The 111275-nt window shown below is 36.3% G+C and overlaps 1 protein-coding gene and 1 non-coding gene across 2 annotated transcripts; one reads left to right on the forward strand and one right to left on the reverse strand.

The window, feature by feature from the left end:
- Positions 1-8879: 8879 nt before the first annotated feature.
- Trnat-cgu lies at positions 8880-8951 on the reverse strand. The gene has a single exon. It is a non-coding gene; the product is annotated as a tRNA-Thr (tRNA).
- Positions 8952-14568: 5617 nt separating this feature from the next.
- Positions 14569-110172, forward strand: LOC125240071 (AT-rich interactive domain-containing protein 5B-like). The gene is made up of 14 exons (XM_048147917.1): positions 14569-15051; positions 32241-32382; positions 39059-39168; positions 89656-89860; positions 90924-91099; positions 91716-91892; positions 95196-95352; positions 96841-96964; positions 99754-99979; positions 101203-101311; positions 102580-102698; positions 105284-105410; positions 107608-107753; positions 108889-110172. Exons 1-14 carry the CDS (start codon positions 15031-15033, stop codon positions 109966-109968), a joined length of 2919 nt encoding a protein of 972 aa, XP_048003874.1. The 5' UTR covers positions 14569-15030; the 3' UTR covers positions 109969-110172.
- Positions 110173-111275: the final 1103 nt, after the last annotated feature.

Below are 111275 nucleotides of genomic sequence, written 5' to 3' on the forward strand. Positions count from 1 at the left end.
AATGCAATATTAAAAATATATTCGTATAAGGATCAAGTATCAAAACCGTTGAATACAATGTGCGGAGCAAAGCTTTATCCGATTTAGCACCAAAAGTGGGTAGCGGGTGAAATTATTAATTCTCTATACCAATCCCATTTTATTACTCTATTTATTTATTGATCGGACTTGAACATCTGATTATTTACACAGTTCTTTGACCGTATAGATAAATGTTACGTTATAATTAGGTAATTCTGGTTTGTTTTGTCTTTATATGTGCTAGAGACAAGAGTCCGACCAGGTTAAGTTAGCAGTGATTCCCTAAGCCATTGCAAAGTCTGACTTTGTTGGGTAAATGTTATTGGAATTCATGGAAACAACAAAATGTTTTTTTTTTTTTTTTTTTAGTATGAATAGGTAGACGTTTGACCACGGTCACACCTGATGGCAAGTGATGATGCGGTCTACAGTGGATCACGCTTACCTATCAGATACCTATTTACTCTTGCTTTAAAGAGACCTGGATTGTACTCATGTGGGAACACAGACTCAGGCAGGGCATTCCACTCCTTGGCAATTTTATTTAATTGGAACTTCAAAAGTTAGTAAACCTACTGACATGAAGATTATTGATATGTATTATACATATACGTCCCTTGAATACCATCGCATATAAAAAAAAACTCTTTAGTAAATATTTTTTTATAATAAAAACATTTGTTCCAAATTTGTAAGCTCGTAATATCTAGCTCAGAATGAAATGCTTTTCAACAAACAACTTTATCAATAAACAAAAATAGCGAAATATACTCTTTTTATGAAATAAATCGTAATATTCGTCTGCAGTTTCCTGTATTTAGTATCCTCGACAAAATGGCGGACGGTATAAATGTGGGGCACTACCACGAGTTTACATTTAGAACAAACGAGTTCGAGTAACAACTCGAAAGCGTGAACCACACGGAAAATAAATAAAGTAAATTTGTACCTTTGTACCAGAAACGAATAGGAGCGGGGTTTAATTGTTAGTTTATTTTTAAATATTTATTTTAAGTTACTTTTAATTAAATTGTAGTATTTGTCTGTATATGGCATACGAATATTATTATTAAAACATATATTATTACAAAAATACACCAATTACACACTTACAAACTAACAGAAAACTACACAAAGTAACCAAAAAAAAAGTGGCAGCTTCCTCGCTCAGCGTATTAGCTTGACAATCCAGCTGGAAATGCCGCCAGCGCCGACGAGGAAATGCTGCCAGCGTCTTCGGTACTATGCCACAGGGGCCGTTTTTAGATTTACTTTAGTTTAATTTTAGATTTATTTAGTTTAATTTAAATTTTTATTTTATTTTAAGTTTAATTTTAGATTTAATAGTTTAGTTTTATTGTAAGATAATTTTATGTCTGTATATTGTAAACAAATAAATCTTGTCCAATAAAGTAAATAAATAAATATTATAAGACATTCTGAATAATATTCAGCATTGCGATACAGCGAGGAAATGTCGCCAGTATTCTTAACACAATGCCTCAAGGGCTTATTTTATATATTAGCTAGCTTTAAAGTTTAGTCTTAGTTTCTTGTATAATTATGTAAATATGTTCATGTAAAATAGACTTTTGAAAAAAAAAGACATTCTAAGTGCGTTTTCACATTATCCGATCCGATATCGGATGTCGGACCGATATCCCCATGCGCGGATCCAGGGGGGGGGTCATGGGGGTCATGACCCCCCCCTGGAGCCTAGGTTGGCCATACAAATAGACCACGTGACCCCCCCCTGGGCACGAAGCTGGATCCGCGCTTGGATATCCCATACATTAGAGGCTCGTTTCATAAAACAACACTCGTGTTATAATGACTCTCATATATGCACCAGTCACATAAAACTCGTGGTAGAAGATGTGGAGCGTTTCCAATAGTAACTTTCATTTAAAAAAGCTCACTTTTCAACACATTTCGTGGAAACGAATTTTCATTTCAGAATTATGGATGTTTTTGTAAAACTTATTTGTGTAAGCATTTTATTTCATGAGCATAGCCCGGGGTTGTATAAACATGTATAAGTATAAATTGGTTTGTAACTCAAAGTGTATTGAAGAGCGGAGGCTTCTAGCACAAGAAAATTAAGTTACTTAAAACATAGATTAATTATTCTATGCTTAAAAGAAGTCTTCTGTTTGTTTCTAGTTATGTGTTAAAGTGTAACCAATAAATCATTTTTCATTTTCATTTTCATTTTTTCATTTTCCCGTTTTATGTCCCCGTACAGAACGGAGATACAAAATACAAAATACAAAATACAAAATCATTTATTCAGCAAATAGGCCACGGGGGCACTTTTACATGTCAACAACATACCTGTACCTGTACGGAACCCTCAGCTCGCGAGTCCACCTCTAGTTTTACTGCATATCTGTGCGAATTGCCAGGTTTATCGTTGCCATAAAAATAGAACCAATAAAATCTACTCGATCGACACAGATACATAAAAATATACGGGATTTTAGCAAGCCAAACGAATGCAGCCAATAACGTAGGTAGGTAAATATACATAACTCGACAACGCGCACGTGGGCATTTTCAGAATTTGCCCCCATTTACTTTATATTAAAACATTATACATTATCTTCACAAGTCTCTTTATTTACATGAACAATATGTTATATAAGAAACTAAGACTATACTTAAAAGCTAGATAATGTCTAAAATAGGCCCTTGAGGCATTGTACCATATTTATACATTATTATATTTATTATTTATCTCGGTATTTATTTTCATTCTCTAGGCTACTAGGTTTTTTACAATATGTATATAAAAATAAAATATAAAAACATTTACAAAACAATATACATACATACATACATTCACGCCTGTATCCCATAAAGGGGTAGGCAGAGCACATGAAACTACAAAAAGTATCAGTGCCACTCTTGGCAATTAAAGGGTTGAAAGGAAACTAAAATTGTGACATTGCAGTGACAGGTTGCCAGCCTCTCGCCTACGCCACAATTTAACCCAAATCCCACAGTCGACTTCTACAACACCCACGGGAAGAAAGGGGGTGGTGAAATTCTTAACCCGTCACCACACGGGCAACAAACAAACAATATAAAAACATATAAACATAATTATTATTTATTATTATTACATTTTATTCTTTGTCACGTTGATTATTTTTTTGTCACGTCGAAACTTCAGGAGGTTTTTTGTACTGAAAAACGTCTAACGATACACACGCGAAAAAGAAACTCGTGTCGATTTAAAACATTCCCTTCGGTCGTATTTTGATTTATCGCCACTCCTCATGTTTTTCCTCACTTGTATCGTAATGTACACTATTTCATGAGATAATCACTTAAAATACTCATTGATAAACTACATATAAATATTAACTCATTAATCATTATTCATAACCTAACCATAAAATGTAAATTTAAAAAAAACCCCCGACCGCGACATAGTGGACCCATTTTCATGAAACATGGCTTAGAACACTCCCGACTAACTCAACTTTCAGACAAAAAAAACAAAATCGATATCGGTTAATCCGTTCAGGAGCTACGATGCCACAGACAGACACACACACAAACAGACAGACAGACAGACACACAGACAGACACGTCAATCTTATAACACCCGTCGTTTTTGCGTCGAAGGTTAAAAAGGAGATGGCGGGACGACCTGGACGCATTCTACCCAAAATGGTGGGAAAATGCCAACAGGGTCGAGTGGAGAAAACGAGGGGAGGCCTTTGCCCAGCAGAGGGACACAAAAAAGGCTAATTAAAAAAAAAAACATTATTCTCTTATTTTGCAAACATAACCCTCCTTTCCACCATAACCGGTCAAATCTATCCCCCAATAACACAATCTTATAAAAAGTCCGACATCTAGAGCGGTCTGGCGTGCGAGCGAGACGGCGATATACGACGTTGTACCGAGTGAGAGGGAGAAAGAGATATAATTAAAACTTTTGTCGCTGAGGCTTTTCGAGGGAAAGGATGGGTGGAACAGGGAATGGTGTAGATACGCCTTTATATTTCTAAGTACCTACTTTTTAATTTAAATTTTAATATACTTGATATAAGTACTTTAATTGTAAAAAAAAAAAGCTGTTTATTTCTAAGAAACGTACATGCATTTATGAACTTAACTTTGCTAATCTTAAATTGAAAAGTTTATTTGAGTTAAGGAGTCTAGGTACATATGAATTGTTATTTATTTTATTTATACATTATTAATCAAATTAGTCCTCTCTCTTTAAAAGGTTTTTTTTTAATGTCTTATTTAGTCAAGAATCACTCATTTTGAAGTACTTAGTATTTTACAATATATTTTTATTGATAAGTAAAATCATTAATATCATGCTGCCAATTTTATCACTTATCCACGTGGATAAGACAGTCACACTGACATAAAAGCGTCGGATGCTTTATCCACGTGGATAAGTGATTTGGAAAGTCCAGGTTGAACGCGATTAAATAGCATTAAGTACCTACGGTTTTCAGTGACTTTAAATATGTGCACAAACAACAAAACGCGAGAACATACAGTACAGGGTATGAAATGTGCATTAATATAATTACAAAAATATTTATTAAAAAAAAAATGTATTATAGCTATGTGTATGAAACGTCCACCAATCACCGATTTTTTTATAAAATGTAAAAAAGATTGATTATACATAACATTGCCATTCCTGGCAAAAAGAGGTTGAAAGAAAACAGGTGAAATTGTGACATTGCAATGACAGGTTGCTAGCCTCTCGCCTACACACATTTACATACATTTTATTAATTTATTAGTGTATTAAAACACTTATTACATCAATCTTTTTCAATTGTTTTAGATAATAGTTCTAATACGTATAATAAATAAATATATCATTTTGCTTTTCTCTCATAAATATCACAGATTATATATTATAAAAGTACAAGTAAATTTAATATCGTTAGGAGTCCTTAGTACATATTTTTGTATTTACTTACATGCAAACAAAAAAATAAAAATAATAAGTATTGAAACTCAAGTAGACTCCACAGTTTCCCCTGTCCAGTTTTTACTGGAATATATTTCAATGAATTCCGTTTATACCCTCCTTTAACCGACTGCGCGAAGTTGCCTTTAAAAATACCTGTAAATAGGCTATTTTATAAAAAAATTACATTGTTAGGTGTTGGTATTTTTAAAACTATTTTTAGTAAAATGTATTTAGTGCGTTTTCACATTATCCGATCTGATATATTCTGAGAAAATCAAAGATGGCGGCCCTATATCCGATATCGGATCGGATAATGTGAAAATGCACTTAATAGACTGCATGTATATATGTATATGTAAACTGCACTAGCTTCTGTGTGATTTTTTATACGAAGTCTGTGGCAAATAAGCATACTGACTACTTGATGGAAAGCTCTCTTTGTGCTCACGGACAACCCTCTCCGTACTGATTTCAATTTCAACTGGCTTTCTTTATATATTTTTATTTTATTGTTTTATTTAATTCTATATTTTAAGTTCATTATAGAAACTTAGTTTCCTGAAGTAGCAACATTATTATTTACTAATAACTAGCTCTTTCCCGCGGCTTCGCCCGCGTACTAATCTAATCTTGTCATCCCATACAAACTTTGGACCCCTATTTCACCCCCTTAGGGGGTGAATTTTGGAAAATCCTTTCTTAGTGCTCCTTCTACACCTTATAATAAACCTACGTGCCAAATTTGGAATCTCTAGGACCAGTGGTTCCGGCTGTGCGTTGATATGTCAGTCACTCAGCCATTTTCTCCTTTTATATATTTAGAAATGCTTGCAAAAGAACAAGGTCAATTGTTTTGTGGTTTGATTTCTTTTAAATCGTCAGCAAAAACTCATATAAAGCATGATAAAGTGAAATCATCAAATTCATTTATGACGTCATACGTCTCTTACCGCATAGTAACAAATCTGTGTTATTTGAGGTTAAGAACTACTTTAAATGTGAACTTGATAGGTTTTTTTTTTTGTGCTCTTGGCCGGTTTATATATTTTTTTGCAAAAGAACAAGGTCAATTGTTTTGTGGTTTTTTTTTTTGTTATTATATGCAAAAACACAGAAATGGAAGTGGGCAGGACACGTAGCGAGGCTAAAGGACGAGAGATGGACTAGCAGGGTAACGAAATGGAAGGGCCCACAAGGCAAACGTCGTAAAGCAAGACCGCACACGAGATGGGAAGACGAGATAAGACAAATCGCTGGGCCCTGCTGGTCACACATAGCGCAGGATAGAGACAAATGGAGCTCTTTAGAGGAGGCCTTCACCTTCACCTAAGGAGGGGTTCGTGCATATCAAAGATATCTACATAGCTAAGATACACAACACGACAACATTTACCATGATTAGAACAATATATATATATATATATATATATATATATATATATATATATATACTTTTTTCTTCTCTTATGTTTAACAAAAATTGTAACGAACTTGCATGAAATAAAAGGCTTTTTATTTTATTTTATTTTATTTATTTATAACTACTTTAAAATGTGACATTATGGACATATTATAATGCTTTTGCACGCGGAATCGCTCGCATTCAATTCGAAAATTGCTGAACGCTCCATACAAACTTCCACCCCCCATTTTAGGGAAGTGGGGCGTTAATAAGAGAATAAGAGACAACAAATAGTAGATAAGTCACTTTCTATCCCTTCAACTATCTCCACTTAAAAATCAGAATCACGTCAATTCGTCGCTGCGCTTTAGCGTGAAATATGGACAAACAAACAGACACACACTTTCCCATTTGTAATATTAAATTATATGGATAGTAAGAACGTTGCCGTGTGTAGTACCATAATTTGAAGTGAGGTGGACCGTGGACCAAAACTGAGTTTCAAATCAAACGTCAATAACAGATATTTGTGCAACATCGAGATACAAATTAGATTTTTTAATACTACGTCGGTGGCAAACAGGTATACGGCCCGCCTGATGGAAAGCGGTCACCGTAACCTATGGACGCCTGCAACTCAAGGGTGTCACATGCGCGTTGCGGACCCATGAGAAACTTTGAAATAAGAATGCGAAAGATTCTATAATAGAAGCACGAACATAGCGAAAATTGGTATATAGCGAATCAAAAATAAGTACTCCGAGATATTCCCAAAAATAACAAAGAATTAAAAGTCCATAACACAATTAGGTAAAACCGCCTCGTGTGGCGCGCGCCCCGCACATTCATTTGGAGCGAGCGGGTCACGGCGGCCACACGGGGGGTTTTGGAACTCTTTGTTGTGTACTGATTTTTGATAGGGCTAGTTTTTAAGGCTTTGCAGTACCTACATTATAGTGTTTATCCCGCACTAGTTCGCAAAGTACATACGCAAGTGCATTTCTTGTCATGTCGAAACTTGACTACTTAATGAAAGTTGTTGTTGCTATTGATTCGTGAGTTTCATTTCATCTGATTTCATATTATGTATATGTATTTTACATGTATTTATATTAATATTATGTATGTTTATATTTAGACCGGAGTAAATGGAGAAATATGATTCGAGCCCTACACCCCAGCAGAGGGTAACAGGATGTAAAGAACAAGATGTTTATAATATATGGTTTTTTATATATGGTATTTATTATTTATGGTCGTGTGTATTGGTCCTAAAAGTACCTAATTGTCTTGTTTTACTACTTTGCCTAATGGTTGACTGGTAGACAATGCCTTACAGCATTAAGTATAAGTTCGCCTTTTGTACGATGTTTTTCTTTGTGCAATAAAGATTAAATAAATAAATAAAACTTCAAAAGGTAGTGAAAAACGTCGTACGAACGTAAGATACATGTGCGATGGAAGTCGGAATTCGAAACGAGTGGCGATAAATTGAAACACGATCGAAGGGAGTGTTTCAAATCGACAAAAGTCGAAATTATGTTCGTTAAAATCAGTGTTCGAAATAGTGTACTATTCTGTATATTTTTTTTTTTTTAGTTTTTTGCATACTTTTGCATTATTTTACATGGCTTTTAATAGTCGTAACAAAAAAATAAAGTTTTAGACTTTTCATTATATTTCTTTGAGTATCTAAATTAAAATAATAATGATAGCGGAACCCACCCCGTGTGTTGCGCCCGCGCCGTATCCATTTGGCTGAAATTGCTGTTTAGCCCGCGTGCACACTACGACACTTCTATTTATATTTACTGCAATCCTTTATTGTACATTTTTAATTATTTATTTTTAATAACTAACCCATAGGTAAGTTTATTTATTACGTACTAGCGTTTGCCCGCGGCTTCGCTCGCGTTAGAAAGAGACAAAAAGTAGCCTATGTCACTCTCCATCCCTTCAACTATCTCCACTTTAAAAATCACGTCAAATCGTAGCTCCGTTTCTCCGTGAAAGACGGACAAACAAACAGACACACACACTTTGACATTTATAATATTAGTATGGATAGCTATGGGAATCATAAGTTACCTACTTTAACTTTAAATAATGTTTTATGTTTGATTTACCCATGTGTTATGGGGATATTCAGTATGCCTATGAATATTATAGTAGTATATAAGTGTTATAAATGTAGTGCGTAAAGATTATCTTTCGTATTTTTACGGAAACGATCGTATTTCTCATGCTAGTTCAGACAGTGTCATGTCTTATTTGTTTGTAACCATTTTTAACCGAAGAGGTTATCATATCAATATGACCGTTGTTTTGTTCTATAACCTGTACCAAGATGATACATGTGACGTGTAAAATTGCCCCTGTGGCCTATTTGCTGAATAAATTTTTTTTTTTTTTATTCATATGTTCATTTAATTGCTAGATGTTAAACTATAAATTTAAATAGATATCATACACGGAAGAAAAAATGACAGGGTCCACTGGTGGCCGAGCCGGGAATCGAACCCGGGTCTTCAGCTTACGCGGCTAACGTCCTCACCACTAGACCACCCGCCCGCCAATATTCAATAAAATAATTTGACTAGTTGTATAGATGTTACACTAGTTAAATAATGTATAATTGTCTAGATTTTTACTATTAAATCTACTATTAAAACCGGTAAATCTGCAATACGTAGTAATAATAATAATATTCACCATAATCTCAATAGTACACTTACTGTACGCTCACCTAATAATAAAAATAGAACACATTTCAATCTCGACTTTAAGTCAAAGTCATAAGGTATTAGTTAGAATGGTCGCTAAGTTTGGATTATTTGAAAAACGAACACGTCTTCAATGTGTGCGTAGGAACGGTACACATTAGGTGCTTTTAGTTTTATTAAATAATGTGTTATAATATGTATTTAGTTTTATAATTATGTCTTAAAATATCGATATGTTTGTATGTAATGTATATTTATGACTAACTAGCTTTTGCCCGCGGCTTCGCTCGCGTTAGAAAGAGACAAAAAGTAGCCTATGTCACTCTCCATCCCTTCAACTATCTCCACTTAATAAATCACGTCAATTTGTCGCTCCGTTTTGCCGTGAAAAACGGACAAACAAACAGACACACACACTTTCCCATTTATAATATTAGTATGGATAATTTGTGTAAGTATCTAATGATTGACGCTAAAATACTACGATATTATGTATATTCGTTGGCTATAGTTCATTATTTTGAAAATAATATTATGACATGGAAAGCGGATTCCGTAGCCTATGGATCAAAGCAACCTACCATACAAACTGGTACCAATTGTAAATTGGCAAATTATTATTGATTTCAAGTCGTCTTGGTAAAAATAGAGTTTGGTGCCGATAATACTTAAGTATATGTATATTCAATATTGTATTTACCTACTTTTTAATAAAGATAAAGTAGTAGGTATTACGCAGACCTATTACATATCAATGCTAACTCAGCATTTTTAAATATCTCCTTATCAGTATTGTATGAAGATAAAACATTTTATCACTTATCTAGATAGGTAAGGGGTAGATATGTAGGTATACCTATACATACCATACCTATATATTTATATTTATCTTTTAAAACATCGAATCACTGCATTCCACACACCACGAAAATTTCAATACCTACAATTCTAGGTCCTTGGGGTCCCAGTGCGAACAAGTTGATCACAGAAATCGCGAAGCGTCTGGTTGAGGTAACTGGTGACCGAAGAGCTGGCGACTTCTTCGCACAACGTATCATCATTGCGATACAGCGAGGAAATGTCGCCAGTATCCTTGGTACAATGCCTCAAGGGCCTATTTTAGACATTAGCTAGCTTTTAAGTTTAGTCTTAGTTTCTTATATAATTACATAGTATGTAAATATACTAAACATACCTACTAAACTTATTGTCATATTATAATTTTAACTTTATGTTGTCATGGCAACCAGCCATAATATTATTAAATTAAAACGGGACTTAATCGCGTAAAACTTACGTTTTATATCAATCAAGTGCGGGTAGTTCGAAAAACTCGTACAGCTAGAAGATGTTGATACAACTCCCAGCCAGTCTACCCGTGACCACGGACGTAATGTCATGTCCGAAACGTCGGGTTAAATATAAAACGTAAGTTTTACGCGATTAAGTCCCGTTTTAATTTAATAATATGAGTGAAGATCGTGTTAGTTTAAACCAGCCATAATGTAAAATAAAATATATGAAATTCGTATCGAAAATCAAAATTCCCATCGTTACGAAAACAAACATGTGTCCCAATTCTACACACAATAATAGTCTTTATGACGTTTCATTAAGGTAGATATCCGTCACATAAATGTATTATAAGGGGAAGAAATTCACGTACTAAAATTCGCTGATCTTAGATAGACTTTATTGACTAGTAAATAAGGTTTATGAATTATGAATTGAATGCCAAAAGCCAGTACTGCACTGTAATCGCTATGTTATATTCCAAACGCTTACATAACTGAAGCAAAATAATATTATAATAACCAGTATATACCATAATTCATGTTCCTTATATAAACTACGCGTGCAGAGCTCACAATAAAGTGGTTAAGACTATTCGCCAGCACTCGCGTCTACAGTTCAATGCATGATAATCGATTGGTGACGTCACAGATTCGAGTCAATTCAAATTTGGAACCCGCGTTCAGTTGCAGTGGAGATCGGTAAGCAACGTTCACGGAACCACGACAAAACGGGATTTGGTTAGAGATCGGGATTTTTCCTCTCTGTCGCTCGAATATGCAAGAGTGATAGAGAGGAAAGGTACGGGTTGAGTTGAAGCAGGTACAGGTACACATAATGGTCAACGCGCTATTTATACTTAAATGTATATCTATTAATTTTATGTTGTGAAAAATCTGAATTAGATTTATCTTATACGTTTAGACTTCAGGGACTGTTTGGTGTAGGTAGATAATGGTATTAAGTTTCTTACCCAAGCTCTTGCGCATATAAAAATCGTGTGTTTATAAAAATCTAAAGTGTAAATAGTACATTACGATACTAGTGCGAAGAGTGTCGATTTAAAACACTCTTCGGTGGGTTTTAATTTATCGCCACTCGTTTCGAACTTCTTTTATTACGCACTTGTATCGTAATGTATTATTATATAGGTTAGGTAATAGGTATTCATCCGTAGATTAATATATATTATCGTGTATCTCCATTTATCTAAATATCCTAAAATAATGAGAAACCCAACTGTAATTTACGCAATACGAGTACAAAATTAGAAAACATTTAAAATATCGAATGCACAGAATACCTGGCCAAAATTTTTGTCCGTCAATGCTGCCAACTTAACAAAGCTAACTTGACAATTTAGTCAGGGCTGGCACTTAAATGAAACATTAGAAATCGTTAGCAGTCATTTCTGTTGCTTTTTGCGGAAACTCAAACCGAGTAAGCTAAAAATAAATTAACTAAAATACCGAAACAGTGGTGCAGTATATGTGGAGCGCGGACATGAAACGGTGCCCTAGAAAGAGATATATTTATAATATCATAAACAATTTAAATGTAATTATTTTTTAAACTGAGAATGCAAAAAAGGGATATTTTGCCTGTTTGTGATTGGTCTTACTTCTGATTGGAAATTGCTTATTTTTCTTTTGAAAGTAGGCTTCCTAAGGTTGTCACTACAACATGTTTCATCAAATTATCAAAAATTCAAAATCTGTTCATCTGTTTTTCTTTTTTCTTGTTTTTTTTTTCTGTAGGTACTACTTAATTGCTTATTTAAAGGTAAAGAATCGGACATACCACATAATAGTATGCGATTGCAAGCACCATTGCTGTCGCTTCCAATTTCAAGGTTCTCACACACGTGTTGATATTTTAAGATTCATTATTATAAGGTCTCAAATCAAAAATTCAGCTTGACTGACATCAAAACATTGCATAAATTTTAAACTTTTCTAATTTTATTCAGCGTCAGAACACAAATATAAATGTTAGGTAAGGACTCTTTTAACCGGGGCGCAGTTAAAATTTAAATAGTTCTAACCATATTTTATTTAACTAGTACACAGGTTTGTATGAACTATGATATAATTTGTGTTGAAATTACGGTTACGTCCTTATCCCAACGATCCCTTTTCATCCTGTAGTATATAAATTATATAATACATAATAAGTATCCTGGTAGTATATAAATTATATAATACATAATAAGCCTGTGTGGCTGTGGTGACGGGTTAAGAATTTCACCACCCCCTTTCTTCCCGTGGGTGTCGTAGAAGGCGACTGTGGGATATGGGTTAAATTGTGGCGTAGGCGAGAGGCTGGCAACCTGTCACTGCAATGTCACAGTTTCGTTTTCTTTCAACCCCTTATTTGCCAAGAGTGGCACTGAAGCTTTAGTAGTTTCATGTGTTCTGCCTACCCCTTTATGGGATACAGGCGTGATTGTATGTTGTATGTAAACAAAAAATATAGGCACAGATCATTCAGATCAAAATAAGCAGCCTGTTAGTAGGCTAATTAAATTTATTCAGCTGTTACTGCTGCTAGTCATAAAATAAGTACAGCCTGAGGCGATACGATTTACAAACTCGTATAGATATAATAGTTATACTGTTGCTTATCTAAACGATATGTCAGCGAGATAATCGATAGGAAACTGTTGTTATTAAGTATTTAGGGTTCCGTCACCTATATGTAAATTAATAGTACATATTTAGTTAATTATACCATTTATATCCTAATAAATGAACCCTGTGACCTTTCCCACATTTCTCAGGATTCTCAGAAATCACGATTTTTTTCGTAAAAAATATTTAAAATATTTCTAATTTATATCTGATATTTCATTGCAGATGGAACACGTGGGCAACTAAACTAAGCTAAGCACCGCTGGCTATGGCACTTGCTATATTTTACAAAATCTATTGTCTTTTCTTTTCAAGAAAATTATTGTAACATATTGTAGTGTAGTCTGTGAACTAATAATATACATGACTACATGTAGTAAAGACAATATTTTGTGTTTTTGTACCACGTTGATTGGAACAAAAGAATACGTCCCGCTTGATGGTAAGCCGTCACCGTAGCCTACTCAAGGGATGTCTCAGTAACCAGTACAATGAAATATAAGATAAGACTTGAAGAAATGGATTTTTTTTTGCTGTGTAGTATATTTTATGTACATAAAATAGATTCGCAATTAAACAATACTAAAACGGTAATTACGAAACAATAAAGCACAATAAATTGCATTGTTAGCATTCGTAAACTGTGTAATTTGGACAGTTTTAAAAGAATCTCACGTCCATCCGTTTACTGTGCCAATCATTTATATTTACGTAAAAAATGTATACATATACGTGTGCTTGTGTGGGTCGGCGCAGGGCCGCCAACCGCCATCTTCGATCGGGTAAAATTATAATTATTATTTAATACGTTCAAGGATTGATTTTTGCAACAGTTTAAGTTATTGAAGGATTTAGCTTTTTGTATTTGAAATGAGAGAGTGATTTTTTTACTTATAAGTAATGAACATTTGAAGGTGTTGATATTGTTACATAACATATTTATGAACTAAAAATAGTAATATGAATTATTAGATACGTAGTACTTTTTGTACAATAAAGTGTAAAAAAAACAAAACAAAGGGAAAACTAATGATGCAATATCAGTAGATACGTACACCAGCATATCATGTTACACATATGTTCATTACCAACCCAGTTATAAACCTCAAAACTTTTTCTTCATGGAATGTTATAGGTAAAATTGAAACAACTACATCAAAATATATATTAATTTCTAATTCTACGGACCCCAAATAAATGTACCTATTTATCGTACCTACACTTGGTAGTACTAGTAGGTATTTATTAGGTACTGTAATCATGAAATATTTATGCCGACATAAGTAATTAATTTTAATTCAGTCATTAACGTCATCGTGCTGACACAAGATTAATATTTTATAAAAAATATGCATGAGAATTAAAAACTACCTAGTTTATTAATAATGCACACTTCTACCTAAAAAAATCAAATTACATTTAATCAAACATATAAAAAAAATTAAAAAAATAAACGTCTTTGTTTCCAAAAACGCAAGTGGTAGCCCTAGGTCGTGCGAGCAGGCAAGAAAATACAGAGCATTTCGAACAGATACGGCCCAAGCGCGCCCGACGATGGCTGCGTCCCGCGACGAAAGCGAAGCGCGCGTGTTTCCGATATTTTTGTCAAACCATCGCCATATTGTTTTTATTGTCTCCAATAATCATAATTAGAATTTACAAACAACCATTTGTTATATAAACACGATATAACAATTAAAAGTACGCGCACCGATTACGTAGTCATGGCGTAGTTTTTTTTAAGACTGCGATTGTGACACTATGCCACGGATTTCAGTATTGTTATTTGTTATTTGAAATTATCTGAAATCGATCCAGCGTGTAGTGAACAGGTTTTTGTGTTGTGATGTGCTAAAAATAATTGGAAGACAGTGTTTAAATTTAGTGCATATTTTAAGCTAATGTGTAAATTTAAAGCTACTTATTGTGTTGTGACTAATTAACGAATACTTTCTCCGTTTTGTGATGTGTTAGTGCATACGTGTCTTTGTCTGGATTACAAACATGGATAAGCCCTCGTTTAAGGTGAGTGAAATAAAATGATTTCCGTGCTCTTTCTGAACTAGCGTTAATAATGTCCGGTTGCTAAAACGATTATTGATTAATTATTGATTTCATTACAATCAGCTTTAACCTTGATGGAATTAATGAAAGCCTATTTTATGTGTCCGTTTTTGAAACTCGCATTTAAATATTTCTTGATGAATGAAAAAAAATGGCTGCGTTCCATTTTCGACCTTGCTTACGTCATGATGTAAAAAACCATCACGATTGATTTAAAGTGTGTAATTGATTGAAATTAATTGTTTTTAACTAATTTTAACCCTACGTAGGGTTGGCAATAAAGAGTAATTACGTCGGGCCCTGCCGCTGTTGTCCGTAGGGCTAGTGTTGTACCACGTCGGGCGACTATCGATATCGATGTTTTGTTATATTTGTGTTTTTTGCATTGTAGTTGGTTAGCTTGTTATTTACCAGTGTATTAACGCATTATATATGCACTATAGATGTAGGAACATAACAAGTGACAAAAATGTAAACATTAAGAAATTGTGGCAATGGTTAATTAATTTCTCATTAGTAATTTTACTAATATCGTTCGTGGCGTATTGATCGTTTACAACGGTTACATAAACAAAATGAACACGAGTAAAATACCTATAAAGCTATTGGCAGAATAATGTTAATCCATACTAATATTATAAATGGGAAAGTGCGTGTGTCTGTTTGTTTGTCCGTCTTTCACGGCAAAACGGATTTACGAATTGACGTGATTTTTTAAATGGAGATAGTTGAAGGGATGGAGAGTGACATAGGCTACTTTTTGTCTCTTTCTAATGCGAGCGAAGCCGCGGGCAAAAGCTAGTAAGATAGTAAAATACTTTATTTTAACATGAAGTATTAAAATAACAGGTTGTTTATGTTTAAGCTAGGTATACTTTAAATAGTGTTTAAGATGATCGTGTAATATTGCGGTTAAAACGCGCGGTTTTTTTAACGCTAGTTATACTATACTTCTCATATAATAGGCATTTCCCAAGGTTTTGTATGTTAAGCCATAAGGTACTGGGGGCAAATTGTAACTGGTCCAGTTTTTCCATGTTTTACAATTAAAAAAAAAATGGTAGTATGGTAGTGGTATGGTAGGCATGATCAGTGGATACATGTAGAACTCAACATCATAGTGTAATAATGGAAAAAATTGATCAGTTACAATTGCCTCCCAGTCGAGATTTGCCCCGCTGTACCTTACTTTAAAACACTTAAAAATAGTGTGTAACTGTGTACATTGCGGTTAAAACGCGCGGTTTTTTAAACGCTTGTCATGTTACAGTACTTCTCATCTAATAGGTATCTAATCTAAACATCTAATAATCGGCGTAGCGTAGGTATTTATAAATAAACAAGGTACATGTTTTTTATCGGATATCAGTTTCATTTATTGGTCAGATATATATTAAATAGAAGTGCGGAAAAAAGGAAGTTAGACACGAGTTGCGAGTTTCCTTTCCGCACGTGTATTTCACGAAGTTCAGTACAGATGGCCCGCACTGGTGCGCAACGTGGTTATTTTTTTGTCAGTTTGAAACTTCAGAGGGCCATCTGTACTGAAAAACGTCGTACGGTACACGTGCGTAAAGGAAATTATTAACTCCCGTCGGTCGTGATTAAATTTATCGCTACTCGTTTCCAACATCCTCTTTTCCGCACGTGTGTCATAATGTACTATTAAAATTAACACACCCTTAGTGCGTTTTCTCATAATCCGATGCGATATCGGAACTATCGGAAGTCGGAAGGATTTCAAAAGAAATAAAATCAAAGATGGCATCGTAAATACTTACGGGATATCGGTCGGTCAGTCATCCGATAAATAAATAAATAAATAAATAAATATTGGGGACTCCTCACAGATCAACTTAGCCCCAAACTAAGCAAAGCTTGTACTATGAGTGCTAAGCGACGATATACAATACGTAAATAGATAAATACATACTTATATACATAGAAAACATCCATGACACAGGAACAAATATCTGTGCTCATCACACAAATTAATGCCCTTACCGGGATTCGAACCCGGGACCGCGGTTTAGCAGGCAGGGTCACCAACTGAGCCAGACCGGTCGATATCGGATCGGATAATGAAAAAGCACTCACACGACATTATTCCTAATATAATGAAACGCATTGTCCGTCTGTTTACCCATACCAACGCGGCGGCTAAATATGTATGTAATCATTAACCCATAAAGGCCAAAAATAGGACGCTATTTATAAAAACGCAGCGCTACGCGCGTGTGGATGTGACGTCACCGTTCCTTTTGCGAAAACGTGGCGTTCCGCGCCCTAAGGTGCTTTATAACTAGTGCAAGTGCTTATTCATATTTTTCAGTACATAATTACATATAGTGTTTTTTCCCGCACTAGTTCGCCAAGTAGTACATATCTTGTCAGGTCTAAACTGCAAAGGGTCTAAACTACAAATGTACTGAAATCGTCGTACGGTAAACGTACAATTTAAAACAACTGTTCCGCACTCGTATTGTAATGTACTATTTTTCAGTACAGGGGGGCGATTTTTTAATCTCGTATACGGGATTTTGTCACTAAAATACCGGTTGAAAACGGTGACTTGCTTATTATTTTCAGTGCCAATTTTCTGAATTCGAATGCGTGAGACTCAAAAATCGGCCCGCTGATGGTGTTTTTTTTACGCACTAGTGCGAGAAGTGGTTCATTATATGCCAGGTCGAAACTTCGGAGGGTCATCTGTACTGAAAAACGTCGTACGATTCACGTGCGAAAAGGAAATTCGTAACTCGAGTCGATTTAGAACACTCCCTTCGGTCGTGTTTTAATTTATCGCCACTCTTTTCGAACTTCCTTTTTTCGCACTTGTATCGTAATGTACTATTATGCTCCTAGTGCACTAAAAGCGTAAGGTACGAGTAGCCCTGCCCTAGTATCTGAAATTCCAATAAAATATAGTCTTTAAGACAAAAAGTATAAGGACCTTTTTGGCATAGAATACTACAAATGTCTTTCTTTAGTGCTAGTACGGAACGTCTGACCTCTCTTTCTGATAAGTGCAGTGCGAAAGGGACGAGTTATTCTCGACTAAAAATCACGAAAAATAATGACGAAGTAAGAAGTAGTACATACAAGCAAGATTTGTGACTTGAGTTTTTAATAAAAGGCACCATCACCACATTGTTGTTTACCATAAAGACGATATTTGCTAGAATCTTTCAACGAATAGCCTCTAAAGCGTCCTTATACTTAACTTACGTGACTAGGTACCTTTTGCTTCAGGATGACACATTTTTTATGTTAATAAGTATTTAAATGAGGTAAATAGCCATTTCCATTCTTTAGTCGTAACTAAACAGCTGTTTGAGGTCAGTTCAAAGGGCACAGGTGAAATCTTTCAAATACTAAGTTATACACATTCATAAAACTATGCGGCACTCCGTGCAAAAGGAACTTTAGGGCCGTTGTCACTTACGCCATTATTGACTATGCATCAAGGATTCAGTATAAATGCGGAAAACGTGCCAAAAATATGTATACACGCAAGCGCGGATCCAGCTTCGTGCCCAGGGGGGGGGGGGGTTCACGTGGTAAAGTCCCAGGCCCCGGGGGGTCATGGGTCACGTGGTCTGTATACACGACTTTATTGCTTAAGCGTTAAGGTTGTGGATACATATTGTTGGCGCTTTGTCCGCCTCTATATTTAATAGGTATCTGGGCCATTTTTTTCAAAGTTGTCCACCCCACTTTTTTTTGTATTTGGAAAATGTTATGTGTTTTCCACTCAGAAGGCTCTTCCAATCTAATAGGAGAAAAAAAGTGTCCTAACATTCCGTTACCATTTTTTCATACATTTTGTATGGCGGTAACGGAATGGAAGGTTCGAAAAAATGTATGGAAATCTTGGGACATTTTTTTCTCCTATCAGGATCGAAAGAGCTCGATACTGAGTATGAATCGCGTAAAAAATACCCATGTTACAAAAAAGTGGGGTGGACAACTTTGAAAAAAATGGCCCATCTTGACTGTACAATACAGTTGTGGAAGAAAAACGACTTAAGCGCCTAAGAACCTAAAGCAGGTTTTATACGATTCACATAAATCTGTGTAAGAATAGAGTGGGCGTAACATACAGATTTGGGAAGCTATTTAATCTTTTTATCTTTGAATAATTAATTGATTTATTTTCAAATTTACATCAGTCAAAGAGCTTTAGCTTGTGTGGCCCCTTGGCAATATTAGGTGACAATTAATAATACATTACAATAAACGTCAATCGATAAATAATGCAGGGAAATGGTCTCGTCACGTGACGTTACATATCATTTCTGTTCTTGAGGCCTATTTTTAACCCCCGACGCAAAAACGACGGGATGTTATAAGTTTTACGTGTCTGTCTGTCTGTCTGTGTGTCTCTGTGGCATCGTAGCTCCCGAACGGATGAACCGATTTTGATTTTTTTTTTGTCTGAAAGCTGAGTTAGTCGGGAGTGTTCTTACTTCTTAGCCATCTTTTATGAAAATCGGTCCACTATGTCGCAGTCTGGGGTTTTTTCAAAATTTTAATACATATTTATTTTCGTTTATCGTTTGCCGGCGTACTTTTGTCGCCTTAGTTAGCTCCCCAGAGATCTATAATTAAGTAAATAACTATCTGCGGTTCTTAATTATAATTACAAAAACCACACGTACTGGTAAAACTACTTTTTCCACCACTAATTAAGAACTGTTGTTTTATCTGTCTTAATGAATTTGTGACTATCCATTTTAGAAGGGTACTTAAATAAAAATAAATAAATAAATATTGGGGGACACCTTACACATATCAACTTAGCCCCAAACTAAGCAAAGCTTGTACTATGGGTGCTAAGCGACGTTATACATACTTAAATAGATAAATACATACTTTAGTTAAATAGATAAATAAGTATTAGAAATGCATTATTATAAATTGATATGTTATTGAATTTCTTGTAATTTGAGTTATATTTGTGTAATTTGACGATCCGATCTTTAAATTAAGGAGATAATACTTTAACTCATTATATTATGCTATGACCAAAAATTATTATATAATAATTCCACCTATCCAAATTATTAACTAACTACATGGCCTGAAACTTAGTATTAAGCTAGATATAAGTAATTTGTGTGCCCTGACAGGGTGTCATGGAAGCTATTTGTAAAATTTTAAGATCCTATGTACATGACTTATACAAATAAACATCTTATCGTCGTTGCGCTTTCCAAAATGTACATGTGTGTCGACATGACTTTTCAGTAGACGAAAAAAACGGTTTTATCGAAACGTCGCGGGCTGAAAGCCTACAAAATTATGCTAATAATTTGTAAAAAAATATAATTATACTTATAATATTTAACGAAACACATAATTGTGACCTATTTTGTAGTTATATTCGTTTTACTACTTTTTGTGCACATGTCTGGTTTGGTTTGTGCCACTAAAGTTAAGTATGTGCAAATCGTGCACATGTAAGATAATGTTCTAAAGACTTTTCTGAAGGTAAGGGTAACATTATATGCATTATGTGCATAAAACTTTTGAATACAATTAATAATCATGGTGTTTACTTTTATTTTTTTAATAATTATACAATAATTAATTATATACTACCTATAATAATTGTCACGTTGTGTATAACTAAAAAAAATTGAACGGGAATGTGTTCATTGTGTTACCTATACAGTGCTGGACAAAATTCTTCATACACCGACATATAAAATAAACTTTCTATCATAATTTCTTTACCCTTAAACTTAACATCACAGTTGTGTTGGAAAACTTTTACCTAATTTCATGGCGTAGGTACAACATACAGACAATAACATATCAATGATTATATCAATGATTGTACAATTACTTTTTTTACATGGTGTCAGGGCTACAATAATCGCTAACATCCTGGACATTAAATAGTTCGAAGACAAAAATCAAAAAGGTAAGTACGGTCAATATACTTAAGTCAAAGAACGATCTTGTTTTCTTCTTTGTCATCACACTCTTGGCAGAGTGGTCGTGGTCGTCACATCAGGGGTGGTAGCAAGCTTAACAATGCATCGACATTCCTTACGCATTCGTAGAGTGGGCCACTAAGTGTAGCCTTGACTTGGCTGGTCCATCGCATCTGAACCTTGTCCAGGATACTCTTAGCTTTCTTCTGCAGCACCACATTTCTAGGAAATCTATCTTCTTTTCCCTTGAAGTCCACGTCTCAGAACCGTAAAGAAATATGGGAAAATTGGGAGATACTAATGCCCTGACAAGTCGCATTTTAGTGGCATTTGTGATGAAGATTCTCCATATTTTGCCGAGCCGGTCCATGGCGGACCTGGTGATAGCCAATGTGCCGCTTGATATCATCCACCTATCCTGTTATCAGTGCCCCGAGAGGGCCGAGAGACCACTGCTTCATGCCAAACCAAACAGGACAAAAAACCAAAAAACTTGTTCCTTAGAAGGAAGTCGAGCGCCCAAAAAAATACCATAAGGAACCTTGCCTAGAAACTAAATGCCACGTCAACTAGTAATTTTTTTAAAAGAACTTGCTTCAATATAAAAACTTTCATTAAAATCATTTTTAAACCACCTACTACAAAAAGTTACATAAGTTTTGTTTCTAGCCTTTCCTGCGCTGCGCCCATACTAACTTCTTCAGACAAAAGTTGCCACAGTGTGCGACCTCTAAATATTGTCCGATTTCCCTGATTTTTGGTATATGGGCTAAAAGCGAAGTCAAAGATAAATCAAAATTTTGGAAAAATGAAACACCCTAATATACATACATATTAGGTGTATAAAATTTGTATACTGCGTTAACTAGAAAGAACGAGCCTTTTTGAATATAAAATAAACAAATGAAATATATTTTCCGTTCTAGGAATGCAACAAACATCGAAACAGTTGTAAACTTATAAAAATGTCGAAAAAATACATACATCTTTAAAGACCCTCACAAGTGTATATCGTCATACTTTTAAAAAACCTTGTATCGTCTGTCAATGAAACGAACATTGTAGTAAGTATGTATGGAATGCATATAGACTTATTGCGTTTTACTTTGAGGAACAGCGTGAGATACGGGATTTTTTAAAAGTAGTGACGATATAATTGTTTTAGCTACTAATAAAGTATAAACTTACCAGAAAAATCACACTTTATCACAATTTATTTCAAATTTTACACTTCGATAACCCTTCGCTAACTCAATCTACCGCCAGAATGCAATAAAAACAAAAATGTGACAAGTGCAAACCAATACTGATATGTGTTAATTGACTGGATTTAAAAACATTGTTAAGTGTTTTGTATACACTTGTATACTTTTTTTATTGATCATATCACATACTAAAATTGTGATCTTCGCCTCTGTTTCGATTTTGAACTTGTTTGTTTTTGTATTAGATGCGGCTTTTAAAAATATTGACAAATAGCAAATAAAAACAAAATCATAAAAATGCACATGTAAGGTTTGGAAAGCGCAACGACGTTATCTTATCTTATCTAGATATTGTTTAATCGTTTATTTTTAGAACTAGGTATTATGAAATTATTTATATTATAGTATTTGACGATCGTAATATGAATTCTAATTCTTGTAGATTGACATGCAATTTATACTGTAGTTTGTATTATGAAATAAATGAATATAAATCTAAATCTTTTACTCGAAAACGTCCTTAGTGGTCATCCATACTAAATAAAAATAAGTATAAAAGTTCGTGTTTAAGGGATACAAAAAAAGTGGACTTACGGGGCGGAGGGGTTCAAAAACATCGAAATTTTATGTGACGTAATATGTGGACGGCCCCTTATTAAAGTCGAAGCATAATGTCACCTTTTCACCTGGAAATGCACTATTGATGTCCAGTTCAATGTAATTGTAAATAAAAATCGATCTAAACCGATTGCCACAAGACTGTATATTCGTTGACGTCATTAAACACATGTGTGTAATGTTTAGTGGCGATGTAGCGTTTAAAGGTTACATACAAAGGTATTAGTCATTATACTCATTATGTTAAATTTGATACGTAGATACACAATATAAATAAACTGACCTACTCCTATTATTGATGTGGACTTTATTTCTTTACAGTACGAATTGTCAATGCCAGCAGTTAAAATTGTGTAATCTGTGTGTGTGTGTAATATTAAAAAAAAAAGGTTATTAAAATATTGTGACTTGTGTTATTTCAAGGGAGACATGTGTTGTAGCGTATGAAATTGATAGTTTTTTTTTCTGATTTCATGATAGGTTTAGGTACCACGCGCGTGGTTGACATGGTATAATGTACAGATTAAAATGATGGGCTTTCACAATAAATGGGCCATTTTTTTCAAAGTTCTCCACCCCACTTTTTTTGGATTTGGAAATTTTTATATGTTTTCCACTCAGAATCGCGAGCTCTTTCAATCCTATAGGAGAAAAAAAGTGTCCCAAGGTTTATTTCCCATTCCGTTACCATTTTGTATGGCGGTAACGGAATGGAAGGTTCGAAAAAAAGTATGGAAATCTTGGGACATTTTTTTCTCCTATCACAGGATCGGAAGAGCTCTCGATTCTGAGTATGAATCGCGTAAAAAATACCCATGTTACAAAAAAAGTGGGGTGGACAAGGACAACTTTGAAAAAATGGCCTAAATAACATATTCACTACGCGGTAAATCCCCCTTAACCCCCCTGAACCCTCCTTAGAGCTTGTACACTTCTTTTTGCTGTGTACTTAACACAGCAAAAGGGAATGTACAAGTTTCTAATGGGGAGGCAACGCGCATGCGACACTCTTTGAGTTGCAGGCGTCCATAGGTTACGGTGACCGCTTTGCATCAGGCGGGCCGTATGCTTGTTTGCCACCGACGTAGTATAAAAAAAGTATAAAAAGTAAATACGAGCCCCAAATGCTGAGATTTACTATTAAGATAAATTATTATTTGGCATTGTACCTTTATCAGAGCAGCAATTGTTTTCAGTATGCCCTGCTAATGACACCATAATCTTATCACAGACAAAGCCGTATCTCTGAGTGACGTCACCTCAGCAGAATTAGAATGTAACCGGTTATGTGACGTCATCAATCAATTGACAGATCATGTAGTTTGTTACAATTTATATCTTGTGTCTGAAAATGACAGTTTGAATGTGTTATTTTGATTAAATTGTTCCCGCTACGATGCCACAGACAGACACACACACAGACAGACAGACAGACAGACAGACAGACACGTCAAACTTATAACACCCCTTCGTTTTTGCGTCGGGGGTTAAAAATCAGAAATAACCTAAGAAATATTCATCGAAATGGACGAACAATGAGCACTCTACCATTTCTACCCTAGGAAAGAATGGGGCAAAGTAAAAACATATTGCCATCTCTCTCGCACACCCGCATCGTAGCGGTGAGGTCATAACACGATTGGTGCTTGTGCATCCTCGTTTAGTTACTTGACTGAATTTCCCTCAAAATTAACGTATCTGGAAAGTTTTGGTGATTCCTAAACTACGGGGTTTTTCAAGGAAGATAAGGGTTTTTATGCGATAGGAGGCAAACCAGACAGATCGCCTGGTAAGCGATCACTGCCGCCCATGGACACCCGAAATTGTGCGTTTGCCAGTATTTAAGATGGATATAAGCTATTTTCTTTAAAGGTGATGCTGTTACACGGGCAACACAATTGCCAGCAATTCACATACCATTTATTACTTTTATACTACGTCGGTGGCAAACAAGCATACGGTCCGCCTGATGTAAAGCCTCGCCGTAACCTATGGACGCCTGCAACTTAAACAGTGTCACATGCGCGTTGCCACCCCATTAGAAACTTGTACATTCCCTTTTGCTGCGTTAAGTACACAGCAAAAAGGAGTGTACAAGTTCTAAGGAGGGTTCGGGTTGCCGACGACTCATCGGAATAGACGGAACAAGTTAGTTCCGTAAGTCCTTCTGTCATCAGCACACCGCACCCTCGTTGAGCTCTGGCAGCCTTACTCACCGGCAGCAACACAACACTATGAGTAGGGTCGCCGGGTGCCGGGTTGCCGGGTTTGCTCCATAGTTGGTTGGTGCGTATTGAACAAACGCGGCAATGGTATGTGAATTGCTGGCAACTGTGTTGCCCGTGTAACAGCACCATAATGGTCGTTATTTGTTTCCGTCTGATGTTTATCGAATCGGGCTTTTGGAAAACAGGCAATAGACCCATTGCCTGTTTTCCACCGCTTATGACATTAAAAATAATCCTTCCTCTCATCAAAAGAACCATTCCACGTATTTCGCACGCCGTTAAATGAGTAATTATAAATAGAAATAGGTTATATCACGTAGGTTTTTCCTGAATTGATTACAGATATTATATCACGAGAATCGAGATACACTTTGTTGCTCACTGTAACACATGGAAATTGGTTCCAGACTTTGGTTTTATGTGTTGTTAATTGTTATATATTTGGCATATTTTATATATTTTTGTGTTACTTCCTAGTATTTAGATTTATCTATTTTGATCAGATAAGTTATTTACACATTGTAATTTTCCTCAGTTACCCGTTGACCACGAACGCTGTAAAGAGTTCGAAAAGTCGGGATATATTATAAAGTAATTATACACGATATAATCCGTTTTCATAAGTTTTATATGTTTTCCTTAAATAGATTAATGTTTCTAATGGCTGCCCCATAACAATCAATAATATCTCATTACATATGCTGACGTGCTAACGTGGGTATATATAAGGTCCTAATTTATTAGATGCAGATATTTTTACAGCTGATAGTACTCGGTCTCTGGAGTATATTAAACCGTGAAACATTATAGCTTTTACGATGTTTTTTTGGAGAAAACGGAAAAACAAATTTGCTACGTAAAAACACCATGTTTATGTGATTATTAAATGAACACTCATTGAACAGATTCTAGTACCTCTTTTACGTACCACTTAACTGTAACTGGCCACTTCAATGACATGTGCAGTTTTCCCGCCGAACCCTTACGACATTTACAACAAACAATTGTTGACATGACAGACAGTGTTATTGTGACATGTGATAATGCACATGATGATTTTTTTTAGACGAAATTATAATTAATTTTTTTGTTAGGAAAATGAAATCAAAAAAGTTACATGAAAAGATTTCTTCATTTATATTTAAAGTTAATTATTTTAATGTAAAGTATCATGTGTTAAAATATCTGCAACTAATAAATTAGGAGGATTAGGAGGATTATATATGGCATTTATAATTCCATCAAACTTTATCTATACTTTAATCAAATTGATTGCTTTTTCACGTATTCGTAGGGACTCAAATAATGTAGTTAACTGTTAACCCAAGTTACTATGAAACTGCTCAGCTTTCTGTGCCACTCTTAGTAATTAAAGGGTTGAAAGAGACCGAAATTGTGATATTGCAGTGCCAGGTTGCTAGTCCATCTCTCACACCACAATTCAACCCATATGACCTTGGTCGACTTTTACGACACCCACGGGAGGAAAGAGGTAGTAAATTCTTAACCTGTTACCAAACGGTAAAAAACTTTATATACATATAAATATAATGAGTATACTTACAGGTAAATAACACAAACCTTCCATTAATTTAATCTGTCTGTTCGGCTAATAAATGATTTTGATAACGTGTTCGACACATTTGTCATGTAATTATGCTGTTTATAAAGAAAGTCACATAGCATGCAATAAGTTAATTAATACACATTATCACAAAAACCTCTTTTAAGTTAAAGATAATTTTAATTGAAAATTAAAACAATCCAAAACATACAGCTAATCGACAAAAAATCGATAAACTTTATCAACTTTGTCACATCATTATCCATAACGCAACTCGTTAGCATTATGACCGTTTTATTCCATTTTTTCTTTTAAAAAGTCACTGGCCAGTTTGGTACACGAAAAACGCGCCTAGACTCAGTAATGAGGACATATACTCTGTCAAACAAGTCTGTCAGTAAATAAGAACAAAGAAAACTATATACATCCTTTTCTTTAGGTAAAAGGCTTACTTTGCTATTCGAAAACAGATAGCAAAATTGCATTTTATCCATAAGAGTGCAAAGTCATACAAATTTTAACTTGATTTCTTAAGCTGACTGGTAGAATTTTCCTATAATTGATGATTTTGAATAAAAAATATTGGATAAAATGATGGGATTCGATTTAGTTTCATTTTTTAAAGTCAGTATTTTGTTCGTGTTGGTGTGGTGAAAAATTTTGTGTTTCACTCGGAGGCAAAGTTTGTTTAACCTTCGTGCCTTGAAACCCTCGCAACGCTCGAGTTCCACTTTTTGAACCACTCGCTACGCTCGCGGTTCAATATTGGAATCTTTCGCTTGCTCGGGTATCAATATTGGCACGTGCGCTTAAACAACAACTTTGCCCCCTTGTAAAACAAATAAAACTATTATCACGCGTTCAGTAGATCGCAGGTTTGAGTCCTGCCGCAGGTGTGAGTTTTTAATATAAGAATGTTGTATCGCTTGCAGACGTTTCTACATAATAAAAAAAAATGAATGGTGTGTCAATCTCGTGCTAAAGCTACTATTTCTTATCCAACAAAACATTTTTCCTTACTTTTTAACCCCCGACGCAAAAACGACGGGGTATTATAGGTTTGACGTGTCTGTCTGTCTGTGCGTGTGTCTGTCTGTCTCTGGCATCGAAGCTCCCGAACGATGAACCGATTTAGTTTTTTTTTGTTTGAAAGCTGAGTTAGTCGGGAGTGTTCTTAGCCATGTTTCATGAAAATCGGTCCACTATGTCGCGGTCGAGTTTTTTCAAAATTTTACTTTTTGAATCAGTAATAGATATTGCAGCGGGGAATTTTAATGTTCACGAATTTTCTACAGTTATTGATAAAAATACAATGTCATATGAAGTGTATTGTAGGTGTGTTATCTACATTATAATGTAAACAAAATATAATTTACACTTGAGACTTCATTCGCGTTGATAATTTAAGTACTTAGAATATTACATTAATCGAATAATCATGTTACTAAATTATATATGTTTAAGATAAGAAGAAAACTGACTAGTAATTAATAATAGGGTTCTTCTTTTACGATTTAAATAAATCATAAGATTTTTTGCAAAAAAATCATTTTTGGCACAATCTTTTATCGCCGACTGTACCTTTCTTTCAACAGTCGTCTACTGCTCTTCGAGACGTTTCTAACAACCCTTTACTCGATGGGGATACGACATTTCATAACAGAGTTCCTATGACCACCTTTCTGCTCCATCATCAGATCAGCTCCATGATACCATAATATTGCATTGTCACGTGATTTACATATGTGTGCAAAATTTCAGCTCAATCGGAAACCGGGAAGTGGGTCAAATTTAGCTTCTATGTTTTGACTCAAAACTCAAACTAACATACTAACAAGGCCCAAGGCAAGTTGAATAAAAGCTTGTAAATATAGATGTTAACATGTTTTTTTTATTTTAAATTTAGGTTTGCTAACAGGTGTAATACAAAAATACTTATACAACATACAACAACAACATACAATCACGCCTGTATCCCATAAAGGGGTAGGCAGAACACATGAAACTACTAAAGCTTCAGTGCCACTCTTGGCAAATAAGGGGTTGAAAGAAAACGAAACTGTGACATTGCAGTGACAGGTTGCCAGCCTCTAGCCTACGCCACAATTTAACCCATATCCCATAGTCGCCTTCTACGACACCCACGGAAAGAAAGGGGGTGGTGAAATTAAATACTTATACATTAAAATTATATTATGTTAGCCTGCTGGACTATTCAGTATTCACCCAATTATAGGCAAACACAGCATGCATGTTAAAAAAAATGTGTTTCTTTTTTTTTCTTAAAGTTATAGAGTTTTATTTAGTTTTTTTTTTAATAAGATTAGTAAGAGTTTTGACTCAAAACTCAAACTAACATACTAACAAGGCCCAAGGCAAGTTGAATAAAAGCTTGTAAATATAGATGTTAACATGTTTTTTTTATTTTAAATTTAGGTTTGCTAACAGGTGTAATACAAAAATACTTATACATTAAAATTATATTATGTTAGCCTGCTTGACTATTCAGTATTCACCCAATTATATATAGGCAAACACAGCATGCATGTTAAAAAAAAAATGTTTTTCTTTTTTTTGTTTTTAGTTTTATTTCGTTTTTTTTTAATAAGATTAGTAAGAGGTTTTTTGTAAAGACTTTATGAAAATTCTATGAATTTTTGGTGAGAAACTGATACAGAACCCACAAAATTACCCCTGCCATAGGGTTCTCACTCGCTGCCGCGCGAACCCCACTTTACATTACGAGAATAGGGTTTCACGCTAGGGTTGCTACGCGTAACGTTTGTCATACTTTTATTGTTATTATTACATAATGAGTTTTGACCGGTTAAAATTATCTATAGACCATAAGAGTTACAATACAATACAATACTCTTTATTGCACACCTCACATAGTTTACAAGTAATACACAAGAAACAAAACAAATTAAACAGAGGTAACAACAGGCGGTCTTATCTTAAGAGTTTTGAATGATTCACGGTTATTTTCATTAATTCCCAATATTTCGACATTCACCCACCTTCTTCAGTTTTCCTTGATCATGATGCATGTAACTGGGTCAAAATATCGGGAGCTCGACAAAAAACAAAAAGATAATCACGGATTATATCCCGGGCTCCCGGCCAATATGTCTAATGTTATAAATAATTAAACTGGATTTGTCTATTAAACTCACAGACTGTTGGCAACCCTATTTCCTCAGTCTAGCTAGAGTAAGTCAAACCTTTAAAAACCATAGGTGTTTTGAGATAGTAAGTTACGCACATGCTAGCGTTTGTTAGTCAAACTTATTGTAAAGCTACAAATTCGTTAGTACAGTCTGCGCTGCCCCTAAGCCGTTATCTACCCGCTCACACGGTAAAATCTGCTGATTATCAACATAGTGCTATCTCTTTCCCTCGTACTCTAATCAACGGCGATCACAAGCGAATATATAAATATTATAGGACATTCTTGCACAGATTGAGTTAGGACTAATTTATTTCTTCGCTGCCTGTTTTGTTGCGGTCTCGGGTACAAATCCCGGTCGTCATCCTCCTTGCGTTATCCCGGCATTTGCCACGGCTCATGGGAACCTGGGGTCCGCTTTGACAACTAATCCCAAGATTTGGCGTAAGTACTAGTTTTTACGAAAGCGACTGCCATCTGACCTTCCAACCCGAAGGGTAAACTAGACCTTATTGGAATTAGTCCGGTTTCCTCACGATGTTTTCCTTCACCGAAAAGCGACAGGCAAATATCAAATGACATTTCGCACATAAATTCCGAAAAACTCATTGGTTCGCGCCGGGGTTCGAACCCGCGAACGAAAGTCGCACGTATACTTACCCCTAGGCTACCAGCGCTTGTTCAAATCCCGGTAAGGGCATTTATTTGTGTGATGAGCTCATGAGCACAGATATTTGTTGCTGAGCGATGGATGTTTTCTATGTAGGTATATAAGTATTTGCGGATTATATATATCGTTGTCTGAGTACCCACAACACAAGCAATCTTGAGTGTATATTATTTCCTTCTCTTGTTCCCTTTTGACTGGAGTATGTAGTGCTATCCTGCTCTCGCCGGGGGCTGTTTCAATTTTATACTTATTGATTCAAAGGTCGAGGTACCGTCAGCAGAACTGATTGTTTGCTCTAATAAATTACTGTACTCATTATTAAAAATAATTTTAATGAAATAATGGTAAAACCTAATACTAAAGGTTGTCGTTCCCGTGTAAATAAAAGAGAAGCGATGATAGATAGTCCCATCTAGACACAACTTTGACTAAATAAAAAAAACTAAAACAAATAAGATTGTCGTTCTAAACAAATAACTAAAAAAAAATTTGACGGAAAACCACATATTTTTAACTCACAACTGTCACAAGCCACAGTCATTATTTTTTTTTAGTTTGTAGTATTTTGCAAAAATACATGATTGTAAAAATATTTCGCTAATATAGTTAACTTATTTTGTAAACTCGTTGCTGACTCTACTTTGCTTGCAAGGGTTAAATTCTTAATACAGAGACCTATTTCTAGATCTCTGGTTCATTTAAATGTTTTGCCTAGCAAAAGTTGCAGGTTACAAATAATTTATCGTTTCGTCGTAAGGGATATTTTTTATTTATGCCAAAGCTATCTTCCAACTGTGTTGCCAACGGTACACACAGTTTGCCATATCCGCGCGAATATTTCCTTCCCAATATGAAGTAATAAGGTAATAATAATAAACTGGAAACGGCACTTTTAACCCTCTATTGCCACGGAGCCTAATTTATAGGTATCTTAGTACCTTATTTAAGATATAAGTTAATGATGGTAGGTCTAGGTACTTACTTTCCTGGGTTTCGACAAGTCTAAATAATCGACTGGGACAGTACTAAATTGACCTTGAACCGCTGTTAAACTTATTAATACTAATATTTTTTTTTTATAAAATTTTTAAAATTTTGCCGCCATTTTTAGTGCCAAAGATTTAGTTAACCGTCTATATGTGAACATTTTAATCAAATGGTATAACCGACTACGGCGACTACCTTTTGACTGGTATACCACATAACCGACAATACCAACCCTTTTTTTTTAAATTGTCACATATGTTCAGTCAGGCCCCGTAGCCGAATGGCATTTCTCCGACGCCAAACGAAAGCGATACGCCGCTGGCTCTGTCGCGCCAATACGCAAGCGCGATAGAGATAGATATCTACTAGCGCTTCGTTTCGTGAGCGTTTCGTGAGCGATTGTGCCATTCGGCTAGCCACCCAGGTCACCTAGCAATGTACCGCAGAAAAGCGTCCAAAATTACAAATGTTTTCATAGAGAGTTCTCAGTATTATTTTCGTGTATCCATACTTTCTTAATATTATAAATGGGAAAGTGTGTGTGTCTGTTTGTTTGTCCGTCTTTCACGGCAAAATTTTTCAAGTGGACATAGTTGAAGAGATGGAGAGTGACATAGGCTACTTTTTGTCTCTTTACAACCCCCCCCCCCCCATTTACCTGAAATGGGGGGTGGAAGTTTGTATAGAGCATTCCGCAATTACGAATTGAACGCGAGCGAAGCTAGTTTAGCTAGTTTCTAATTTTTTTTTTTTTTTTTTTATTTCAGTTGGTGGGGGCTCCATGCGGCCAGCACGGGCAGTACACGTTCTACAAAGCGCTCCGCATCACAGGCGAGAAGGAGCGTATCATCGCCATAGGAGACTTTTTCTTCGTCAGGATATGGCAGGACTCTGAGCTCGTCTCTATAGGTACACTACTATAATAAAATAACTCACTCCATAGGTAACCTTCTACAAGCCTACCTAGAACTCACTAGGGGCAGTACAGGCGAGAAACAGCTAATCATCGCCATAGGGCACTCCTTTTTCGTCAGGATTTGGCAGGACTCTGAACTGGTATGCACCCACAGGTAACCTGTCTAGAAAATACTATAGTGACTTTACAACAGCTGTTGAAAGCAGTACTCTTACACTTCGCATCACAGGCGAGAAATAGCGTGTCCTAGCCTTAGGAGACTTTTTCTTCATCAGGATTTGGCAGGACTCTGACCTCGTCTCTATAGGTAACCAATACAGCAATAACCTAAGGAATTATACATAAACAGGATGGTAAATCTTCTAAAAAGCGCTCCACATCACAGGCGAGAGAGCGGATCATCGCCATAGGAGACTTTCTTCATCAGGATTTGGCAGGACTCTGACCTCGTCTCTATAGGTAACCAATACAGCAATAACCTAAGGAATTATGTATAAACAGGCTGGTAAATCTTCTAAAAAGCGCTCCGCATTACGAGAGAGCGAATCATCGCCATAGGAGACTTTTTCTTCGTCAGGATTTGGCAGGACTCTGACCTCGTCTCTATAGGTAACCAATAGAGCAATAACCTAAGGAATTATGTATAAACAAGCTGGTAAATCTTCTAAAAAGCGCTCCACATCACAGGCGAGAGAGCGGATCATCGCCATAGGAGACTTTTTCTTCATCAGGATTTGGCAGGACTCTGACCTCGTCTCTATAGGTAACCAATACAGCAATAACCTAAGGAATTATGTATAAACAGGCTGGTAAATCTTCTAAAAAGCGCTCCACATCACAGGCGAGAGAGCGAATCATCGCCATATGGGACTTCTTTTTCATCAGGATTTGGCAGGAATCTGAGCTGGCCTCCATAGGTTTCTATTAGTCTTCCCAGGACACTGTATCTTAGCTAACGGGAGCCCTCAGATAATCGGAGGGGCCGAGGAGCTTACAAAGGTTATAAATATCTGATGTTATGATAGATATAAAGTGAGAGTTTTGAATGATTCGCGGTCATTTTCATTAGACTTATATTGACCGGGATATACGCGCGCGAAGGAGGGTATTAGATCGCGCGCTGCTGTCTACGCAACTTTGACATACAGCGTACACCCGCCTTCTTCAGTTTTCCGTGATCATGATACATGCAACTGCGAAAAATCGGGAGTTCGACAAAAATCAGAAAGGTAATCACGGTTACTCTATAGCCCGGTCAATAAATATAAATATAATAATAAAAATATTGGGGGACACCTTACACAGATCAACTTAGCCCCAAACTAAGCATAGCTTGTGCTATGGGTGCTAAGCGACGATATACATACTTATATACATAGAAAAAAGTCAATATAAGTCTAATGACTAATGAGATACACAGTGTATGGAGCGCGTCATCGCCAAATTACCACGGCGTGGTAACATTTGGCAAAAGGCTTTTAAACCACACGTACAGAGCGTAAGGCCTATGGAGTACATACAGCAAGGTCTTAAACTAGTAAGCCTTACTAAACTGTATGTTTTATGCAGTTGTTTTTAAATATTTTGCTGAAACTAAAATCTTACTGACAGATCGATGTTACATGTTTCTTGAAAAGGTATTTTGCGGCAAATATTTCTTTGATCAAATAAATAGCCTTAACATACCTTATCAGTGTATTTTTCAACGATGTTTGCATGTCAAAATGGGATAATCGACATTTCCTTCAAATCCATGCCATTGGTGAAATTCTAATACATATTACAGCTTGGCAAAAAAAGAGTAGAAATTAAAAAGTGGCTACATCGTCGTTCATCCCTTTATTACCAATACGTGTGAGAAAACAAGACGCAACGATGTTGCCACTTTTTAATTTCTCGTATCATGGGTGCATCGAATACTAACCTAATTTTTGTCGCATATTCCATTTTGTCTCCATCCATTTTTTTCACTGTATTATGATTTCATATTCATTTCTCTGACCATTCTTAACTGACATAACATAATAACGATAGTTTCTGTGAGATTATCGATAAATTATTTTTCTTAAGTTAAATTGCCACATTTTCCACTTCTCAACTTGTCACAGTGGCAACAATTATGGTGTCGCTTTCACATGAGGGTCTGAGAAAATGTAAAAAAAGTTTCATTGGAACGCAAAAATTGTATTCTAGAATGTTCGGAAAGAGAAGAGTCGTAAAGTGTGTTGGGATACATAAAACTTCGGTCAGGTTCCTTAAACAAGAGAAATTTTCACTGGTCAGAGAAATGTGATCAACTCTAAAAGGGACCTTAGCTAATCTGAACCATAGTATATCAGATTAGCCATTTGGCACTGTATTTTGAATATTTAGGCTATTTTTAGTGTCACGCGAACCGATCGGCACGGAACTAATATGTATTAAGTTTTTTGTAACGGGCGGGTCAACTTCATACAAATTGGTCGTCGGATCGCTACGCGCGGTTGGTCCGCAGGACACTTAAACCGGCCTTAAATAAAAAAAAACATTCACATTACATTTATTTTATATTACGGTTTTTACCTAAGCAACTAGATGCCAAGGGTATATTAAATTCATTTGAGGTCCCTTTTTGCAAAAATAACCGTTTGCTGTTTTACGGGCAAGTCACACAGAGTAAACCAAATATATCGTGAAAATATCTAGGATATTTTTAAAAGGTTCGTTAAGGTAACCTTTGAAATCGAGACCATGACTATTATTGTAACATTATTTAGCCAAGTATTTTATCTGAGAAGGAATCAAAGAATTGTGGCTTTCCACGCTTAAAAGATCCTTATGCTAGTTCAAGGCCTTTTTCATCTGAATTTTCCACAGAAAATGAAAACCACCATTTGAATCTTAAATAAATCATTTTCTGAGTATCTACAAACAACAAATCGTGGGCCTCAAGAAAATTTCGTATTATATCAGGGCAATTTTTTTCAAAGTTGCCACTTTTTTTGTAACATGTGTATTTTTACGCGATTCATACTCAGAATCGCGAGGTCCTTCGATCCTGACAGGAAAAAAAATGTCCCAAGATTTCAATACATTTTTCAAACCTTCCAATCCGTTACCGCTATACAAAATGTATGAAAAAATGGTAACGGAATGGGAAAAAAATCTTGGAACACTTTTTTCTCATATAAAGATTGAAAGAGCTCGCGATTCTCAGTGGAAAGCATATAAAAATTTCCAAATCCAAAAAAAGTGGGATGGACAACTTTAAAAAAAATGGCGCATTTAGTAATGTCTTCGGTTACCGCGATAGTTACTCATGAAATAAAACTATGGAAACGGATTAAATAAATTAAAAAAAAAAAAAAATTGTTTTAATTCATTATACGCGATTTAATCCGTTTCCATAGTTTTATTTCAATGGCCCATTTATTTGTTACCTCTGTGTGTCTTGCCCCCTAGTCGTAAGTTCATGAATCCAACTGCTACTAAACTCATGAAATGTCCAACAGATAAAAAATACCCCGAATGGCTGCCTCCACTTCATGACCAACTAATCATAGGTACTGCATCACAGACTTTAAATATCCGATTGTCATGTACTGAGACACAGTGAAAAAGTTTCAGTAAACTAATTAAGACATTGGTCTCACCAAAAGCGATATCGGGGATAGAAACGTCAAAAATAGTCACTCTCGTGTAAATAAAAGAGATGAGAGCGGGAGCGATGAACTATAAATCGCTCGCTCTCTCTTTTATTTACACGGTCCCTAACCGGGACCACACATAAGGGACCATCCACACTCATAAGACGCATGTCTTGCGGCGCGCAACGGACGTCTCCGCCACGCCGCCCGAATGTAACGCACCCACGCCGCCTGGGACGCGTCTTACGTCCTTCCTATACAAAATGTACTGAGGAGACGTTTTTTGAAGTACATTCAGGCGGCGTGGCGGAGACGTCCTGAGTGGGGACGGTCCCTAAGCCAGCCAGTCTGGGCCGCCGGTCAATACCGCGGTACCAAGCCCGGCCCCGCTCAAACGGTATCACCGAGCTCGGGATCGTAGGACTGGAAACTAGACCATGACCGGCAGTGGCAGGTCTGCGACTGGCACTCACGCCATCAACGATGAGGATGGCCCATCACCGTACCCTTAGCTACCATCCACACTCATAAGACGCATGTCTTGCGGCGCGCAACGGACGTCTCCGCCACGCCGCCTGAATCTGCGTTACATTCGGGGGCGGCGTAGCGGAGACGTCCGTTGCGCGCCGCAAGACATGCGTCTTATGCGTGTGGATGGTAGCTTACGGGAACGCGACCCCACACAGCCATCGCAGCAGCAATGCTTACGTGGCCTTTCACACCCAGTTACTCAAGCAGGCGGGTTCTGAGGTGTCGAACACAACATTTTTTCTAATTTTTTTTTTCGTTTCTACTAGCTTATCGCTTACTCGCTTTTGGTGGAACCAGTGCCTAATACAAGGTGTAACAAAAATAGTAAGGATACGTTTAAGGGTATATTCTAAAAAGGAAAAAAAAGTAACTTTTGCATGGTGAGTTGGTTGACTTGACCGACAAAAAATTAATCAGATACAGAGCATGATCTTAAACGGATCCCAACTCATTTTTTTGTTATTGTATGTCGCTTTCCATCACAGAAGGTCCGTATTGCTCATAACGCATACGGACCCTTTTGTGACGGAAGGCCACATATAGGGCGGGTCAATGCACGAAATTATTCGCGTCCTTACTTTAATTTTAATTTGGATTTTTCTACGACGTTTGAAAAATTAACTTTTTCACTGTGAGCTCATATTTTGAATATTAGTGGTGTGTTTTATAAAAACGTTATATGCATGTATTTAAAATAAAACTCGACACGACAATGTTTTATATCTAGTCACAGTTAGTCAGTTACTGTAATTTTATTTAGTACCTGTATAACTTGAATTACTTATTAACTTTTCGATGTAAAGACCTCATTATTTAAAGGTTGGGGTTAAATTGAATCATTTGAGGGGTAAGATAAAAAATGTCAATATAACGAAACCAGTAGGGTCAGTTTTTTATATTACCCCACATGAATAACTGTTCAATTTGATGTCAAACAAATATTGGGATTTAAATAATTAATGTTTTACTTATATAAATTCTAATATACACCACTGATACTCAAATTGGTATTTAGCTCATTTAAACCCGTAGAAATTAGTTTCATAGTGGCTAATATTATTAGATTAATACTCTGGTCTTTTAGGTATTTAAAAAAACGTAAAAAAAAAAATTATACATTTATTTTTACATTTTCGGGTAGTTACAGAATTTGTTGGTTAACCAACCAAATACCAAACTAAGCAGATCTGTCATGATCTGTTTTTAACTTCTTTTACTTCCTTACTTGGTCGTGTAATCTTCGTACCCTCCACTTTCAGGAGCTTTCTGAGGGTAGATTTTGTTTACATTTATTGAAATACCTAAAGATACAGACTATAGGTTCTTACACTAACAGTACACTCTATTATAATTATGCACTTTCTAAATTTTCTAATATATTTGATTGGTAATTTCTACGGGTAAGAGATATGATACCACGACTTATCGGTTATTTATAGTATCTGTCATACTAATATCGTATTTTGTGAGATTTTCAGCATGCGGAGATAATTTAAGGTTTAGTTAGAGTTGCCGATAGATGTCGCTTTCATTTTTTACTAGACAGGTGTTTCTTCATTACTTTGCATACTGAACCACTTTTACTGTGGAAGAAAAATCTTTGAGTACGGAAAAAATATTTCTTAGTCCTAGTTATAATGCTTCTTTGTATTGTGGACTCGTAACCATAACTCGTCAAAGTAAAAAAGGTAATAATATTTAATATTAAAAAAAAAAACCTGAGAAAAAATCTATTAGCAAATATATTATTTACTGGCCATCGAAGAACCGTACATGTAGTATTTTCTATAACCTAATTTAAATTAAAAAAAATCGAAGCAACATCTGTCGACATGCCTGGTAGAATAGTTAGTAGTAATTGTAAAAAGCTATACCTATATGTAGTTTTAGTTTTACAGCATTGGGCTAAATCCGTTGGCCGAAAATTGTATGCGTTTTGTGCGTTGCGATGACCGGTTCGTGAATTGCAATGACTGAAAGAAAGCTTTAGTTTTTTTTTCTAATTTTTATTGGATGTCTTTTAGTTTCAGTTGGCAATATTGAAGTGGTTTTAAATTATCTTGAGCTGTTACAGCATTTTCTCATATTAGGATAAAAAAGTCTGTAAATCTGACACTTCTGAGTATAAAAGGAACGTGATAACTAATATAATAAAAAAAAAAAATTGTGAACATAACTTTAAATTCATGTTAAATTCATGACCACAATGTTCAGGAAAATAGTCAGTGTTGCTAATGAAACCCTTAACCACAAAATAAAGCATCAATAGAATAAAATCAATTATTTAGTGACGAATAACTAAAAACAAAAGACAAAAAAATACAAAATTCTTTATAGTATATATTTATAAAGTCAGTGTTGCTAAAGAAAAGTCCCTTTGCTAAAGAAGGAAGTGTCAATAGAATCTTTATTTAAAAAATACTAAAAAGATAAACTACTAAAAAAAATCTCCGTCATCGCAACTCACCTAACCCCACCATTCCTTTTCCAACCACTTCTATTTGGTCCCCAGGAGAGCTACAGCTGCTCTGGACAGACCGCGTCTCCGACCAAACCCTGGTCAGTCTACGGCTGTACTTCCTCCCGGAGAACACTCCTGATGGACGCCATCAGCATGGGCAGGTTAGTAACTTGGAGTTTGTGTCCCCCTTCCGTGTCACACTTCATAGCAAACAGCTGCTGTGGGCGGAGTGTCGCCGACCAAACCCTGGCCAGTCTACGGTTGTACTTCCCCTGATGGCTGCCATTGCCATTCTACATTGTGCATGTATTTTACATATGTCCCTATGAACTCACAAAGTAATGAAAATGATATAGTGAAACTTTGAACGGCCTTCCTTTATCCACTTAATTAGGCTATAAATTTTTACGTACCCCGAATACCAACTTCGCATGTGATTTTTATTAAGGTAATAAAACTTAAATTACAAATAGGTACATAATAAGCTAACTCTAAAAAAATAATAAAACAACTTAAAATTCAATTAAAAACTAATCTAAACTAAAATACATCTAAATAGGGCCCTCGCGACATTGTGCCAAAGATGCTGACAGCATTCCCTGAATCAATGCATAAGCGTTGCGAGAGAAAGCTGCCAGTTCTCTGGTCACCGGTAGTTTCTATAAGCTTTGTGCTCAGCTCCTTAAAAATGACATGGGCGCTAGGACCTCATAGCCCTAGGGTCTCGACACCAACTGCCATAAAGTGGTATTGGGGTCCGAGACCCCGATATTTTGCCAAATATATGGCTATAAATTATGTTCTATGATATGCTAAGTTTTTACATGCTAACCATAGATTAAATATAACAAGATCATACCATCCCATACATTAAAATGCGACCGCTTAAGACCGCGCTTACACTCCACCACACATAGATGGCGCCACAAAAAAAATGTCTTGTAGCTTTCGATTACACTTGTAGATGGTTTTAAGTGTCACTTTTGACATAGATTTACGGCTAGGAATTGACACTTAATGCCAATCTACAAATAATCTGTGGCAACAAGGCATTTTTTGTGGCGCCATCTATGTGTGGTGGAGTGTAAGCGCGTTCGTAGGCGGTCGCATTTTAATGTATGATCTTGTTATGATGCTAACAGAAAAAACTGTTCACCGCGGGCAAAAGCTAGTACAGTCACAGAATATATAATAGTACAAGTACAGAAGGCTCACTCCTTTGATGTTCACAAAATGCCGCCATTCTAAATTCTTACCTACATTAACAAACGGACCGCACGCGAGCAGCCAACATTGAATTTTATTGCACCGCGCGAAAGTCGTCGCCAATGAATGGGCCGCGAACTCGCGGCCGCTGACATGTACTTGTAGCGCGGCGATAGAATCGCGGAGAGAGCCGCCCCTGGTACAGTACAGTATAAGACAAATATATTATATCATATAGTCATCACAAATCACAACAGACCAATCAGGCAGTCCTTGACCTTGCTATGTATAAGTAGTTATTATGGTTACCTAACACACGAATCATTTTTTACCGACTTCGGATAAGTGTATAAGAGTTTTTAAGACCTACAGGAGCGAAAATGCTAAAATAGAAAGGAGCCCCCCTTTCAATTTGGGAATTTTAGTTAAATATACTAGTACTAGTGTTATTAACTAGATTTATCGAAAAAAAATTGTCAATGGTCTAAATGTAGAACAACTTAGTTAAAAGATGTTGCGAAAAAATCTTTAAAATCGAGGTTCCGCTCTCGACTGTTTCCTCCTTCAAAACTTATTTAAACGGAACGGAATTTGAGAATCTGAATAACAATGAAATAATCTGTGTCGGACCGTTTAGATTTTTTGGCTAATTGTTATTGTTACCGCCCTTTCCATTTTAGCATTTTCGCTCCCGTAGCGTCTTAATTACTGATTATTTTGTACTGAAGAACTTAAAAGATTGTTACTTTTTTTACATGCGTGTGGTGTTTCATAATATCTTCATTAAAACTTATATGGAGAAATTGAGAATATTAATTTCCCATAAAACGTACTCTAAAACATATTATAATATAATTATCCAATATCTGTTTTTTAGAATTAACCAAAAAATAGTCTAAGGATAAGGAACTCCCCTCTAAACAATTCTATATTTCATAAACATCATTAATATCATTATACAGTGAATTCCAAATACCAGCGGCGTCAAAAACTATGCATTTACACAATGTTCATGAAAACATTTTGAGAATCAGTTCACAAAATGGCTGATCTTCCCTAAATACAATAAATATCAATCAATAATACTAAAATATTACTTATTAAAACAACTACGCATCATTTCGCATTGAACCTAAACTCTATCGTCTAAACGTCAAATTAAAAAAAAAAAAAAAAAAACTCAATGCACGGAAACCTCAAAAATCGAGTGGTTCTCTGTCTCGCTCGCACTCGCGCGGAGGATGCGCCGTCTCGCTCTAATCCCTATTTGGTAACGCCAACTATTTCATGGATGAAATTACGGTAGGGGTGCGGCGCGAACGCAAGCGGTAGCGGGAGCGGATTTGCATAATAAATTGTGTCGCTTAAAATCAAGGATTACCATTATCTTGCATAATTTTTTTTGTCATATTTTACCTTCGCATAACAACGCTTGGCAGAATCCTCTTTTCGCAGAATGACTTTTTGCATAAATTTCTTGGCATACTGTCATTTTGCAGAATTATTTAAGGCAGAGTAATACAATGGCATAATGGTAAATTGTATAATAGTCGTATAATCTATTAATTGTTTTGTCGAAAATTGTGTCGCATTCTATTGACTTGGCATACTGTCATTTCGCACAATTCTCTTAGGCAGAATAATAAATTGGCATAATGTTGATGCGCAGAATAATGTCACTTGTTATTTTTTACACTTAAAAGGGTTTTCTAGTTTACTTACTGTCAACCTAACACGCTCCTCCTCGCTTCGCTCGTTGTCGCACCTAAACCGACTCTGTGACATATAAGATTTCCGTGTCGTGTGAGTATTTTGTCTGGATGGGGGTTCTAACCTAATGTACATTTCTGGCAACATGACAAAATAAATTCGGCGGAACGTCTATTCAGTGCAAAATTACAGTCAGAAACATGAGTATTATGCGACATAAAATGCTGCAAAATTAAAGTCGATGATATTAGCAGTATGCTATTACTAATTCGGTGAAATGTAATGTATACTATATACAATTCTGTAGGCCTAGCACATGATGGCCGCGAGAGTATGTCGCCGCGAGATAGACTACCCGTCCTTATGTCATTAATACAGTTAAAAGAAGACGTGTCATCTATCTCGCGGCGACATACTCCCGCGGCCATCATGTGCTAGGCCTACTGCTATATTAAAATCGACAATATTAGTATTGTGCTATCCGGAATTCTGCCAAATGAATGATATGCGATATGACAGTTATGCTATTTGTACAATTATGCAAAAGTATCATTCGGGTAAAAATGTTTCTGCGAAAGCTGCTATGCCAAATGTATTTCGGACAATCGATATTCTGCAAGATAAAGGGAACCCGGAAAACCGTAATCGCTTAATTAATAAATCCCTCTTTTTTATGTAAAAAATTAGCTCTATTTATATGTAAAGAGAATTTATTTTTAGTGTAGGATGGCCAGTTACCAGCAATTTCCCCTATATTGAGTACTTACACATATAAAATAGCCTTCATGTACTATATGAGCTCATAATACGTTACTAGATGGCGTAAACCTAACTGCTTTCACTGATCGATCGACATTCGACAGCATAAATGGTTCTCGAGTTTGTACAACACCATAAGGTATGCTGAAATTTTACTTATAAATAGGTATATTTACTTATAATAAAAAGATTACGATATACATTCTTGATTCGCCAGAAAATAGATTTTAACATTTCAAAAACTTATTCCTCGTTGAACATTAAATATTGAATATCAACCAAGTCCACAGTTGAATCTAATAAGTTATCCCGATTCATAAATTTTTCATAATTCACATAAATTCATTGCAACAAAATTTAAAACCGAATTTAAAATGCACATAATTTCACTAATCACTTGTACCACACTCCAATGCCTAGGAGCGCAAAGTTAGTCGTACAACCAATGTAGTCCTTATTGCAAGAGAGTAACCGTGAAAATCCAACGGCACAGCGGTACCGTATCTATGTAGTACTTTATGGATCTTTACGCTGGCCAAGAGGTTTTGATACTTGCGTTTATTTTTAAATTTTTAATGGAATCAGTTTTTGTTTGTGGCTGTGTTTATAGTGTTTTAATTAGGTTTGATAGACTTTTTAAACAGATGTAGTGATTATTCTTAACACTTTATCGGGAAATAATTGGTTATAATGCGTCTGAACCATAACATCTGTATACGTATTGTATTTTTTAGATACATCGCTTTTACGACTCCAGAAAGGCTTTAATAGTATATATAGTAGTGTTTTTAAAATCTGCAGTATGTATCTGAATCTGAACAGATAAGGGTCAGGTTACATATTTTACGAGACACAGGATAACCTTTTGATTCTTAGCACAAAACAGGTAGATAAACTCATTCTGTAATAGTATCCATTTTCTTGAAACTAGCTAGTCTCATTCTTATCACGAACGTGTACTTATTCTTATTTACTTTTTCACCCATTAACATTATTTATACTTACGTTTATCTGTTCCGAACCGAACATACTCATCATCATGTATCATGTATCGTACTCGAAACGTCAAAGTTCATTTTAAAGATGTATATTTACATTTAATTAATAGCTATATTTGAAAACTGTTTTATACAAGAGTTATCAAAAAATACCAAGTAATAATAATAATAACGCAAGTATCAAGCAATGGCGGCGCTATACACAATACATTTGCTGCGACGTGCCATGTGACGACTTAAGCACAGAGAGACTCGTGGAGCCGCCGAAATATTATCTTTTAGGTTTCTTTGTTCTTTATTTTACTTAAAACTGGCGCATCATGACTTCATATTTTAAAAATAAAACTATGGAAAAGTTTATATCTCGTACAATTAATGCAGTTTGAAATATATATATTAGAGTGATATAATATTTGTAAATAATGCATATTAACAGTAAACCATCGGGTTAAACAGATAGATAAAATTGATGCAAGGAGAAAAGTGAGAAGATATTGTTTAGAATTGATCTATAATACACTAAAAATTAAACAAATAAACAAATTAAATTAAACATGTATTTCTTTATATTATTAATTAGAGCGAATAGAAGATATAAACTTTTTCATTTCTTTTTTTTCTCTAGTTTCGTTTGGCGATTTGTTAGATCTGTCTATAGACCCTTTTTGTATCATAATTATTTGTCGTGAGTTATTTTTCAAGCATATTTAAATAAAAGTACATGTAAACTATATTTTTTTTAAAGAATTAAATAAGCAATTATTTAAAATGTGGAAAGTAACCCGGACCCTCCTTAGAACTTGTACACTCTTTTTTGCTGTGTACTTAGTACAGCGAAAAGGAGTGTACAAGTTTCTAATGGGTTGGCAACGCGCACGTGACACTACTTGAGTTGTAGGCGTCCATAGGTGGTCCGCTTTCCATCAGGCGGACCGTATGCTTGTTTGCCACCGAAGTAGTATTAAAAAAAAGTAAATTATAGCAGCACTGGGTTTGTTATGTTATGGTATTATTGTGTGCTTTTCAGGTTTCTTTCTTTCAAAAAAAAAACGAAGTAAGTAATAGTTAAAAGTGCGGAATGTATCAGTAATAATAATAACCACGAAGTTATTCGTCCTATCTTATCCGCGCTCATTCTGTGTAAATAGCCGATAAGCGGCTATCGCTCACCGTCGCGCGCGCAAGTGTTATTCTGTATCCTGTCAAGATTTTGAGGCCAATTCGAAATTAAGCTAAGACGGACATCACAATAGTAGGTTTTTTTATACTTGATGTATTTTTTTTTAGTTTTAGAATTATTTAGGTTTTTAGTTTTAATTTAGTTTTATTTGTAGGCTAACTTGTACCTATTTTATGCGTCTAATTAAATAAAATTCATCATTCATTTAATTTTTGAGAGTTTTCGCTCCCTCTCTCCCTCTCTCGTCTCGTCATAATGTAAAAAAAAATCCTTATATGTAATAACAGTTATTTTTTTAAATTGACAATAATAATAATAATAAGCCCGCAGGGCAGCTTGTGGCGAGCTGTTGGGGAGTGACGACCCCACGGACCCGAGTGTTCCCGAGAGTCGGTCAGGGTCTCCGTCTCCGGCGTGTCTTCGCCGGCCGGAGTGGAACCCCAAGGGGACCCGCAGGACTCTCAGCTCTGGCTTGCCTTCATTGGCCGTCCAGAGAGGAACGTCTGAGCTGTCGCTCCAGGGGTGGAAGTGTTAAAGGGCATAACGCCGCGAGTAACTTCGGAGAAAGCGCAGCACCACCTCTCGACACCCCTGAGCCACTCATGCCGGTGTTGCGCCTGGCCGTCTTTAAGATGGCAAATCAGGTGCCCATCTACCGAGTGGCGAGTCACCGCCTGCCTCGATAACACTGTATTTACAATGTTATGGTAGGTGTCCCGAACTCTTAGTCTTATTTCCATCCAAATCTAAACCATAGAACAGGCATCTTTCCATTTTCTACAATAGTCCAATGCCTGCTGAAACCGGTTCACGGGTATCTATTCATGTACCCGTGAATGGGTTCCAGCAGGCGTTCTACATGACATCAAAGCTCTCCAAATGGCCTCTACGTGTTGGATCTATATCCCCACGCACGCCTTATAAATGACCGGGCTCGAAAGACCCGAGAGTTTTAAACGGAGATACAAATAATAATAATAATAAAGACGTTTATTCAAAAGTTTGAACACAGGTACATTATAAAAGTACACAGGCATGCTTACAAACTAATTGAAAAGCTACAATCAATGCTACATACATTTTTATAATAATCTATTTTAGGTGATTACTAATTTTCCCATTCATCAAGATTTTTATTAGTCGTTATTTCAAAGTAAAGATCAAAATATTCTTCACTATCAAACTTTCATATATTAAGGATCTCATAAATTGGCAATTTGGCATCCCTTGTAGATGCAGATTAACACAATAAAAAAACATATTTTAAATAACTCATATTGATAATTTTGTACTGAATCCTTAAGATAACATTTAAAAAGGATAATTACTTTCCTTTTTTTAAATAAATAATAATATTCAAAAAGTGTAGTTATCACTTTTCTTCGCAAGTGTACGAAGAAGTAATAATAACGCTATTTCGTATGTACGTTTTTAATGTCCTACCGATAAGACGGCTTCGTCGCTCAAACTTTGTATTAATAACGGGTTTGTCAAACTTTTAGAAAGTATGTTGCTGAAAATTATATCTGCATGTTTTTAAGTTCTTTCTAATAGTACTTACTTGAAAAAAGTGGAATTTCAGTTTCTTTTCTACAGACGTTTTTATATATTCAAATGTTAATTATTAAAATCAGACATGAAATGCATCGAAGTCAACAGTTTCAAAGATCCCAGTTCCACTCTGTCTCTTACTATAAGTATAAGATTTAATGCTTATATTTCATAGAAGTAACCTGTCATAGTGTGCTTACGGTAAGCGACAAAACAGGAGTGACAAAACTCATAACTCATAGAAAAAAAAAACAAGGATGATAAGAATCGTTCCTTAATTTTTTAGCACCACCTATTAATTTTTTTTTTTAAATGTGTATTGATTTGATATCATGATATTAATTTATAGAAGCATGTAATTTGTTCTTATAAAAAATAGAAACACGCAAAAAGGCTGCGAAACAGCGCCATCTAGTTTTAAGCCTAAAAGGCCCACACATTTCAGGGATACGTTTTTTTGTATGGACTTTGTCAGTTCCGGTATTATATCGTCCTTGGAAAAAGTAACATACATATAATACATACATATAATCACGCCTGTATCCCATAAAGGGGTAGGCAGAGCACATGAACTAATAAGTTTCAGTGCCACTCTTGGCAAAAAGGGGTTGAAAGAAATCCAAAAAGTAAACAAAAAAAAAATTAGATAAAATATATAGCCCTGTCGTCTCCATAGCTTCCCATTTTAGCAATTATTTACCAGCCAGGGTTGCCAGCTTATATTTTAATGGCCGCCGTGAATATCGACAACTAGAGATTTCTACGTTTCCTTCACTTTTTACGGTTAAATAATGACCTGTGCTTATGGTAAGCGGACATCGTAGTCTATGGATGCTTTTGAACGACTTCAAAATCAATATAACTGTCTTTTTTACTTAAAACGCAATAGTACGTTACGATACAAGTGCGGAAAAAAGTTTAGAATACGTTATTGTAATTTTCTTAGTCATATGTATCTTTTTTGGCATGTTGGCTAATATTAATATTTATGACCTCGACCTTACCTATCAATCTATTTACGATTTTTTTAATTGTCCCGTCGCCGGAATGACCCCAATGTACCTTAACCAATGTTATTACATGTATGTTTGATGTTTAATAATATATATTATGCTTCAGCGTACAAGGACGTAAATATACAAAAGAATATATAATGTATCTCCATTTTATTATTTTATTGTTTCGATTTCAACGTATATTCTGAGAACAGAAAACCTATTTGAGGTTTATTAAATTATCATATTAAACCTTACATGATATGAATTTTGGATAAAATTACAATTGAAATCCATACTAATATTATAAATGGGAAAGTGTGTGTGTCTGTTTGTTTGTCCGTCTTTCACGGCAAAACGGACATTGACGTGATTTTTTAAGCAGAGATTTTAAGAAGGGATGGAGAGTGACATATGCTACTTTTTGTCTCTTTCTAACGCGAGCGAAGCCGCGGGCGAAAGCTAGTCAATAATAATGGATTACGCCGTGGCTTGCGTGGGCGACGGTCGCGCGATGGTCGCGCGACGGCGATGCGACGCATACGAAATCAAACCTTATCGATATGGAAGTAGACGATGCGATGAGACGCGACGGCGACGGTCGCGAGACCGTCGCCCACGCAAGATACGGCGTTACCTACACCTAATACAAGTACGTGCTTGTCGCTGTTATATAAAGGGCATTATTAAAACACGGGTCATTTATGAAACGAGTTTAAAGCGAGTTTGAGATGAAGCTGACGGTCCTGGGTTCGAATTCAGGGGATACCTACGACTGAAAGTATAGATATTGTGTAACTACCTTATAGCTCGGCCACACGTGCGCGTTTTGAGAGCGTAGGCGGAGCGTTAGCGGAGCGCATTGATAGCGGTGCCGGTGCGCCGGACGAACGCTAAACGAGCGCGGATTGCGAGCGGAACGCCAGCGTTCCGCCGGCGCACCGCTATCATTATATTTATATTTATATTTATTTATTCATACAACATACAAGCTTACAGTATTAAAACCAAGACGCTTACATGCTACATAATTTACAATTTACTTACACAAAAACAAATACATATTTAAACATTACACACTTAAATTTAAAAACATATATAACCCAGACAAAAATGACCCTGGGGAGTCAAAAAATACGTCAACCTGAGGCTGTTCGACTGAAAGTTGATTTAGAAGTGAGAGTGCCCGATTGGTGGGAGCATTACCAGCTTGCCGCGTGCGCACCCCGCCTGCGGCAAACAGTCTTCTTCTGCGTCGTGGCGGCAGAGCGCCACCCTCACTGGCACCAGGTACACACGTTCTCGGCGCCTGAGCTAGCAGTCCTATCCGCTCAAGCACCTTACTGTTATTAATTCTATTACGTAACAGGTTATAGTAATGCATTACTAATAACATTTTCCGCCGTAGTTCTAGAGTATCTAGTCCTACCATTCCAGACACAAATAATGAGGGAAAAAGTAGTGGGTAGTATCCGTACGTCCTTTTGTAGACATAACGGGCAAACTTTCTCTGTATCCTTTCCACCATGAGAGAATACTTTGCTTCATGAGGATCCCAGATACACGCACCAAACTCCAACCTACTACGAACATACGCATTGTACAGAGTTGCGCTCCGCTGACGCTACGCTATGGCGGAGGCTTTAGTCTATAATTATAAATACCATCTTTATGATAGATGCATGTTTGATATTTAACAATAATGTATAACATTGAACACGGTGCTTGATAAAAACGAATGTACTAGGTATAGGTAGCAATAAAGGTCCATACACACTATCATAAGTATCATAACCCGCCGAGTCTGTATGTACACGGCGTCTAAGCAAATACAACCGAATCGATATAAACATGTAATAAAGTCCAGTGTACACGACGCCTAAGAATAACGAATATACATAATATATTTAAGTAACTAGTAATAAAGGTCCATACATACTATCATATCATACCGGCCGCGTCCAGTGTACACGGCGCCTAAGAAAAACAACGGATGTGACTTCTCGCGATCGATTGTTATGTACGGCCCGCAAAACAGACGGTAATTGAGGTTATACAAGATTATTGTATAATATTTCCGCGTTTTTAAGTTATTTTGTTTGTATAAATTATGTTTTTTATAAATTAATATACCTTGCATACATAAAACATACGCATGCATACGTATACGTTTTACGTGCATGCATGATACGTAAAATGAAAATATTAAAGAATTAAAAACTTTGCACAAAAAAACAAACAGTCTCTAAAAATGTCGTGTATTTTAGAAACATGTTATTGCCGGAATTAAATCCGGAAGAAATAAAATTAAAGCGATAAATGTGTCAGAATTAAAAAAAAAACAGACAAGATTTACCAAAGCTAAAATCAGATTTAATACATTTTAAAATTTTATTAAACTCCTACTTAGTAAACTTACTTTGATACACATTTTTATTAATTGGTGAGTAATTATAATTAACTACCTTTGCCCGCAGCTTCGCTCGCGTTAGAAAGAGACAAAAAGTAGCCTATGTGTGCATCACTCTCATTAAATTATTAGTATGGATACCTTACTAAACTTATAAGCGATTTGTGTAAGAATAATAATACAGGATAACTTATGTATAAAAACAATGTTAAAGTTGGAAAATATAGAAAAAAAAATAAATAAATGTTTATTAGTAAATTAAACCTTTTTTGCCGACCGTTTGTATTCAAAATGGCGGCCAAAGGACGCCACGCATTGAAGGATTTCTTGCTTCGCTCACAACTCGTAATTTTATCAACTACAATTTAGAATTTATACCTTATTTCTTGTTTCCTAATCGTTTTAATTAGGAATACTAGGAATTTTAATTAGGAAAATCGATATTGGACAATTGCTTCTTCAGACAAAACAGACCTAGTTTTATTCTCTGCATATTGACATTATGTTACCTAATGTACCTATTATTATTATTTTTCATCACACTCGCACATTAAATATGCTATTGCACGCAGGTGGAGCGGGAGTTATGAAAAAATTGTTCTCCCTGGGGAGGTATGAAAATTGTGTGTAACTTGGGGCGTAAGAATATTGAAAACTCGAGTCCGGCAAGCTATCGCGATTTAACTTACTCTCGTTAGTAATATTCAGCTTCCGTCCCTCGTTGCACAATAATGTACATACTTAAATCACATTACATATTTGTTGCGTACTAAATACTCGATCTTGATAACAAATTACGAGTATGTCCATGTTTTTCTTATAAATGTCTAATGCTTTATTTCGTACCTGTTATAATAGTACATTACGATACAAGTGAGGAAAAAAGGAAGTTTGAAACGAGTGGTGATAAATCAAAACGTTTACAGATGGCCCTACGAAGTTTCTAATGGCCAAAAGTGGTTCATTATATGCCAGGTGGAAACTTCCGAGGGCCATCTGTATCGAAAAACATCGTACGATACACGTGCGAAAAGGAAATTCGCAACTCGTGTCGATTTAAAACACTCCCTTCGGTCGTGTTTTAATTTATCGCCACTCGTTTTGAACTTCCTTTTTTTACTCACTTGTATCGTAATACTATATTTTAAGTACTAGTACAGTATTCTACGTGTTTGTCGTTCGTTGTCACCCGCGCGTTGCCGAGAAAGTACCCGCCGACCCGTGACCGGTTTCACTGCGTATCTCAATCTGTGGTGACGCGTAATAAAATAAACCTAAACTGGATGTAAAAGTGTTCTCACTAATCGAGTACTACCGGTTTCCAATTTTTACCATTTTTCTTTAGGATTTTTTTTTAATCTCGGAAGGTCATTCTTATTTTTCTTTTACTGGACAGAATACCTAATTGTCTTTTTTCCGAAATCGTTTCTTTTTTTTAATACTACGTCGACGGCAAACAAGCATACGGCTCGCCTGATGGAAAGCGTTCACCGTAACCTATGGACGCCTGTAACTCAAGGAGTGTCACATGCGTTTTGCCAACCCATAGATACCCAGTAGAAATTGACTTCATTTTCTCAAAAAACCCTAAATTGGGCAACCCGAACCCTCCTTAGAACTTGTACACTGTACATCACACAACACAGTGTACAGTGTACAAGTTCTAAGGAGGCAGGCAGCCACGCGCATGTGACACTCTTTGAGTTGCAGGCGTCCATAGGTTACGGCGACCGCTTTCCATCAGGCGGACTGTATGCTTGTTTGTCACCGACGTAGTATTAAAAAAAAGGGGTATAAAAGTCTCTCACGAACTCTACTAAGTAATACCGATTTTCCTAATTTTCAGGTTCAGCATTTTCTGTGCGGGGTAATCCTTTAAATAACCTAACCACGAAATTTAAATTTTGAAAAATCCCCGACCGCGACCTAGTGGACCGATCTTCATGAAACATGGTTAAGAACACTCCCGACTAACACAGCTTTCAAATAAAAAAAAACTATATCGAAATCGGTTCATCCGTTCGGGAGCTACGATGCCACAGACAGACACACACACACAGACAGATAGACAGACACGTCAAATTAATAACACCTCGTCGTTTTTGCGTCGAGAGTTAAAAAATGGGTCATTCCTTATTCTCTGTTGTGAAACTGTTATATTACATTACCTCGAAATTTGTGGTTATAAATTGTATCAGATTTTTTTTTTAATAAAACGCTAATAAATAAGTCCGTATGTATAAGTACAAACTAGCCATTGAAGTATTTTTTATACTTCAAAGACACTTGAACAGTCGGCCTTGGCCCACATAACATAATGCAGAAGACGAGTTTACGCTCAACTATTAGTTTGTCATACATACATAATTGAGGTACTTTTTAGGGTTCCGTAGTCAACTAGGAACCCTTATAGTTTCGCCGTGTCTGTCTGTCCGTCCGTCCGTCCGCGGATAATCGCAGTAACCGTTAGCACTAGAAAACTGAAACTTGGTACCAATATGTATATCAATCACGCCGACAAAGTGCAAAAATAAAAAATGGAAAAAAATGTTTTATTAGGGTACCCCCCCTACATGTAAAGTGGGGGCTTATATATTTTTTTCATTCCAACCCCAACGTGTGATATATTGTTGGATAGGTATTTAAAAATTAATAAGGGTTTATTCAGATCGTTTTTTGATAATATTAATATTTTCGGAAATAATCGCTTCTTAAAGAAAAAAAGTGCGCCCCCCCCCCCCTCTAACTTTTGAACCATAAGTTTAAAAAATATGAAAAAAATCACAAAAGTAGAACTTTGTAAAGACTTTCTAGAAAATTGTTTTGAACTTGATAGGTTCAGTAGTTTTTGAGAAAAATACGGAAAACTACGGAACCCTACACTGAGCGTGGCCCGACACGCTCTTGGCCGGTTTTTTATATTCAATTTACAGGTTGCCATGCCATTAAAAAAATCTCTTTTTATTTGTAAGTAATACATTACATATAAAAATTTACAGGTAGTTGATTTGTTGAATTTTGACACATTTTCTTCAAGAAAATATGCCATATAATATAACCGTTTATTTATAGTAACATATATATTTAATTAACTTATTTTATCTTTAGACATAGCTAAGTTTATTTTATTATTGAATTTAAAAAGCCATGATTTATCATTTATATACATATATCGATTTATCATTTCTATATATCGAATTTTATGAGCTTAAAAAGGTTTTGATATAAATATGAAAACCTTTTTAAGCTCATAAAATTCGATAGACGTTTATTGTAGGTAATGTAGGTACAGTCTCCTGCAAAAAAATATCAGTCATTTCTCTTCTTTTGACCAAAAAACTGGGTGGTTATAATCTTTCGGGTTCCTCATGTTACACCATGTATGTCTATGTAATTTACAAGACTGTAAATTAGGCTACACATACCTAATAATTTAATAAATACTATTTTTACGACCATGCACTTAGTTTTTAATAGTTTTTCATACAGATGGTGTTTTTTTTACGCACTAGTGCGAGAAGTGGTTCATTATATGTCAGGTCGAAACTTCGGAAGTCCATATTCTGTACTGAAAACCGGCCAAGAGCGTGTCGGGCCACGCTCAGTGTAGGGTTCCGTAGTTTTCCGTATTTTTCTCAAAAACTACTGAACCTATCAAGTTCAAAACAATTTTCCTAGAAAGTCCTTATAAAGTTCTACTTTTGTGATTTTTTTCATATTTTTTAAACATATGGTTCAAAAGTTAGAGGGGGGGGACGCACTTTTTTTTCCTTTAGGAGCGATTATTTCCAAAAATATTAATATTATCAAAAAACGATCTTAGTAAACCCTTATTCATTTTTAAATACCTATCCAACAATATATCACACGTTGGGGTTGGAATGAAAAAAAATATCAGCCCCCACTTTACATGTAGGGGAGGTACCCTAATAAAACATTTTTTTTAATTTTTTATTTTTGCAGACGGACGGACGGACGGACGGACAGACAGACATGGCGAAACTATAAGGGTTCCTAGTTGACTACGGAACCCTAAAAACGTCGTTCGATACACGTGCGAAAAGGGAATTCGTAACTCGTGTCGATTTAAAACACTCCCTTCGGTCGTGTTTTAATTTATCGCCACTCGTTTCGAACTTCCTCTTTTTCGCACTTGTATCGAAATGTACTATTCTTGAATAATTTTCGTGAAATTCACTCTGTTTCCTGTATTTTGACGCAAAGGTTTGCAGTCTGCACTGTCAGCTCAGCTGCCCAAAGCCTTCCCGCGCACGCGCGCAGTATCGTTATAATAATGCGTTGCCATAGTTACAAAGCAAAACTCAGTTTTTTCGATACTGCGCGCATGCGCGGAAAGCCGGCGGACGCTGGCTTTGGGAAATAGACTTTTATGTTATGTAGGGTTTTAAAGATCTATTCACGACCCTGTAAATGACGAATAACAGTTCGGAAGTAGAAAAAATACGATATGATATATTATGAGTATAATTTTTAGGTTAATTTAGCCATACCCACAGATGTCATATATACCATAGATCAAGCAAAAGTATCTACTTAGCGTGTCAAATGAACTCAGTGAAATCCACTGAGTTGTCCGTCTTTACTCGCAGCTTGCAGCTTTCGGGCGTCAATTTTTGTAAGTTGAAGTCAACCAAAACATAAAAAATGCCTCGTTACGTGATATTCAATTGCAACAACACAAAAATTATGAACAATCAAGAGCCTGAGACATATTTAAAATTACAGGCAAGAATCAACTTCAGTACAAAATTTGACAGGCCCCTATACAAATATATGAATTTGTTTCTTCTATCTAAATTAAGTTCTGTGGCCATACCCATACCACTTCGACACTGTCATGAGTTCATGACCATCATGACTCATGAGGAGTAGGTATAGGTACTAGAGATAATTTATTTATGAGGATTCTGACTAAATTAAATACTACAATAGTACAACGATACAAGTGCGGAAAAGAGGAATTTTATATGAAATGGACACGAGTTACGAATTAATACTAAAAAATGAATGTACCTATTTTTGGTTGTAGTGATTAAGAAACCGTTTTGAGGCGTCGTTCACTACTCCATACAATTGTTATTTCCTGTGAAGTTTATGGTTTCACACACAAACAGTTTGACGACCGGTCTGGCTCAGTCGGTAGCGCCTGCTAAGCCGCGGTCCTGGGTTCGAATCCCGGTAAGGGCATTTATTTGTGTGATGAGCACAGATATTTGTTCCTGAGTCATGGATGTTTTCTATGTATATAAGTATGTATTTATCTATTTAAGTATTGTATATCGTCGCACCCATAGTACAAGCTTTGCTTAGTTTGGGGCTAAAGTTGATCTGTGTAAAGTGTCCCCAATATTTATATTTATATGTATTTTATAATAGTTACTTGAAAAATAAGAATGACCCATTTACAATATTTCCATACTAAGAATAAAATCAATTTTTGATATTCCTAAATATTTTTGCTTAAACATTAAAAAAAAAACATCTCACTGTAGTCACTGTACACGTCACTTTAGCGACAATATATCATACTTTAACTAACCTCATTCAGTTTTCAACTTTATCCCCCTTACAATAAAGTTCAAATCCGTACATAATAAGAAGTATAATATTACTCAGACTTTAATGCTAATGTAATAAGGTTCATATTCGAAGCGATTTAATTTAACGAATTCGTTCCACGCTCCTGTATAAATATCGTTTTAGTTAACAATACGAAACAGCTTAACCGCCATTACTGTTATTGTATTTTATACCGTATCTCAAAGGCGTAAGGTTGGTTGGTAAGAGGGAATGTCTATGATGTGTGACCATAAAATTAAGTGTGTATGTGTGCGTATATTAAAAGGTTGTGGGCTGAGTGGGATGGTGGTGTAACTCGGAAATGATTGTTTTTTAATATGCGTAAAAATGTTACTGTACCTTTTTTAAAATTATAAAATATGATAGAGCAATTGTAGTAGTAATATTAATACCTCTATAATTCTTCTCGTAATATAGCGAGCATAATTATATAGCTACGTTTCCCCTTTTTCTTAGACGTCTAATTCGTCTAATTAGTATGATTCAAATTTTTGCTTAGCGTAGTTTTCATCTATATTAAAATATATATTTTAAAGTCGCGCTAGTACGAGTGAAATATTAAACGAGCTGCAACGCCAGGCGTCGCAACATAATATCTTCTCGTACAGTTTCTAGAATGTACTATACTAGTGTGTTCTGATTCTTTTTTAAGTTAAAAAATAAGTTTTAAAATTAATGCAACTATGGGAACAAATCAAATTATTTTAACAAATATTTTGATTTGTGTTTTTGATGTAGCCACACTACTATATATAATTTAAAAATCGCCACTGGTGGTGCTGGTGTCCGTCTGTCTGTCTGTCTGTCTGTCTGTTTGTCTGTCTGTCTGTGTGTGTGTCTGTCTGTGGCATCGTAGCTCCCGAACGGATGAACCGATTTAGATTTAGTTTTTTTTGTCTGAAAGCTGAGTTAGTCGGGAGTGTTCTTAGCCATGTTTCATGAAAATCGGTCCACTATGACGCGGTCGGGGGTTTTTTCAAAATTTTAATTTTGTGGTTAGGTTGTTTCTTTAATATATGACATCTTATTTCGATTTTCATTTTCAAATTAACTTTTTTAGACAAAATCTTTTTTTTTTAAATCTTATTTATTTTATAAGCCATAAAGTTAATTTGAAAATAAGACAATTGGGTACCTATTTGACTACCTATACTCTGTAGTCTGTACTTATAGGTTTAAAAAAAAACTTAAATAATTAATTTGTACATTTTCGAGTATTTACAACATTTAATTTTGTTGGTTAACCAAACAAATACAAAACCAAGCGGATTTGTCACTGAGCGACCTTTAACCTTCTTATTTGGTCGTGTAATGTTTTCATTTACTGTTTTAAGGAGCCTTTTGAGTGTATATTTTGTTTACATTTAGGGGTCTTCCACATATTAAGGGGGGGGTCATACTAAATGTGACAATCCATGTTAAAGAGGGGAGGGGTAAAAAAAACGAAATTTTGTGTGACGTAATGTGTGGACGGGCCCTTATTTTTTTTTCTTCGAAAAATATAATAGTTAAGTATTATCATTTTTCGAAATAAAAACATATGAAAGAAAAATGACCAAGGCCAAGGCAAGTTTTAATTTATATATATATTATCAAGTTGAAATATTTTCAATAGACTATAATTTTATTATCAAATTTTACACCATTTAATTAGTATCAAATATCAATGTATTTCTATGTTTGCCGGGGCATCGTAGCTAAAGTAAAGACACAGAGTACATGTTGTAAGTTGTAACAAATCCAGGTGCAAGAAATCGCACGTTTGTTTGCAAAAAAAGAAAATGAAAGGACTACATGATTGGTTTTGTCTTATCGCGTCTAGCAGAGACAGGTTTTTTATAAAGACTGCAAATCACTTATCACTGCATAATTATCTCCTTTCCACTATAGATGGCGCAACTACACTCTATGTGTATATATACATACATACATACAATCACGCCTGTTTCTCAGAGGGGTAGGCAGACATCACGGATTTCCATTTACTACGATCCTGACAAATCACTTTCGCTTCACACACTTTCATAACGTTTCTCATATACTCTATGTGTATATGTCGCTAGAATTTGCTATAAGTATCGGATGAATTGGAAACGCGAATTTTCGAGTTTTTCAACTCCCGTTTTAAGGTTTTCTTCTTCTTCCTCCTACCTCCTTCCTTCTTATCCCACGTTATGTGGGGTCGGTGCAACATGTCTTCCTCTTCCATTCTCCCCTATCTTTCGTCATCTCAACACTCACATATTTTTTTCTCATATCCTCCATTTTAAGGTGAAGGTCTAAGAACTATTAGAGCTACTGGCAAGAGCGGGCATCAAACCGGGAGGACTGGAGAAAGAACTGCCCAGCAGTGGGACACCATATAGAGCTACTGGCAGTGTAGAGTTATACGTATTTTTCTCAAAAACTACTGAATCTATCAAGTTCAAAATAATTTTCCTAGAAAGTCTTTATAAAGCATCAAACCAAAAGGAGGACTGATTATTTCCGAAAATATTAATATTATCAAAAAAGAAAGGAAGGGGAATGGCCCCCACTTTACTGGGGGGGGGGGGGGGGGGGTTAAGAAAACATTTTTTCCCACTTTGTTGGCGTGATTGATATACATATTGGTACCAAATATCAGCTTTCTGGGACACCATTATAGGACTAACATGGCGAAAAAAAACTACGGAACCCTAAAAATAACTATTAGATTAAATTAAAAGATATTTTAGTAGTGGTATTGCTTAAATTTAAAGTCGTTATTAAGATTTTAATAAAATTATTTATTTATTTAAACTTCATTGCACAGTATTTTTTTTACAAAAAGTGAACTTAAATCTAGAAGGCATCTCTACCATTGGGCCAAACAGAGAATTATTAAATTTATTTCCTATTTTTAACCCCGACGCAAAAACGACGGGGTGTTATAAGTTTGACGTGTCTGTCTGTCTATCTGTTTGTCTGTCTGTCTGTGTGTGTCTGTCTGTGGCATCGTAGCTCCTGAACGGATGAACCGATTTAGATTTAGTTTTTTTTTTGTTGAAAGCTGAGTTAGTCGGTAGTGTTCTTAACCATGTTTCATGAAAATCGGTCTACTATGTCGCAGTCGGGGATTTTTTCTTCTTTTTTTTTTTTTATAACAAGGTGATTCAAATTTGCAGTCTTTATTATAAACTGGTCGCAATGTAGTTTCTTCGCCAAGCATTCTACTGATAACAACTTATAGCCCTGATAAGCTATCAATTGAAATTTACGCTCGGCACACAAACGCTCGAACGGGCATTATTATCCTTTGACCGACTTTTGAGAAAATCAACTATTCTTAACCTATAGTTTAGTTATATTTTTTGTTTTAAAGGAGGATTACCTTACTCGTCTTATTGAACTGACTCGACTCAGTATTCGGGCGGCAATTCCTTCTCATTCGGCAGTCTCTTATTCATACCTATTTAAAAATATTAAATTAGAAGATCTTTTATTTTAAATCTATAGACATAAATAAAAATTATACTTTTAATGATTTTTGTGACGCTTTTTGTTATTTTACATATTGTATATTCAGTATAAATGAGTGAAAATCAATATTTATCTTATAAAATAGGATTTATAATAGGTACAATGGTATATAATGCATTTCAATTGATTCTTCGTATATAAAAAATAGAGAAAAATATGTTTTTCAATTATACCTACACTATCAACAGTGTTTTGTAAAATACCGTATTATTTGTCAATTTAGGCACTAACGGTTACATTGTGTATAATAACACCTTGAACCGACCGCTGATCTCATCATAACTCACAAATAACGAAAACGACGGCGCGCGATATTGTGGAAAACGGACTTATGACACTTTGGCATGAGGCGGGAACGCACACTTGTTCAATCCGACGTATTGTATGTTTTTAATTCATTGCAGGGTTGACAATATTTTAATATTTATATGTTTTTCATTCTTTTTATACATAATCTTAGCACAGAAAAAACCGATATGTCTATTATATAATTAATAATTATATGTACATGGGCCATTTTTTTCAAAGTTTTTTTGGAACATGGGTATTTTTTACTCAATTAACTCAGACTCAGAATCGCGAGGTCTTTCGATCCAGATAGGAGAAAAAAAAAATGTCCCAAGATTTTCATACATTTATTGGAACCTTCCATTCCGTTACCACCTTACAAAATGTATGAAAAAATGGTAACGGAATGGGTAAAAACCTTGGGACTCTTTTTTCTCCTATGAAACCACATAAAAAAAAGTGGGATGGAAAACTTTGAAATAAAAAAATGGCCCACATACACCGTGTTTTTTTCTTGTCCGTAAAATTCGGATTTGTCTGACCAGTCCGACCTATCTCATTTTTTGTTAAATTCGAAAAATAAAGTTTATTGTACAGATGGCGCGACATATTTGGTTTATCCTCGGCTAAATGGTGATTCGACAATTTAAATACATATTTCGTAGGATTTGGATCAAATTATCAAAACTGAGGTTTAAATGTTTTAATCCCAGATGGCAGTCTATGCACTACGACATTTTGCTTTGACACTCATTCTTCATATTTACTCGATTCTTTTTATCTATCTATCTATAGCCTTTAAACGAACAAATCTTCTAGGTATTTATATAAGTTTCGAGTTTTCGAACTCCGAGCAAAGCGCAATCGCCTAGTATTTTACTATTTTGTTAGTATCTCATACTGTCATTATATATACCTTGCACAGAAAAGTGCCCTTCTAGCACTGTTTTGAACATGTGATGTAAAAACTCGCCCTGTGCAGTATTTTTTTTTTTTTTTTTTTTTTTTTTTTTAGTTGCACACATTTATTAAATAAATCTAAAGTAATATAAATTGTTTTGCCCGCAATGTTAGATGAAATTCCTCTGCAGATATCTGGGTTCATAACTATTCTAGACTTTAGGTTTCATGTTTCTAACTCAAATTAATACGCTAAATTTATTAGCTTAGTTAATTATAAATATTTTAAATATAGAGACGATAGTAAATGTCATGGAATAAGACATTACGATACAAATGCGGAAAAGAGACCCGAAAATTCGTGTCTGTTGAAGAAACTCCCTACGGTCGTGCTCTATTTTATCGCCACTTGTTTTGAATATCCTCTTTGCACGTGTATCGTACGACGTTTTTCAAGTTTCCCCCTTTCCCCTTTGAAGTTTCGACCTGACAAAAATGGCCTAGGTACTTTGCGCACTAGTGCGGGAATAATCTAACCACAAAAGTGGACCGATTTTCATGAAACATGGCTAAGAACACTCCCGACTTACTCAGCTTTCAAACAAAACAAAACTAAATGTAAATCGGTTCATCCGTTCGGGAGCTACGATGCCACAGACAGACGCATACACAGACAGACACCTCAAACTTGTAACACCCCGTAGTTTTTGCGTCGGGGGTTAAAAAATAATACATACTTATTTTAAAAAGTCCCGTAATGCACATGTGTCACTCAATTTGAAAGTGCCTAAGTTAACCACCATATGGGCAGTCTGCTTGTTTGCCACCAAGCCCTAATTAGCCCGGGCCATTATCTGTCCCATTAGGTACAGTCGTTAGCATAATTCTTAATTACACTAACTGGTACAGTCCGGCTCAAATGGGGTTGGCACTGTCGAAGCTTTGCATACCTATACTCTGAACCTAACCATAAATGTTACCAATACCAGAGGTCTTTCAATCCTGATAGGAGAAAAAAAGTGTCCCAAGATTTCCATACATTTTTTCGAACCTTCCATTCCGTTACCGCCATACAAAATGTATGAAAAAATGGTAACGGAATGGGAAAAAAAGCTTGGGACACTTTTTTTCTCCTATTAGAATTGAAAGAGCTCGCGATTCTGAATGGAAACCACATAAAAATTTCCAAATCCAAAAAAAAAGTGGTGTGGGACAACTTTGAAAGAAATGGCCCAAAGTGGTTCATATCTTGTCAGGTGGAAACATTGGAGGGCCCTGGGGGCTGCGCTGAAAAACATCGTACGATACACGTGCGAAAAGGAAAGTGTCGATTGAAAACACTCCCTTCGGCCGTGTTTTAATTTATCGTCACTCGTTACGAACTTCCTTTTTTCCGCACTTGTATCGTTATGTACTATTTTATAAAATAAATAAATAAATATTGGGGACATCTTACACAGATCAACTTAGACCCAAAATAAGCAAAGCTTGTACTATGGGTGCTAAGCGACGATATACATACTTAAACAGATAAATACTAATATACATAGAAAACATCCATGACTCAGTAACAAATATCTGTGTTCATCACAAAAATAATTGCCCTTACCGGGATTCGAACATTGGACCTCGGCTTAGCAGGCAGGGTCAATTCCGACTGAGACAGACCGGTCGTCGTCTAAATGTAGTCACGAATACACTGTTAAAATCTTTCAGGTTATTCAGGCCCACCGTGTATAACTAGTATAGAACCAAGCATCTAACAATAGGAGCCACCTTTTTACCATCGTTTAAAAATACCTCCCATTATAGTATAAGTTTATAAACAAATGTATGGATAAATAAATAGTTATAATGTGATAGCGGAGGCTACTTACCGTAATAAACCCTTCGGAGTGCGAGCGAGATAGATGCAGCACAAAAACTGTGGAGACGACTTTGTCTTTTTTTTTAGAATTTACAGACAAATCTTTACTAGTTTTTTAGTATAAGTACTAAAAACGTGACTGAACAATTAGAACTATAAGTCTTAGTCTTATATAACTTTAAGTATAGAGTTATAGATCTTGTTTAATAGGGCTTTAGTAATATACGATTTATAGTGCGTTTAAAAAAAGAAAGAGAAAAATACGAATTATATGTGATCTAAGTAAAACCTGATTCTGCAATTAGGCTGTTTGTATCGGCATTAATATGTATAAAATAAAGTTTCACATTAATATCTATGTAAAAATTTACAAAAATGATCTAAGGAAAATAACAAAATATGGGATGATCTTATGCAAATAAACGTGTTCATCCAGTAAGCTAATTCAAAGCTTATTTTTGGTCATAACAGAATATTATTAGTAATAAAGTTAGTGAAGTGATTGGTTCAAGAGTGTTTTGACCCTTTTTTACAAATACATAAGTCAATATGACAGACAATGACAAACGATTTTAAGCTAACTCAGGTTTTTGAAGCGTTTATGGATAACGTCATAAATACGTAGAAAATCACAACTTAACCGAAAAAGTACAAAAAAAGAATAAAAATAGATAACACGGGTCGACTCCACCGCGGCGTTGTTCTGCAGTGAAAAAATATCGGCTGCGCGCATACTTGCCTCGGCAGGGCTGTGCGCGCTTTATTATTATTATTACTTCTTTTTTAACTACACACTTTTTACTTCTTTGTGTAGATTTTATTATTTATGTATTTGTGAATTTTATGCTATTTATATAACCTACATTGTATATTACTGACTCTGTAACTGTGTCTCTTTTGTTTCCTTTATGTACAATAAAGCTTATACATACATACATACATAACCTAATGGAAATATTGATTGTATAACCTAACCACAAAATTAAAATTTTGAAAAAAACCCCGAACGCGACATAGTTGACCGATTTTCATGAAACGCTAAGAACACTCCCGACTAACTCAGCTTTCAGACAAAAAAAAACGAAATTTAATTCGGTTCATCCGTTCTGGAGCTACGATGCCACAGACAGACACACACAGACAGACAGACCATAATTGAAGCCCATACTCGCGAGTCCAAACTTGAAGTCGCGCTTGATGTATGGACTCGCGCGCGACAAGTCAAGTTGTTAATTAACATTATTTTACCTTTTTTCGTTGGGAAAAAAGGTAAAATAATGTTAATTAATCGCGTCCGACCTGTATGTGACTTTAAATATGTACAAAGCGCGAGAACTTAAAGTGTTATAAGTCAAGTTGTGCTATAGGGTCTGTTCCTAATTCGATAAAATTTGAAAATATTACAAAGTAAAATGTATTGTTGTGGCAACCCTGTGCCCTCCAGTTTGCTTCGTTTGCTTGCTTTACTTAGCGCGCGCCCGCCGCAGAACCGCGCTGCTGAACCATTTTCACTTCCGACCGCCTTTATATTTCTCTCTTCTAAAGGTCACTGGCTTGACCTCTCCGCATTTTGACGTTTTTGCGACATTTCGTTATCAATCGTACAACTTTCTAATGGGTCGGCAACGCGCATGTGACACCCCTTGCAACACACCTGACATACCTGTTTGCAACCGAAGTGGTATAAAAAAAATTGAGAAAGTTGATGCGAGTTTGTATAAATAAATATTATAGGCAATTCTTTTACAGATTGACTGAGTCAAACAAACAAAAATTATCCCTGTGTTCAAAATTATTCAGAACGGCTGAAACTATTATTTGGTTAAACTATGTATTTACCATGAAGACGATGGTGTTGCGTTCTAAACTCGGTTATATCATTTGAGTATAATAAATAAAAAAAAAAAAAAAATGTGTGATGAGCTCAAATGTGTCGTTTTGAATTATAAAAGTAATGCATTCTATTTAATCGCATTATAGTCTATAAGATGGATTGATATTGATTATTGACATAACACAAATATTTATTCTTGATATACATACATTGAGCTGCGTAATGTTATGCATGAATTCATTGATAAATTTTGCTATGCAATGCACGTATGCAGCTCACTTCACTGAAAATGAACAAATGATTATATACAAAGAAAACATGTCAAACACATGTTTTCTTTGTATATAATCATTTGTTCATTTTCATTGCCCAAAGTCTTATTGATCTTACCGCAGAGTTATTAATCAATTGTGCAAAAATCTCGGTATAATATTACGTATAAATATAATTTAACGTAATCCATACTAATACTCGTATTATAAAGGGAAAGTGTGTGTGTCTGTTTGTTTGTCCGTCTTTCACGGCAAAACGGAGTGACGAATTGACGTGATTTTTTTAAGTGGAGATAGTTGAAGGGATGGAGAGTGACATAGGCTACTTTTTGTCTCTTTCTAACGCGAGCGAAGCCGCGGGCAAAAGCTAGTTTTATAAATTTAACAAACACAATCAGTTTTCAGTAGCGTCGTTCTGCGCGTGGTGCGCGGTAACATTTCGTAAGCGACGCGCGACGCCGGATTCCGTCCGCCGAGCGCTCCGCACTCCTTGATACTTGCACTAATATTAATAATATGAATTAATGTGAATTATTTATTTATTTAATTAAACCATCATTTTCATCCATTATTGGACGACCGGTCTGGCGCAGTCGGTAGTGACAATTCTGTTGTTTATGATATCGTAGCAGGTATTACTTGCACGATGAAGATATTGAACATCGTTTTTATCCAGCTTTTGGAAATTTTGTAAAATGCAGAAATTGCCATAAAGGACTTGAGTGCCAATAGTGTATATGGCGCTTAAAACTGTCGTGACTTTACTGTGTTTGTTGTACTGCGTTTTCTAAGCATGTCGCGGAGGTCTATAGCTCCCAGAGACACTAGTAATACAAGGAATTAACGTAAGAAAACCAAGATCTTCATTTTCCCTTTATTTTAAATATATAATTTGAAATATACAGTAGAGTCCGGTTATAACGACGCCCAAGGGACCGCTGATATTACATCGTACCAAAGAGGATCGAGTATTATAGAGAGTTACTGTCAAAGTAAAATGTGTAATCACAGATAGTGCATAGATTGCCATTTCTGGACCCAAGCTTAAAACTTTTGAACCTCAGTTTTGACAATTTGGCCCATATTGTTAGCTTGATATGTGTTAAAATGTCAAATATTAATATTAGCACTATCTAGCCGAGCGTTCCCCAAAGGTGTAACGCCATCTAGGCCACCGTACCTTTTTCTCTAGGGCTTTGAGGTACGTTGTTTTCTTAGACTTTATCCGTCTATACGGAGTTTCATATGTCTTTGGTCGTACTAACTGGACGCCGTACAAAACGAGTTTCATTTCGGTTTAAAGATATGTCATTTTTTAGTATGCGTGCTTGTTCATCACCGGCAAATTACTGTCGTATATCGTAATAATAAATAGTCGCATTCCTTGAACCTCGATTTACGTAATTAATATGACAATTGATTTTTTTATTAAGTAAAACTATAGTTTATACGCAATCGAAAAATAAAAAGTGGGTTCTGTTTAGCTTATAGATTAGATCCGAGGCGAACCAATTGTCACATGGCCACAATCTCATCTCGCTACTTGTAGGCAAGACAGGGGGCCATGCTTGGGGCGGAAATAGCTTTGTTTCCTCAATTTACTAGTAAGAACGTTGTCACTCGTCGTTGTAACCGGACTTGACGGACGGATTTTGCGTAAAATTACGTCGTAAAATGCGGTTGGTCGTTAAAACCGGAGTCGTAATTAACGGATGTACTTTCATAATATCACATATGAAAACCAAAAAAATACCTGTGCTTCCGTTAGTCGGTTATTGTAAGCGGTTGGACGTTAGGTATATGCTGAGTCGTAATACTAACCGGACTCTACTGTATAAAATGTATATTTGAATGGACTCGGGACTATTGTTTAATCTTCACGTTTAGTTAGATTATAAAATCATGATTATACTGTGACTTCTTTAAGAAATTCAGTGCAGGTGCGTAATGTTGTCAATGAAAAGTGATAAATAAATCTTTATTGTTACAAAACATTGAATAATTACGTACTTTTGACCCTTTTTTATGCCTAATTTGGTAATTTTGGGATATAAATATAGTTTCGGTTATTAACCGGTTAGAGACTATGAAAACCGGTTTTTAACCGAGGCTAAAAAGTCTCGGTTAACCGGTTTTTCGGTTAACCGGTTAACCGGTTTGCATACCCTACTGCTGCGCCGCGGTCCCGGGTTCGAATCTCGGTAAGGGCATTTATTTATGTGATGAGCACAGATATTTGTTCCTGAGTCATGGATGTTTTCTATGTATATAAGTATTTATATATTATATATATCGTTGTCTGAGTACCCACAACACTAGCCTTCTTGAGCTTACCGTGGGCCTCAGCCAATCTGTGTAAGAATGTCCTTTGTTAACAGTTACGTTTGCTTTGCGTATGATAACGGGTAACTGAAATTATTAAATCAAATTAGTAAATCATAATCATGATGGTTGTTAAGGTAATAAGATAATTATTACAGTGTATGATGGTAGACCTTATTAACTTTAATAGACACTATTTATATAAGATAGTTTTGATACTATGTGACTACACTGACTACTATGATTTTTTGAGCTATAGACGGCCAAGCAAATCTTGTCACAAAAATAAGGCGTAAAATTCATTATTTCTATGGGTCGATAAACTTTTGCCCCTAAAGTTTTCAAATTTGCCGGGTTATCTATAAAAAAAAAAAAATTTGTTCTTAGAGTACCTATATTATTTGTGTGTTGTATATCATAGTAAGCGCAGGTTGCGACCGTCAAGTACCGATTCTGTTATTATAGAATTTCCCTCGCCGTATTCTTGTTGGTGCGCAAACGCACGCGATTTTAGCTTCAACGCCAGCGCCACTTTAATGTGAATTGTGAACGTTTTTTTTTTTAGTTTTGATTGTATAATTTTATTCGTTTTTTATATTCGTATGATTTGTTAAATACTAGTAGGTATAGGTATTTGATGAAAACGAATAATTATGTTTTGATATTTGATACACGCTATTGGCGCTTAATTCTTTTATGGCAAAAAAAAAAACAACATAAAATCGGATCACAAAATTTCACAAGAATCGTCCCGAATGCGACCCGTGGACCCTGTAGACCTTGCTGTAGCTACGGTCAACCAATTAAAAAAACTTCATTCACTTCATTGGCCTTAATGTCTATTGCAGACGATTTATGGTGTAATATTGGAGGAGCAGCTTTTCTGGTGACTTATTAGACCAATGCGAGACCGACATAGTCTACTCTCTAGGACTGACAAGAGACGTTTGCGGAAATTGGCGCTGAAACACCTTGGCGTCGCTTAATTAAAAAAAAAAAATTGCAATGCAAATTATATTAGATAATTCTACAGCTATGAAAAGTATTCAGCTCTAGTAGAGGTCTTAGCTCGCTCGTGCTCTCGGATCGATGGGAACAGACCGCTGGTAATGGGAGCCATTCTGGGTTACACGCCGCTCGGCGCTACTTGATACTTGACAATACTATAATTTATAATATCGGACTTGATACATATTTGTATTATTTCGTTTATTGCGAAATATAACTACAGAGGGTTCAGTAGATATAATGCGCAGTAGGGACCTTTTTAACCCTCTAATGCATAATGTAGCGACAAGGCAAAAGTGACATAAGTTGGTAATATGATAAATTGATTAACAATATTTTTTTTTATCTTTGCAGAAGCAATATGCTAAATCCCATATGCATTTAACGGTGAACAGAATTTCTGACGTAACATATCTTAAGAATTGCATTAAGCATAAAAACCCGTTCCGTAATGGAGAAACACAAAACATTTTTTATACTACTACGGTGGCAAACAAGCATACGGTCCGCCTCATGGAAAGCGGTCACCGCCACCTATGGACGCCTGCAACTCAAGGAGTGTCACGTGCGCGTTGCCAACCCATTAGAAACTTGTACACACCTTTTTGTATGTAAATTATGAACTTAGTACTTAATGGCAATCTCTTAGGAAACCAAAGGACAGGACTAAACGTAACTGATGTAAAAAAATAGAGCAAGGAGAAAAGAAGCAACACACAAAATTAAAATTTGTACTTACTCATTGTCTTTTGGTACTATTTGAGGCATTTATACATTTTTTTTTGTAAAAAATTAAACTCAATTCTTTATAACTTAACTTACTAAATATGTTAAGTTTGAAAGAAAACCAACAAACAGTATAATAAAGAACAGTTTCAAGGCCGTTCAGGTAAAGCTTGTTAATTAATTGTTAATTAACTGCCATTGGCTATACCTACCTAGATAAATAGTAAGTAATTATAGAGCATTGTTTTACTTATTTATAATATTATAATTGCAAAAGGAATCAGTCTGACTGTTTGTTACTTCTTCTAAAACCTGCCCAGAAATATATGAGTATTGTCAAGAGGGCACTGTGACGGTCACAGTTCACTAAGTATAGTATTTAGACGTAAACTCAATGTATCAATGTATGTCTCGGTGAGAACTGATGTGGAGGTAAATGCATGTTTACCATATAATTTAGTTTTTATACAAAAGTATGTACATTTAACTCTGTTTGTTCTCCTAATAAATAAAATAAAAGAAAATAGTTCGAATGAAATTCTTTTCGCACCTGTATCGTAATGTACTATTTAATTTAATCAATGATAATGATTCTACAATGTTGCATGATGTTGCATGAAAGGGTTTGAAGAATAAAAAGACATCACATTTTGGTAAATTATCACAACGGAAATCAATAATGTTGTCAAGTGTTATTACGAATCATATCATAACATGACAGCAATGTGGGTAATGCCCTGGGGACTATGTTATAGACATGAGACAGGTAGCAATTATGTGTTCCGTCTTATCTTTAGGTACCTATACTTATACAGCATCTAAATATATGTATAAAAGAAGAAACTGACTGACTGACGTATCAACACACAGCCGAAACCGCTGGTCCTAGACATTCCAAATTTGGTACGTAGGTTCCTTATAAGGTGTAGAATAGAGGAGCACTAAGAAAGGATTTTTCAAAATTCACCTCCTAAGGGGATGAAATGGGGATCCAAAGTTTGTACGGGAAAACGAGATTAGATTAGTACGCGGGCGAAGCCGCAGTAAAAAGCTAGTTTATTATATAATTTATACGTACTTGAATACCTACGTATTAGTCGAAACTCAGCAGGGACATAATGGTATTAGATTGTCTCCAAAAAATGACATTTTCACTACAGAACCCTAATATTAAAACATGACATTATTACGTAATTAATCCATTTGGTTCAATAATGAACGACGGCCATTACGATTAAATGGAACTAAATGTTGGACTTAAACGAGTGGATTATAAAATATTCAATCTCAACTCGATATCAGTTATGTGAGCGTTAAACTTTATTCATTTGTGAGCCAGACCGAATTTGCTTATTTTACGCTGTTAGAAGATATTTTTCGGTACAGTGTGGTGTGCGTAAACGCTCACGATAATATCTCTTTCGTAGCTATCTATCTCTATCGCACTTGTGGATTGGCGCGACAGAGCCAGACTACATTTCTGCGGCGTTTCGTTTTGCAGAAATGCCATTCGGCTACGGGGCCAGATGGTCACAGAATCGCAATATATAATTGCATTAATAGATTATACCGATTTTCAACCCTTTTTAACTTTTCAACATTTTTCTTGTACACCCTTATATAAAGAGGTAATTACACAATCTTGACCTTTACATAGCCTGTGACCTTTTAGGCCTATTAATAATTATCATGTTGTAGAAATAAGTAAGGATAGTTTTGACGACCGGTCTGGCGCAGTCGGTAGTGACCCTGCCTGCTGCGCCACGGTCCCGGGTTCGAATCCCGGTAAGGGCATTTATTTGTGTGATGAGCACAGATATTTGTTCCTGAGTCATGGATGTTTTCTATGTATATAAGTATTTATATATTATATATATCGTTGTCTGAGTACCCACAACACAAGCCTTCTTGAGCTTACCGTGGGCCTCAGTCAATCTGTGTAAGAATGTCCTATAATATTTATTTATTTATTTTTATAGAGTACTCAGTCCATACAACCAAAGTGTACAGAGTTACTGTCAAAGTATAAAAGCAAAGCTTGCACTATGAGTGCTAGCCGATCACACAACAAAATGCCCTTATCGGGCTTCGAACCCAGGACCGCGGCTGGCGGATAGTGTCACACGCGCTAAGCCATACCGGTCGTCCTGTCTCAGAATAAGCCCACACTCCCACCGCTGGGCACAGTGGGCACAAGCTGGCGGGGCCACATTATGCCCGATATCGATTGATGACTAATAATAGAATCTGCGCGGCCCCCGCCATAGGAGCCAGCGGACGCGGGCGCGGTTTACATACCTAATAGGGATGACGGCTACATGAAAAAAATGGCATTCTGTTTAGTCCGTCAGTTAGATCGTCCAAAAATACTGAATACTTATTTTTCGCTTTTTCTAATTAATGAAAAAATACAAAGATATAAAGCTTCAAAGTTCCAGAGGGCTTGTGACGTAACTTCCAAGTAAAAATTGTACCTAGGCGTGACGTCACTCGAAACTTCAACGGACTGTACCGTTATAATTTTTCGTTTACGAGAAAAAAGAAAAAATACGTGTCTAAAATTCTTTGATAATCTAACTGACGGACTAATTAGTTTTTTTTTAGTCGTCTCGTCCGTTAATTTTGCATATGGCAACTATTGAGTCACCATAGTATGAGAATAGTATGAGTGTTGCTATGATAAAAAAAAAACTTTTTTTTGCCAGGCTGTATTATTAACTTACTGTTCACTTCGGGCGATTTCGGCTCAGAAATGTACATGTTACAGAATATTTATCAAAATATTCGTAAATTACTGGAAAAAGGGACATCAATGTAAAAAAATACAATTACTATATTTCTGTTACTTACTAAATTACAATTACTATATTTACTATATCTCTATTAACTTACAAATCCTGACGACCGGTCTGGCGCAGTCGGTAGTGACCCTGCCTGCTACGCCGCGGTTCCGGGTTCGAATCCCGGTAAGGGCATTTATTTGTGTGATGAGCACAGATATTTGTTCCTGAGTCATGGATGTTTTCTATGTATATAAGTATTTATATATTATATATATCGTTGTCTGAGTACCCACAACACAAGCCTTCTTGAGCTTACCGTGGGGCTCAGTCAATCTGTGTAAGAATGTCCTATAATATTTATTTATTTATTTATTTATTATTTATCGAAATTGTTTTATTATTATTTTAAGCTAGAAATTTGTGGATATCAGATTTCTCTCATAAGAAAGTGGTTGTATAGAAACAATCAATTTTAATTTATCAGTATACATAAGGGTGCATTTTTGCAATTCATTCATCAGAAAAGGGTGTAATTTTTTTTAATCCGTTTATAAACTAAGTAGAACGGTAAAACACATGATGTTAATAGAAGTACCTAAAGCAGTACAAAATGTCATGAACGGATCAAGTGTAAACTTTTCTTTCTATTTTACATGTTTTCGTGAATTACTTGAAAAAAATGTTTAAGTACAACATTTATTTGTTCTTGCTATTTTTCCTTAACCTATTCATATTTTTTTTAGAAAAAAAAACTATAGTCGCTTTCCGGTGAAGGAAAATATCGTGAGGAAACCAGACTAATTTCAAAGGCCTAGTTACCCTTCGGGCTGGAAGGTCAGATGGCAGTCGCTTTCGTAAAACTAGTGCCCACACTAATTCTTGGGATGAGTTGTCAAAGCGAACCCCAGGCTCCCATAAGCCGTGGCAAAATGCCGGGATAACGCAAGGAGGATGATAATGAATAAGTACATACATATTAAACATAATACATAATATCTTATACATAATATACCTAATACATAATATAATTATGTTAATGTGCTGTGCCAAGTTTCATGTTTTGAATGTCGTTTTAAAATGAGAATTTAACTTTAATCAGTATAGTATTCTTTTTTTGCCACCAGCTTCACGTGTCTTGTAATTACATATTCATACTAACATTATAAATGGGAAAATGTCTGTGTGTCTGTTTGTTTGTCGTGATGTTTGAAGTGGAGAGTTGAAGGGATGGAGAGTGACATGGGCTACTTTTTGTCTCTATCTAACCCCCCACTTCTCCAAAAAGGGGGGTTGGGGGTGGAAGTTTGTATTAGCATTAGCGAAGCCGCAGGAAAAGGGTAGTTAAAAATAAATAAGAGCACAAAACTCTCAAACTGACTCATAACCATATAATCCTTTTTTTATAATTTAAAATCCACATCGCACAAACCACATGGATATTTTAACCCCTAAAAGTTTCCAAAACTGTTATCACTTAACAAAAAACTATATTTGAACAATAAGCAAAAAGGCAGGACAAAAAAAAAACAAGGTTTTCTAATCTCTAAATTGTATACCTACATATATTAATAAGCATATTTCTTCAAATAAAAATCAACCTTAAATATTTACTTTATGGTTTATATTGATTTGGTAGGAAACGGGAAGGTTTGGTACATATACCCTTTTTGAATTCATTAAGCGTTCAAAACTTCGTGGATGGCTGTGTACTGCGAACTAACAGTGTTGATACTTGCTTCTTTAACTTTGAAGGTCGATTTGACTTATTTCATTTGTAATAATCTCATCCGTTAAGTTTTATTAAAATATTATTTAGGTACTTCGGCTTACGCAAAACACAAATAAAATGTTTTATCTGATCAAATCTAATTTACCTTTATGTTTTTTTTAATAAATTATGTACATATGTGTGGATTATGTAAAAATATTAAGTATCCAATGTTGTATCGATGAATAAAATTACTTGAACAAAAAAATAAGATAGATAAATAATATATCGTTGTCTGAGTATTCACAACCACAATTGAGCTTACCGTGGGGCTCAGTCAATATGTTTAAAAATGTCCTATAATATTTATTTATTATTCGTCCGAACCGATCTCCTTGTTATATTATTGTAACAATACAAAAATAATCGTTAAATTTATCACAGAAACGTAATTTGCTACCTTACAGTCAAAAATCCCCCACTTAAAGGACAAAGTAACACAAATAAACAAATGTTACGTAATTCAAGTGTCAAGTGCGCGCGAGCGCCGCCTCTCATCTTTCACTGGCGCAGGGCCGCACTCGGCGCGCTAATTTAATTGACGATTTGTTATTTATGATTTTTTTACAACTTACAAGTACTGAGTGGTTTTTTTAATTTGTTTTTGATATTATTAGTGAATTGTTTGCGTGTAAGAAACAAATAATAATGGATTTAAGGACGATGGCATTGAAAGCCTGAATCATATGTCAAAACTTTGACCCCGAACGCACTGAGGGGCTCGAAACATCGAAATATGTGTTTCCATGCGTGCCTCGAGTAGCTTGACAAATCAGTCGTAAGAAACGAAACCTGAACCATAAGATTTTATATGTTCTAAATTCGAATTTGAGCAATATATATCTACTTGTCACATTCTTCAATGCATACACTGATTTATCGTACGCGATTAAAATCTGTGAAATAATTGTGTTTCATGTGACAGTAACAATTTACTATAATATACTTCAATACGAGTTCTTGAATAAATTAAAGCCTATAGATTTCATAGTGTCACTATCCATTAACAAGCAGATATCAATCATAACCTTATCTATCTATGAATAATCAATGTAATAATCACGTACTTTATCATATCAGTCTACAACCTGTTTTTATTTATTTCCTTTTACTTCAATGGTTCCTTAGGTAATTTAAATTATTTCTCTAATCAATTCGACGTCTGAACAAGTAAACAATGATTACTAATTCTAATGTAAAGCGAAATACCTTCACAAAGAGAAATACCAGTTCATTTCTATTAATGAGCCTAAAGTCCTGTCGAATTAAACGTACATCAAAAGAAACACGGTGTTTAGTATTTATTTATGCTAATATAAAGAAACAATAAAAACAGTTTGTAGTTTAAAGAAATTAACAAAACTTACTCAAATTTGTATGAAATGATAAATGTAATAATAATAATAACCCGCATTGCCGAGTCCGGCCCCGCGCCCCCCCGCGCCCCGCTCCGCCATTTCGTGTTATTGAGAATTTATGTCGGTAAGGCTGGGGGCACACTGTGCACGGGATATTATAATTTTACATGATTTTTTTTTAAGTTGCCCTTTTAAGGTCATTTTGTAGTTGAAATAGGAATTTTATTGAATTACTTATGGAAGGAAATTCGTTTATTGAAGAATAAACATAACATATAACCCGCACATAATTATAAGTACATTTTAAAGTAAATTTTGCAACACAGGTACACCTACGTAATAAACTTATTAATATTTAAGTAATTTTAAATAGTAAGATATATGACTCTAATTTCCTAATATTACCCTAGAGACTTATTTTTATCATGCAGAGACACCTGAACCTAAAGTTTTGTATGGGTTAGCACATTGTTACTAGCGAATGTAAAATTGAGACTCCAGTGCCTATTAAGATGCATTCTTAGAGGTTCCTGTCCTGCCGGAGGTGTGAATTTTTCCTTTTGATTTAAAAAGTATGTCGTTTTACAAAATAGTTAAGAGTACAATTAATATTTAAACTAAAATTTGTTTCATAAAAAAAATATTTTAAACGTACTTGTCACATTATTCTTAATTCGTCATGCCTCCTTTTGTATAGTTATATACGACAAGACGTCATGTTTGCACAGTATGTTTCGTTGTATTGTTCTTCCGAGAGCATACTATATGTATGTATGGTTAGTAAATTTATTCGGCAAATTTAGCATATTGACTCAGCCGTCTGCTAAATAATTAGACTGTACTACGACACGTGGACGAGTACAGTCAACTTAGTAAAATATAAACCGTAAAAAAATGTAGCAACTATGTATACAAGTTATGTCTAGTTAGTATTTAAGTCCTGATTTAAAAGTTATTACTTGTAATACTCGTGAAAGTATAAACTACCTAAACCAGCTTGAAGGTCGTATCGGTCCGGAAATAGTAAAATAGTAATAACTAGCTGTGCGAGGCAAGAAGTTTCGGGAGAAATGCACAGTTGCGAACTGCCAGTGCCAGCCATCTAAAATTGATTGAGAGGGAAATGTCAGATGATGGAAAAAAGCGACAGGTATTATAATAACGTATTCATTTTAATCAAAGCTATTCGTTGCGATTTACAAGTGGAGGAAAACATATTTAATTTATTATTGTGGCGATTGTACAAGTTAGTTCAAGGTCACTGGTAGAGAATATGCCGAAACCTCAGTGAATAAAATACGCACTTCGTGCTTGGTTGTCTGTTATTATACATATTACATAACACGCGTGTAAAAGTACAAACTTAAATTATCAGAAAATCAGGAAAACCTAATAAAGTAAAAAAATATCCATAGAATTACATATTTACAGTTCAAAATGACAGCAAAAAAGGTATGTAAAAACTTTCTATACACAAATGTTAATTAAATGTATTTTTTAGTTAGATTTTTTTTTGACAGGTGAATAATATAGGTACGTCAAGTAAAGATATTTAAAGACAAGTAGACCACCATTAGTTAACATTATTTTACCTTTTTCCCGACATTTCGGTCAGGCCCAATGGTCAAATATCAAATATCTTTATTTTGCATAAAAATATGGTACACAAGGTGGACTTAATATAATTTAGGACATGCATATTTCACCAGCAGCTGGCATGCAAAAACACAAACATATACAACTCTAGTTTTCTAAGCAAGGCTAAAAATTGTAGGTACATGTCAATTCTTATAATTCCCAAGATAATAAATATCCAATATGTCATACTTAATCTAATATCAAATTACAATTGTCATAGTCTTTTAATTATATCTAACATCATGGTCACGTGTGTGTTTAAATGTGTGTACGAAACGTGAGAACTAAAACCGTGATTTATAAAGATAATGGCATTTGTAAAATAAATAAAATATTGCACATTGCCGTGACGTAAACGATTAAATAAACTCACATAGTTCAAATAATGCTCCACAAATTGCAAATTGTATCAACTTTTCGTGTGACATCATATATGTATGTTATTTTGACTCGTTAGAATGTTGACTTTATTTCTATTAGTCACATTTCTAATTTGACTGAATGACGTAATCTTTAAAAAATCACGCAATTCATGGAATGCCCCACAAAGCAAAATCCCTAAACCTGCCCCGTGTGTCCCCGGCCTAAGCCCAGGGGCGTTGCACCGACTAGATCCGACGCGCTATCAATTCCGCGCGCCTGTGTGCGTGCGGCCGTGTGTGTGAGTGTGTCACATGTGTACGTACAGGATGATGCGATTGACGCTCCTTGACGTAATGAATTGCAAGATTTGGTTGATGTTTATTTATTTATTTAATGTTTATTGCACCACAAAGTACAAATGGCGAACTTAATATCTTAAGGCATTCTCTACCAGTCAACCTATCGGGCCAAACAGAAACTTAAAATTGAGGCAGAAAATAAAACAGAAATTTAAATAATTATGTCACTATCTAAATTCTATTATGCATTGACAATATACAAATTATACAATATACATACATACATTATTATGGATTTATTTATTAGTTAGTGTTTGTATTAAAAATGATTAATTGATATTGTAACATAGGACCTTTAGTTTTTGTCTATACGACGTATAGGTTACGCGATGATTACGTTCAAAACTAACCATTAAAACGTTAGTAAGTAGTACAATCAAAAACATGTTATATTTATATTGTTTTAATTTGAGAACACGAGTCTGTGATTAAAAAAGAAATCTATTAATCAATCACTAAACCGGTGATCTTGAGTTCGAATGTTCAGTAGTTCTGCAATTTTTCGTATAATTTTATCCTCTATTTTCTGAAAGTAAGTGATAAGCCTTAAAAAGTAAAAAAAAAAAAATGTAATTGAAGTAAATATTGAAGCTTCTAAATTTCTATCAAACAGCCTTGAACTCTTTCGCGCCTAAAAATAAAACTCTGTAAAGAAATATCAATATTTCAACACTCTTTTCTTACCCAAGGGATCTAGGGGCTGGCGATAGGGGTGAGCTGTTAACTCAAAACTTTGTAACATACCTTATTTTGATCTTTTGAGTCTTTAAATTAATTGAAGCTAAAAGTTTTGAGACGTTTTTCTCCATTAAAACTTGTAAGAAAAGAGTTTTTTTTATAATTTTGACGCTATACTATAATTATAAAAAATATATGTTAGTTAACTCGTGGATTCTATAATTAACTTTTTAACAAAAAATAAAACCGCCTTCAAAAAAAGCGTGTTACAAAACACGGAGAAACTAAAAAGCCAAAAATAATAAACCTTCGAAATCAGATTTCTTATCGGATTGCAATAATCTGAACATCGCAATTATAAACAAATCAATTATTTTTGTAGTCGGTTCCAGACCTGTTTGTCGCCTTGCTATTTCCTGTTTGCCCCACCCAACCATACGCAGACTGGCCCCGACTCCAAAAATAATTGATTTGTTTATAATTGCGATGTTCAGATTATTGCAATCCGATAAGAAATCTGAATTCGAAGGTTTATTATTTTTGGCTTTTTAGTTTCTCCGTGTTTTGTAACACGCTTTTTTTGAAGGCGGTTTTATTTTTTGTTAAAAAGTTATTTGTTGATTTTTAGTGGTTCCTAGTGATATTATATGTATCAGTCCGAATATATGTACAGTAGTGAAAGAATTATCCTTTAACTCCTAACCGTTGAGGAGTTGACCTTCCATCATCAGCTCTGCCATATAAAATTATTACCATCAGGCGTAAATACTGGTGTACCTTTGAAAAATACACTAAGAACATTACATGTGCCTATAATATTTGAAGAGTTCCCTCGATTTCTCCAAGATCCCATCATCAGACCCCGACTTGGTGCCAATGGGACCATCTCGGGGTTATACCCGTTCGATCAAAAAAAAAATTTTGAAAATCGGTCCACGATTCTCGGAGATATCGAGTAACATACATACAAAAAAAAAAAAAACATTCAGTCGAATTGAGAACCTCCTCCTTTTTTGAAGTCGGTTAAAAAATAATACACAGGTTCTTAGAAGCAATGCGCGTGCGAACACTTATTTAATATCAGATGTGCGGCATAGTTATTTATTAATATTCATTCATTTGTATATCCATACTATTACAATGGTTTTAAAATTAATTGGTATAGTCATGGACCCTTCTAGAGCCTTTACCAACGACTTACTCCCTTATTCATAAAAAAGTTACTGATTACTTATTAAAAAGTATTTGCCCGTTTGTCACAAATACATAAGTGAACATGACAGAAAGGGACAAAAGTACAAAACACTTTAGAACTAATCAGCTCGCGAGTTAACTTTTTTACGAATAAGGGGGTTAGTGATAAAAAAAAATTAACCATAGGTAATATATAATTTATATTTACTAAATAAAACTTTATATGCCTAAATGTAACATTATAACACGTCGCTATTATATTTTACGGTAATCCGGACCAATTTTAATCTCCCGAAAAAACAACACGCTTTATGTTCACCTTGTTCGCCTCACTCACACACAGACGCCCGCGCTAGGGCTGCCACAACCTTCGGAAAAAACTGTTTTGCATCATTTATTCCAAATTATACGTATTGTTTCTAAAAGGTAAAAAACTCGTTTGCATATTTAAAACGTTTTGATTTTGACTTTTATACATTGGAGACATTACGAGATTTATTATTTTACTAGAAAAAATGGCTACACGTGTAGGTACTATTTTGTTTACAAATGCACTCACAAATTTATGTCTTAGTAAAAGGCAAGCGTATGATAAAGAATTAACAAGATTAGATTAGATTAGATTTCTTTATTTCATGATAAAAATTACACTATAAATTTGCTACATGTCAAAATTATGTTTATCTTCTGATCATGATCGTCAAAAATTACATAATAAATTCCAAATAAAAATAATTGTGTCTCCCAATGAGGATCGTCATTTACAAAGAAAGAAAATACACATGCCAAGCTAAAAGACACTCTACAGTGACGAGCGTTTCCAACAATCTCATGATCTTATAAACTAGATGTATGTTGTTTTAGGGAAATTTAGTACATTTCATTATTACATATATTTTTTCCTCAATGAGAAAAAAAATTGTAATAATTTGAATGCGATGCCTTATTAAATGCTGAGCAAAACACATTTTTACAACGCAATAAGGGAAAAACCTTTTTTCACATATTGATTTTTAGGGTTTTTTCTAACTTTTAAGCTATGAAAGTATCATATATATACATTTGTATACCACTTATAAATAAGACGTCTGACCAAAAACAGTTGAAATTAAAAAGCGGCAACATCGTAGTGTCGTCCCGTTTTCTCACACATATTGATTTGAAAGGGATGGCACTACAACGTTGCCTCTTTTTATTTCTAATTTCACCGTCCGCATCTCATATCGAGCAGTCTGTGCAGTGCTAAATATTAATTTAAAATATTATAAGTAATAATCAACCAGTTGATTATCCACGTAATCGTGCTTGAAGTAGGGTCGAGTTTTCGATACTATCCTTTTGGTGCAAATTCCCCCGCTTATCAGTGCACGTGCGTCCGAGCATAGTATACGCAAAATTACCACAATAAACATGGCCACACCTGATAAAGAGAAATCGATCTCGCAGCCTGAGTTGTTTACGGATATAGATGCAAACAATTATGTTGCAACAAGAAAACGGAAACAGCGCAGTGATACAGAGGACGTGAGCGCCCTGAGAAATGAAATCCATGATTTGGTTAACAGTTTCAAGACGGAACGGGAATCGCAAAACAAGACATTTAATGAAACTTTAGAACAACTGCGATCTCAAAATGAAAAAATAATTGAAACGAACGCGAAAATAGAAGAAATTCTCAATCGGACCACTTCATTGTATGAAAATTTGCAAGGTAAAGTCGAAAAAATATCCACTGAGCACAAGGAAGCCTTAGTAAAAATTGATCACCTAGAAAATCAGGTGGAAGAATTGCAAAGGGTCCAGCGCGCAACGACACTTGAAATCAGGAACATCCCGGAGATTAGAGGGGAAAATCTCATTGATCTGTTAACAAAGATGCATACGGCCTTGAAAGTACCATTTCAAACTGATCATGTCAGGCAAGTTAAGCGTATTAAATATGGGAAAAGCGCACTAATAATAGTTGAATACCAGACCGCTCAACAGGCTAAATCACTAATGAAAGGTCTGAAAGAGTATAATAGTTCACATGAGGAGGACATGTTTAATACTCAATGCATCGACATGGACAGAGATAAGCACCAGGTTTATATCTCGGAGTCGCTGACACCTGCAGCTCGCAAACTGGCTTACTTAGCTCGTGACCTACGCAAAAACCATGGATTCAAGTATTGCTGGACGAGTCAAGGAAAAGTTTTTGCTAAGAAAACCGACTCATCATCAGCAATTTGGATCAAATCCTCAAAACAAATTGAAGATCTAAAAACAAATGAACTGTCGAAGTGACTGTTTTTAGTTTTAGCATGTAAGTTTAAATTAAGCATTCGCACTTGTTTAACTATTATCTTTTCTTCAAACCCAGCAGAACCAGGTAACCATAATTCTAACATTAAATACTTATCTAACATTAACAATAAATCCGTTACAAAATACACACACAAAACACATCACTCGCACATAACAATATTTCAAATATTGGTTTACACTACTACACACATTTGCCTAGATTTTCAGAACTCTGGAGATTTTTATAGCCCGACTGCCTTAGACAATTGTATATTGACAGATCACGATATTTACGACTATGGTTGATATGCAAGTTTTTATGGATGATATTGACACAAGTGTCAATATCGGCAAGTCGGTTGCTATGGACTCTCCTGAAAACTGTGGGTCTGTTGTTGCAAATTTCGAGTTACCGACTAAAATTTTGAGTCAAAACATCAGAAGCATTAATCACAATTATGATGATCTGCAAGTGTTGCTAGATAGATTCGCAATGGATTTCGATATTATTGTACTGACAGAATGTTGGCTTACACAGAGTGCTTCTCTCCCTGTGATGAATGGTTATAACACTATTAGTACCAATCGACACCATAATCAAAATGATGGAATTGTTATTTATTTCAAATCTGAATTACCGTTAAACACTGTTGAACCATTAGAATGCTTAGAAGCAAACTGTCTTGTTTCAACACTAGGTTTAGAATACGTACTTGTGTCAATATACAGGCCTCCCTCCTTCAGAAATACTGAACATTTTACTTCATCTCTAGATTGCATCTTAACAAAATATAAGCATTTTAAAAATATAATTCTATTAGGTGATATAAATATAAACATAACAGATAATAATAATATGGATCATAAAACATCAGAATATCTCAACATGTTAGCGTCACATGGTCTACTCCCATCACACACTCTACCAACTAGGGGTAATAATTGCCTAGATCACTGCATGTTAAAAACTACGCTCCCTAATATAACAATAGTATGTGATACAACAACCACCGACCACTGCTCAGTCATTCTATGCTTCTCAAAACTGAAAAAACAAGCGCCTTGCAAACAACGTTTCGTCAAAAAGATACATTATAATGCAGTTATTGCTGATTTACAACAGATAGACTGGATTAGTGTGCTCGGTAATCCTGATGTAGACGAAGTAACTAATACATTCTTATATGTAGTAAATAAAACCATGGAAAAACACACAAGATACACTAAACTTTCTCGGAGGAAACAAAATTTGAAACCATGGATAACTCCAGGGTTATTAAGATGTCTAAAAAATAGAGATAAGTTACATCAAAAACTCAAATTAGACCCTAATAACTTGATTGTATCTATTACATATAAGAGGTATAGGAACACTTGCAACAATCTTCTTAAAAATTTGAAAAGAGCCTATCAAAGATCACAAATTAATGAACATAAAAATAACCTAAAAGAACAATGGAAAGTTATTAAACAAGTTTGTCACCTTAAGCCTAGCACAGATACACAAAATGATATTCTTAATATTAAATCTACTCCGCAGGACTCACTTGATTATATAAACAGATATTTTACTAGTATAGGAAAACTCTTAGCCTGTGACACCATTAACAGAACCGGTGTATCGGAGGAACTACGAGCACAAAACCTAGTGCCAAAGGTATCCCCCGTCAACTCTATGGTTATGCTAGATACAGATGAACTAGAAGTGAAATACTTTATAAAAAATCTTAAAAATAGTGCTTCTACTGGATGGGATGGTATTTCCTCATTTTTCCTAAAGCAGGCCGTGGATACGTTGGCACTACCTATAACTATCATATGTAATTTGTGCTTAAGAACTGGTAAGTTCCCCGACGCACTGAAAAAGTCAGTGGTTATTCCCATATACAAGGCTGGGGACAGAGACTGTATCTCAAATTATAGACCCATATCCTTATTGCCAACGCTTGCAAAAATATTAGAAAAAATTATAAATACAAGGTTAAAAAACTATCTCGAAGCAAATAATCTATTAAGTAACAATCAACATGGTTTTAGAGTGGGTAAATCTACGGAAGACGCAGTTATACAACTAACTAATCATATTGTTGATAAACTTGATCGTAACAAAAAATGTATCGGGATATTTTTAGACATAAAAAAAGCATTTGATACAGTCTCTGTCCCATTGCTTCTTAAAAAATTGGAAAATATTGGTATACGAGGCACGCCGTTGCAACTCTTCAATAATTACCTCAAAAATAGGTCACAACTTGTAAGAGTTGGAGATTTATGTAGTAAAGAAGAAAATGTAGAATACGGCGTGCCGCAAGGTAGTGTCCTGGGTCCAACATTATTCCTCATTTACATTGATGAACTATGTCGTCTAAAAATGGATAATGGTCAAATAATATCGTTTGCTGACGACACCGCTTGTTTGTATCATGGGGATACTTGGGCTGAGGTCAACAACTTGGCACAAAACGGTTTCAACCAGGTTAATGAGTGGCTGTCCTATAATCTCCTTACATTAAATTATGACAAAACCAAATATTTAACATTTAGCATCAAAAATAACAAGCAAGCACTATGTAAGGACATAACACTTAAAATACATACTTGCCAGAATGACATAAACTGTCCCAACTTATGCCAGTCTATAGCCGAAACACCATGTATAAGGTACTTGGGAGTTCTAGTGGACAAAAATCTGTCTTGGCGTCAGCATGTCTCAAACCTCGCGGGAAAAATTAGAAAGCTCATTTTCATTTTTAAAAACCTTAGGCATGTCTGTGACAGGAAGCTTTTGTTGTCCATCTATTACGCTCTTTGTCAATCTGTTACCACCTACTGTATTGCTGTGTGGGGAGGAGCGTCAAAAACTTCAATACTTACACTTGAAAGAGCACAGCGTTCAGTCCTTAAGGTTCTAACATTTAATAAATTTCAATACCCAACAACAGCACTTTACCAGGACACCTTAGTTCTCACAGTTAGACAGCTTTTTATTAAGCAGTTGCTAACCAGACAGCACAAAAATACTCCATCTTTGTCGGAAACGAGAAGGAGAAACGACGTCGTTTATATAATCCCGTCGCATAAAACTAAATTTTCAAAAAAATTCGCGTATGTACTCGGCCCAACTTTATACAATAAAATAAGTAAACAAATTCAGTTGCGATCACTCAATTTACACACATTAAAAAAGTCACTAAAACAGTATTTGCAAGAATTAACTTACGACAACACAGAAAAGTTGCTGGAAATCTTAGTATAACACACACACACACACACACACGCACACACACACACACACACACACACACACACACACACACACACACACACACACACACACACACACACACACACACACACACACACACACACACACACACACACACACACACACACACACACACACACACACACACACACACACACACACACACACACACACACACACGCACACACGCACACGCACGCACGCACGCACGCACATACACACGCACACATCTCTTCCGTAAATTCATAATTCACACCACACATGATTATGATGATGATGTGATCTATAATATTCTTCATTAGGCAAGAATCTTCCTCTTTTCACTATCCTGGGTTTATCTTGTATACTTAAATTAAATAGTATTATTGATCTTATAAAATTTATCTTCACTTTCTGCGTATACTACATGTTTACTCCTAACTCGGCCTAGCGACCGCCGCATTCCAGTGGATTTTTTGTTAAGGTTCGCGATATTGTTATTTATAGGTATAAGTTTCATTTAGTTACTCATTTAATAATGTGTTAGTTTAATAAGTTATATTACAGACTTGAATGTAAAAAACAAGTGGTGAGTTCGGTGAATACTGGCCCACCGTAATACAGTTTATACTAGTACGGGGGTCAGAAATACACTTACTTAACTTTGTCTTGGTTTTTACCATAGAATAGTTACGACAAAAAAAATGTAAGTAGTTTAAGCACCTTTTCTGGCACAATAAAAGATTTTTATTTATTTATATTTATTTAATCTTTTTGGTCAGACTGTACGTCATACATTTTCTACTCAAAAAAATCGTTCCATTCTATTTCCTATAACATTTTATACATAAAAACTAGACTAAAGTAAATAGATAATAAAAAAAATATCGTTCCCCGTGGCAACCCTGGGTCACGCACACAGCCACGCGCTGTTTATATGTTAAGTTTAATTGTAAACAGAAATTGGGGGTGTGCGGTCAGCGCGGGCAAGGGTTCCGTACATATTTCTCTTTTGTTCACTTATGGGTTCCGTACAAGGTATTAGGGTTCCGTACAAACGTCAAAACGGAACCTTTATAGGATCACTCTGTCCATTTGTCTTGTCACAGGCAATTTTCTATATAACTACTGAACCGTATAACTTGAAATTTGGTACACCGGTGGCCCAAATATGTAACTTATTTTTTTTTTGTCATAGGACCACTTATTTTTTACATCGGGGTTCCGTATTGTTAAATATATATTTATATGTTAAGTTTAATGTAAACAGAAATCGGGGGGCCGCCGTCAGCGTGGGCAAGGGTTCAGTAAGTTCCGTACATATTTCTCTTTTGTTTATTTATCAGGTTCCGTACGAGAATTTTTTGTCAGGGTTCCGTATTCCGTATTGTTATTTATTTAATTGGTTTTATATGTATTCATATTACGGACCGGATATTGACAAGCAAATATTACGTTTATTTTCATTATATAATATTTATTCCGATTTTGGACTAAGACAGTCTTTCACCTCACCTTTAACCGCCGTAGTCCGATTTTTAAGACAAACAATATCTAGGTGATCTTGCCGAAATCTTGTAAATGTGAGGAATCTTCGTACTATTGGCGACAACTTGGGTATACTCGATGAAATGTCTTCATTAACATACAGTAGTGGTACCTATTTATAATTATAAAGGTACACTTTAATTAACTCACTACATGAATTTACTGTAATTAAGTTTACATAACTAACCCCGATGAAATCAATATCTAACCTAACCCATCTGATTCGTACTTGTGTACGCGTATGTACAAACGGAATGACGTAGCGGCCGTAAGTGCTCTGTACAGTCGCGCACAGTGACATCTATATATGTATGTAATATGTAGGTAATATGTCGATCGATTTTGTATTAATAGACTAACTTGCGCTTCAACACACCTGCATATATTTAATATTGGTTATTCTGTATCTGATGTATTTACGATATATATTTTTAACCCCCGACGTAAAACGAAGGGGTGTTATAAGTTTGACGTGTCTGTCTGTCTGTCTGTGTGTGTCTGTCTGTGGCATCGTAGCTCCCGAACGGATGAACCGATTTAGATTTAGTGTTTTCGTTTAAAAGCTGAGTTAGTCGGGAGTGTTCTTAGCCATGTTTCATGAAAATCGGTCCACTATGTCGCATCGGGGGTTTAAAAAAAAATAGGGTAATAAAACTTAAATAACAACTAAATAAATTTAAAAATGGAAAATGTCTGCCTTGGGTGAGACTTGAACTCACGGCCTCTGGATACACACACATTTTCCACTTTTAAATTTATTCTAAGCCTAGTGGCATCGATTGCAGACGTTTCTGCTAATCAGAAGATAAAAACAACTAAATAGTAAGCTAACTCTAAAAAAAAAAATGAAAAAAACCCCGAACGCGACATAGGACCGGTAGATTTACGATATTGAATTCAGAATAGTGATGTTAATAGTACATTACCGTACAAGTGCGGAAAAGATGAAATTGAAGTTCGAAATGTGTGGTGACAAATTAAAACAACCAAAATTACGAGTTTCCTGTGTTTATGTTTATTTTATGAGACATACAGACATGCTGTAGACATGACGAAAGCTAAGGAAACCAAGAGAAAATATAATATGCTACTTAAACTCCATTTTTTATCTCTTCCGTAATATTTTTGTCTGATTACTCCTAAATACCTGATACTGTTATAAGTGTATTTATTTATATATTTATGCATATAGTTATTTATCTTTATATATGTATATTTTTAGTCTGTATTGTTGCGATAAGTTTATTTCTTCGAATTTGCCGACACCTACTGACATAATGTAAATTTATCAATTTCCGCTACCTTAAGGTTGTTTGGTAGTAATTGAAAAGAAAAAAAAAAAAAAATAGAAATCTCATTTAAGAAAAACGGGATACTTAGGTATGTACAACAGTCGTTAAAATTTATATTTTTGTCCACAGAAGTGACGATTTTACTGAATGCCGCTTATCAAAGCTAATAGTCTAGAAAAATCAAAACGTAATCCATGTGGGTTCAATCCCCTCTCGATAATTGTTTAAACCTTTTGGTGAATTCCCGATATCGCAGCGATATGGGTTTGCGCGGCAGAATAGGGCCGCCGGTTGGTTACTTATTTGAAAGCAATTTTAGTTGCCCCCCTTCATTTAGAATGCTTGCAGGGGCGGACTTGGCACGGGGGATTTTTATAAACTTTCGTGAGTGACTTTTAAGGTTTTTATTTTAATGTGTATCTTTCATTTATATATTAATAAAGTATGGATAAATACGAACATTTAGAAATTTTATTAAAATGATTATTTATACAAAGGATTGAATATAAGTACCTAAAACATAATAAATAATAAACTAAAACTAACTTAAATTACACACAAAAAAAAACTCAATCACAAATCACAATCTTTCATTAACATGTTTAGAAGTATAAGTAGTAGACTTATACATATACTAGCTTTTGCCCGCGGCTTTGATCGTGTTAAATCCTAAAATTAAGGAATGCTCCATACAATCTTCCCCCCATTTTAGGGAAGTGGGGGTCAGAAAGAGACAAAAAGTAGCCCAATCTTTTGACTATCTCCTTTAAAAAACACGTCTATTCATCGCTCCGTTTTGCCATGAAAAACGGACAAACAAACAGACACACGCTTTCCAATTTGTAAAATATATTATGTCGTACGGCTTTAAATTCCTGTTTCTGAGAAAATGAAATTAATTTACATATACACAAAGTTTACTACCTCATTAGCTCATTACAAACAAGACATAACTATTAACAGTTACGTAATTAGCAGTTATAGGCAAATCCGGATATCGATCGGAGTCCGGCCCTGTCGCCTCCCCGCCCGCTGGCAATTTCGCCCGGCGCCACGGGACTAGGGACAGCAGGTCGGGTATTCTGTACACGGTTCCGTACGGTTTATTTTCAGCATTTAAAACTTATTGCCCAGTAAAAAATTAAAAATATACCAGTTACAAAAGGCGGACTTAATACTACATGGCATTCTCTACCAGTTAACCTTAATTTTTAGGTTAGGTTCCTTAATTTTTATGCAAATGATAAATAAGACAATGTATTATAGAGTTTTTAAATCAAAATATGATTTTGTTTGATTCGCAAGGCGCTATGGGCCCAGACCAGAAACAAACTGGGAAAGTTACGTAGACACTAAAGTTAGTTACGTAGTTTTGACACTAAAGCTAGTTTTTAACATAGTTATTGTAAATATTTTGAATATTATATATAACTTTTTAACATAGTACATAATGTATTTTTTTTTATATTATATAACTAGCTTTATTAACAGTGTTTGAACCTGTCTTGAAAATCTATATTATTTATGGTCATGGTTCATTTCATTAATATAATTTCTTGTATGTGGGTAGCTTTTGCACATTGTAATTTTTCCTCAGTCACCCGTTGACCACGAACGCTGTAAAGTGTTCGAAACGTTGGGATCAATTGTAAACTCATTATACGCGATATAATCCGTTTCCATAGTTTTATTTCATTAAAAATATTTAAGCAAAACCTCTTTGTTCTGATTTTCGCTCACCTGCTGTATTGCACACACTGTGCCTACGCCTGTGTGCAGCACACACACACAGCTCTAATCTACTCGTACTGGCACAAATCTCGAATTAGTCCGTACGTACAGTGTACGATGCAGAAACAATTTACTGCCGCAAAAGTCATATTCGGATTTCGGACTTTTGAACTGGTGTCACATAATATAGGGTGTTTATTTTGTAACCGGCAGTTTCATGATACTAAAGAGGATCGAGTATTATAGAGTTACTGTCGAAGTAAAATGTGTGATCACAGTGCAGACTGCCATCTCTTGACACAGGCTTAAAACTTGATATGTGTTAAAATGTCAAATATTAATATTAGCGCCATCTAGCCGAGCGTCCCCAAAGGTGTAACGCCTTCTAGGCCACCGTATTTTTTTCTGTATGGTACTGGGGTACGTTTTTTAGACTTTATCTGTGTAGATGGAGTTACATATGTCTTTGATGATACTTATAAATAGGTCACAATTAACTTCTACTAGGGGTTCCGCGAACCTTTTTTTTTTTCGAGTAATGGGCTGGACCTATAAGTAAAATTCTCTCAATAGATACTTATATTTTTATATCCTGAAATATTGCATTTTAATGAAAATTTTATTAATTTTGTACTTTACTATTAAGTACCTTTTTTTAAAGATTTTTTTATATATAATAATATATATATAAGCGAAGCGCATAAATATATGCGCTTCGCTTCGCGACAGTCCGTCTGCGGACTTGGTTGACAATGTACAGTGATCTGCAAAATTGCAAGAAGAAATTGTGAATGAATTCATTGATAAATTCACCATGCACTTTTGCAGCGGATAGTACATGCTTGTAGCGCTCTCGTTGTACGCGTGTATTACGATACGCCACCGCTTGTCTTACGTTACGAGGCCGTGTGCTGAGGGCCTAAAGCTTGTCAAATTATACAAATAAATATATATATTATAGGACAGTCTTACACAGATCGACTGAGTCCTACGGTAAGCTAAAGAAGGTTTGTGTTGCAGGTACTCAGATAACGATATATATAATATACAAATACTTATATACATAGAAAACATCCATGACTCAGGAACAAATATCTGTGCTCATCACACAAATAAATGCCCTTACCGGGATTCGAACCCAGGATCGCGGCTTAGCAGGCAGGGTCACTAGGTCACTACCGACTGAGTTAGACCGGTCGTCGATGATATAGATGTTAGATTTAAAAACGTTAGTACTCCAACCTTACAAAAACTTATCAAACCCTCTCTTTCTTCCAGGACGAGGTGCTAGCCATAAACGACAAGGTGGTGCTGAAGGCGGAGGACCTGCTGTCGTGGGTGTGCGTGGGGGAGGAATGGCGCTGGGGGCTGCGGGCCGTGTGGCGCGGGGACTGCGCGCCGCCCGCGCAGCCGCGCCGCTCGCAGCCCCTCCACCACACCCGGCTCGACTTCAGCGATGTCGAGAAGGAGAAGAACGCCATCAGTAAGTACACTAGACGCAGAAAAACTGCTTTTATAATATGTAAGAGAGGTCCGTTTCAATTTACAAGAGTGCTATTTGGTGTGTGTAATGCACCAAGTATCAGAGCATATTGAGCGGAAAACCCTCCACCATACCAGGCTGGACTTTAGCGATGTCGAGAAGAAGAACGCCATAAGTAAGTATAATACACTAGACATGAAAAAGTTAGCAAAATTGCTTTTATAATAGAGGGCAGTTTCAATTTACAAGAATACCAGTTGGTCTAAGTAATGCGCCAAGTATCAGTAGCATATTGAGCGGAAGTAAGTGCAACCCCTTCACCAAACCAAGCTAGACTTTAGCGATATTAAGGAGAAGAACGCCATAGGTAAGTATAATTGTACACAAAGCCATATAATTTGACCAGAAAACTGCTTTTCTGATCTAGAGGACCGTTTCAATTCACATGAATACCATTCGGTCTAAATAATGCGCCAAGTAATGCGTAATGCGGAAATAAGTGCGACTGGCATGAGACAATGTGGTCGAGTCCTACGTGTGCAGTACGAGGACTGGCGGTGGGACTGCTCGCCGTGTGGTGCTAAACGGATTTATGTTTATTATTTATTTGTCGTGAGACATAAATGGCTTATCACTATTTAGGGCTTGTTGCATCAAACCGTCTGTCACCGTTAAAGCATTCATTAACTTTATTGCATGGGAAGTTCCATAGACGTCTGCTGACGACGATGTGTCTGTCAAATGTGGTTGATGCAACTGGCCCTTAGAATGGGAAATAATCGGGCTGTCAAGAGAGGGTTCTTGGGTGAACCGGCGGGTCGACCCGGGTGTCCCTTGGAGGACAGTGTGGCGGTAGATCTGCGTCAGCTTCAAGTCAGTGACTGGCAGGAGGCTGTGCAGGATCGGGACAGGTGGCAATCTCACAATTCGGAGGCCAAATTCACTTTGGACCACTTAGTCAAAAATAGTTAGTTAATTTTAGAGGCATAGATGACAATTTCAATTTACAAGAATACCATTTGGCCTAACCAATGTCGTCACTAACTTTAACATTCCTTTCCAGACGAAGATGCGGACAGCCCGGGCGTGGTTGTGTTCTCCTACCCTCGCTACTGCCGGTACCGGGCGCTCCTGTCCCGGCTAGAAGGCATCCAGGGGGACTGGCTACGGGACAGTCTGGTCTGTGCGTTGGGAGGCTACGCTGCTCCTACTAAAAACACTAGGATATTGTACTGCAAGGTCAGTTCATGTGATTCGGCGGGCACAGAATCATAAATATCTTCGTAAAATACATGAGATTGGTCTTTCTGAAACTTGGTTTTTCGGGTAGGTACTAATTTAAAACATCACATTTCAATGTGACGTGGCTACATCCACTTACATACCTAGAAATCATCTAGTTATGGCAACAAATATACTAGGTCGTCATATGGTCCAGCCAACCCAATTTACATAACATACATACATAAAATCACGCCTGTATCCCATAAAGGGGTAGGCAGAGCACATGAAACTACTAAAGCTTCAGGGCCACTCTTGGCAAATAAGGGGTTAAAAGAAAGCGAAACTGTGGCATTGCAGTGACAGGTTGCCAGCCTCTCGCCTACACCACAATTTAACCCAATCCCATAGTCGCCTTCTACGACACCCACGGGAAGAAAGGGGGTGGTGAAATTCTTAACCCGTCACCACACAGGCAATCCAATTTAATATTGTATTAATTTCAATGGCAAATACTGAGTTAACAAAATATTACATGCTGTATGCCAGTCCATTGCTTTAGCTTCTTGAGTGTCCACGAGTTGTTTAAGCCATTACATTCCTTTTTTCATCTAAAATATCACTTCTTTTCCAGGACACATTCGAATACCCGGAGCTAGAAGGCCACGAGTTCGTCTGCAACCAACTGGCGCCGAAACTGAAGGGGCGGCCCCGCGGCCGGCGCAGGAAACGGGCCTCCAACCATTCCCCGTCTCTCTCTGACAGATCTAGTGACAGCGACACACAGAAACGGGTGGAGCAGCCTGCTGAGGTGAGTCACAGAGTACTCACTCTAGTTCTAGCTACCGAAGGGATGGAGAGAAGCCTCCAACCATTCCCCGTCTCTCTCTGACAGATCTAGCGACAGCGACACACAGAAACGGGTGGAGCAGCCTGCTGAGATGAGACACAGAGTACTCACTCTAGTTCTAGCTACCGAAGGGATGGAGAGAAGCCTCCAACCATTCCCCGTCTCTCTCTGACAGATCTAGTGACAGCGACACACATAAACGGGTGGAGCAGCCTGCTGAGGTGAGTCACAGAGTACTCACTCTAGTTCTAGCTACCGAAGGGATGGAGAGAAGCCTCCAACCATTCCCCGTCTCTCTCTGACAGATCTAGTGACAGCGACACACAGAAACGGGTGGAGCAGCCCGCTGAGGTGAGTCAGACACCTCTAGAGTTAGTTCTTGAAAGCGAACTTGGCTTCCCTGAAAATATGGTCCGTCATAGCCGTGGAACTTGTACAGTGGCGGTATTCCGCATCTGTTTGATATTTGTGCTGTCACTTATTTTAGTTGAGCTCTTTGCTTTGTTTATTAAGTCCGGGATCCACTGAAAATCAGCGCTTCGGCATCGGCCGATGCCGTGGCAATATGCTAAGTGGGCTCCCAATTTAACATCTAGATTGTGTATTTATCTGTTATATTTGTCCTAACTGATGTTAAATAAAAAATATTCTATTCTATTGAAATATTAATATTGAAATATTTATTTTATTTTCCAAGTAGGCATATTACAATGCGCTTATGAACGTCAAATAAAACTACGCCGGCTCTAACCCTACGCCTCAGCCTCGAGAAGATTTCAGTCCCCCCTCAGTTGGAGGAGGGTATCCACTATGGGACCGGCAAGAAACTCGGCGGGCCACTTCTTTTCAAAACATTACATCTTATATTTAACATGCATTAAAAAAAAACAAGATACAATTTAATAAGCAAAAGTATTCATAAAAAAAAATATTAACACAAGAAATTATACAAAGTACAAAGCTATTATGATTATTAATAAGAGATGTTAGAGATGTATAGAGTCTCTAAGTGTCAAAGTACATCTAAAAAAATTATACATGAAGAAAAAAAACCGAATAAGTAAAATAACTTTAGAGTTGTAAAAGACTCTTGTTGTCTTAAGCAAAGGAAAAAAAAATATATATATGTATACTTAATCTACTTTTTTCCTTGGAGATGTATATGGTCTCCAAGAGTCAGAAAGAAAAATAAACAAACAAGGACCGAACAGAGTGCCTCAACGTAATCTCATTCAAAATTAATGTTACATAGAATAGCATAGCCCCTATTAGCTGAAACAGACCGGTCTTCACAAACAGCACCCGTTCACGAATATGGCGCGTATCTCAGCCATCGCCTCCCTCAACCTTCATTCGGGAAGGTGGCGACCCGATCAACGACGTCACCGTAAGCAAAGACTTTTTAGCGAGCATGACATGTTCAAGCTGTCCGGGCTGTATTAAATATTCCAATAATAAGTGAATACGGTATACCTAGATGTAAGACACAACATTCCGTGCTTGTATGTTACATAGTTTAAATTGACTTAATTGAAAACAAGATCTTGGGAGATGTAAAAGGTCCCCACAGTCAATTATAATTAATGGGATATAATAAAAAATAAAAATTTGGAGGTGTAAAGGTTCTCCAAGTGTCAAAAGAACTAGAAATAGAAAAAAAAAATGCGTATGAAATACAAATTTCACGTCAAGAGACTGTTAAGCTAGCAATCTCCAACTAATTCTACAGAATACATAACTAGTATGTACTCAACAAGTCAATATATATATATATACCAAATTATAATTATACAATAATAAGGATCAATAATTTAAACAGCCAGTAGCAACAGCGCCTTAAGCATGACACAATGTCTCCCCGGGACACTGCTAGCAAAACTATGACAGATTTTGAGCCTGGATAGTCGGCCATGGTGTAGTATCTCCCAGGTAATCATCAATTTTGTAGTACCCCTTTTTGAGAAGTGCACTTTTTATGTACTTCTTGAATGAAGTAAAGGGCAGATCCCATGCCTCTAAGGGTACCTTATTATAAAATGTTACACAGTTTCCCAGGAACGATTTCTTCACTTTCTGTAGACGAAACTTGGAAACCGCTAGCTTATGTTTGTTCCGTGTATTATAACTATGAATATCTGACAGTTTCTTAAAGGACTCTTATGAGTATACATTATCACATCTAGTATGTATTGTGAAGCTACTGTAAGGATGTCTATCTCCTTAAAGCGTTCCTTCAGTGAGTCACGTGACGCCATGTTGTAGATAGATCGTATTGCCCGTTTCTGGAGAACGAAGATGGTTTGAATATCTGCTGCTTTTCCCCAGGCCAATATGCCGTAAGACATAACACTATGAAAGTAACTGAAATAAACTAGGCGAGCTGTCTCCACATCAGTTAATTGCCTAATTCTCCTTACGGCATACGCGGCAGAGCTCAACCTTTTTGCTAGGGCAGATATATGAGGACCCCATTGCAGATTGCAATCTAAAGTAAGACCAAGAAAGAGCGTATTCTCGACAAGGTCCAGGTTTTCGCCATTCAGCGTGATGGTAGTATCTGTCTTCCTTACATTGGGTAAAGAGAATTTAACACATTTCGTCTTCTTGGCATTAAGGAGCAAGTTATTTGCTGTAGACCATTCTAGTACCTCCTTCAAAGTTTCATTCACATGGCTATAGTCACTCATTGTATTTCTACCTATGGTCATTTGCGCACCCAGTCATCCGATTTATGTCCGTCATTCTTCGAATCTAGTACAAAATTGCCATAAAAATATAATTGTACACAATATAAAATGTTGACAACTACAAAAACAAGCACGTAGTCTGGATCTTTAACTTGACAAGAGTGGCAATAGTCGATTGATTGTTAAAAGATGAAAATCACTTATTCTCGCTAAGGCCGTACATACTTTATAGCAAACGCAACAATCTATGAAATTACGTTTACCTAACCCTGCTATATTTACTGAAATAAATGTCATTCATATATTTACAAAGAAAAAGTGACCAAGACCTCCAAGTGTTCAAAGCTGGATTCGAACCAGCGTCCTCCGTTATCGCGACGGATGCCTGAACCACTCGGCCATTCGGACACGGTGGCAAGGGTCGAAATTTTCAAGTATATGACACAATTACCGAAGGCTTATGGCGCCCCCCTACTGCATGGCTGCTATATTTTCCTGTCAAAGCGTGTTAGTCCCTATTTTCCGACCGAAACCGTGCTAATTGTAAAATGTAACTAATTCAGATTTTTTATTTCAGCCACCCCGTCGTCTGTCGCTCCGCAACGGCGCGCCCAAATACAGCGACGACGAAGACAAGGAGGCCACGGCTGAAGACAAGACCTTCATCGACAACCTGAAACATTTCTACAAGGAGAGAGGAGAGACGTTCAAACCTGCACACTCGTTGAAAGAACGTACGTATAGTCACAGAATATACAATAGTACAGTATAGTGTAGTGTGCAACCCAACAAATGACAATTATGCCGAAAGTGAGGGTAGTTTCGCACCGCCCCTGCCGACCGAGCCAACGGTCACAGCGAGCTGCGGCCCGCAGTCTGCGTCGGGATACCATCGGCATCGCGCGTGCTCAATGAAAATGCTCCTCGTTACGGAGTGAAACCTGTCGAGCGACCTTCGACAATTTTACGTGAGTTACCCGATTTTACATGGTTAATATGTCAGTGTCTCACGGTAGTTTTATTATTAAAACGTAAGTATGTATAACTTATAAGTGGGCGCCATTTGTAACATTCTTGCTGAACTGACTGGATTGTGATTTGTGATCAACTATGTAGTTGGCCTGGACTAAGCTCCGCCTATGCTCATAAAACGCGGATGTGTGGCCGAGCTTTAAAGTCTGTGAGATATTTTACTGGACGAGAGCGAACTGTGTCAGTTTTAACTTGGTTCTTTTCTCTACACGTCGCTTTGTCCAGTCGATTCTGTTACTTTTAAAGTTGCGTATAATTTCTTCACCAACTATAGATCAGCTCTTAATTTCTCATCATCATCCTCCTTGCGTTATCTCGGCATTTGCCACGGCTTATGGGGGCCAGGGGTCCGCTTTGATAACTAATCCCAAGATTTGGCGTAGGTACTAGTTTTACGAAAGCGACTGCCATCTGATATTCCAACCCGAAGGGTAAACTAGACCTTATTGGAATTAGTCCGGTCTCCTCACGATGTTTTCCTTCACCGAAAGCGACTGGCAAATATGAAATGACTTTTCGCACATAAATTCCGAAAAACTCATTGGTGCGAGGCGTTCGAACTAGGGATGTACCGACTATTGATTTGGCCGACTAGGCCGACTACCGACTAGTCGGCGCTTGGGTGGCCGATTAGTCGGCCGACTAGTCGGCTAGTCGGCCAGAACATAATTTTCGATAAATTCTCATTTTGAATGTCATTTTTGGTCCTTCGTTCGCGCTTTTCATGATTTTTTACAGATGTGCAAAGGTTCATGACAATATTTATATACATTTTCCATTTTTAACAACCGGCTTGGCTTAGTAGGTAGTGATCCTGCCTATGAAGTCGATAATCCTAGGTAGGAAATTTATTTCTGTGGTGATAACAGATATTTGTTGTTTTGAGAAAAAAAGGAATTACTAATAGCTACATAATACAACCATAATTTTCAGCTGGTAATTTAATTTTGTACTGTTTTTCTATCACTAATGAAGTGCCGACTAATCGGCCCTTTTTGCCGACTAGTCGCCGACTAATCGCCGACTACAAATGTGGCCGGATAGTCGGCTTTCCCGACTAGTCGGCGACTAGTCGGTACATCCCTAGTTCGAACCCGCGACCTCCGGAACGAAAGTCGCTCGTACTTACCGCTAGGCTATCAACGCTTCAGCTCTTAATTTCTGATGATGAAAATGTGTTTGTGTTTCAGTATCGCTGCGGGCACTGTACAATTCAGTGACGAACGCGGGCGGCTACGAGTCTGCCTGCAGACACAAGCTATGGCGACAGATCCACCCCCCTCAGCCCAACACCGCGAGACGGCACTACGAGAGGTACAGTTGTATAAAACGCCTACTCGATAGTTTCCTCAATTTCCCGAGAGATGTCGCTTTTCTTTCTGGCAACTAGCGAACGGCGTTACTATTTTTTTATGTGATAGGAAGTTAATGAGCCTGATGGTAAGCGATCACTGTCGTACATGGACACCCGAAACACTAGAACAGATGGAAGTGTGTTGGGCTCGTACGTACTCCGTAGAGCGTACCGTAGAAAGTATAGTTCAATACACTACAAACACTACAGTATATACATAAATTATAGTTTACCACGAAATGGGACCATTTGGGACCGCCTCGGCATAATGTTAAGAGCCCGTCACGATGGGTAAAAATTCAGTATCTGTCAAATTACCCCATTTACACACACTAGCGCACGTCACACTCACCAACATACTTTTCGCACACTACCGCAATTTACTGGAAGAGGTCAGTGACCTAAGTGAGAGGAACTTAAGACAGGTCTAAAGTTTCACTGAAGATCAGTTGTAACGTTAAAATCCCATCAAAACCAAAAAAGGGAAATATGAGCCAAGTTCAATATTATATATGCCTTGGTTGTTGGCGTCAACGACAAAAGCAGTGAGATCTAAACGGGTGCCAAGTTCAATGGCAGTCCTTAAAATGTTTTATGACAATTGATGACATAAAATATCATTTCTTATAACTTTTATAATAGAATAGAATAGAATATAATTAATTTATTCGTTAACACACACACAAAATAAACGTTACAAATAATAAGACATAAACAAGAAGGAGATCCAACGAAATGGTCTAATCTTCCGATCAGACCATCCGGTGAAACAATCACGACAGGCACATAATATGTATGTCACAAATATCAATATAAGAGCCAAATTTAAGACGTTTATGTGAAATAGTTTTTGTTGTGAGGACGCCCATAGAGGCTCCAAATAGTTCGTGTAAATATTACACACGATGTTGTCTGCCAGTTCGGTTACTTGAACTTGGCTTGACACGCTGCCGCGTGTTTAGATTGCGGACAGTATCAATTTAGTGTTACCATCTCACACGAATTGACTCCGATTATTTTTCAAAATAAATTTGTGCAAACACCATATAAAATCAAAACAACTCTGGTGTAAAAAACAGTGCTTCGTTTAATATTCTAATTATAAATGGTTAAACCCTTTTCCGAATGAATTAAAATGATTCACTGTTCCTGATCGGTTTAGTCATTATAACATCCGTTATAAATGCACTGAGACAAAGGTTGAGGTTATGTATGAACAGAGGTTGACAGTCAGTTTACATGTAAAATTGTTGCCATATATAGAATTCTTCATTAAAATAATAATTTTCAAAATTTAGTTAAAGTTGTCTGAATCTAAGGTTACGTGCCCCGTGTGCAAACACCATTTAAAAATTATATTGAACGTAAGAAGGTAAGTCATACAGAACAATTTTGTGATAAGATAATATATTTCGCCATTTACGTAAATAATCGTTTATAGAATATAATTATAATGATTAGTTCTGTTAGTTTTTTCATACGCCACACTGAATGTCTCTTCGCGAAAGATAATGTTACACACACTGACACACTAAATAATGTGACCAGTATAATGAAAATAAAGTCCAACGAGTTAAAATTAATTTTAAAACTCTTTCATTTTAATAAAGTTTAGAAGACAAAAAATACCTATATTTCTTATCATTGTATTAAAGTTACATATATTTTTTTATTTCTCAACAATAATAAGTAGTAAACAACACAAAAAAAAAAAAAACGATTTTAAACTGAGACTCTTTTAGACGTGACGATATTTATTTACCTTATTACTTTTGAATACATTCATAGCACTGGCAATCTTTTTGTATCCGTATATGATTTCCAGTGTCAAAAACAAATGTCATTGGAGCAAATTTGGCGACACGTCCGCTCCGAACGAGCCCGATCGGGCGTCTGACTCAATAGAATCTGTTCGCAGTTTTGACGTTTGTATGGAAAATTTACGAATGTTTATATTCAACATTGATTTTATTCGTTCTCTTTGTAAGGAAAAATATGAAAAGGTAATAATTCTGTAGTCCAGTTATCTAGCTTATAAAATAACATTATTTTAAAACTAAAACACGGTCGTACATATTCAAATTTATGAAGATGCCGACAGGGGCCGACCGCATTTTAGTTACAACTTTAAGTAAGTATGTATCTAAAATTGGAAGTGTTTCCTGATTTGTATTACACACAATTTTGCATACACATACTTAAAGTTTATAATTATCAAGAAAGCCTTTTGTTTGCCTAAAAGGTTTTCGAAGTAATTGCCATTTGATTCGAAGTATTTTTAGACAAATATTGATGTCGTTTAGCTTCCATTTACTGTATTTTAGTAGCATGATAACACACATGTAAACTACTGAATTTTTAGTTTAGGATATAAGTAATGCGACAGCATCAATTTTAGCAGCCTAAAGTATACAAAATTGAGCTCAGCTCACTCAGACGTGAGCACTATTTGCGGGTTTTCTTAAACTAGCGTCAGGAAAAAAATCATAATTAATTCAGGGAGTAACTTTTCCTTGATGTTAACTACTGATTTTGTAGATAAGAATACGCGCTGTTTAAAACAAGTGCTTTTCTTATCAATAAGTATATACTGAAACTAAAACCGGACGTAGAAAACTACCCATTTTACGATTTTCTACTTTTTGATATTGACGGCCTCTTAATCATAAATTCAGCGCTGATTTTCCGGCGAGACCATTTGTGGTCCACTGACTATTCTAAATACTGAATTAATGTTCTTTACTTCCAGATTCCTACTACCCCTAGAAAAGCACGAAGTAACCACCGGTCTCCGAACCCTGCCCAAGCTGAACGGCGCCATCGACCAACCCACCGTCACCATAGAACTAGCCGACAGTAGAGAACCCAGCCCTGTGCCGAAAGAAGAAGCGAAAGACTTTAGCGTCACTTCCAAACCTGCTGAGGAACTTAACAGAGAGTTTTTGGACTCTTTACCACCAAAAGAAGAAAATAAGGTAAGTTTTCTACATACTACAGGAGATCCTGAGTACCAGGAGTGTATAAGACGGTAGGAGTCACAAAGCTTTGGGACCATCGTCCCTATAGAATTAGTCGACAGCAGAGAACCCAGCCCTGTACCGAAAGAAGAGGCGAAGACTTTAGTGTCACTTCCAAACCTGCTGAAGAACTAAATAGGGAGTTTTTGGGCTCTTTACCGCCGAAGGAAGAAAATAAAGTAAGTAGTTTATTGGTACCAGAGTACCAGGAGTATATAAAAAAATAGGAGTCACAAAGCCTTGGGACCATCGTCCCTATAGAATTGGTCGATAGTAGAGAACCCAGCCCTGTACCGTAAGGAGATGCGAAAGACTTCAGCGTCACTTCCTAACCTGCTGAGGAACTTAAGAGAGAGTTTTTGAACTCTTTACCGCCGAAGGAAGAAAATAAAGTAAGTAGTTTATTGGTACCAGAGTACCAGGAGTATATAAGTCGTTAGGAGTCACAAAGCCTTGGGACCATCGTCCCTATAGAATTAGTCGATAGTAGGGAACCCAGCCCTGTACCAAAAGAAAGGCAAAAGACTCTTTACCACCGAAAGAAGAACTGACTGACTTTCTATTATTAATTCTGCATTCTCAAAAACTGTTGATGTTTCAGTAGCAATCTTAGCAAATGAAATATGTGTCTAATTTTTCAAATTTATAATTCTTGGAATATTTCGATAAAAGATCTAAACTCCATTTTGAGTTTGCCGTAGAAATACCCTTACAAAATAATTTATTTTTCCCCTCACTAGCTCGGAAACACGTGTTTTGTCCTTTAATACCAGCGGGTAAAAACGCATTTTATCCACTAGTGGGTAAAGTAATTTGACCTTGAATAAAGTCAAATTAACTGCTTTAAAATTGATAAAAGTAGGTGAATCTAGTAATAAAGATGATTTACCGCCTGTGGAACTACTGGAAGGAGTGATAAACGCATTTTTTGCGTTGTAGTTTCCTCGCTATAGTGAGGGGAAAAGTTTTGTGTTACACTCGGGTGCAAATGTATTTTACTTCTCGTGTGTTACAAAAACTCGCAAGTTCAGGATTCTATTCTCGAACCACTCGCTTCGCTCGTGGTTCAACTATAGACTCCTTTCACTTGCTCGCTTTGCAATCCCACACTCGGCGTTAAAATACAACTTTGCCCCCTTGTATAACAAATAACTATAAAAACCTCACTTTTTTTATTGCAGCTGAAAATAAGCGTGAAGCCGGTGGAGAAGCTTCTAGAAGAGCCGAAGAAGGAGAAGCAAGAGCCGCAGGACGCGTTCTACTCCGAACTGAAGGCCAAACTAAACCTAGGTATGTTTACTCCATTGTATGAGGAGTATCTGCCTACTGCTTTTGCTGCGTGTGCATTTTTTTTAAATACTACGTCGGTGGCAAACAAGCATACGGCCCGCCTGATGTAAAGCGGTCACCGCAACCCATGGACGCCTGCAAGTCAATTAGAGTCACATACGCGTTGCCACCCCATTAGAAACTTGTACATTCCCTTTTGCTGTATTAAGTACACAGCAAAAAGGAGTGTACTAAGGAGGGTTCGTGAAGCATGAAGTTCTTTGTGGGTGCATGAAGTTCTTTCTTCAAAGGAGCATTTTTTTGCCAATTTTTTTATTTTGTTTTTTTTAGGGAATTTTAGGTCAATTGTACCTACTCAGAATCACGAGTACTTTCAATCTCACTGGGAGACAAAAAGTGTCCTAGAATTTCCGTACATTTTTGTTACTTTCCTCTTTTGTTTACGCCACACAACATGTATGGAAAATGGTAAAAAAATAAGAAAAAATTGTATGGGACAATTTTTTTAACTACTAGGATTGAAAAAGCTAGTGATTCGAAGTAGAAATAGCATAATTCTTTCAAAAAATATCACATTTCATAAAAGTGGCAAAAACAAAAAAATGCTCAAAACTACTAGCCTACGTTATGAGAACGCGAACGTTATGAGAACTTTATTTTAACCGAAATAAACCGGTTTATTCGACGAACGGCGAGACGCACCTTCAGTTCACGCAGCGAGTTTTTTGTTTGGTTAGAACAGTATTACCTATCATGCTGCGGAATAAACCGGTTCTTAACCTGTTCTAAACCGGTTAATCGAACGAAACCTTTATAAAAGAGTTCTTCTAAAAACCGGTTATTAATAGCGGTTTTTCGAGCGAAAACGAAATTTAAAGGTTTGTCCGCAAGTACATGATAACGGTCTGAAAATTTAATTGGTGTCCGAGCCCTGCTTGTATGCTTAGTCTTGGTTCGATATACATACATACATACATACATACATACATACATACAATCACGCCTGTATCCCATAAAGGGGTAGGCAGAGCACATGAAACTACTAAAGCTTCAGTGCCACTCTTGGCAAATAAGGGGTTGAAAGCAAACGAAACTGTGACATTGCAGTGACAGGTTGCCAGCCTCTCGCCTACGCCTCAATTTAATCCATATCCCATAGTCGCCTTCTACGACACCCACGGGAAGAAAGGGGGTGGTGAAATTCTTAACCCGTCACCACACAGTCTTGGTTCGATATATTTTTTTATAACATTTAATTCTTGTCACAGGCAATGCGGACACGAAGTTCCTGACGGACATCGCGGCGGCGCAACAGGAGTTGGTCTCAAGCAGCGCCCTCAGTTCGCTCTCGAGTCTCGTCAACGGACACACATTGCCCAAGGAACAGGTAAGAGAAAAATGATTTTCAAATTATATTACTGCAGTGAAACCTGGATAAGTGAGACTTCAACGGGCGGAAGAATTTTTGTCACTTAAAGAGGTATTATTCCACTTATAAGAGCAGTTCCCGAATACTTTGCACATAGCCACGTCAGCAAATTTTAATTGATCCTATTTTGTTACCAACATTTAGTAGTAAGTCGACTTTCGTAAGATATATACAGGATAATTGTTATAATTAAGAAAATATAGATACTAGAGAACCTTAATGACGAAATAAAACTTACTAAAATCTCAATTTATCAAAAAAATCTTGGTAACAAAATAGGAATAATAAAAACAAATTTAACTTTTTCCTTAATTTTTGTACAAACTTCGAGAACTGCTGATAAAGGGTCTCAGTAAGGCAGGTATAATAAAATATCTCATTTACAGAGGGTATCACTAACAGAGGTTAGAATAGAGGTCATGTCAGTTATACAGGTTAAGACAATCATTTATTGTGCTAAATTAGATGCGAGTCTAGTAGCCTACTATACCCAGGAATACCCTTAGAAATTAATCTGCCTAACATGTCTATTTCTTCACGAAATAGGTGTCTAACCTAATTTTGGGGAGGTAATATCACAGATAATATAGTGATCGCCATTATAAATGGCTGTTCGGTAAGTATTTTTCGAACCAGACAATTTTAGGCAATGTTGCAACATTTCACGGTACTTAGTATGAACCGTGTCGCAGTAACAAGTAGGCTACTGGCCTCCTAGTCAAATCAGCTTCTTTTTAAGAACTGTCAAAACGAATTTGAACGACTCGCTAATATTGAGTGACGGCACGGTCAATTCAGTTACTTCATAGAAATTGGATTTAAAAATAACTTCTGTGCATGTTTTTCTTATAATTATCTGATGCTTTATTTCGTGAAATTTGTAAAATATTTTATTTTAACTACAGTTAAGTTCCCTATTGCAATGTTGACAAATTTGCTTATAAATAAATAAATAATATTATAAGGACATTCTTAAGCCCCATTTAGATGGTACGAGTTTCTCGCCTCGAGCGTACGATTATCGAAGTACGAGAAAAAATATCGTATCATGTAAACTATGCGTACGATATCGCACGGGAGGAGGCGATAATCGCCTCGCCTTAGATGTTTGTATGTCTCCGTGTAAACAAAACACGTATGCGAGAATCGTATACGAGTTTATGCGCTACTCAGTCGAAATAAATTTTCTTTACCTAGAAACAGGAATCATGTAAATCATGGTATTTTTTATTATTAGCTAACTCTCAGACCAATAATAAATTAAGGTTATCATTATCAATATTATAGAGTTAATGTTTACTGGCATTTTACCCCATATCGGGTATAATGTTATCATTAAAAATAAATCTTATCTAGGTATATTCTATGTTCAATTATATCCTAAACCTAATCGCAAGTATCGCAACCAAGATAGGTAACGCTACGGTCGAATTCATTATTTTCCCTATCATACAATTATTATTTAAACCGTCATAAATAATTTATAGTGTTTTTAAAGTTATTGGGTACTATTCAACTTAAATAAATTCAAATAAATCCAAAGTAAATTGTATCCAATATTATAAAAAAGCATAAAGTATATGTGTTTATAATTAATTAATTAGCAAGTAAGCACGCAAGTTGACAGGCAAAACTCGCATGAAAATCGGTTCGCTCCGATTCGTGCGATAATCGCACGTTCGAGAAGAAATGTCATACGAGAACCGGTTTAGACGAGTCGAGAAATGTTATGGAAATATCTCCTAAAAATTCAACTCTCCGTGTAAACTATTTCGTCTGGCGATAATCGCCTGGCGAGTATCGCATACGATACTCGCATGCGAGTTTTTATTTCTCGCACGAGTGTAAACGTTTTCGTACGATAATCGCCAGGCGATTATCGCATACGATAATGTCATACGAGTTTCTCGACCAAAACGGGCGAGAAACTCGTACCATTTAAATGGGGCTTTAACACAGATAGACTGAGGCCCACGGTGAGCTCAAGAAGGCTTGTGTTATGGGTACTCAGACAACGATATATATAATATATAAAGACTTATATACATAGAAGACATCCATGACTCAGGAACAAATATCTGTGCCCATCACACAAATGAATGCCCTTACTGGGATTCGAACCCGGGACCGCGGCGTAGCAGGGTCACTACCGACTGCGCCACACCGGTCGTCAAATGGATAATAAAATTGGTTTTAGGACAACATTTCACTCAAATTTGTCTCCTTCAGCTTAAATTATATTATTAAAGCTATGTAGCTGAATTAAAATAATACATTAAAATTTATTATTTTTAAAACATTACATATCAAAATAATAGAAACAAATTAGAACTAAACTAAACCTAACTTAACGTAAGGGGACTACACTGTACCTACAGATGTCTCCCAAGTCGCTGCCAGTACCTAATGTGCCCATAAGACTGGCTGCGTTTCCTCGCTGGATGGCGATGCCAATGCGCTGAGCGAAGAACGAGCCAGCCTTACGGTCACCAGTTGTTTTAATTAGAAGATATATTATAGCTGAATAACCTATTTTGTAACAGAGTCGGCCGCCGGGCGCGACTCCGCCTGCGAGCGCGGGCGCGGGCGCGGGCGCGGCGCCCCGCAGCTCGCTGCGCGCCGTGCGCGTCAAGCCGGCGCGCGCGCACCACAACGCGCCCGCCAGCACGCGTGAGTATCCACACTCCACAGTGTATATGTCCCGACATTGCAGGTTTGTGTCCTGTCACGGTCGCCAGGTGTAGGAAAATAACTCAAATATAAGTAAACTGATATTAACGACACGACATATCGTCAGCATATGTGAGTAAGGTGTACTCGGATAATTCCGAACGTCGAAAACCGTCGGCAAATTCCGAAAAGGGACCCTTATTATTATGGAATCACGGGTGATTATCATTTGAATTTCGGAATTTTCCGACGGTTTTCGACCTTCGGAATTACCCGAGTACACCTTACCTGACAACTAATACTCAACTAGGGATTTTTAGACTAAACTATGTTATGTATTGTGGACATTTCATTAAAAAAATTAGGGAGTTATCAGATTTAAAATAGTACACTGTAGAACAAGGGGAGGAAGTTGAATATTACTGCCGGAGCGATTTAAAGACTCGAGTTAGTAGTATTCATACTCGCCGAGTTACACACAATGTTTTTCATCACACTCGCAATGTAAAAAATATGTAAATAGATGTAAAAAAGTTAAGTGCGGTACAAGTCATTATTAACTTGGGAGAATGATTTTTCTATAACTCACGCTCCGCCTGCGTGCAATAGCACATTTAAAGTGCGGGTGTGATGAAAAAATCATAAAACCACATTGGAGTTATAAAATCAATGTTCCGTGATTTTCGTGTTAAAAAGTTACAGTGGATCAACAGGGAATTAACAAGATTCTGAGTATGAAATGAGCCCTAAAACATGGATTTGTGAGAATGCCTGTAGGGTCGTTCTTGATTTGACCCACTGCTGAAAACACGCTACTACTCATTAAAATAAGTAAGAGAATGAGGTTGTCACCTCTAAAATAGGGGAAAAAATATATGTGTTGGGCACATACGGGTTTAATCAAACGCTCAGGTAATAGAAATAGAAATAGAAATAGAAATTCTTTATTTGCAGAAAAAGGGTACATACATAGCGTCTTATTAAATAGTATAAAATAGTTCCACCTTCTTCAGCTGTTAAAAACAGCATGCAAATGTATAATTATGTTGACATGAATTAAATATACAGAAAATAAAAACCTCTATGACACAGAATTAGAAGATAGCAAACATAAATTATTATACCTTACTTTTAAAGCTATTTACAGCTTTTAAAGCTATTTACAGTGATGTACATACAAAGGTAAATTGAAAATTATTAAAACGAATCTTATAGTAAAGTTCACCTATTATGTACAATTTGTATAATCATCATTACAATTTTCATGAGCAATATAGTCATTGATATTATAAAAGCAGTGTTCTAATAGCCATTTCCTTAGTGTTTTATTAAACTTATTGCCTTCAAGAGATCTTATATGAACAGGCAAGTTATTGTAAATTTTTACACACATATTGTAAGCATTTTTTTTGTTAAGGTTAACAATAAACCAAAAGTATGTTTAATCGGCTGAACTGAATATCACACAGGTCGTCTCTCATCAATACAAAAACACTAAAATCTCTTATATAAACTGAGGAGTGTCTTTTCAAAAGGGCTTATTTCCATTTTTTCTTTTTTTTAAACTATGAATGCAGTTTTTCTTAGTATAGAAAATTACGTGTTGTTTTGAGATTAAAGCTCAAAAAGTCTCGCCTTGATCTTTAAAAAAAAGAGTAACATCAAAGTTTTAAACAAATTTTGAAGAATGTGTAATGATTACTTATGTGGATAAACCAATGTATGTAGTACAACAACATTGATATCAACTAACTTAATACAAAATCCAAAAATAAAATAAAACTATTTTAAAATAATAACATTTACGCTACAAGGCCACAACAAAAGGGCTTAATTCTTAAAAGTTCGCATCGAAAGTGCTTAATTCTCAAAAACATATGGTAATTAAATATTTATTTAGGTACACATGTTACGTTTGATGTAATCATAGCATTAACGTCAACTTACAATATTACAATTTTGCAAATTAAATATTAATTTCAAAATAAATACCGTGGAATTATGTTTTTCTCGATTTCCCAAAAAAAGTTCAAAGTGGAAATAAGTCCTTTTGAAAAGACACTCCTCAACTACGATAACATACCGTTAGCTAGTTGTGAATGGCAAAAGTGACATCTCTCGGAAATTGAGTAAACAAGTAGGTAAGTGTTCTATACACAGGACGTGGATTGACTAAAGAGGATCATGTCTGTTGCAGCCCCCGGCTCCCTGCGGGCGGACTCGGCGTCCTCGTCCCCGCCCGCGCCGGCCCCCGCCCCCGCCCCCTCCGCCGCGCCCGTCACCAACTTCGGCATCCACCACCCGCCGCCGCCGCCCGCGCATGATGATGACGAGATCGTTGAGGTAGCTACACTCTAACCCTCCTCTAGAACCTCAGCTCCGCACACGACGCTGTCGGCAGCCCGCGCCGTGGTCGCGCCGCCGACGCGTGATGATGACGAGATCGTCGAGGTACTTCTCTACTCTAACCGTCCTCGGCTCGGCCGACGAAGCTGTCGGCCGCCGGTGACCTCGCCGCCCGCCACATGATAACATCGTCGAAGTAACCGCCCCGACCCCGCATTCTTTACTCTAACCCTCCTGTGAGGCTTCAACTCACGAAGCTGTACACCTCCCTGGTGACCCACTCTCCGCGACACCATCGTCCCACGCCGCCTGCACATGATGATGATGGAAACATCGAGGTGACCATACCCCATCCGCACTCTCTACTCTGACACAGTGTAAGTAAACCAGTAATAATTCTTCTAACAAATTTTGCGCCGCGCGGTTTGTCCTTGAGTAGCGCTCGCACGCAGCGAGGTGCAGCGAGTACATGTCGAAACGGACGATCGCGGTCGCGCCAGTACGCGCAAGAAACCCAAACACCGATCACGGGTCGTCCTTATACTGTGACTCTGACCTTCCAGTAAAACCTCGATTCGAGCCACGAAGCTGTTAGTCACCGGTTGCCGCCACCACCCGCGCACGACGACGATGAGATCGTCGAAGTTTTCGAGTTTTAGGACCAGTTGCATCAACCACATTTAACAGACATATCACGCAACAGATTTCTTTTGAACTTCCCATATAATAAAATTTAACGAACGCTTTAACGGTGATAGAGGGTTTATTCAATATACTCTTTGCCTTAAATGTATTCCTATGAAAAATTGTGAGCGCCCTTTCATACTAGCTCATAGCTCGATAGGTTGAAAGACAAAAAAGTCTCAAAAACAAAGTCACCCGTGGACCCATACCCTTAATAGACTATAAAATAATATACTGTTCTCATACTTCTTAAACGCCAAGTCAGAAGTCAAAGCTAATGTCATTCTGAATATAAAAATAATCAAAACTACTTGTCTCATATATATTGTTCAACTTGTACAGTTAAAATAATAAAAATTCATCCTCGTTACAAATCTATTTTTAAGAATCTTTCTCTACTAAAACGTTAATTTCCATAAAAACTAAAATTTACATTTTCCTCTTCCAGGTCCCATACAAACCCAAAACGCCAGAGATCATAGACTTGGACGAGTACCCGGAGAGCCCTCAGGCCGTCAAGAAGAAGAAGCTCGACATCCTCAAGGAGCGCGGCCTCGAGGTCACCGCCGTCCCCTCCACTCCCACGTGGCCTCCCCCCACCCCACTAGCCCCTATAGCTCCTCTTGCCCCGTTAGTCCTCTCCCCAGCTGTCCAGCATCAGATCATGACGCAGGCACAGATCTTCCAGATGTACAACATCATACCTCCCGCCTACCCCAACGGCGCCCCCCCTAAAGTCATCCAAGCCACCAGCGCTTTCGGCTCATCAGGCCCCGAGAAGACCGTCTACGGAAACCCTAAAGACCCCTTCATGCCTCCACCACACGTCTTACTAGGAACTCCATTAAAACCTCAGAGGAACAGCACGGTTCAAGTACCTTCCACCCCTCCCCAGGACATCCTAGATTTGACCTGCAAAACGACGGGTAACCCTGGACAAAAGCCAGCCGTCGAAATCGTCAGGATCCCAAGCGTTCCTTCCCCCTCTAAAGTTTCGAGTACGGCGCAGAATTTAACTAAAAACTACACTTTAATAGACGGAAAGGCCGTCGTCGGCTCCAATTTAGAAATCACCCTCGTCAACCCTAAATCTCAAACCCCAACTAAACCTAGACAGCAAAAACGATCCTCTAACGGAAAATTCGTGCCAGCGAAAACACCCACACCCCCTAAGGAATACCCAAAATCCTACACCAGTCCTTCGCAGTCGAAGAAACCCCCAATAATAGTCCCGAATTACCAAATCAACCAACGGGACGATGTTTCCCCGACCTCCTCCACAGGCTCAGGCAACTCCCAAACGAATTTACTCCAAAACAACCTACTCCAAAACGTTTTCAAAAACCAAAATAGCCTACAACAGATGATGGATATGCAAAAAAATGTACCCACCATGCCGTACGTAGACCCGATGTATATGAGCGCGCTATACAGTAGCCTCGCTGGTTCTATGGATCAAAGACAACTAGCTATGTACAGAGATTTCATGGCGAACCAGTTTAGAGGCTATTCCGGACTTTTAGGGTAACGCCGACAACGAAAAATTAAAACTAGTCTCTGTGTGATAATAAACCGCGTTTTAGTAAAAATATCAGCATTTTTATAGACCTGTTTTTGATTCTATTATTATGTGTATGAATGTCGATGGCCAAACAAATTGTATATTATATAGGTATTAAGGTAGATAAATGGGACGGGGGCAAAAACAGGATGGATATTAGTAAAAACAGGATGGAAAAGACTGGCATTTTTACTAAATAGCGGTTACCTTTTGGCTTAATCGATGTGGTGTCACGCAAGGTTTGTTATCTGATTATTCGATAGTACGTTTCTTATTTATTTGCAAATTTTGTATGGTTTGAAATTCAATTGAAAAATAATTCTAGAGAGATAAAAGTTTTAGTTTTTTCTTATTACTACGGAAATGACGGTAAGAAATTTGTTAAAATGTTGAAAAAGTTAATCCTTTTTTACAAATACAAAAGAGGTGAGACATTTTACACTTCTTAACTTGGTAACAATACTAATAATTCATTTTATTCTTTTTTTTTCCTACTTGTAATCACCTATTTCGATCGAAATAAAAAAAAACATAAAGATCAAATGTATGGATATTGTTTTTTTTTTGTATTAGTTTCGAAAAAAGTTCACGATTCTGATAAGAAATAACATCTGCCTACCCCCTTTGTGAATGCAGGCGAGATTATGTGATTACCTTGTGTGATACTGTATCGATGGGACTCAGGGCTTCTGCCATCTGATCTCTCGGTTGCGACAGGAAGGGACATACATGCAACTCCAAGGATTCTGAACTAACCCCCTTATTTAGATCAGTTAAAAAGTGTTTTGTCCCTTTCTCACAAATACACAAGTCAACATGACAAAAAGGGACAAAACACTTTAAACGCGGTTCAGTAACTTTTTTATGAATAATGGGGTCGCTGTGGTTTGCGTTTTCATGCAATTAAAGGTTATACATTTGTCAAATATCCTCGTCATTGTGATTGACATTCATACCAAAGGGAAGTAGGGACTTTTTCCTATGCAAAAATGGAATCGGGATACACATAGGGTACATTGGGTTAATTACGAAGCACGGAAATGCTCGGGTAATTTCGAAAGGGGAATCTTGATATGACGGAAATAAAGGTGATATTTATGTGACTTTCAAAATTATGCGACTTTCAAAATTATGCGACTTTCGAAATTACCCCAATGCGCTCTAATGCCTTCCATCACAGAAGTTTATGCGTTTAGTTCAAAAAGGTCGAATTTCTCTAACAGAAATATTATTGCGGATGAACCATACAAACCCTGTGATGGGTGAAATGTGTA

The sequence above is a fragment of the Leguminivora glycinivorella genome, chromosome 26 (assembly GCF_023078275.1).
Source record: "Leguminivora glycinivorella isolate SPB_JAAS2020 chromosome 26, LegGlyc_1.1, whole genome shotgun sequence".
In the NCBI taxonomy this organism is placed as follows: domain Eukaryota; kingdom Metazoa; phylum Arthropoda; class Insecta; order Lepidoptera; family Tortricidae; genus Leguminivora; species Leguminivora glycinivorella.

What these genes read in the sequence shown, in the direction of transcription:
- LOC125240071 (XM_048147917.1), top strand. Translation starts at nt 15,031, where the DNA reads ATGGATAAGCCCTCGTTTAAG. An exon ending in GCGAGACGGCACTACGAGAG is followed by an intron (nt 96,965 to 99,753) that starts GTACAGTTGTAT and finishes CTTTACTTCCAG; the next exon opens with ATTCCTACTACCCCTAGAAA. An exon ending in ACACATTGCCCAAGGAACAG is followed by an intron (nt 102,699 to 105,283) that starts GTAAGAGAAAAA and finishes ATTTTGTAACAG; the next exon opens with AGTCGGCCGCCGGGCGCGAC.